Source organism: Lathamus discolor, chromosome 6 (genome assembly GCF_037157495.1).
Source record: "Lathamus discolor isolate bLatDis1 chromosome 6, bLatDis1.hap1, whole genome shotgun sequence".
NCBI classification, from domain to species: domain Eukaryota; kingdom Metazoa; phylum Chordata; class Aves; order Psittaciformes; family Psittacidae; genus Lathamus; species Lathamus discolor.
The window spans coordinates 84,395,874-84,537,353 of NC_088889.1; the positions used below are offsets into that span (position 1 = coordinate 84,395,874).

General features: G+C 43.7%; 8 protein-coding genes and 3 long non-coding RNA genes across 11 annotated transcripts in view; all 11 read right to left on the bottom strand.

Annotated features, from left to right (window-relative positions):
* Positions 1-487: 487 nt before the first annotated feature.
* Positions 488-11,688, bottom strand: LOC136017828 (ubiquitin carboxyl-terminal hydrolase 42-like). The gene is made up of 16 exons (XM_065686484.1): positions 11,492-11,688; positions 10,696-10,906; positions 9,791-9,991; positions 8,678-8,788; positions 8,427-8,529; positions 8,199-8,266; positions 7,988-8,058; positions 7,356-7,438; positions 6,598-6,709; positions 5,823-5,963; positions 5,521-5,621; positions 4,922-5,060; positions 3,496-4,227; positions 3,201-3,289; positions 2,308-2,931; positions 488-1,169 (listed from the first exon to the last, which is right to left on the bottom strand). The coding sequence occupies exons 2-16, from the start codon at positions 10,895-10,897 to the stop codon at positions 1,154-1,156; spliced, it is 2,793 nt and encodes a 930-aa protein (XP_065542556.1). The 5' UTR covers positions 10,898-10,906; positions 11,492-11,688; the 3' UTR covers positions 488-1,153.
* An 8,639-nt stretch (positions 11,689-20,327) lies between these two features.
* On the bottom strand, positions 20,328-31,542 carry LOC136017829 (ubiquitin carboxyl-terminal hydrolase 42-like). Its single transcript, XM_065686485.1, has 16 exons — positions 31,346-31,542; positions 30,536-30,746; positions 29,631-29,831; positions 28,518-28,628; positions 28,267-28,369; positions 28,039-28,106; positions 27,828-27,898; positions 27,196-27,278; positions 26,438-26,549; positions 25,663-25,803; positions 25,361-25,461; positions 24,762-24,900; positions 23,336-24,067; positions 23,041-23,129; positions 22,148-22,771; positions 20,328-21,009 (listed from the first exon to the last, which is right to left on the bottom strand). The coding sequence occupies exons 2-16, from the start codon at positions 30,735-30,737 to the stop codon at positions 20,994-20,996; spliced, it is 2,793 nt and encodes a 930-aa protein (XP_065542557.1). The 5' UTR covers positions 30,738-30,746; positions 31,346-31,542; the 3' UTR covers positions 20,328-20,993.
* Positions 31,543-40,181: 8,639 nt separating this feature from the next.
* LOC136017830 (ubiquitin carboxyl-terminal hydrolase 42-like) lies at positions 40,182-50,618 on the bottom strand. Its single transcript, XM_065686486.1, has 15 exons — positions 50,391-50,618; positions 49,486-49,686; positions 48,372-48,482; positions 48,121-48,223; positions 47,893-47,960; positions 47,682-47,752; positions 47,050-47,132; positions 46,292-46,403; positions 45,517-45,657; positions 45,215-45,315; positions 44,616-44,754; positions 43,190-43,921; positions 42,895-42,983; positions 42,002-42,625; positions 40,182-40,863 (listed from the first exon to the last, which is right to left on the bottom strand). The coding sequence occupies exons 1-15, from the start codon at positions 50,590-50,592 to the stop codon at positions 40,848-40,850; spliced, it is 2,793 nt and encodes a 930-aa protein (XP_065542558.1). The 5' UTR covers positions 50,593-50,618; the 3' UTR covers positions 40,182-40,847.
* An 8,946-nt stretch (positions 50,619-59,564) lies between these two features.
* LOC136017831 (ubiquitin carboxyl-terminal hydrolase 42-like) lies at positions 59,565-70,768 on the bottom strand. The gene is made up of 16 exons (XM_065686487.1): positions 70,572-70,768; positions 69,763-69,973; positions 68,858-69,058; positions 67,755-67,865; positions 67,504-67,606; positions 67,276-67,343; positions 67,065-67,135; positions 66,433-66,515; positions 65,675-65,786; positions 64,900-65,040; positions 64,598-64,698; positions 63,999-64,137; positions 62,573-63,304; positions 62,278-62,366; positions 61,385-62,008; positions 59,565-60,246 (listed from the first exon to the last, which is right to left on the bottom strand). Exons 2-16 carry the CDS (start codon positions 69,962-69,964, stop codon positions 60,231-60,233), a joined length of 2,793 nt encoding a protein of 930 aa, XP_065542559.1. The 5' UTR covers positions 69,965-69,973; positions 70,572-70,768; the 3' UTR covers positions 59,565-60,230.
* Positions 70,769-81,220: 10,452 nt separating this feature from the next.
* Positions 81,221-85,616, bottom strand: LOC136017515 (ubiquitin carboxyl-terminal hydrolase 42-like). The gene is made up of 7 exons (XM_065685829.1): positions 85,515-85,616; positions 84,740-84,880; positions 84,438-84,538; positions 83,839-83,977; positions 82,413-83,144; positions 82,118-82,206; positions 81,221-81,848 (listed from the first exon to the last, which is right to left on the bottom strand). Exons 1-7 carry the CDS (start codon positions 85,614-85,616, stop codon positions 81,221-81,223), a joined length of 1,932 nt encoding a protein of 643 aa, XP_065541901.1.
* Positions 85,617-87,265: 1,649 nt separating this feature from the next.
* Positions 87,266-93,327, bottom strand: LOC136016725 (uncharacterized). The gene is made up of 2 exons (XR_010613678.1): positions 92,528-93,327; positions 87,266-88,004 (listed from the first exon to the last, which is right to left on the bottom strand). It is a non-coding gene; the product is annotated as an uncharacterized LOC136016725 (long non-coding RNA).
* Positions 93,328-98,204: 4,877 nt separating this feature from the next.
* Positions 98,205-104,416, bottom strand: LOC136017516 (ubiquitin carboxyl-terminal hydrolase 42-like). The gene is made up of 8 exons (XM_065685830.1): positions 104,315-104,416; positions 103,540-103,680; positions 103,238-103,338; positions 102,639-102,777; positions 101,213-101,944; positions 100,918-101,006; positions 100,025-100,648; positions 98,205-98,886 (listed from the first exon to the last, which is right to left on the bottom strand). The coding sequence occupies exons 1-8, from the start codon at positions 104,414-104,416 to the stop codon at positions 98,871-98,873; spliced, it is 1,944 nt and encodes a 647-aa protein (XP_065541902.1). The 3' UTR covers positions 98,205-98,870.
* Positions 104,417-106,066: 1,650 nt separating this feature from the next.
* On the bottom strand, positions 106,067-112,127 carry LOC136016726 (uncharacterized). Its single transcript, XR_010613679.1, has 2 exons — positions 111,328-112,127; positions 106,067-106,805 (listed from the first exon to the last, which is right to left on the bottom strand). It is a non-coding gene; the product is annotated as an uncharacterized LOC136016726 (long non-coding RNA).
* Positions 112,128-116,997: 4,870 nt separating this feature from the next.
* Positions 116,998-123,216, bottom strand: LOC136017517 (ubiquitin carboxyl-terminal hydrolase 42-like). Its single transcript, XM_065685831.1, has 8 exons — positions 123,115-123,216; positions 122,340-122,480; positions 122,038-122,138; positions 121,439-121,577; positions 120,013-120,744; positions 119,718-119,806; positions 118,825-119,448; positions 116,998-117,686 (listed from the first exon to the last, which is right to left on the bottom strand). The coding sequence occupies exons 1-8, from the start codon at positions 123,214-123,216 to the stop codon at positions 117,671-117,673; spliced, it is 1,944 nt and encodes a 647-aa protein (XP_065541903.1). The 3' UTR covers positions 116,998-117,670.
* Positions 123,217-124,866: 1,650 nt separating this feature from the next.
* On the bottom strand, positions 124,867-130,917 carry LOC136016727 (uncharacterized). The gene is made up of 2 exons (XR_010613680.1): positions 130,128-130,917; positions 124,867-125,605 (listed from the first exon to the last, which is right to left on the bottom strand). It is a non-coding gene; the product is annotated as an uncharacterized LOC136016727 (long non-coding RNA).
* Positions 130,918-137,620: 6,703 nt separating this feature from the next.
* Positions 137,621-141,480, bottom strand: part of LOC136017518 (ubiquitin carboxyl-terminal hydrolase 42-like) — a 9,439-nt gene continuing 5,579 nt past the window's right edge. Inside the window, exons 10-15 of the mRNA XM_065685833.1 lie at positions 141,140-141,280; positions 140,838-140,938; positions 140,239-140,377; positions 138,813-139,544; positions 138,518-138,606; positions 137,621-138,248 (exon numbers count right to left, since the gene is read on the bottom strand). Of these exons, the coding sequence (XP_065541905.1) occupies positions 137,621-138,248; positions 138,518-138,606; positions 138,813-139,544; positions 140,239-140,377; positions 140,838-140,938; positions 141,140-141,280 (1,830 nt within the window). The remainder of the gene's footprint in view (positions 138,249-138,517; positions 138,607-138,812; positions 139,545-140,238; positions 140,378-140,837; positions 140,939-141,139; positions 141,281-141,480) is intronic.

The window sequence follows — 141,480 nt, forward strand, 5'->3', positions numbered from 1 at the left end:
CCTGGGGACTTCCTCTAAAGTGTGAAACTCGACTGTTGCATAGCTCCTTATTTACCAAGAATACATGGGAGGTGCGTGCTGATTTACTTGTTTAAGAGGTTAAGATCTGATTTTGCAACTGCTCTTGTAAGTAAAAGGCCTCTTTGCCTACCTTTAAGCACACTGATTTAAATTGACAGGTTGAATTTTTCAGAGAGAAAACTCCTCAGCTGCAAAATCAGTTGTTTTCGTAAGGCTGAACACTCATAGCTGTGCTGCTATAAATGTTACTCCGGTAAGAGCTGGTTTCCCACCCTAAATTAAGGAGGAATTTTGTCCATTGCTTTCCATGAGCTTCAACCAAATGTAAGGCAAGTAGCGGGACAACTCAGATCGCTTCTCCTCAAGTCGATTAATTAGACCAGACAGATTAGTCAGATGAACTTTATTTCATAGAGGTTCCCACTCACTGATCTCCTGATGCAGGACCAGCGAATATGAAGTGCACCACAGTTTGTTAGCATTTAATAATAAAAATTAAAATCACAGTATAAATTTGTCTTTAACTAGCCCCTTTAGAGAGACAAAACCAGACAACTGAGACTTCAGACAAGTGACAGTATATTAAGAAAATGGAATTAAAATATATGGATTTTGTCTTGGCGGTGAATGTTTCAATAATAAATTCAAAGTTTTGATGGTCAACATCGATAAAGTCCAGTCTGAAGATAAAAGAGTCGTTGTTTTTGAAGGTAAAGACTCATCTTTTTTGATGGTAAAGCCAGGTTCGATGGTAAACAGTCAGGTTTGATGCAAACGGTCACGTTTGGTGGTAAAAAGTCACATTTGATGGTAACGAGTCAGTTTTGATGGTAAAGGCAGCTTCGATGGTAAACAGTCAGGTTTGGTGCTAAAGTGCCAGCTTTGATGGTAAAGCCAGGTTTGACGGTAAACAGTCAGGTCTGGTGGTAAAGAGTCAGTTTTGACGGCAAAGACAGGTTCGATGGTAAGCAGTCAGTTTTGATGGTAGAGTCATTCTTGATGGTAAACAGCCAGGTTTGATGGTAAACCATCAGCTTTGATGGCACACAGTTTTGATGGTAAAGAGTCAGGTTTGATGATAAGACGTAGTTGGTTTTGACAGTAGGTTTAGTTTGGGTATCGAAGGATTCCATCAGTGAGCTTTGTATCTGAAAGACAAAAGAAAGCAATGTCAGTCCATGTCATGACGTTCAACGCCAAACCCTGTCTCAGTGGTTAGGTTTCTGAAAGAGAGGTCTCAAGCCTGCACACAGCTCCATCTGCTCTGTGACTATATTATCTGACGGACTTGAGAAGGTAGCTTCCCCACATCCAAACAGACTGCATTTTGGATCTATGCTAAAGTGAAAGTTCCTACTTCAGACCCCTTTATTTAGTATTTTTAAAGACGGACCTTCCACAAGAGGAAGTTCATGAACATCTATGGACTTGAGGAAATACTAAAATTCTCCAGACTTAACAAATGGCTTTTCACAGCCCTCATATCCCACTTGTGTTGCAAGCAGTGGACCAAAGTGGGGTTCTGTCACTGTGTTTATCGGTTAACATCTCTCACGTCTACACAAATAGCGCACTAATCTTAACGGCCCTGGCCTGTGTAGTGGGGTGCAAGACATTTAACTTCTTCCTCTACTTTTGACTGGTTTAGAAATAACCAGAGTTGGCCACCTGCTGGCAAAAGCATTCACTAAAGCCAAACCAGTCCTAGTCATTGTCAATGTGAAACACAAGGCCATCCAAATCCTGAGGTCTGAGGGAAACATGCAGGTTAAAAATAGGAAAAGGGATGCAGTGTTTGATGTGTGTATGAAGTGTTATTTACTTTACCACAGGTGATGGCTTGCTGTGTGCCAGCTATTTTGCAGTAATTTCTGCACATCTGACTTCAGATGCAACAGACATAAGCCCTCAGATTAAATAACAGTAAGTCTTGGTTTGTACACAAATCCTTACAGGGGCTAATTGTGGAATATGTGGAGTTAAAAATATGTAACTGTTGTAACCTAATCAAGAACAGTGCGCGGATGCGGTTCTGTCCTGGGTTCAGCAGGCTGGGCTTAAACCAGGACAGGTTCTTAACTTTGTGCTCCAGATCTAGCGTTCTAATGCTGTTCAGCAACATCTTCCTACGTTTGCTTGACCAACCTAATGACCAGCCTAATGACCAACCCGCAGGCGGATTATTATTATAAATCACTTAGACACAATGGGAAAAAGACAGGCATGAGAAACATTCAGAAAAGAGTTAGGAAAAAAATTGCAGATTATGCTGGAATCCCTGTTTACCTGTAATCCGTCTCTTGATATTTATCATCTATCTTGCGGCGTTTCCTTTCCACTTCGCTTTCGCCTCCTTCTGTGTCACTGTATTTCCTCTTGCCAAGCCTCAGTTTCTTATTTTCCCAGAAAGCGTTGTCAAATTGTGCACGAGCTGAGGCAGGTGGAGGTGCGTGCCCTTCCCAAGAGTGTTTTTCAGACTGCTGCGGAGGTACTGAACAATGACGGAGGTTCCCTCTGTGGCTGCTCAAGTCATGCGCTCCTTCCTCTCTGCAGTGAGTGTTGTCAGCCCATCTGCTCTTGCAGGGATCATCCCGCTCTGATTTCGAGAATTGACTCCGTTTGTCAAAGTCTTTGTCAGAATGAGTGTACTTCCTCTCTCTACCATTTCCTGTTCTACGAGCAGAGTCATAATCCTCGTAATATCTGCATTTTTCCCATCTCTGTGCTTCATCTTGACAGTATGTTTCCGGGCTCCAGGTTTTCTCTCCTTTGGAACGAGAATACTTATTCCTGTCTTGTTCTGTTCTTTCTCTGCTTCGGGATCTATAATCAGAGTATTTTCCCCAGCTTTTGCCATTATTTGGACTGTTTCTTTCATTATGCGAAGGCCTGTATTGGCTCGCACGCATCCTAGGGTGGAAAAAAGAGAACAGAGAAAGGATTCCAATGGTAAAAAATGGAAAACCATTCTGTGAAGAAACAGAAGCATTCCAGGAGGCATCTGCCTGTATTTAATATGACAATAACACATGCTCGGTGCTGACATCTGCAATCCTACATGTACAGTGTGGAATTTGCTGTACTAATTTAAAGCTTTCTATTAAATAGTACTAGCAGATGGGTAAAAGAATGATAAACTTGTATGAAATCTTGTTTTCATCAGAGTATACTCAATTTACCTTGTTTTCTCTGACAACCTGTTCAGGTGGTTGCAGGCCAGGGATTCTAAGATTATTTCTTGAGGAATCGGTGACTCAGCTACAGGTATCTACAATTAAAACATAGACGTTAACAAACTAACAAACAAACCACAAAAAAACAAATGTAGAAAACTAATGGGACAGTAGCACAAAGTGTTAATGAGGAAATCTGTGCTGTGTGTTTTCACAGTATTTCACATGAATTAGGAACATTCCTCCTGAATACTAAACACGTCATAGGTGAGAAGTTCTAGATGGAGCATACATAACTTGCTGGTAAAAGCAATCCATTTGTTTTAGCAAAGAAAATCTCAGAAGGTTTAGCAGGTTGGACTTGGCAAGCAAAATCATCAAGTTTCTGTCCCTTTTGTTTAAATCCAATATCTAAACTAATAGCACCATTTAGTGAATCATTTTGTGGCAGCTCATGATGGGATCTCTCTTCTTCAGCACTCTCACAGAAAGAATGGGAATTCTGCAATGTGCCAACCACCTTCCCCATTACAATTCCATATGAAGATATGCTGCAATTCCTTTTCAACACGCCATTCGACTCCACAGACTTTCCTGAAGACTCTGCACTGGAAGGGACTAGAGCATCGGAGCCGACTGTAGGACTTACATTCACTGCTGGCTCTACAAACATTTCATCAGGAACTTCCTGTTTGGAAATGTTAGCAGCAACTGCCACTGTAGATGCATTTGAGGAAGACTCTGCTCTGAGAGAATCTGTAATTGTGGAGGAAGGAACGGCCTTGCTGAGATCCTCATTCTCCAAAGCACTGGTAACACAGCCAGGTTGTGACACAGTCTGAAGCTCAGGCAATTTGTTAGGAATACTGATAGTGATCTTCTGGGCTTTCGATGGATCCGTAGATGAAGGCCTGGTCATTTCCACGTTTCGAATGCAAGCAGTTGGTGGAGCTGAAGATGGCTTGTTTATGGTCATACCAAGAGGATTTGTATCTCCTTTTAGGGGTCCATTTCCATTTCCACAACTTGATTTCTGTATTGAAAAAGAAAAGATTGCAAGATGAATATGTGCAATTACACAGCACTTACTAAAACATTAAATTCTCCTACTAAATATTTCTAAAAATTGCCTCACCACCTAAGAAGATAAACACCTCACTTCCAATATAAACCTAAGTCCAACAAGTGTATTTAATTCCTGCTGCTTTTGGTTTACTGCATCTTGGTATCAAATGAGCCTCATTTTTTGAAACCCACTCAAACAACTTAACATTGACTACAGCTCTTCCCAAATATGTTTATTTTCCCCTTTAAACATTCCCTGGAAACACTGCAATAATTGCTCTGCTACTCAGGACCAAGAAAAATCTTTCTCACTGTCTCAGCTAAAGCAACACTGACGGAGAGTGATATTTAATTATTATTACTACTGCAATTGTTCTTATCATCATCATCATCAAGAATTAATAGACTCCTTCAAGTGTCTCAAAAGCGTAGCTGTCAGTGCTTTAGAAAGCACTTTGAGTTGGAAGTATAATGAAGTAGCATGGCTGCACAGTTTAGGATTAGCCACTGTTTCAATAATTCTGGCTGTCGCATGACGGTTGTGAAGAAAGCTGTAGTGTGGGAGGGAAAATAGAACTCGATGCTATAAAACAATACCCCCCACACATCAAAAGAAAACAACATTATCAATTTGGTGTCATTATTTACTCCCTGCAAATTACCTTAACCATATGAGGAGGAAGTCGTGGTCCCATAAATCCAGCCTGCTTACTCTTAGGCCCCCACTGACCAAGGAATGAACGGGCATAAGACGGTGCTGGTAAGGAAAGCCCACATTCTCCAAGTGTCAAATCATAGCGCCTTGGGAAAAAAGCAGTGATCTCAGTTTAGAGTTTTTCTTTCAGTCTATTCTTGGATTAAAACCCCAACTATAATTTTAAAGGAACAGATGATGTGACACAGAAGACATATATAAAAGACTCAACCAAGACTACAAAGTAAGAAATAGACAATGGTCTCCCTACAATGACTGTGCTTGTCAGAGCAACAACTCCCCCTTACACCTTCTATGGCGTAATTTCTCCTCTTCTATATTAGCCAGCTACATAGAGCAGATGTAGAGCAATATGCACAAGCTCACCAGTTTAAGGGCAAACAATGAAAGACAGTAAATGACAGCGGTAAGTTCAGGTTAGACAGAACTGAATTACACAAACAGTAAACTTTGCCTAGGACAGAAAGAAAAACACTTGGAAAGAAAGAAAAGTATCAGTAACAGGAAAGTAAATATATTCTGAACAGAGTCAGTAGTTGGTATTACCTGATATAAAAAAGTAAATAAGCTTGCTGATTGAGAACTGTTTTGATATCAGAACGCTCCACTATGGCATCATTCATTCGATACCAAAATCCATTGCCGGCCTGCAAATAAAAGACAGTGATACCTTCAGACAAAATGCATGTTGTCGAAATGACATCACAGGCGGAACACTACAGCACAAAACGTACCAAACAGATCGAACAGAACACATCATTCAACCTTTCTCCATCAAAATGGTGGCTGCCAGTAACATTCATTTTCTTTGTTTATTTTACCCTGTTGGAAATCAAGCCGATACCCACCTTTATGAAGCAGATATAGTGTCCTGCATTACAGCTGAAACCAGAATGAACAAGAACTGCATATAAAGAATAGATGAGTGGTTCTCCCGTTGACTGGGACATATATGCTCGGAGATCCAAATATTCAGGGTAGTTTACGTGCTAAAAGAAAACAGGAAGATTCAAATATTACCCTGAAACGCTTCATGGAACAGCCTGAGGAAAACCCTTCTAAGAACACAGGCTAGGATCACACAAATATATTCTTCATTCATTTAAAAATACCTATTCTCAGAAACAACATTTAATAATTTAAGCTGCAGAGAACTGTTTTCTACAGAATTAGCTCTAAGAGTGACGTCTACTCTTAGGGTTACCGTAAGCCATAGTTGCTAGATTGACGCTTCTTAGACAATTGTTATTATAGTTACAGCCTGCAAACACTAACAACTTTTAAATCAAAGAATCACAGAACAGTTAGGGTCAGAAAGGACCTTAAGATCATCTAGTTCCAACCCCCCTGCCATGGGCAGGGACACCTCCCACTAAACCATGCCACCCAAGGCTCTGTCCAACCTGATCTTTAACACCGCCAGGGATGGAGCATTCACAACTTCCCTGGGCAACCCATTCCAGTGCCTCACCACCCTAACCACCCTAACCCTAATTTCTTCCTTATATCCAATCTAAACTCCCCCTCTTTAAAATGATCTTTTCTTGGGGAAATCTCCCATTCCAAGAAGATAAAGAACATAGATATATAGAAGATAAAGCTGCTTTACAGCTGCAAATATACCTTGCTGATCTTGCCACCACTAAAATCTGCAAATCTTTTCAGCGACATGATAAGAACATTGGAGGAACGATGTATTGTGTACGTCTTGGAGGCAGGTACCATGTTTGTGCACCTTAAAAGCAAGCACAGACAAATGTTTAACAGCAAATTCTTCCCCCTCCCAAAATTCAAACAAGTTTACGTCTCTCACGCAGGCTTATGAACCCATACGCCGCACTTTGGGTTTGTTAACAGACAGAAGGTAACAGCATGTAAGCGGACAGCTCTACAAAACAAAGGTCTTAGAACATTCTCTTTTCATAGCCAAGCAAACATCTGAGCATCTATCCTAATGACAAAAAGGAGAGACTTCCCAACAATTCAGCACGAGAACCGTGCAAGACATTTTTTAGCGAGTCATTAGAGGCTGCTCATGTTAACGACCACCGTTCACATGCACTGAGACCCAATCCCAGTTTCTTCCACAGGGAACACTAGGACCTTCAACGAGCTGATGTTGCCTCCCACCCCAAATCGTTGTCCTTAGCTCCGTGCTTCAGCTCACCACTACTTAGCAGACACCCCCTTTAACTTCTGGCCAGATGAACATTTCTGTGTGCAACCTCACAATTACGAAGGCTAATAAACCCCAGTGCAGGCGGCAGTAGGAATAAAAGTCTAATAGGAGCTAATGGCCGCAATTCTTCTCTTTCCAGATATTCATGTGATAACATGAAATGCGTTCTCTTGGACTCAGATGGAATTAGTAAGAATCTTACTTGCTGCACTTATAGCTGTTTTCTCCACCCAGTTGTTCAGGTTTCACAAATTGTTCCAGCGCCTTGGTGACAGACGTAACGGTCTGGATGAATAAGAAAGTAGAGCACTAAGTCACTGGAAATGCAAAATTTCAAACACTTCCTGCTAGTTAACGAGAGAACCTTGCTAGCGCATCCTCAAGTGACCTACTGTCAACCGGCAACCACTGTGAAGGAGGCAGAAACCTCAGAGTACGCTGAGCATTTACCTCCTGTGGAAATGATGCTATTTTGAAATAAGAAAATAAAGTCTGCAGTGCCACAGACAGCATCTGTACTATGCTATGGCATCAATAATGAGAACGATCAAACCCATCAGCCTAACGATAGATGTATAGATGCTGAAGCAGAATAATCGAGTAGTCTGAGAGTATAGGCGTTTGTCTAGATGTAATTACTGTTTTTACAGCTTAAACCCACTGCAGACAGGGAGAGCACCTAGATGCCTTCCACACAAGGCCAAAGTCCAATCCACTCCCACCCAACGCCAAGCTCTTTCCTTTTAGCAGTATATATTTTTAAGTAAAATGCCTTTATTTGGAAAGCTCTACAGGTCCTTCTACAGCTCGACCCGTATTCACAAAACACCTTACCTCTATATCCAGAGTAATACTGAGGAATGGTTCGTGCCTATCCGAAACGGCTTGGCAGTTCAAGCATTTTACTGGAATCAAAATACAAATGCTTAGCACTGACTGGACAAATTGAAAGTCTTCATACATTTTACTTTAGTCAAAGTACAGAGGCCTTTACTACAAACAGACACAGGCCAGTTCAAAGGACAGGAAGATTTTTAACAAGTACCTCGGGATCTTAGGTATCCTCCAAATATTTGATAAATAAGTGTGGTGGCGTGAGAAGATGTGTCCCATCTGGAAAGAAATGGTAAATCAGACCTCAGATGATGCGAGGCTCCGAGTTAACTCTTCAAACAGTTTTTACCAAGGACATTCGTTTTAATGTACTGTAGTAAAGAAAGGAGTAAAAGGGGCTAGAGAACATCTAAAAGTGAAATGATTTGTTTACGCGTACGTGGTTCCTCCATTCAAGCAAGCTCTCTGCAAAGCATCAACAGTGAAGGACAAGAATTCATGTGCATCCTCTTGACTGCCGTAACAGAAATGTTTTCCTATTCCTAATAAAAAAGAAGGTGGTTATATTTCTCTCATAGAAACTGAAAGAAAACTCACGTTTCTAAAAGTACCAAAATCATTTCTATGCATCAGATAGTGCTTTGAAAAGTTACCAAATATATCAAAAGAGAACCATCTGAAATTACTTACTTTTAAGGCCATTGATAACAGCTATAGGTTTGAAAGCATTATTAGAGAAACACAGGGCCTGGTTGATGTGAGCTTCCAATGTACACATCATACAGAAGTCTTTTTCGTGACCTGAAAAGTGAAAGAAGCAACACAGTCTAGTCAAATAAGCATTGCTACCAAAAAAGAACAAAACCAAAAACTAGTATCCGTGACAAACACTATTGAAATTGATGACACAGCGCTAAGAGAGAATGTGTGTGATTTTCAGGATACTGCTGTTAGGTGAGCTACGTGACACAGAGCTAAGAACCCTCTGGGAGAAAGGAAAGATGAAAGGAAGGTATGTGTAAGTATTTCTGCCCTCCCTTTTGCGACAGGGTTCTTAACTGGGCACATTTTTATCTATGTCAAAAAAACACAGTTAAATTTCTAGGAATAAACACTAAGATGCCAAACCAAAAAGCACGCATGTACCTTTGTCAAAATAGACCTAGAAGGATATGCAAAGAGGCTCCAATGGCAAATCAGTTCAAGCGTAGAATGGAAATGCAAAGAACACAAATTCAAAGGTTCAAAAAAGACAAACTTTTAACTAGAATAAAACCAGTCAAAATTTTAATACTGCCCCACACAAATTTCCATTTCAGGTCAGCGGAAATTAGCTCAGAGTGCTTTCTAGGGTGCGATCTTTTTTAATGGGTCAATAGTGAACGTGTCATTTATTGCAGTATTAGCACATTATGGTATCTAGGCTGCAGAGACAAAGAATCCACGATGCCACCATCCTAAAGTTTACCACCTTTCTACCAGCAGGAAATCCAAATGTCAAATGTTCACCAAATGCCTTCCTTTACAACGTACTTCATTATTCACACAAAGCAAGAAATGGTCTTTATTTGCAATTTTACCATTGTGCATTGAATGGACAAATGCACTTTATATACCATTCCGAGCTTTCTGTTAAAGAATCACGGAATCACAGAATCATTTAGGTTGAAAAAGACCACGAAGATGGCGTTCAAAGCCGGCTTCTACAGGTAAAACGGGAAAGCCACGCGTTTTCTCCACAGAATCACTCTTGTTCTTTCACCTTTGCCCAACATATTTATAATAATGCTAGAAAGGACTCACATGACTTGCTGTGTTCAAGAGACAGCATGTAACTGGCCAGAGGAGGTGTGTACGTCAAACATTGTAGAGTAGCATTAAGGAAACACGTATTGCCCAGGTTCTCCAGTCCAACTCCAACATTCAGTGGCTGTTGCCAATCCATGCAGATTTTCTCAGGTGGAGAAAGAATTTTACGTGGTGGGGCAATTCCATCGTTAACAACTGCAAGAAAAATCAGATTTCAAAAAATATTTACTGTTTCTCTTTGAAAAAGGATGTTTAAAAGGTAGCATTCTGCAGGAGCACCCAGAAGAGCCAGGTCTGCTCCGCCACGCAAACCCACGAGATGAACAGCTTAAACACGGCCACTTGAATTTGCAGGTCAGCACACAGTTTTGAACTATGGTTTATTTATCTGTTTCAGTTCTTCCAGTACAAGACAAACTACCACTCTGGTCTTTTTCCTTATTGTAACTTAATTGACATTTGTAATTCTATGCTAATAAACGTAAGAACAAGGACGGAAAAGTAAGCGAGTAACTAGCAGAGCAGGTAACCCTACAGATACCAGACCTCTTCCTGAGCAGGGTTAGCATGCAGAGACTTGTGAAGAATGGAAGCCATAAAGACAAAGGTGAAATGTACTTTTCTCTGCACAACACAGAAGACCTGGCTAAGTCTGTGTACTATAAAAACCTCCTCAAAACCGATCGTTACGAGTAGATTTTTAAACAGATAAAACTACAGGTTTTCCAACGCCAGTGCCTGCAGTTGCCTTAGGGGACTCACAAAATTGCAGCCTAGTGCTGAAGGCTTTATTCATCACAACCCCGTCTTATATCAGTGCAACAAACGAGAACTGCGTTTTCTAACTTTTAGGGTTTTTGTTCTGAAGAAAAGGGGGGAAGGACAGAAGACACACTTACTTAGCTCTTCCCGGCCAAAAGGCTTAGGCTTCTCAGAGGTTCTAGAATAAATAGAACCTCTCGGTACTTTCTCTGGAGCTTCCTCAGGTTGTACTCGGCCCAAGTTTGCAGTGCATGCTGTTCTTTTCTTGGCAGGACATTTGTTGGGCCACCTGAATGATACCTCTTTAAACACTGAAGGTATTCTCTTCTTTAAAGTCATTGCTGGTATCTGTAACAGAGGTAAAATTTTTTGTTGACTTCAGAATATCAAGAAGCATTCCAGAAGGAAATTCTGTCACTCACTATCAAAGAAATAACTTGAAGAACTAAATAGCTGGTAAGAAATATTAAAAAAAAAACCCAAACGACAACAACCAAACTCAAACCCCACTCACAAAACTGAATGTAACTGGGGAGTAGCGATTACGCATTTGTCTCATGACAAAACAAACATTTGCAGCAGTGACTGCAAAACAATAACGTACACAAAAACACCCAGGTAGAAATAAGGAGCAATACAAAACTACTACAGGTAGACATGAAGGCACTTGTACGTCTCTAAATTGCAAACGACACTTCCACAATGGAACACTACCGTAAGAAAAAAAACCCAAACCAAATCAGCAACAAAAAAGTAAAACCAACCACCCAAAAATCCTAAAAAGCCCACCAAAACCCAAACACACACACACAAATTCGAAGTAAGGAACACCCCGCGCACGCACACACACACACACACGCCACGCTTGTTCACTTTCATCAGAAATAATCCAGCCGCCAACCCAGCAAACCCGCAGTTAATTATCCCTTTAACCTTAGCGGGAAGCAAAGGGGTCCGAGTTTGTCAGCTCCGGGACCGGGGTGTCCGTCCGCCCAGGGGTTTCTCTGCTCTCCCGAGGCGCGGCTGCCCAGTGTTTCACCGGGGTCTGAGGGTCTGCTTGTTCCGGGTCGCAAGATAAGCTCTCAAAGTCGGTTGACGTCATAGTACCCGTTCCAAATGGAACTGTCCGGCCTTCCGTCACCAGCGCTAAGCCTGCAGCACCTACCCGCTCACCCCCCGCTCTGCCTTTCCGACAGGTTTTGGTCCCGAAAAGCATTGTGGCACCGCTGCTCTCACGGACCGGCACGGCACGCAGCACGTCCGCGCTCGGGAGCGGCAAGAGCCCAAACACAGCCAAACCAAAGCGACCCTGACGCGAAAGGCGAGGGCAGAGCGCGGCTCCGAGGGATCCCTCGCTTCACCTCGCCTCGCCCTTCTCCCTCCACCTCACGCTACGACCCAGCCCCGCTCGGCACTTCCGACCCGCGGCAACCACTGCGCGGGGACAGCCGCAAGGCCGCGCCGCCTCGGCGCCCTCCCGCCCCGCCCCGCCCCGGGTGTCGCTTGCCGGGCTCGCACGTCGGGGACCGTCCGGAAGCAGGACCGCAGCAGCGAGCAGCCTAGGGCGACTCTGCGCTCATGGCAACTAACGGACGGGACGTGAGGACGGCGGGAAGTGGAACCCTTCGAAGCGTTCGATTCCCCGCGGGTGGCGGCAGGCCCCGCCAGGAGCCGCCGCCGCCTGCTCGCCAAGCAAGGAACAACGCCGCTCATGCCTCGGGAGCTGCCGTTTTTACCACGATGCTTTTCTCCTCCCAGTGCACGTACTGTTCTTAAGGGAAAGCCCCTAATTCCATGCTGGAAGCGCAGGGTGGCTTCTTCGGGCTGCTTCTGGCAGCAGGCAGTTTTTCACAAACTTGTTGAACCTGAGCCGTGCCTACTGTGCCAGTGACCGCTTTGGAGACCCGGTGCTTTATCAAAGCCATTTTGCTTGCTGGAGTTGCAGAGCAGCTCGGGATACAGCACAGGGAAACGTGTCGTCCTGGCAAAGCCACGGACTTCCCAAGGTGATGTGTGTCAAATCCGCTTCTGACTGTCAAGGAGAGGCTGTTTGGTTGTTCCAGGCTTGCTGATGGGCCTTGTTTTGCATGGGGTGTCATCCTGCCAGTGTTCTGCTTTATTGCATGTTTGCGATAAAGGCTGAGAGGAAAAGTACAAAGTAAATGTTTCTACACCTCAGATTTTCCCCAGTGTGTGGAATTGTGGTCTACTTGGATGACTGTTCAGATACAAGTACTTTCAAGGGAGTGAAACTCAACCAGCGGAGGAACAATCCTTGAAGAAGTGTCAGTGTGGAGATACCTTGGCTTAATGGAACACATTTAGACTCTTTCTAGAAATGATTTTGAGTCGTATGTCCTGCGTTTGCAAAGCAGCGCGATCTCAGAGCTGCTCGCTTCACCTGTTTCGAGTCTTCTGTTCCGCAGCTTCAGGTTTTGTTTTTGAGCAACGCATGCATCAGTTTGAGCTCTGTACAAGTAGAGTTGTAATGCAAATAAGCCAGAATCAGTGGTACCAATGTGCGCAAGGGTGTGAAAAGCAGCCAATAAAGTGTTTCTGGAGAAATGTGAGACTACAGAAGCATTAATAAGCCATGAAGCACTTTTGCACCAGTTCTTCCCTTCTGAAAACCTGTTTATTTAACCAGGTGAGGATGCCTGCCTAGAAGCATGAAGGAAATGCCTTGGGGGTTAATATGCTGTAGTTAGATGAAGTTCTTCTCTCCGGCAGGAATAACTACTGAGAGTAATGTATGACTAAGGCTATTGTAGCAGGAAATGTAGTATTTCTTAGCATTAAAATGCAACATCTTAATCAGCTATTTGTGGTGCTCAATATATCTCTTTAACTTACCAAAGCAAATGGGATAGTGTTCTTGTGTGTGATGGTACTTCATTCCAAATGCTCTTTGTAGGAGGATTAAGAGGGAGTGAAACTGGCCCAAACTTTCCACTGGCCACAAGGCCAGTAAAACAAAGTGGCTTGTGAAAACGTCAGGCAATTAGGTACTACCCATGCAGGTGAAGAACAAACTCTCAACCTTTTTTTCCCTTTTACTATTGGGCTTTAAGTCCAAGGGTAGCTACTCAGACAGACTGGCTGCTCAGTGGCCTAAAGCAGCACCTGTTAGAGGTTGGCCATGCTGAGGAAAAGCCCTCCGGGGACGACAAACTTCTCCCTTCCTGCTTCACTGAAACTCGTGTAGTTCTTCTGCTCCTTGTTTTCAGTGCTGCCCTTTGCGGCTGCATGGATCAGTCCATGGCAAATGGTAGGGCTGTGTTTCCACCCCTGGGGCAGTCAGTTCCAAGTGTACTGGACGCCCCTCCAAGTAAAAGCAAACTGGCCTGCACTCTGCTGTCAAAGGAATGGAGAAAAATGCATTGGCAATATCAGTCGTGGCATACTGATACAGGGTTAATGAAATGTACAATGTATATCAAAATCATTTTGTGAATCGATAGAAAGAACATGGATAGCTCTGTCATAAATAATATAGTAAAAGAATTTACTTACTTTATAGAAAAGGGGGGATTGATACAGGGTTAATGAAATGTACAAAGGAAAATACCGGGGATTGTATAAGAGAGTTAGAAGAATCCCTTGCTTAAACAAAAGTATTGTCTGCTGTAAACACCTATCATGCTTACCAAGCGAACAAGGCACAGACTGCTGATAAGGGGAGGAGACAGAGGCCTGATTCTACCGATAAGCAACTATTGACAAGGAAATGCGAATGTCTGGGTCTATTGATAAGGGGGAGAAGCTGATGATTTATGGATGAGGTACAGACTAAACCCTAAAGCCATGTGCGAAGATTAAAAGGTGAAAAGTTTAAGAAGAGGAAGACTCATTTACTTCATCTTGAGGACCCCTGCCCACAGGAGGAAGACTCATTTACTTCATCTTGAGACCCCTGCCCATGACCAGAGGGGTCACTGCGCAGGCGCAAAGGACCTTCTAGCTCATGATAATACGAAGCGGGGACAGATACTAAATATGTATAGGCGTATCAGTAATGTAATGCATATGTGTGCCATGAGGGAATGAATGTAAAGGAAAAACGACCCTGGGTGTGCATACTTTGGAGGAACGATCCCCATGCACCTCAGCGCTGAATAAAGCATACCTACTTTACAACTTTAACGAGTTGTGGAGTCAATCCGCGTATCAATACCACTTGGCTGCCTTTGACTCTAATTCATACTGAAGTTCTAGCATGTCCGCTACAGCAGCACTCAATGGCGGTGTGACTTCATTCAGGCCACGATAGTTTACTATTAGTCTCCACTCTCCATTAGACTTTCACACTGGACATATAAGGGTATTAAAAGGTGAGTGGATCCTACTGATCCCTCCTGGGCTCCCCAGTCTATGGATCAGCTTATGTATGGGAATCAGGGAGTCTCGGTGCGATAGTGCCACTGGTGCACCGTTGTTGTCACGACTGTCACTTGTTGTTTGACCTTCATCAGCCTTACAACAGAAGGATCCTCTGAGAGACCAGGCAAGATGGACAGCTGCTTAGTTTCCTCAGTCTCCAAAGCAGCGATGCCAAAAGCCCATCAGTACCCTTTTGGATCTTTGAAGTACCCTCTCCTGAGGTAGTCTTATGCCGAGCATGCACGGAGCCTCTGGACCACTCACGATGGGGTACTTTTGCCATTTCCTCCCAGTCAGACTGATTTCAGCCTCCAGTACAGCCAACTCTTGGGATCCCCCTGTCACTCCAGAAATATAGATCGGTTCCACCCCTTGACAGCTTGAGGGCATCAGGGCACACAGGGAACTGGTGTCTACTAGGGCCTTATACTTCTCCCTTCGTGCTGCGCTGAAACTCGTGTAGTTCCTCCGCTCCTTGTTTTCAGTGCTGGCCTTTGCGGCTGCAGGGGCCAGAAAGAGCCAGGCAGGTGGCTTCACTCAGCGCCTGAGCTGTGTGGCCACTAACAAGTCCCCAGATACTTATCTTCTCTGGGTCACAGTGACAGCATCATCTCCCCTACCACTGAAAGGAAGATCTAATTTATTGCGTATCAAATACACTCTGAAAGCTGTCAATTCACACGACACGTTGCATGTTAGATAAGTCCAGTAAAAATCCACTTGAACTTTGCTGTATTTACCTACTGTATCAATTTTACATGCTATATATTTACAGTAGGGCAAGTGCTTTTTACCTTTAAAAGAGCAAAGATGAAACTTTAGACATCTCTGAACAACACGGCTTGGATAAACCAGAAAGATTATTCAGATGCCCTGTGTTTCCTACAGGTTCCCCACTCACTGGTCTCCTGATGCAGGACCAGTGAAGAAGAAGTGTGTCACAGTCTGATAGCATTTAATAATAAAAATTAAAATCACCGTATGAATTTGTCTTTAGCTAGCCACTTTAGAGAGACAAAACCAGACAACTGAGACTTTGGACAAGGGACAGTATATTAACAAAATGTAGTTAAAACATACGGAAGAGTATCAGAGATCGTCTTGAGAAATACGTTCAAATCTGCGTATTTGTTGTTTCATAAAGCTGAGAACCAGATGATTTTCTTACAGATCTTGACTATAACTCGTATGTGAAGTACATTAGTTCCTAGTGTCCGACAGAACAGGAAAGAAAATGATGCTCTTACAAAAAATTCTACTTGTGAAATTTTAAGTAAGCCTTTAAATGAAATATACAGACCGTCAGTTGCAATCTTTGTAATCCCTGGTTGCTCTTGCACCAGGTGTCTAACTTGGAGTAACATTACACGAATAACATCAAGTCAGCCGGAGTCTGGAACAAGCAGCATTTGAGATGGTCTATTGCTGGCCCTTATCTCACACTTGTGAGATATTAATGCGGTAATTTACTATGTTCAGCAGTTTTAAGACGTTTCCACCCTTCTGGATTAGAAGTGTATCTTAAAAAACAAAGTCTCAAGTTCAAAACTAAAAGAAAGTCCTGCATGGTAAAATCGTGTAGAGAAATGTTAAGCACCACTTATGAGTGGATTTTGTCTCGATGGTAAATGTTTCAGTAATAAATTCTAAGTTTTGATGGTCAATATTGGTAATGTCAAGTTCCATGTAAAGAGTCGTGTCTTTTGAAGGTAAAGAGTGGGTTTTGATGGTAAAAAGGCAGTTTTGAGGGTAAAAAGTGGGTTTTAAGGGTAAGAAGTAGTTGGTTTTGTTGGTAGGTTTGCGTTGGACGTTGAAGGCTTCCATCAGTGAGCTTTGCATCTGAAAGAAAAAAGAGCAATGTCACTCCTTGTCATGACGTTCAACATCAAACTATGTCTCAGTGGTTTGGTTTCTGAAAGAGGTCTCAAGCCTGCACACAGCACTGTCTGCTCAGTGACTACAGGATCCGACAACTCGAGAAGGTGGCTTCCTCACATCCAAACTGACTGCATTTTGGATCTATGCCAAGGTGGGCGAACTGTACACAGTATTAGGACAAAGCTACCTCCTTTCATAGCAAGTGGTAGACTTAGGTAAATTTAGGTGAGGTTTTGTCTAGACAGCATCCTTGTTTTACCAACAGTCTTGTGTTCAAGCTCACCAAATCTTACCCACTAAGCCGTCAGAAGCCTTCAGAAACTTGCTAGGGAGAACGTGTAGGAACGTAGGACAGCAACTGCTTTAAAGCTGCTCCTTCATCCATCCCACCTCCATTTTCCTTAAATCACACGTTATCACAAGCCCTTTCCATCCTTGTTAATTTACTGGGGAGTCCTGGTGAAAAGGCACAACCTAACAATTCCTTCTCAGCTGTTGTCTGTCCCTAGCCTGTTAGAGAGGTTCCGGGCTCTTTAAAAGCACACTGCTGCAGTGGCCTTTTTTGACAGAGATTCCATTATCCAGAAATTCCTACTTGAGACCCATTTATTTAATACTTTTAAAGACGGACCTTCCACAAGAGGAAGTTCCTGAACATCTATGGACTTGAGGAAATACTAAAATTCTCCAGACATAACAAATTGCTTTTCACAGCCCTCATATCCCACTTGTGTTGCAAGCAGCGGATCAAAGTGGGGTTCTGCCACTGTGTTAATCGGTTAACATTTCACCCACATGGATAGTGCACTAATCTTAATGGCCCTGACCAGTGTAGTGGGGTGCAAGACGTTTACTTTCTTCCTACACATCTGTCTGGTTTAGAAAAAAGTTTGCAGAATAATGCAATGTAAGTTCTAAACAAGCTCTTGAGTACCGCTGACCAATTTGTTAGGGTTCCAGGTAGCCGGTCAGTAATACTGTGTAATTCCTTACAATACTTTGTCGAAGGCTCCCAAGTGACTGAGCCACCCGGGAGCCCACCAATTTGTTTACAAATTATTCATTAGATTTCCTGGAATTATCATATTCGCTTTACCATATTTGAGGGGTCTCTGGTGGTCTCCGATAGTCTGCCTCACTGTGGCCATTGATTAACCTCTGTGCTTGTGTACCTGAATGACAGCTTTTCAAATACTGAAGATGTTCTCCTCATTGTAGTCATTGTCTGTAACAGAAGCAATATTTTTTGACTTAAGAATATCAAGAAGCATTCCAGAAGGAAATTCTGTCACTCACTATCAAAGAAATAATTTGAAGAACTAAATAGCTGGTAAGAAATATTAAAACAAACCCCAAACGACAACAACCAAGCTAAAAACCCCACTCACAAAACTGAATGTAAGTGGGGAGTAGCGATTACGCATTTGTCTCATGACAAAACAAACATTTGCAGCAGTGATTGTAAAACAATACCGTACACAAAAAGACCTACGTAGAAATAAGGAGCAATGCAAAGCTACTACTGGTAGGCATGAAGGCACTTCTATGTCTCTAAATTGCAAACTACATTTCCACACTGCAACACTACCGTAAGAAAAAATATCCAAACCGATTACAAAAAAAAGAAAAGAAAAAAGAGGAACATCCCGAACACAAACACGCCGCACTCGTGTACTGTCATAAAAGAGAATCCAGCTGCCAAGCTGGGAAACTCGCAGTTATTCCAGCTAAGGAAGATCTTAACGGGAAGCCAGTTAGGTACACGAAGGGGAGAGGCACTCGAAGCTCTCATTCCCCGCTGCCGCAGCCCAGCAACGCTTCCTGGCACTACTGGCGACCCCGAGATCGGGGACCGCGAGTTGTACGGAGCAGCGAGAGCGGCCCCGGGGCCTGCGTCTCTCCGCACCTGGGCCGGGTCTGTGTCCGCCCAGGGGCGTGTGCCCGGTGTTTCAGCGCGGTCTGAGGGTCTGCCTCTCCCTTCCGTCCCCAGCGCCAAGCATCAAGCACCTACCCGCTCACCCGCTGCTCTGCCCGTCCGAGGGGTTTTGGTCCCTAAAAGCGTTGTGGCACCGCTGCTCTCACGGACCGGCGCGGCACGGCTTCACATCTCCTCGTCCTTCTCACTCCACCTCACGCTCCGACCCAGCCCCGCTCGGTAATTCCGGCCCGCGGCAACCGGTGCTGCGGGGGCAGGGGTAGCGCCGCGTCGCCTCAGCCCCCTCCCGCCCCGTCCCGGTCCTGCCTGTCCAGCCCGTGGTGGCGGCGGTGGCGGCGGCCGTGCTGGCTCCGTCCGCCCCGTACTGGGCACGTTCCCCAGCCCCGCCCTGCCGGGGAGTCCCGCTCCTCCGCTGCCCGTCAGGCAGGACGGCAGCGGCCGGGTGCCCAACCAGCGCCACAGCGGCCGCCGGAGCCGAGCTGAGCCGAGCTGAGCCGGCCGCTCCCGCCGCTCTCTTTCCCTTCCTTTTGCCGTGCCGGCTCCGCTCAGCATCTGAACTGCGTGGCCGCTTCCATCAGCCACGGTGCCAGTGCAGTGCAGGCAGAGAAGTGTACAGAAAACTTCAGCTCAGCCGGACTGACTTAAAATTGACACTATTCTGACAAAATAAGCTCCGTGTTGCTTCACATTTTGAACCGCTTTAAACTGGTACAAAACCGAACCTCTGTCAACTGAGCAGCATTTATAATGCTTTCTAGAGGAAAACAATGCATAGTTTTAACATTTACTACATACCTATGTGGATATGCTGGCTGGAAAAGCTTGGTCTCTTGTAGACCAAATCCTACAAACTAAGACTTGTGGCTTACAAGATCCATTTCCATAGTTTCTTGTAAAATGTTTCTAGCTACAGTTTGAATATAAAAATGTAAATGCTGCACAGATAGGGACTGATTTAAGTATTAGTTGGTGTACACAAGTGATTTGCATGACATACTCTGTATCAACCGTTGTTAAAAATGTGGTGTTCGATGTAAATCCACTGCAATAGTAACATTTTCATTTATCAGGAGGACCTGTTGATTCAGCCTGGGGACTTCCTCTAAAGTGTGAAACTCGACTGTTGCATAGCTCCTTATTTACCAAGAATACATGGGAGGTGCGTGCTGATTTACTTGTTTAAGAGGTTAAGATCTGATTTTGCAACTGCTCTTGTAAGTAAAAGGCCTCTTTGCCTACCTTTAAGCACACTGATTTAAATTGACAGGTTGAATTTTTCAGAGAGAAAACTCCTCAGCTGCAAAATCAGTTGTTTTCGTAAGGCTGAACACTCATAGCTGTGCTGCTATAAATGTTACTCCGGTAAGAGCTGGTTTCCCACCCTAAATTAAGGAGGAATTTTGTCCATTGCTTTCCATGAGCTTCAACCAAATGTAAGGCAAGTAGGGGGACAACTCAGATCGCTTCTCCTCAAGTCGATTAATTAGACCAGACAGATTAGTCAGATGAACTTTATTTCATAGAGGTTCCCACTCACTGATCTCCTGATGCAGGACCAGCGAATATGAAGTGCACCACAGTTTGTTAGCATTTAATAATAAAAATTAAAATCACAGTATAAATTTGTCTTTAACTAGCCCCTTTAGAGAGACAAAACCAGACAACTGAGACTTCAGACAAGTGACAGTATATTAAGAAAATGGAATTAAAATATATGGATTTTGTCTTGGCGGTGAATGTTTCAATAATAAATTCAAAGTTTTGATGGTCAACATCGATAAAGTCCAGTCTGAAGATAAAAGAGTCGTTGTTTTTGAAGGTAAAGACTCATCTTTTTTGATGGTAAAGCCAGGTTCGATGGTAAACAGTCAGGTTTGATGCAAACGGTCACGTTTGGTGGTAAAAAGTCACATTTGATGGTAACGAGTCAGTTTTGATGGTAAAGGCAGCTTCGATGGTAAACAGTCAGGTTTGGTGCTAAAGTGCCAGCTTTGATGGTAAAGCCAGGTTTGACGGTAAACAGTCAGGTCTGGTGGTAAAGAGTCAGTTTTGACGGCAAAGACAGGTTCGATGGTAAGCAGTCAGTTTTGATGGTAGAGTCATTCTTGATGGTAAACAGCCAGGTTTGATGGTAAACCATCAGCTTTGATGGCACACAGTTTTGATGGTAAAGAGTCAGGTTTGATGATAAGACATAGTTGGTTTTGACAGTAGGTTTAGTTTGGGTATCGAAGGATTCCATCAGTGAGCTTTGTATCTGAAAGACAAAAGAAAGCAATGTCAGTCCATGTCATGACGTTCAACGCCAAACCCTGTCTCAGTGGTTAGGTTTCTGAAAGAGAGGTCTCAAGCCTGCACACAGCTCCATCTGCTCTGTGACTATATTATCTGACGGACTTGAGAAGGTAGCTTCCCCACATCCAAACAGACTGCATTTTGGATCTATGCTAAAGTGAAAGTTCCTACTTCAGACCCCTTTATTTAGTATTTTTAAAGACGGACCTTCCACAAGAGGAAGTTCATGAACATCTATGGACTTGAGGAAATACTAAAATTCTCCAGACTTAACAAATGGCTTTTCACAGCCCTCATATCCCACTTGTGTTGCAAGCAGTGGACCAAAGTGGGGTTCTGTCACTGTGTTTATCGGTTAACATCTCTCACGTCTACACAAATAGCGCACTAATCTTAACGGCCCTGGCCTGTGTAGTGGGGTGCAAGACATTTAACTTCTTCCTCTACTTTTGACTGGTTTAGAAATAACCAGAGTTGGCCACCTGCTGGCAAAAGCATTCACTAAAGCCAAACCAGTCCTAGTCATTGTCAATGTGAAACACAAGGCCATCCAAATCCTGAGGTCTGAGGGAAACATGCAGGTTAAAAATAGGAAAAGGGATGCAGTGTTTGATGTGTGTATGAAGTGTTATTTACTTTACCACAGGTGATGGCTTGCTGTGTGCCAGCTATTTTGCAGTAATTTCTGCACATCTGACTTCAGATGCAACAGACATAAGCCCTCAGATTAAATAACAGTAAGTCTTGGTTTGTACACAAATCCTTACAGGGGCTAATTGTGGAATATGTGGAGTTAAAAATATGTAACTGTTGTAACCTAATCAAGAACAGTGCGCGGATGCGGTTCTGTCCTGGGTTCAGCAGGCTGGGCTTAAACCAGGACAGGTTCTTAACTTTGTGCTCCAGATCTAGCGTTCTAATGCTGTTCAGCAACATCTTCCTACGTTTGCTTGACCAACCTAATGACCAGCCTAATGACCAACCCGCAGGCGGATTATTATTATAAATCACTTAGACACAATGGGAAAAAGACAGGCATGAGAAACATTCAGAAAAGAGTTAGGAAAAAAATTGCAGATTATGCTGGAATCCCTGTTTACCTGTAATCCGTCTCTTGATATTTATCATCTATCTTGCGGCGTTTCCTTTCCACTTCGCTTTCGCCTCCTTCTGTGTCACTGTATTTCCTCTTGCCAAGCCTCAGTTTCTTATTTTCCCAGAAAGCGTTGTCAAATTGTGCACGAGCTGAGGCAGGTGGAGGTGCGTGCCCTTCCCAAGAGTGTTTTTCAGACTGCTGCGGAGGTACTGAACAATGACGGAGGTTCCCTCTGTGGCTGCTCAAGTCATGCGCTCCTTCCTCTCTGCAGTGAGTGTTGTCAGCCCATCTGCTCTTGCAGGGATCATCCCGCTCTGATTTCGAGAATTGACTCCGTTTGTCAAAGTCTTTGTCAGAATGAGTGTACTTCCTCTCTCTACCATTTCCTGTTCTACGAGCAGAGTCATAATCCTCGTAATATCTGCATTTTTCCCATCTCTGTGCTTCATCTTGACAGTATGTTTCCGGGCTCCAGGTTTTCTCTCCTTTGGAACGAGAATACTTATTCCTGTCTTGTTCTGTTCTTTCTCTGCTTCGGGATCTATAATCAGAGTATTTTCCCCAGCTTTTGCCATTATTTGGACTGTTTCTTTCATTATGCGAAGGCCTGTATTGGCTCGCACGCATCCTAGGGTGGAAAAAAGAGAACAGAGAAAGGATTCCAATGGTAAAAAATGGAAAACCATTCTGTGAAGAAACAGAAGCATTCCAGGAGGCATCTGCCTGTATTTAATATGACAATAACACATGCTCGGTGCTGACATCTGCAATCCTACATGTACAGTGTGGAATTTGCTGTACTAATTTAAAGCTTTCTATTAAATAGTACTAGCAGATGGGTAAAAGAATGATAAACTTGTATGAAATCTTGTTTTCATCAGAGTATACTCAATTTACCTTGTTTTCTCTGACAACCTGTTCAGGTGGTTGCAGGCCAGGGATTCTAAGATTATTTCTTGAGGAATCGGTGACTCAGCTACAGGTATCTACAATTAAAACATAGACGTTAACAAACTAACAAACAAACCACAAAAAAACAAATGTAGAAAACTAATGGGACAGTAGCACAAAGTGTTAATGAGGAAATCTGTGCTGTGTGTTTTCACAGTATTTCACATGAATTAGGAACATTCCTCCTGAATACTAAACACGTCATAGGTGAGAAGTTCTAGATGGAGCATACATAACTTGCTCGTGAAAGCAATCCATTTGTTTTAGCAAAGAAAATCTCAGAAGGTTTAGCAGGTTGGACTTGGCAAGCAAAATCATCAAGTTTCTGTCCCTTTTGTTTAAATCCAATATCTAAACTAATAGCACCATTTAGTGAATCATTTTGTGGCAGCTCATGATGGGATCTCTCTTCTTCAGCACTCTCACAGAAAGAATGGGAATTCTGCAATGTGCCAACCACCTTCCCCATTACAATTCCATATGAAGATATGCTGCAATTCCTTTTCAACACGCCATTCGACTCCACAGACTTTCCTGAAGACTCTGCACTGGAAGGGACTAGAGCATCGGAGCCGACTGTAGGACTTACATTCACTGCTGGCTCTACAAACATTTCATCAGGAACTTCCTGTTTGGAAATGTTAGCAGCAACTGCCACTGTAGATGCATTTGAGGAAGACTCTGCTCTGAGAGAATCTGTAATTGTGGAGGAAGGAACGGCCTTGCTGAGATCCTCATTCTCCAAAGCACTGGTAACACAGCCAGGTTGTGACACAGTCTGAAGCTCAGGCAATTTGTTAGGAATACTGATAGTGATCTTCTGGGCTTTCGATGGATCCGTAGATGAAGGCCTGGTCATTTCCACGTTTCGAATGCAAGCAGTTGGTGGAGCTGAAGATGGCTTGTTTATGGTCATACCAAGAGGATTTGTATCTCCTTTTAGGGGTCCATTTCCATTTCCACAACTTGATTTCTGTATTGAAAAAGAAAAGATTGCAAGATGAATATGTGCAATTACACAGCACTTACTAAAACATTAAATTCTCCTACTAAATATTTCTAAAAATTGCCTCACCACCTAAGAAGATAAACACCTCACTTCCAATATAAACCTAAGTCCAACAAGTGTATTTAATTCCTGCTGCTTTTGGTTTACTGCATCTTGGTATCAAATGAGCCTCATTTTTTGAAACCCACTCAAACAACTTAACATTGACTACAGCTCTTCCCAAATATGTTTATTTTCCCCTTTAAACATTCCCTGGAAACACTGCAATAATTGCTCTGCTACTCAGGACCAAGAAAAATCTTTCTCACTGTCTCAGCTAAAGCAACACTGACGGAGAGTGATATTTAATTATTATTACTACTGCAATTGTTCTTATCATCATCATCATCAAGAATTAATAGACTCCTTCAAGTGTCTCAAAAGCGTAGCTGTCAGTGCTTTAGAAAGCACTTTGAGTTGGAAGTATAATGAAGTAGCATGGCTGCACAGTTTAGGATTAGCCACTGTTTCAATAATTCTGGCTGTCGCATGACGGTTGTGAAGAAAGCTGTAGTGTGGGAGGGAAAATAGAACTCGATGCTATAAAACAATACCCCCCACACATCAAAAGAAAACAACATTATCAATTTGGTGTCATTATTTACTCCCTGCAAATTACCTTAACCATATGAGGAGGAAGTCGTGGTCCCGTAAATCCAGCCTGCTTACTCTTAGGCCCCCACTGACCAAGGAATGAACGGGCATAAGACGGTGCTGGTAAGGAAAGCCCACATTCTCCAAGTGTCAAATCATAGCGCCTTGGGAAAAAAGCAGTGATCTCAGTTTAGAGTTTTTCTTTCAGTCTATTCTTGGATTAAAACCCCAACTATAATTTTAAAGGAACAGATGATGTGACACAGAAGACATATATAAAAGACTCAACCAAGACTACAAAGTAAGAAATAGACAATGGTCTCCCTACAATGACTGTGCTTGTCAGAGCAACAACTCCCCCTTACACCTTCTATGGCGTAATTTCTCCTCTTCTATATTAGACAGCTACATAGAGCAGATGTAGAGCAATATGCACAAGCTCACCAGTTTAAGGGCAAACAATGAAAGACAGTAAATGACAGCGGTAAGTTCAGGTTAGACAGAACTGAATTACACAAACAGTAAACTTTGCCTAGGACAGAAAGAAAAACACTTGGAAAGAAAGAAAAGTATCAGTAACAGGAAAGTAAATATATTCTGAACAGAGTCAGTAGTTGGTATTACCTGATATAAAAAAGTAAATAAGCTTGCTGATTGAGAACTGTTTTGATATCAGAACGCTCCACTATGGCATCATTCATTCGATACCAAAATCCATTGCCGGCCTGCAAATAAAAGACAGTGATACCTTCAGACAAAATGCATGTTGTCGAAATGACATCACAGGCGGAACACTACAGCACAAAACGTACCAAACAGATCGAACAGAACACATCATTCAACCTTTCTCCATCAAAATGGTGGCTGCCAGTAACATTCATTTTCTTTGTTTATTTTACCCTGTTGGAAATCAAGCCGATACCCACCTTTATGAAGCAGATATAGTGTCCTGCATTACAGCTGAAACCAGAATGAACAAGAACTGCATATAAAGAATAGATGAGTGGTTCTCCCGTTGACTGGGACATATATGCTCGGAGATCCAAATATTCAGGGTAGTTTACGTGCTAAAAGAAAACAGGAAGATTCAAATATTACCCTGAAACGCTTCATGGAACAGCCTGAGGAAAACCCTTCTAAGAACACAGGCTAGGATCACACAAATATATTCTTCATTCATTTAAAAATACCTATTCTCAGAAACAACATTTAATAATTTAAGCTGCAGAGAACTGTTTTCTACAGAATTAGCTCTAAGAGTGACGTCTACTCTTAGGGTTACCGTAAGCCATAGTTGCTAGATTGACGCTTCTTAGACAATTGTTATTATAGTTACAGCCTGCAAACACTAACAACTTTTAAATCAAAGAATCACAGAACAGTTAGGGTCAGAAAGGACCTTAAGATCATCTAGTTCCAACCCCCCTGCCATGGGCAGGGACACCTCCCACTAAACCATGCCACCCAAGGCTCTGTCCAACCTGATCTTTAACACCGCCAGGGATGGAGCATTCACAACTTCCCTGGGCAACCCATTCCAGTGCCTCACCACCCTAACCACCCTAACCCTAATTTCTTCCTTATATCCAATCTAAACTCCCCCTCTTTAAAATGATCTTTTCTTGGGGAAATCTCCCATTCCAAGAAGATAAAGAACATAGATATATAGAAGATAAAGCTGCTTTACAGCTGCAAATATACCTTGCTGATCTTGCCACCACTAAAATCTGCAAATCTTTTCAGCGACATGATAAGAACATTGGAGGAACGATGTATTGTGTACGTCTTGGAGGCAGGTACCATGTTTGTGCACCTTAAAAGCAAGCACAGACAAATGTTTAACAGCAAATTCTTCCCCCTCCCAAAATTCAAACAAGTTTACGTCTCTCACGCAGGCTTATGAACCCATACGCCGCACTTTGGGTTTGTTAACAGACAGAAGGTAACAGCATGTAAGCGGACAGCTCTACAAAACAAAGGTCTTAGAACATTCTCTTTTCATAGCCAAGCAAACATCTGAGCATCTATCCTAATGACAAAAAGGAGAGACTTCCCAACAATTCAGCACGAGAACCGTGCAAGACATTTTTTAGCGAGTCATTAGAGGCTGCTCATGTTAACGACCACCGTTCACATGCACTGAGACCCAATCCCAGTTTCTTCCACAGGGAACACTAGGACCTTCAACGAGCTGATGTTGCCTCCCACCCCAAATCGTTGTCCTTAGCTCCGTGCTTCAGCTCACCACTACTTAGCAGACACCCCCTTTAACTTCTGGCCAGATGAACATTTCTGTGTGCAACCTCACAATTACGAAGGCTAATAAACCCCAGTGCAGGCGGCAGTAGGAATAAAAGTCTAATAGGAGCTAATGGCCGCAATTCTTCTCTTTCCAGATATTCATGTGATAACATGAAATGCGTTCTCTTGGACTCAGATGGAATTAGTAAGAATCTTACTTGCTGCACTTATAGCTGTTTTCTCCACCCAGTTGTTCAGGTTTCACAAATTGTTCCAGCGCCTTGGTGACAGACGTAACGGTCTGGATGAATAAGAAAGTAGAGCACTAAGTCACTGGAAATGCAAAATTTCAAACACTTCCTGCTAGTTAACGAGAGAACCTTGCTAGCGCATCCTCAAGTGACCTACTGTCAACCGGCAACCACTGTGAAGGAGGCAGAAACCTCAGAGTACGCTGAGCATTTACCTCCTGTGGAAATGATGCTATTTTGAAATAAGAAAATAAAGTCTGCAGTGCCACAGACAGCATCTGTACTATGCTATGGCATCAATAATGAGAACGATCAAACCCATCAGCCTAACGATAGATGTATAGATGCTGAAGCAGAATAATCGAGTAGTCTGAGAGTATAGGCGTTTGTCTAGATGTAATTACTGTTTTTACAGCTTAAACCCACTGCAGACAGGGAGAGCACCTAGATGCCTTCCACACAAGGCCAAAGTCCAATCCACTCCCACCCAACGCCAAGCTCTTTCCTTTTAGCAGTATATATTTTTAAGTAAAATGCCTTTATTTGGAAAGCTCTACAGGTCCTTCTACAGCTCGACCCGTATTCACAAAACACCTTACCTCTATATCCAGAGTAATACTGAGGAATGGTTCGTGCCTATCCGAAACGGCTTGGCAGTTCAAGCATTTTACTGGAATCAAAATACAAATGCTTAGCACTGACTGGACAAATTGAAAGTCTTCATACATTTTACTTTAGTCAAAGTACAGAGGCCTTTACTACAAACAGACACAGGCCAGTTCAAAGGACAGGAAGATTTTTAACAAGTACCTCGGGATCTTAGGTATCCTCCAAATATTTGATAAATAAGTGTGGTGGCGTGAGAAGATGTGTCCCATCTGGAAAGAAATGGTAAATCAGACCTCAGATGATGCGAGGCTCCGAGTTAACTCTTCAAACAGTTTTTACCAAGGACATTCGTTTTAATGTACTGTAGTAAAGAAAGGAGTAAAAGGGGCTAGAGAACATCTAAAAGTGAAATGATTTGTTTACGCGTACGTGGTTCCTCCATTCAAGCAAGCTCTCTGCAAAGCATCAACAGTGAAGGACAAGAATTCATGTGCATCCTCTTGACTGCCGTAACAGAAATGTTTTCCTATTCCTAATAAAAAAGAAGGTGGTTATATTTCTCTCATAGAAACTGAAAGAAAACTCACGTTTCTAAAAGTACCAAAATCATTTCTATGCATCAGATAGTGCTTTGAAAAGTTACCAAATATATCAAAAGAGAACCATCTGAAATTACTTACTTTTAAGGCCATTGATAACAGCTATAGGTTTGAAAGCATTATTAGAGAAACACAGGGCCTGGTTGATGTGAGCTTCCAATGTACACATCATACAGAAGTCTTTTTCGTGACCTGAAAAGTGAAAGAAGCAACACAGTCTAGTCAAATAAGCATTGCTACCAAAAAAGAACAAAACCAAAAACTAGTATCCGTGACAAACACTATTGAAATTGATGACACAGCGCTAAGAGAGAATGTGTGTGATTTTCAGGATACTGCTGTTAGGTGAGCTACGTGACACAGAGCTAAGAACCCTCTGGGAGAAAGGAAAGATGAAAGGAAGGTATGTGTAAGTATTTCTGCCCTCCCTTTTGCGACAGGGTTCTTAACTGGGCACATTTTTATCTATGTCAAAAAAACACAGTTAAATTTCTAGGAATAAACACTAAGATGCCAAACCAAAAAGCACGCATGTACCTTTGTCAAAATAGACCTAGAAGGATATGCAAAGAGGCTCCAATGGCAAATCAGTTCAAGCGTAGAATGGAAATGCAAAGAACACAAATTCAAAGGTTCAAAAAAGACAAACTTTTAACTAGAATAAAACCAGTCAAAATTTTAATACTGCCCCACACAAATTTCCATTTCAGGTCAGCGGAAATTAGCTCAGAGTGCTTTCTAGGGTGCGATCTTTTTTAATGGGTCAATAGTGAACGTGTCATTTATTGCAGTATTAGCACATTATGGTATCTAGGCTGCAGAGACAAAGAATCCACGATGCCACCATCCTAAATTTTACCACCTTTCTACCAGCAGGAAATCCAAATGTCAAATGTTCACCAAATGCCTTCCTTTACAACGTACTTCATTATTCACACAAAGCAAGAAATGGTCTTTATTTGCAATTTTACCATTGTGCATTGAATGGACAAATGCACTTTATATACCATTCCGAGCTTTCTGTTAAAGAATCACGGAATCACAGAATCATTTAGGTTGAAAAAGACCACGAAGATGGCGTTCAAAGCCGGCTTCTACAGGTAAAACGGGAAAGCCACGCGTTTTCTCCACAGAATCACTCTTGTTCTTTCACCTTTGCCCAACATATTTATAATAATGCTAGAAAGGACTCACATGACTTGCTGTGTTCAAGAGACAGCATGTAACTGGCCAGAGGAGGTGTGTACGTCAAACATTGTAGAGTAGCATTAAGGAAACACGTATTGCCCAGGTTCTCCAGTCCAACTCCAACATTCAGTGGCTGTTGCCAATCCATGCAGATTTTCTCAGGTGGAAAAAGAATTTTACGTGGTGGGGCAATTCCATCGTTAACAACTGCAAGAAAAATCAGATTTCAAAAAATATTTACTGTTTCTCTTTGAAAAAGGATGTTTAAAAGGTAGCATTCTGCAGGAGCACCCAGAAGAGCCAGGTCTGCTCCGCCACGCAAACCCACGAGATGAACAGCTTAAACACGGCCACTTGAATTTGCAGGTCAGCACACAGTTTTGAACTATGGTTTATTTATCTGTTTCAGTTCTTCCAGTACAAGACAAACTACCACTCTGGTCTTTTTCCTTATTGTAACTTAATTGACATTTGTAATTCTATGCTAATAAACGTAAGAACAAGGACGGAAAAGTAAGCGAGTAACTAGCAGAGCAGGTAACCCTACAGATACCAGACCTCTTCCTGAGCAGGGTTAGCATGCAGAGACTTGTGAAGAATGGAAGCCATAAAGACAAAGGTGAAATGTACTTTTCTCTGCACAACACAGAAGACCTGGCTAAGTCTGTGTACTATAAAAACCTCCTCAAAACCGATCGTTACGAGTAGATTTTTAAACAGATAAAACTACAGGTTTTCCAACGCCACTGCCTGCAGTTGCCTTAGGGGACTCACAAAATTGCAGCCTAGTGCTGAAGGCTTTATTCATCACAACCCCGTCTTATATCAGTGCAACAAACGAGAACTGCGTTTTCTAACTTTTAGGGTTTTTGTTCTGAAGAAAAGGGGGGAAGGACAGAAGACACACTTACTTAGCTCTTCCCGGCCAAAAGGCTTAGGCTTCTCAGAGGTTCTAGAATAAATAGAACCTCTCGGTACTTTCTCTGGAGCTTCCTCAGGTTGTACTCGGCCCAAGTTTGCAGTGCATGCTGTTCTTTTCTTGGCAGGACATTTGTTGGGCCACCTGAATGATACCTCTTTAAACACTGAAGGTATTCTCTTCTTTAAAGTCATTGCTGGTATCTGTAACAGAGGTAAAATTTTTTGTTGACTTCAGAATATCAAGAAGCATTCCAGAAGGAAATTCTGTCACTCACTATCAAAGAAATAACTTGAAGAACTAAATAGCTGGTAAGAAATATTAAAAAAAAAACCCAAACGACAACAACCAAACTCAAACCCCACTCACAAAACTGAATGTAACTGGGGAGTAGCGATTACGCATTTGTCTCATGACAAAACAAACATTTGCAGCAGTGACTGCAAAACAATAACGTACACAAAAACACCCAGGTAGAAATAAGGAGCAATACAAAACTACTACAGGTAGACATGAAGGCACTTGTACGTCTCTAAATTGCAAACGACACTTCCACAATGCAACACTACCGTAAGAAAAAAAACCCAAACCAAATCAGCAACAAAAAAGTAAAACCAACCACCCAAAAATCCTAAAAAGCCCACCAAAACCCAAACACACACACACAAATTCGAAGTAAGGAACACCCCGCGCACGCACGCACGCACACACACACACACACACACACGCCACGCTTGTTCACTTTCATCAGAAATAATCCAGCCGCCAACCCAGCAAACCCGCAGTTAATTATCCCTTTAACCTTAGCGGGAAGCAAAGGGGTCCGAGTTTGTCAGCTCCGGGACCGGGGTGTCCGTCCGCCCAGGGGTTTCTCTGCTCTCCCGAGGCGCGGCTGCCCAGTGTTTCACCGGGGTCTGAGGGTCTGCTTGTTCCGGGTCGCAAGATAAGCTCTCAAAGTCGGTTGACGTCATAGTACCCGTTCCAAATGGAACTGTCCGGCCTTCCGTCACCAGCGCTAAGCCTGCAGCACCTACCCGCTCACCCCCCGCTCTGCCTTTCCGACAGGTTTTGGTCCCGAAAAGCATTGTGGCACCGCTGCTCTCACGGACCGGCACGGCACGCAGCACGTCCGCGCTCGGGAGCGGCAAGAGCCCAAACACAGCCAAACCAAAGCGACCCTGACACGGAAGGCGAGGGCAGAGCGCGGCTCCGAGGGATCCCTCGCTTCACCTCGCCTCGCCCTTCTCCCTCCACCTCACGCTACGACCCAGCCCCGCTCGCCACTTCCGACCCGCGGCAACCACTGCGCGGGGACAGCCGCAAGGCCGCGCCGCCTCGGCGCCCTCCCGCCCCGCCCCGCCCCGGGTGTCGCTTGCCAGGCTCGCACGTCGGGGACCGTCCGGAAGCAGGACCGCAGCAGCGAGCAGCCTAGGGCGACTCTGCGCTCATGGCAACTAACGGACGGGACGTGAGGACGGCGGGAAGTGGAACCCTTCGAAGCGTTCGATTCCCCGCGGGTGGCGGCAGGCCCCGCCAGGAGCCGCCGCCGCCTGCTCGCCAAGCAAGGAACAACGCCGCTCATGCCTCGGGAGCTGCCGTTTTTACCACGATGCTTTTCTCCTCCCAGTGCACGTACTGTTCTTAAGGGAAAGCCCCTAATTCCATGCTGGAAGCGCAGGGTGGCTTCTTCGGGCTGCTTCTGGTAGCAGGCAGTTTTTCACAAACTTGTTGAACCTGAGCCGTGCCTACTGTGCCAGTGACCGCTTTGGAGACCCGGTGCTTTATCAAAGCCATTTTGCTTGCTGGAGTTGCAGAGCAGCTCGGGATACAGCACAGGGAAACGTGTCGTCCTGGCAAAGCCACGGACTTCCCAAGGTGATGTGTGTCAAATCCGCTTCTGACTGTCAAGGAGAGGCTGTTTGGTTGTTCCAGGCTTGCTGATGGGCCTTGTTTTGCATGGGGTGTCATCCTGCCAGTGTTCTGCTTTATTGCATGTTTGCGATAAAGGCTGAGAGGAAAAGTACAAAGTAAATGTTTCTACACCTCAGATTTTCCCCAGTGTGTGGAATTGTGGTCTACTTGGATGACTGTTCAGATACAAGTACTTTCAAGGGAGTGAAACTCAACCAGCGGAGGAACAATCCTTGAAGAAGTGTCAGTGTGGAGATACCTTGGCTTAATGGAACACATTTAGACTCTTTCTAGAAATGATTTTGAGTCGTATGTCCTGCGTTTGCAAAGCAGCGCGATCTCAGAGCTGCTCGCTTCACCTGTTTCGAGTCTTCTGTTCCGCAGCTTCAGGTTTTGTTTTTGAGCAACGCATGCATCAGTTTGAGCTCTGTACAAGTAGAGTTGTAATGCAAATAAGCCAGAATCAGTGGTACCAATGTGCGCAAGGGTGTGAAAAGCAGCCAATAAAGTGTTTCTGGAGAAATGTGAGACTACAGAAGCATTAATAAGCCATGAAGCACTTTTGCACCAGTTCTTCCCTTCTGAAAACCTGTTTATTTAACCAGGTGAGGATGCCTGCCTAGAAGCATGAAGGAAATGCCTTGGGGGTTAATATGCTGTAGTTAGATGAAGTTCTTCTCTCCGGCAGGAATAACTACTGAGAGTAATGTATGACTAAGGCTATTGTAGCAGGAAATGTAGTATTTCTTAGCATTAAAATGCAACATCTTAATCAGCTATTTGTGGTGCTCAATATATCTCTTTAACTTACCAAAGCAAATGGGATAGTGTTCTTGTGTGTGATGGTACTTCATTCCAAATGCTCTTTGTAGGAGGATTAAGAGGGAGTGAAACTGGCCCAAACTTTCCACTGGCCACAAGGCCAGTAAAACAAAGTGGCTTGTGAAAACGTCAGGCAATTAGGTACTACCCATGCAGGTGAAGAACAAACTCTCAACCTTTTTTTCCCTTTTACTATTGGGCTTTAAGTCCAAGGGTAGCTACTCAGACAGACTGGCTGCTCAGTGGCCTAAAGCAGCACCTGTTAGAGGTTGGCCATGCTGAGGAAAAGCCCTCCGGGGACGACAAACTTCTCCCTTCCTGCTTCACTGAAACTCGTGTAGTTCTTCTGCTCCTTGTTTTCAGTGCTGCCCTTTGCGGCTGCATGGATCACTCCATGGCAAATGGTAGGGCTGTGTTTCCACCCCTGGGGCAGTCAGTTCCAAGTGTACTGGACGCCCCTCCAAGTAAAAGCAAACTGGCCTGCACTCTGCTGTCAAAGGAATGGAGAAAAATGCATTGGCAATATCAGTCGTGGCATACTGATACAGGGTTAATGAAATGTACAATGTATATCAAAATCATTTTGTGAATCGATAGAAAGAACATGGATAGCTCTGTCATAAATAATATAGTAAAAGAATTTACTTACTTTATAGAAAAGGGGGGATTGATACAGGGTTAATGAAATGTACAAAGGAAAATACCGGGGATTGTATAAGAGAGTTAGAAGAATCCCTTGCTTAAACAAAAGTATTGTCTGCTGTAAACACCTATCATGCTTACCAAGCGAACAAGGCACAGACTACTGATAAGGGGAGGAGACAGAGGCCTGATTCTACCGATAAGCAACTATTGACAAGGAAATGCGAATGTCTGGGTCTATTGATAAGGGGGAGAAGCTGATGATTTATGGATGAGGTACAGACTAAACCCTAAAGCCATGTGCGAAGATTAAAAGGTGAAAAGTTTAAGAAGAGGAAGACTCATTTACTTCATCTTGAGGACCCCTGCCCACAGGAGGAAGACTCATTTACTTCATCTTGAGACCCCTGCCCATGACCAGAGGGGTCACTGCGCAGGCGCAAAGGACCTTCTAGCTCATGATAATACGAAGCGGGGACAGATACTAAATATGTATAGGCGTATCAGTAATGTAATGCATATGTGTGCCATGAGGGAATGAATGTAAAGGAAAAACGACCCTGGGTGTGCATACTTTGGAGGAACGATCCCCATGCACCTCAGCGCTGAATAAAGCATACCTACTTTACAACTTTAACGAGTTGTGGAGTCAATCCGCGTATCAATACCACTTGGCTGCCTTTGACTCTAATTCATACTGAAGTTCTAGCATGTCCGCTACGGCAGCACTCAATGGCGGTGTGACTTCATTCAGGCCACGATAGTTTACTATTAGTCTCCACTCTCCATTAGACTTTCACACTGGACATATAAGGGTATTAAAAGGTGAGTGGATCCTACTGATCCCTCCTGGGCTCCCCAGTCTATGGATCAGCTTATGTATGGGAATCAGGGAGTCTCGGTGCGATAGTGCCACTGGTGCACCGTTGTTGTCACGACTGTCACTTGTTGTTTGACCTTCATCAGCCTTACAACAGAAGGATCCTCTGAGAGACCAGGCAAGATGGACAGCTGCTTAGTTTCCTCAGTCTCCAAAGCAGCGATGCCAAAAGCCCATCAGTACCCTTTTGGATCTTTGAAGTACCCTCTCCTGAGGTAGTCTTATGCCGAGCATGCACGGAGCCTCTGGACCACTCACGATGGGGTACTTTTGCCATTTCCTCCCAGTCAGACTGATTTCAGCCTCCAGTACAGCCAACTCTTGGGATCCCCCTGTCACTCCAGAAATATAGATCGGTTCCACCCCTTGACAGCTTGAGGGCATCAGGGCACACAGGGAACTGGTGTCTACTAGGGCCTTATACTTCTCCCTTCGTGCTGCGCTGAAACTCGTGTAGTTCCTCCGCTCCTTGTTTTCAGTGCTGGCCTTTGCGGCTGCAGGGGCCAGAAAGAGCCAGGCAGGTGGCTTCACTCAGCGCCTGAGCTGTGTGGCCACTAACAAGTCCCCAGATACTTATCTTCTCTGGGTCACAGTGACAGCATCATCTCCCCTACCACTGAAAGGAAGATCTAATTTATTGCGTATCAAATACACTCTGAAAGCTGTCAATTCACACGACACGTTGCATGTTAGATAAGTCCAGTAAAAATCCACTTGAACTTTGCTGTATTTACCTACTGTATCAATTTTACATGCTATATATTTACAGTAGGGCAAGTGCTTTTTACCTTTAAAAGAGCAAAGATGAAACTTTAGACATCTCTGAACAACACGGCTTGGATAAACCAGAAAGATTATTCAGATGCCCTGTGTTTCCTACAGGTTCCCCACTCACTGGTCTCCTGATGCAGGACCAGTGAAGAAGAAGTGTGTCACAGTCTGATAGCATTTAATAATAAAAATTAAAATCACCGTATGAATTTGTCTTTAGCTAGCCACTTTAGAGAGACAAAACCAGACAACTGAGACTTTGGACAAGGGACAGTATATTAACAAAATGTAGTTAAAACATACGGAAGAGTATCAGAGATCGTCTTGAGAAATACGTTCAAATCTGCGTATTTGTTGTTTCATAAAGCTGAGAACCAGATGATTTTCTTACAGATCTTGACTATAACTCGTATGTGAAGTACATTAGTTCCTAGTGTCCGACAGAACAGGAAAGAAAATGATGCTCTTACAAAAAATTCTACTTGTGAAATTTTAAGTAAGCCTTTAAATGAAATATACAGACCGTCAGTTGCAATCTTTGTAATCCCTGGTTGCTCTTGCACCAGGTGTCTAACTTGGAGTAACATTACACGAATAACATCAAGTCAGCCGGAGTCTGGAACAAGCAGCATTTGAGATGGTCTATTGCTGGCCCTTATCTCACACTTGTGAGATATTAATGCGGTAATTTACTATGTTCAGCAGTTTTAAGACGTTTCCACCCTTCTGGATTAGAAGTGTATCTTAAAAAACAAAGTCTCAAGTTCAAAACTAAAAGAAAGTCCTGCATGGTAAAATCGTGTAGAGAAATGTTAAGCACCACTTATGAGTGGATTTTGTCTCGATGGTAAATGTTTCAGTAATAAATTCTAAGTTTTGATGGTCAATATTGGTAATGTCAAGTTCCATGTAAAGAGTCGTGTCTTTTGAAGGTAAAGAGTGGGTTTTGATGGTAAAAAGGCAGTTTTGAGGGTAAAAAGTGGGTTTTAAGGGTAAGAAGTAGTTGGTTTTGTTGGTAGGTTTGCGTTGGACGTTGAAGGCTTCCATCAGTGAGCTTTGCATCTGAAAGAAAAAAGAGCAATGTCACTCCTTGTCATGACGTTCAACATCAAACCATGTCTCAGTGGTTTGGTTTCTGAAAGAGGTCTCAAGCCTGCACACAGCACTGTCTGCTCAGTGACTACAGGATCCGACAACTCGAGAAGGTGGCTTCCTCACATCCAAACTGACTGCATTTTGGATCTATGCCAAGGTGGGCGAACTGTACACAGTATTAGGACAAAGCTACCTCCTTTCATAGCAAGTGGTAGACTTAGGTAAATTTAGGTGAGGTTTTGTCTAGACAGCATCCTTGTTTTACCAACAGTCTTGTGTTCAAGCTCACCAAATCTTACCCACTAAGCCGTCAGAAGCCTTCAGAAACTTGCTAGGGAGAACGTGTAGGAACGTAGGACAGCAACTGCTTTAAAGCTGCTCCTTCATCCATCCCACCTCCATTTTCCTTAAATCACACGTTATCACAAGCCCTTTCCATCCTTGTTAATTTACTGGGGAGTCCTGGTGAAAAGGCACAACCTAACAATTCCTTCTCAGCTGTTGTCTGTCCCTAGCCTGTTAGAGAGGTTCCGGGCTCTTTAAAAGCACACTGCTGCAGTGGCCTTTTTTGAGAGAGATTCCATTATCCAGAAATTCCTACTTGAGACCCATTTATTTAATACTTTTAAAGACGGACCTTCCACAAGAGGAAGTTCCTGAACATCTATGGACTTGAGGAAATACTAAAATTCTCCAGACATAACAAATTGCTTTTCACAGCCCTCATATCCCACTTGTGTTGCAAGCAGCGGATCAAAGTGGGGTTCTGCCACTGTGTTAATCGGTTAACATTTCACCCACATGGATAGTGCACTAATCTTAATGGCCCTGACCAGTGTAGTGGGGTGCAAGACGTTTACTTTCTTCCTACACATCTGTCTGGTTTAGAAAAAAGTTTGCAGAATAATGCAATGTAAGTTCTAAACAAGCTCTTGAGTACCGCTGACCAATTTGTTAGGGTTCCAGGTAGCCGGTCAGTAATACTGTGTAATTCCTTACAATACTTTGTCGAAGGCTCCCAAGTGACTGAGCCACCCGGGAGCCCACCAATTTGTTTACAAATTATTCATTAGATTTCCTGGAATTATCATATTCGCTTTACCATATTTGAGGGGTCTCTGGTGGTCTCCGATAGTCTGCCTCACTGTGGCCATTGATTAACCTCTGTGCTTGTGTACCTGAATGACAGCTTTTCAAATACTGAAGATGTTCTCCTCATTGTAGTCATTGTCTGTAACAGAAGCAATATTTTTTGACTTAAGAATATCAAGAAGCATTCCAGAAGGAAATTCTGTCACTCACTATCAAAGAAATAATTTGAAGAACTAAATAGCTGGTAAGAAATATTAAAACAAACCCCAAACGACAACAACCAAGCTAAAAACCCCACTCACAAAACTGAATGTAAGTGGGGAGTAGCGATTACGCATTTGTCTCATGACAAAACAAACATTTGCAGCAGTGATTGTAAAACAATACCGTACACAAAAAGACCTACGTAGAAATAAGGAGCAATGCAAAGCTACTACTGGTAGGCATGAAGGCACTTCTATGTCTCTAAATTGCAAACTACATTTCCACACTGCAACACTACCGTAAGAAAAAATATCCAAACCGATTACAAAAAAAAGAAAAGAAAAAAGAGGAACATCCCGAACACAAACACGCCGCACTCGTGTACTGTCATAAAAGAGAATCCAGCTGCCAAGCTGGGAAACTCGCAGTTATTCCAGCTAAGGAAGATCTTAACGGGAAGCCAGTTAGGTACACGAAGGGGAGAGGCACTCGAAGCTCTCATTCCCCGCTGCCGCAGCCCAGCAACGCTTCCTGGCACTACTGGCGACCCCGAGATCGGGGACCGCGAGTTGTACGGAGCAGCGAGAGCGGCCCCGGGGCCTGCGTCTCTCCGCACCTGGGCCGGGTCTGTGTCCGCCCAGGGGCGTGTGCCCGGTGTTTCAGCGCGGTCTGAGGGTCTGCCTCTCCCTTCCGTCCCCAGCGCCAAGCATCAAGCACCTACCCGCTCACCCGCTGCTCTGCCCGTCCGAGGGGTTTTGGTCCCTAAAAGCGTTGTGGCACCGCTGCTCTCACGGACCGGCGCGGCACGGCTTCACATCTCCTCGTCCTTCTCACTCCACCTCACGCTCCGACCCAGCCCCGCTCGGTAATTCCGGCCCGCGGCAACCGGTGCTGCGGGGGCAGGGGTAGCGCCGCGTCGCCTCAGCCCCCTCCCGCCCCGTCCCGGTCCTGCCTGTCCAGCCCGTGGTGGCGGCGGTGGCGGCGGCCGTGCTGGCTCCGTCCGCCCCGTACTGGGCACGTTCCCCAGCCCCGCCCTGCCGGGGAGTCCCGCTCCTCCGCTGCCCGTCAGGCAGGACGGCAGCGGCCGGGTGCCCAACCAGCGCCACAGCGGCCGCCGGAGCCGAGCTGAGCCGAGCTGAGCCGGCCGCTCCCGCCGCTCTCTTTCCCTTCCTTTTGCCGTGCCGGCTCCGCTCAGCATCTGAACTGCGTGGCCGCTTCCATCAGCCACGGTGCCAGTGCAGTGCAGGCAGAGAAGTGTACAGAAAACTTCAGCTCAGCCGGACTGACTTAAAATTGACACTATTCTGACAAAATAAGCTCCGTGTTGCTTCACATTTTGAACCGCTTTAAACTGGTACAAAACCGAACCTCTGTCAACTGAGCAGCATTTATAATGCTTTCTAGAGGAAAACAATGCATAGTTTTAACATTTACTACATACCTATGTGGATATGCTGGCTGGAAAAGCTTGGTCTCTTGTAGACCAAATCCTACAAACTAAGACTTGTGGCTTACAAGATCCATTTCCATAGTTTCTTGTAAAATGTTTCTAGCTACAGTTTGAATATAAAAATGTAAATGCTGCACAGATAGGGACTGATTTAAGTATTAGTTGGTGTACACAAGTGATTTGCATGACATACTCTGTATCAACCGTTGTTAAAAATGTGGTGTTCGATGTAAATCCACTGCAATAGTAACATTTTCATTTATCAGGAGGACCTGTTGATTCAGCCTGGGGACTTCCTCTAAAGTGTGAAACTCGACTGTTGCATAGCTCCTTATTTACCAAGAATACATGGGAGGTGCGTGCTGATTTACTTGTTTAAGAGGTTAAGATCTGATTTTGCAACTGCTCTTGTAAGTAAAAGGCCTCTTTGCCTACCTTTAAGCACACTGATTTAAATTGACAGGTTGAATTTTTCAGAGAGAAAACTCCTCAGCTGCAAAATCAGTTGTTTTCGTAAGGCTGAACACTCATAGCTGTGCTGCTATAAATGTTACTCCGGTAAGAGCTGGTTTCCCACCCTAAATTAAGGAGGAATTTTGTCCATTGCTTTCCATGAGCTTCAACCAAATGTAAGGCAAGTAGGGGGACAACTCAGATCGCTTCTCCTCAAGTCGATTAATTAGACCAGACAGATTAGTCAGATGAACTTTATTTCATAGAGGTTCCCACTCACTGATCTCCTGATGCAGGACCAGCGAATATGAAGTGCACCACAGTTTGTTAGCATTTAATAATAAAAATTAAAATCACAGTATAAATTTGTCTTTAACTAGCCCCTTTAGAGAGACAAAACCAGACAACTGAGACTTCAGACAAGTGACAGTATATTAAGAAAATGGAATTAAAATATATGGATTTTGTCTTGGCGGTGAATGTTTCAATAATAAATTCAAAGTTTTGATGGTCAACATCGATAAAGTCCAGTCTGAAGATAAAAGAGTCGTTGTTTTTGAAGGTAAAGACTCATCTTTTTTGATGGTAAAGCCAGGTTCGATGGTAAACAGTCAGGTTTGATGCAAACGGTCACGTTTGGTGGTAAAAAGTCACATTTGATGGTAACGAGTCAGTTTTGATGGTAAAGGCAGCTTCGATGGTAAACAGTCAGGTTTGGTGCTAAAGTGCCAGCTTTGATGGTAAAGCCAGGTTTGACGGTAAACAGTCAGGTCTGGTGGTAAAGAGTCAGTTTTGACGGCAAAGACAGGTTCGATGGTAAGCAGTCAGTTTTGATGGTAGAGTCATTCTTGATGGTAAACAGCCAGGTTTGATGGTAAACCATCAGCTTTGATGGCACACAGTTTTGATGGTAAAGAGTCAGGTTTGATGATAAGACATAGTTGGTTTTGACAGTAGGTTTAGTTTGGGTATCGAAGGATTCCATCAGTGAGCTTTGTATCTGAAAGACAAAAGAAAGCAATGTCAGTCCATGTCATGACGTTCAACGCCAAACCCTGTCTCAGTGGTTAGGTTTCTGAAAGAGAGGTCTCAAGCCTGCACACAGCTCCATCTGCTCTGTGACTATATTATCTGACGGACTTGAGAAGGTAGCTTCCCCACATCCAAACAGACTGCATTTTGGATCTATGCTAAAGTGAAAGTTCCTACTTCAGACCCCTTTATTTAGTATTTTTAAAGACGGACCTTCCACAAGAGGAAGTTCATGAACATCTATGGACTTGAGGAAATACTAAAATTCTCCAGACTTAACAAATGGCTTTTCACAGCCCTCATATCCCACTTGTGTTGCAAGCAGTGGACCAAAGTGGGGTTCTGTCACTGTGTTTATCGGTTAACATCTCTCACGTCTACACAAATAGCGCACTAATCTTAACGGCCCTGGCCTGTGTAGTGGGGTGCAAGACATTTAACTTCTTCCTCTACTTTTGACTGGTTTAGAAATAACCAGAGTTGGCCACCTGCTGGCAAAAGCATTCACTAAAGCCAAACCAGTCCTAGTCATTGTCAATGTGAAACACAAGGCCATCCAAATCCTGAGGTCTGAGGGAAACATGCAGGTTAAAAATAGGAAAAGGGATGCAGTGTTTGATGTGTGTATGAAGTGTTATTTACTTTACCACAGGTGATGGCTTGCTGTGTGCCAGCTATTTTGCAGTAATTTCTGCACATCTGACTTCAGATGCAACAGACATAAGCCCTCAGATTAAATAACAGTAAGTCTTGGTTTGTACACAAATCCTTACAGGGGCTAATTGTGGAATATGTGGAGTTAAAAATATGTAACTGTTGTAACCTAATCAAGAACAGTGCGCGGATGCGGTTCTGTCCTGGGTTCAGCAGGCTGGGCTTAAACCAGGACAGGTTCTTAACTTTGTGCTCCAGATCTAGCGTTCTAATGCTGTTCAGCAACATCTTCCTACGTTTGCTTGACCAACCTAATGACCAGCCTAATGACCAACCCGCAGGCGGATTATTATTATAAATCACTTAGACACAATGGGAAAAAGACAGGCATGAGAAACATTCAGAAAAGAGTTAGGAAAAAAATTGCAGATTATGCTGGAATCCCTGTTTACCTGTAATCCGTCTCTTGATATTTATCATCTATCTTGCGGCGTTTCCTTTCCACTTCGCTTTCGCCTCCTTCTGTGTCACTGTATTTCCTCTTGCCAAGCCTCAGTTTCTTATTTTCCCAGAAAGCGTTGTCAAATTGTGCACGAGCTGAGGCAGGTGGAGGTGCGTGCCCTTCCCAAGAGTGTTTTTCAGACTGCTGCGGAGGTACTGAACAATGACGGAGGTTCCCTCTGTGGCTGCTCAAGTCATGCGCTCCTTCCTCTCTGCAGTGAGTGTTGTCAGCCCATCTGCTCTTGCAGGGATCATCCCGCTCTGATTTCGAGAATTGACTCCATTTGTCAAAGTCTTTGTCAGAATGAGTGTACTTCCTCTCTCTACCATTTCCTGTTCTACGAGCAGAGTCATAATCCTCGTAATATCTGCATTTTTCCCATCTCTGTGCTTCATCTTGACAGTATGTTTCCGGGCTCCAGGTTTTCTCTCCTTTGGAACGAGAATACTTATTCCTGTCTTGTTCTGTTCTTTCTCTGCTTCGGGATCTATAATCAGAGTATTTTCCCCAGCTTTTGCCATTATTTGGACTGTTTCTTTCATTATGCGAAGGCCTGTATTGGCTCGCACGCATCCTAGGGTGGAAAAAAGAGAACAGAGAAAGGATTCCAATGGTAAAAAATGGAAAACCATTCTGTGAAGAAACAGAAGCATTCCAGGAGGCATCTGCCTGTATTTAATATGACAATAACACATGCTCGGTGCTGACATCTGCAATCCTACATGTACAGTGTGGAATTTGCTGTACTAATTTAAAGCTTTCTATTAAATAGTACTAGCAGATGGGTAAAAGAATGATAAACTTGTATGAAATCTTGTTTTCATCAGAGTATACTCAATTTACCTTGTTTTCTCTGACAACCTGTTCAGGTGGTTGCAGGCCAGGGATTCTAAGATTATTTCTTGAGGAATCGGTGACTCAGCTACAGGTATCTACAATTAAAACATAGACGTTAACAAACTAACAAACAAACCACAAAAAAACAAATGTAGAAAACTAATGGGACAGTAGCACAAAGTGTTAATGAGGAAATCTGTGCTGTGTGTTTTCACAGTATTTCACATGAATTAGGAACATTCCTCCTGAATACTAAACACGTCATAGGTGAGAAGTTCTAGATGGAGCATACATAACTTGCTCGTGAAAGCAATCCATTTGTTTTAGCAAAGAAAATCTCAGAAGGTTTAGCAGGTTGGACTTGGCAAGCAAAATCATCAAGTTTCTGTCCCTTTTGTTTAAATCCAATATCTAAACTAATAGCACCATTTAGTGAATCATTTTGTGGCAGCTCATGATGGGATCTCTCTTCTTCAGCACTCTCACAGAAAGAATGGGAATTCTGCAATGTGCCAACCACCTTCCCCATTACAATTCCATATGAAGATATGCTGCAATTCCTTTTCAACACGCCATTCGACTCCACAGACTTTCCTGAAGACTCTGCACTGGAAGGGACTAGAGCATCGGAGCCGACTGTAGGACTTACATTCACTGCTGGCTCTACAAACATTTCATCAGGAACTTCCTGTTTGGAAATGTTAGCAGCAACTGCCACTGTAGATGCATTTGAGGAAGACTCTGCTCTGAGAGAATCTGTAATTGTGGAGGAAGGAACGGCCTTGCTGAGATCCTCATTCTCCAAAGCACTGGTAACACAGCCAGGTTGTGACACAGTCTGAAGCTCAGGCAATTTGTTAGGAATACTGATAGTGATCTTCTGGGCTTTCGATGGATCCGTAGATGAAGGCCTGGTCATTTCCACGTTTCGAATGCAAGCAGTTGGTGGAGCTGAAGATGGCTTGTTTATGGTCATACCAAGAGGATTTGTATCTCCTTTTAGGGGTCCATTTCCATTTCCACAACTTGATTTCTGTATTGAAAAAGAAAAGATTGCAAGATGAATATGTGCAATTACACAGCACTTACTAAAACATTAAATTCTCCTACTAAATATTTCTAAAAATTGCCTCACCACCTAAGAAGATAAACACCTCACTTCCAATATAAACCTAAGTCCAACAAGTGTATTTAATTCCTGCTGCTTTTGGTTTACTGCATCTTGGTATCAAATGAGCCTCATTTTTTGAAACCCACTCAAACAACTTAACATTGACTACAGCTCTTCCCAAATATGTTTATTTTCCCCTTTAAACATTCCCTGGAAACACTGCAATAATTGCTCTGCTACTCAGGACCAAGAAAAATCTTTCTCACTGTCTCAGCTAAAGCAACACTGACGGAGAGTGATATTTAATTATTATTACTACTGCAATTGTTCTTATCATCATCATCATCAAGAATTAATAGACTCCTTCAAGTGTCTCAAAAGCGTAGCTGTCAGTGCTTTAGAAAGCACTTTGAGTTGGAAGTATAATGAAGTAGCATGGCTGCACAGTTTAGGATTAGCCACTGTTTCAATAATTCTGGCTGTCGCATGACGGTTGTGAAGAAAGCTGTAGTGTGGGAGGGAAAATAGAACTCGATGCTATAAAACAATACCCCCCACACATCAAAAGAAAACAACATTATCAATTTGGTGTCATTATTTACTCCCTGCAAATTACCTTAACCATATGAGGAGGAAGTCGTGGTCCCGTAAATCCAGCCTGCTTACTCTTAGGCCCCCACTGACCAAGGAATGAACGGGCATAAGACGGTGCTGGTAAGGAAAGCCCACATTCTCCAAGTGTCAAATCATAGCGCCTTGGGAAAAAAGCAGTGATCTCAGTTTAGAGTTTTTCTTTCAGTCTATTCTTGGATTAAAACCCCAACTATAATTTTAAAGGAACAGATGATGTGACACAGAAGACATATATAAAAGACTCAACCAAGACTACAAAGTAAGAAATAGACAATGGTCTCCCTACAATGACTGTGCTTGTCAGAGCAACAACTCCCCCTTACACCTTCTATGGCGTAATTTCTCCTCTTCTATATTAGCCAGCTACATAGAGCAGATGTAGAGCAATATGCACAAGCTCACCAGTTTAAGGGCAAACAATGAAAGACAGTAAATGACAGCGGTAAGTTCAGGTTAGACAGAACTGAATTACACAAACAGTAAACTTTGCCTAGGACAGAAAGAAAAACACTTGGAAAGAAAGAAAAGTATCAGTAACAGGAAAGTAAATATATTCTGAACAGAGTCAGTAGTTGGTATTACCTGATATAAAAAAGTAAATAAGCTTGCTGATTGAGAACTGTTTTGATATCAGAACGCTCCACTATGGCATCATTCATTCGATACCAAAATCCATTGCCGGCCTGCAAATAAAAGACAGTGATACCTTCAGACAAAATGCATGTTGTCGAAATGACATCACAGGCGGAACACTACAGCACAAAACGTACCAAACAGATCGAACAGAACACATCATTCAACCTTTCTCCATCAAAATGGTGGCTGCCAGTAACATTCATTTTCTTTGTTTATTTTACCCTGTTGGAAATCAAGCCGATACCCACCTTTATGAAGCAGATATAGTGTCCTGCATTACAGCTGAAACCAGAATGAACAAGAACTGCATATAAAGAATAGATGAGTGGTTCTCCCGTTGACTGGGACATATATGCTCGGAGATCCAAATATTCAGGGTAGTTTACGTGCTAAAAGAAAACAGGAAGATTCAAATATTACCCTGAAACGCTTCATGGAACAGCCTGAGGAAAACCCTTCTAAGAACACAGGCTAGGATCACACAAATATATTCTTCATTCATTTAAAAATACCTATTCTCAGAAACAACATTTAATAATTTAAGCTGCAGAGAACTGTTTTCTACAGAATTAGCTCTAAGAGTGACGTCTACTCTTAGGGTTACCGTAAGCCATAGTTGCTAGATTGACGCTTCTTAGACAATTGTTATTATAGTTACAGCCTGCAAACACTAACAACTTTTAAATCAAAGAATCACAGAACAGTTAGGGTCAGAAAGGACCTTAAGATCATCTAGTTCCAACCCCCCTGCCATGGGCAGGGACACCTCCCACTAAACCATGCCACCCAAGGCTCTGTCCAACCTGATCTTTAACACCGCCAGGGATGGAGCATTCACAACTTCCCTGGGCAACCCATTCCAGTGCCTCACCACCCTAACCACCCTAACCCTAATTTCTTCCTTATATCCAATCTAAACTCCCCCTCTTTAAAATGATCTTTTCTTGGGGAAATCTCCCATTCCAAGAAGATAAAGAACATAGATATACAGAAGATAAAGCTGCTTTACAGCTGCAAATATACCTTGCTGATCTTGCCACCACTAAAATCTGCAAATCTTTTCAGCGACATGATAAGAACATTGGAGGAACGATGTATTGTGTACGTCTTGGAGGCAGGTACCATGTTTGTGCACCTTAAAAGCAAGCACAGACAAATGTTTAACAGCAAATTCTTCCCCCTCCCAAAATTCAAACAAGTTTACGTCTCTCACGCAGGCTTATGAACCCATACGCCGCACTTTGGGTTTGTTAACAGACAGAAGGTAACAGCATGTAAGCGGACAGCTCTACAAAACAAAGGTCTTAGAACATTCTCTTTTCATAGCCAAGCAAACATCTGAGCATCTATCCTAATGACAAAAAGGAGAGGCTTCCCAACAATTCAGCACGAGAACCGTGCAAGACATTTTTTAGCGAGTCATTAGAGGCTGCTCGTGTTAATGACCACCGTTCACATGCACTGAGACCCAATCCCAGTTTCTTCCACAGGGAACACTAGGACCTTCAACGAGCTGATGTTGCCTCCCACCCCAAATCGTTGTCCTTAGCTCCGTGCTTCAGCTCACCACTACTTAGCAGACACCCCCTTTAACTTCTGGCCAGATGAACATTTCTGTGTGCAACCTCACAATTACGAAGGCTAATAAACCCCAGTGCAGGCGGCAGTAGGAATAAAAGTCTAATAGGAGCTAATGGCCGCAATTCTTCTCTTTCCAGATATTCATGTGATAACATGAAATGCGTTCTCTTGGACTCAGATGGAATTAGTAAGAATCTTACTTGCTGCACTTATAGCTGTTTTCTCCACCCAGTTGTTCAGGTTTCACAAATTGTTCCAGCGCCTTGGTGACAGACGTAACGGTCTGGATGAATAAGAAAGTAGAGCACTAAGTCACTGGAAATGCAAAATTTCAAACACTTCCTGCTAGTTAACGAGAGAACCTTGCTAGCGCATCCTCAAGTGACCTACTGTCAACCGGCAACCACTGTGAAGGAGGCAGAAACCTCAGAGTACGCTGAGCATTTACCTCCTGTGGAAATGATGCTATTTTGAAATAAGAAAATAAAGTCTGCAGTGCCACAGACAGCATCTGTACTATGCTATGGCATCAATAATGAGAACGATCAAACCCATCAGCCTAACGATAGATGTATAGATGCTGAAGCAGAATAATCGAGTAGTCTGAGAGTATAGGCGTTTGTCTAGATGTAATTACTGTTTTTACAGCTTAAACCCACTGCAGACAGGGAGAGCACCTAGATGCCTTCCACACAAGGCCAAAGTCCAATCCACTCCCACCCAACGCCAAGCTCTTTCCTTTTAGCAGTATATATTTTTAAGTAAAATGCCTTTATTTGGAAAGCTCTACAGGTCCTTCTACAGCTCGACCCGTATTCACAAAACACCTTACCTCTATATCCAGAGTAATACTGAGGAATGGTTCGTGCCTATCCGAAACGGCTTGGCAGTTCAAGCATTTTACTGGAATCAAAATACAAATGCTTAGCACTGACTGGACAAATTGAAAGTCTTCATACATTTTACTTTAGTCAAAGTACAGAGGCCTTTACTACAAACAGACACAGGCCAGTTCAAAGGACAGGAAGATTTTTAACAAGTACCTCGGGATCTTAGGTATCCTCCAAATATTTGATAAATAAGTGTGGTGGCGTGAGAAGATGTGTCCCATCTGGAAAGAAATGGTAAATCAGACCTCAGATGATGCGAGGCTCCGAGTTAACTCTTCAAACAGTTTTTACCAAGGACATTCGTTTTAATGTACTGTAGTAAAGAAAGGAGTAAAAGGGGCTAGAGAACATCTAAAAGTGAAATGATTTGTTTACGCGTACGTGGTTCCTCCATTCAAGCAAGCTCTCTGCAAAGCATCAACAGTGAAGGACAAGAATTCATGTGCATCCTCTTGACTGCCGTAACAGAAATGTTTTCCTATTCCTAATAAAAAAGAAGGTGGTTATATTTCTCTCATAGAAACTGAAAGAAAACTCACGTTTCTAAAAGTACCAAAATCATTTCTATGCATCAGATAGTGCTTTGAAAAGTTACCAAATATATCAAAAGAGAACCATCTGAAATTACTTACTTTTAAGGCCATTGATAACAGCTATAGGTTTGAAAGCATTATTAGAGAAACACAGGGCCTGGTTGATGTGAGCTTCCAATGTACACATCATACAGAAGTCTTTTTCGTGACCTGAAAAGTGAAAGAAGCAACACAGTCTAGTCAAATAAGCATTGCTACCAAAAAAGAACAAAACCAAAAACTAGTATCCGTGACAAACACTATTGAAATTGATGACACAGCGCTAAGAGAGAATGTGTGTGATTTTCAGGATACTGCTGTTAGGTGAGCTACGTGACACAGAGCTAAGAACCCTCTGGGAGAAAGGAAAGATGAAAGGAAGGTATGTGTAAGTATTTCTGCCCTCCCTTTTGCGACAGGGTTCTTAACTGGACACATTTTTATCTATGTCAAAAAAAACACAGTTAAATTTCTAGGAATAAACACTAAGATGCCAAACCAAAAAGCACGCATGTACCTTTGTCAAAATAGACCTAGAAGGATATGCAAAGAGGCTCCAATGGCAAATCAGTTCAAGCGTAGAATGGAAATGCAAAGAACACAAATTCAAAGGTTCAAAAAAGACAAACTTTTAACTAGAATAAAACCAGTCAAAATTTTAATACTGCCCCACACAAATTTCCATTTCAGGTCAGCGGAAATTAGCTCAGAGTGCTTTCTAGGGTGCGATCTTTTTTAATGGGTCAATAGTGAACGTGTCATTTATTGCAGTATTAGCACATTATGGTATCTAGGCTGCAGAGACAAAGAATCCACGATGCCACCATCCTAAAGTTTACCACCTTTCTACCAGCAGGAAATCCAAATGTCAAATGTTCACCAAATGCCTTCCTTTACAACGTACTTCATTATTCACACAAAGCAAGAAATGGTCTTTATTTGCAATTTTACCATTGTGCATTGAATGGACAAATGCACTTTATATACCATTCCGAGCTTTCTGTTAAAGAATCACGGAATCACAGAATCATTTAGGTTGAAAAAGACCACGAAGATGGCGTTCAAAGCCGGCTTCTACAGGTAAAACGGGAAAGCCACGCGTTTTCTCCACAGAATCACTCTTGTTCTTTCACCTTTGCCCAACATATTTATAATAATGCTAGAAAGGACTCACATGACTTGCTGTGTTCAAGAGACAGCATGTAACTGGCCAGAGGAGGTGTGTACGTCAAACATTGTAGAGTAGCATTAAGGAAACACGTATTGCCCAGGTTCTCCAGTCCAACTCCAACATTCAGTGGCTGTTGCCAATCCATGCAGATTTTCTCAGGTGGAAAAAGAATTTTACGTGGTGGGGCAATTCCATCGTTAACAACTGCAAGAAAAATCAGATTTCAAAAAATATTTACTGTTTCTCTTTGAAAAAGGATGTTTAAAAGGTAGCATTCTGCAGGAGCACCCAGAAGAGCCAGGTCTGCTCCGCCACGCAAACCCACGAGATGAACAGCTTAAACACGGCCACTTGAATTTGCAGGTCAGCACACAGTTTTGAACTATGGTTTATTTATCTGTTTCAGTTCTTCCAGTACAAGACAAACTACCACTCTGGTCTTTTTCCTTATTGTAACTTAATTGACATTTGTAATTCTATGCTAATAAACGTAAGAACAAGGACGGAAAAGTAAGCGAGTAACTAGCAGAGCAGGTAACCCTACAGATACCAGACCTCTTCCTGAGCAGGGTTAGCATGCAGAGACTTGTGAAGAATGGAAGCCATAAAGACAAAGGTGAAATGTACTTTTCTCTGCACAACACAGAAGACCTGGCTAAGTCTGTGTACTATAAAAACCTCCTCAAAACCGATCGTTACGAGTAGATTTTTAAACAGATAAAACTACAGGTTTTCCAACGCCAGTGCCTGCAGTTGCCTTAGGGGACTCACAAAATTGCAGCCTAGTGCTGAAGGCTTTATTCATCACAACCCCGTCTTATATCAGTGCAACAAACGAGAACTGCGTTTTCTAACTTTTAGGGTTTTTGTTCTGAAGAAAAGGGGGGAAGGACAGAAGACACACTTACTTAGCTCTTCCCGGCCAAAAGGCTTAGGCTTCTCAGAGGTTCTAGAATAAATAGAACCTCTCGGTACTTTCTCTGGAGCTTCCTCAGGTTGTACTCGGCCCAAGTTTGCAGTGCATGCTGTTCTTTTCTTGGCAGGACATTTGTTGGGCCACCTGAATGATACCTCTTTAAACACTGAAGGTATTCTCTTCTTTAAAGTCATTGCTGGTATCTGTAACAGAGGTAAAATTTTTTGTTGACTTCAGAATATCAAGAAGCATTCCAGAAGGAAATTCTGTCACTCACTATCAAAGAAATAACTTGAAGAACTAAATAGCTGGTAAGAAATATTAAAAAAAAACCCCAAACGACAACAACCAAACTCAAACCCCACTCACAAAACTGAATGTAACTGGGGAGTAGCGATTACGCATTTGTCTCATGACAAAACAAACATTTGCAGCAGTGACTGCAAAACAATAACGTACACAAAAACACCCAGGTAGAAATAAGGAGCAATACAAAACTACTACAGGTAGACATGAAGGCACTTGTACGTCTCTAAATTGCAAACGACACTTCCACAATGCAACACTACCGTAAGAAAAAAAACCCAAACCAAATCAGCAACAAAAAAGTAAAACCAACCACCCAAAAATCCTAAAAAGCCCACCAAAACCCAAACACACACACACAAATTCGAAGTAAGGAACACCCCGCGCACGCACGCACACACACACACACACACGCCACGCTTGTTCACTTTCATCAGAAATAATCCAGCCGCCAACCCAGCAAACCCGCAGTTAATTATCCCTTTAACCTTAGCGGGAAGCAAAGGGGTCCGAGTTTGTCAGCTCTGGGACCGGGGTGTCCGTCCGCCCAGGGGTTTCTCTGCTCTCCCGAGGCGCGGCTGCCCAGTGTTTCACCGGGGTCTGAGGGTCTGCTTGTTCCGGGTCGCAAGATAAGCTCTCAAAGTCGGTTGACGTCATAGTACCCGTTCCAAATGGAACTGTCCGGCCTTCCGTCACCAGCGCTAAGCCTGCAGCACCTACCCGCTCACCCCCCGCTCTGCCTTTCCGACAGGTTTTGGTCCCGAAAAGCATTGTGGCACCGCTGCTCTCACGGACCGGCACGGCACGCAGCACGTCCGCGCTCGGGAGCGGCAAGAGCCCAAACACAGCCAAACCAAAGCGACCCTGACACGGAAGGCGAGGGCAGAGCGCGGCTCCGAGGGATCCGTCGCTTCACCTCGCCTCGCCCTTCTCCCTCCACCTCACGCTACGACCCAGCCCCGCTCGCCACTTCCGACCCGCGGCAACCACTGCGCGGGGACAGCCGCAAGGCCGCGCCGCCTCGGCGCCCTCCCGCCCCGCCCCGCCCCGGGTGTCGCTTGCCGGGCTCGCACGTCGGGGACCGTCCGGAAGCAGGACCGCAGCAGCGAGCAGCCTAGGGCGACTCTGCGCTCATGGCAACTAACGGACGGGACGTGAGGACGGCGGGAAGTGGAACCCTTCGAAGCGTTCGATTCCCCGCGGGTGGCGGCAGGCCCCGCCAGGAGCCGCCGCCGCCTGCTCGCCAAGCAAGGAACAACGCCGCTCATGCCTCGGGAGCTGCCGTTTTTACCACGATGCTTTTCTCCTCCCAGTGCACGTACTGTTCTTAAGGGAAAGCCCCTAATTCCATGCTGGAAGCGCAGGGTGGCTTCTTCGGGCTGCTTCTGGTAGCAGGCAGTTGTTCACAAACTTGTTGAACCTGAGCCGTGCCTACTGTGCCAGTGACCGCTTTGGAGACCCGGTGCTTTATCAAAGCCATTTTGCTTGCTGGAGTTGCAGAGCAGCTCGGGATACAGCACAGGGAAACGTGTCGTCCTGGCAAAGCCACGGACTTCCCAAGGTGATGTGTGTCAAATCCGCTTCTGACTGTCAAGGAGAGGCTGTTTGGTTGTTCCAGGCTTGCTGATGGGCCTTGTTTTGCATGGGGTGTCATCCTGCCAGTGTTCTGCTTTATTGCATGTTTGCGATAAAGGCTGAGAGGAAAAGTACAAAGTAAATGTTTCTACACCTCAGATTTTCCCCAGTGTGTGGAATTGTGGTCTACTTGGATGACTGTTCAGATACAAGTACTTTCAAGGGAGTGAAACTCAACCAGCGGAGGAACAATCCTTGAAGAAGTGTCAGTGTGGAGATACCTTGGCTTAATGGAACACATTTAGACTCTTTCTAGAAATGATTTTGAGTCGTATGTCCTGCGTTTGCAAAGCAGCGCGATCTCAGAGCTGCTCGCTTCACCTGTTTCGAGTCTTCTGTTCCGCAGCTTCAGGTTTTGTTTTTGAGCAACGCATGCATCAGTTTGAGCTCTGTACAAGTAGAGTTGTAATGCAAATAAGCCAGAATCAGTGGTACCAATGTGCGCAAGGGTGTGAAAAGCAGCCAATAAAGTGTTTCTGGAGAAATGTGAGGCTACTGAAGCATTAATAAGCCATGAAGCACTTTTGCACCAGTTCTTCCCTTCTGAAAACCTGTTTATTTAACCAGGTGAGGATGCCTGCCTAGAAGCATGAAGGAAATGCCTTGGGGGTTAATATGCTGTAGTTAGATGAAGTTCTTCTCTCCGGCAGGAATAACTACTGAGAGTAATGTATGACTAAGGCTATTGTAGCAGGAAATGTAGTATTTCTTAGCATTAAAATGCAACATCTTAATCAGCTATTTGTGGTGCTCAATATATCTCTTTAACTTACCAAAGCAAATGGGATAGTGTTCTTGTGTGTGATGGTACTTCATTCCAAATGCTCTTTGTAGGAGGATTAAGAGGGAGTGAAACTGGCCCAAACTTTCCACTGGCCACAAGGCCAGTAAAACAAAGTGGCTTGTGAAAACGTCAGGCAATTAGGTACTACCCATGCAGGTGAAGAACAAACTCTCAACCTTTTTTTCCCTTTTACTATTGGGCTTTAAGTCCAAGGGTAGCTACTCAGACAGACTGGCTGCTCAGTGGCCTAAAGCAGCACCTGTTAGAGGTTGGCCATGCTGAGGAAAAGCCCTCCGGGGACGACAAACTTCTCCCTTCCTGCTTCACTGAAACTCGTGTAGTTCTTCTGCTCCTTGTTTTCAGTGCTGCCCTTTGCGGCTGCATGGATCAGTCCATGGCAAATGGTAGGGCTGTGTTTCCACCCCTGGGGCAGTCAGTTCCAAGTGTACTGGACGCCCCTCCAAGTAAAAGCAAACTGGCCTGCACTCTGCTGTCAAAGGAATGGAGAAAAATGCATTGGCAATATCAGTCGTGGCATACTGATACAGGGTTAATGAAATGTACAATGTATATCAAAATCATTTTGTGAATCGATAGAAAGAACATGGATAGCTCTGTCATAAATAATATAGTAAAAGAATTTACTTACTTTATAGAAAAGGGGGGATTGATACAGGGTTAATGAAATGTACAAAGGAAAATACCGGGGATTGTATAAGAGAGTTAGAAGAATCCCTTGCTTAAACAAAAGTATTGTCTGCTGTAAACACCTATCATGCTTACCAAGCGAACAAGGCACAGACTACTGATAAGGGGAGGAGACAGAGGCCTGATTCTACCGATAAGCAACTATTGACAAGGAAATGCGAATGTCTGGGTCTATTGATAAGGGGGAGAAGCTGATGATTTATGGATGAGGTACAGACTAAACCCTAAAGCCATGTGCGAAGATTAAAAGGTGAAAAGTTTAAGAAGAGGAAGACTCATTTACTTCATCTTGAGGACCCCTGCCCACAGGAGGAAGACTCATTTACTTCATCTTGAGACCCCTGCCCATGACCAGAGGGGTCACTGCGCAGGCGCAAAGGACCTTCTAGCTCATGATAATACGAAGCGGGGACAGATACTAAATATGTATAGGCGTATCAGTAATGTAATGCATATGTGTGCCATGAGGGAATGAATGTAAAGGAAAAACGACCCTGGGTGTGCATACTTTGGAGGAACGATCCCCATGCACCTCAGCGCTGAATAAAGCATACCTACTTTACAACTTTAACGAGTTGTGGAGTCAATCCGCGTATCAATACCACTTGGCTGCCTTTGACTCTAATTCATACTGAAGTTCTAGCATGTCCGCTACGGCAGCACTCAATGGCGGTGTGACTTCATTCAGGCCACGATAGTTTACTATTAGTCTCCACTCTCCATTAGACTTTCACACTGGACATATAAGGGTATTAAAAGGTGAGTGGATCCTACTGATCCCTCCTGGGCTCCCCAGTCTATGGATCAGCTTATGTATGGGAATCAGGGAGTCTCGGTGCGATAGTGCCACTGGTGCACCATTGTTGTCACGACTGTCACTTGTTGTTTGACCTTCATCAGCCTTACAACAGAAGGATCCTCTGAGAGACCAGGCAAGATGGACAGCTGCTTAGTTTCCTCAGTCTCCAAAGCAGCGATGCCAAAAGCCCATCAGTACCCTTTTGGATCTTTGAAGTACCCTCTCCTGAGGTAGTCTTATGCCGAGCATGCACGGAGCCTCTGGACCACTCACGATGGGGTACTTTTGCCATTTCCTCCCAGTCAGACTGATTTCAGCCTCCAGTACAGCCAACTCTTGGGATCCCCCTGTCACTCCAGAAATATAGATCGGTTCCACCCCTTGACAGCTTGAGGGCATCAGGGCACACAGGGAACTGGTGTCTACTAGGGCCTTATACTTCTCCCTTCGTGCTGCGCTGAAACTCGTGTAGTTCCTCCGCTCCTTGTTTTCAGTGCTGGCCTTTGCGGCTGCAGGGGCCAGAAAGAGCCAGGCAGGTGGCTTCACTCAGCGCCTGAGCTGTGTGGCCACTAACAAGTCCCCAGATACTTATCTTCTCTGGGTCACAGTGACAGCATCATCTCCCCTACCACTGAAAGGAAGATCTAATTTATTGCGTATCAAATACACTCTGAAAGCTGTCAATTCACACGACACGTTGCATGTTAGATAAGTCCAGTAAAAATCCACTTGAACTTTGCTGTATTTACCTACTGTATCAATTTTACATGCTATATATTTACAGTAGGGCAAGTGCTTTTTACCTTTAAAAGAGCAAAGATGAAACTTTAGACATCTCTGAACAACACGGCTTGGATAAACCAGAAAGATTATTCAGATGCCCTGTGTTTCCTACAGGTTCCCCACTCACTGGTCTCCTGATGCAGGACCAGTGAAGAAGAAGTGTGTCACAGTCTGATAGCATTTAATAATAAAAATTAAAATCACCGTATGAATTTGTCTTTAGCTAGCCACTTTAGAGAGACAAAACCAGACAACTGAGACTTTGGACAAGGGACAGTATATTAACAAAATGTAGTTAAAACATACGGAAGAGTATCAGAGATCGTCTTGAGAAATACGTTCAAATCTGCGTATTTGTTGTTTCATAAAGCTGAGAACCAGATGATTTTCTTACAGATCTTGACTATAACTCGTATGTGAAGTACATTAGTTCCTAGTGTCCGACAGAACAGGAAAGAAAATGATGCTCTTACAAAAAATTCTACTTGTGAAATTTTAAGTAAGCCTTTAAATGAAATATACAGACCGTCAGTTGCAATCTTTGTAATCCCTGGTTGCTCTTGCACCAGGTGTCTAACTTGGAGTAACATTACACGAATAACATCAAGTCAGCCGGAGTCTGGAACAAGCAGCATTTGAGATGGTCTATTGCTGGCCCTTATCTCACACTTGTGAGATATTAATGCGGTAATTTACTATGTTCAGCAGTTTTAAGACGTTTCCACCCTTCTGGATTAGAAGTGTATCTTAAAAAACAAAGTCTCAAGTTCAAAACTAAAAGAAAGTCCTGCATGGTAAAATCGTGTAGAGAAATGTTAAGTACCACTTATGAGTGGATTTTGTCTCGATGGTAAATGTTTCAGTAATAAATTCTAAGTTTTGATGGTCAATATTGGTAATGTCAAGTTCCATGTAAAGAGTCGTGTCTTTTGAAGGTAAAGAGTGGGTTTTGATGGTAAAAAGGCAGTTTTGAGGGTAAAAAGTGGGTTTTAAGGGTAAGAAGTAGTTGGTTTTGTTGGTAGGTTTGCGTTGGACGTTGAAGGCTTCCATCAGTGAGCTTTGCATCTGAAAGAAAAAAGAGCAATGTCACTCCTTGTCATGACGTTCAACATCAAACTATGTCTCAGTGGTTTGGTTTCTGAAAGAGGTCTCAAGCCTGCACACAGCACTGTCTGCTCAGTGACTACAGGATCCGACAACTCGAGAAGGTGGCTTCCTCACATCCAAACTGACTGCATTTTGGATCTATGCCAAGGTGGGCGAACTGTACACAGTATTAGGACAAAGCTACCTCCTTTCATAGCAAGTGGTAGACTTAGGTAAATTTAGGTGAGGTTTTGTCTAGACAGCATCCTTGTTTTACCAACAGTCTTGTGTTCAAGCTCACCAAATCTTACCCACTAAGCCGTCAGAAGCCTTCAGAAACTTGCTAGGGAGAACGTGTAGGAACGTAGGACAGCAACTGCTTTAAAGCTGCTCCTTCATCCATCCCACCTCCATTTTCCTTAAATCACACGTTATCACAAGCCCTTTCCATCCTTGTTAATTTACTGGGGAGTCCTGGTGAAAAGGCACAACCTAACAATTCCTTCTCAGCTGTTGTCTGTCCCTAGCCTGTTAGAGAGGTTCCGGGCTCTTTAAAAGCACACTGCTGCAGTGGCCTTTTTTGAGAGAGATTCCATTATCCAGAAATTCCTACTTGAGACCCATTTATTTAATACTTTTAAAGACGGACCTTCCACAAGAGGAAGTTCCTGAACATCTATGGACTTGAGGAAATACTAAAATTCTCCAGACATAACAAATTGCTTTTCACAGCCCTCATATCCCACTTGTGTTGCAAGCAGCGGATCAAAGTGGGGTTCTGCCACTGTGTTAATCGGTTAACATTTCACCCACATGGATAGTGCACTAATCTTAATGGCCCTGACCAGTGTAGTGGGGTGCAAGACGTTTACTTTCTTCCTACACATCTGTCTGGTTTAGAAAAAAGTTTGCAGAATAATGCAATGTAAGTTCTAAACAAGCTCTTGAGTACCGCTGACCAATTTGTTAGGGTTCCAGGTAGCCGGTCAGTAATACTGTGTAATTCCTTACAATACTTTGTCGAAGGCTCCCAAGTGACTGAGCCACCCGGGAGCCCACCAATTTGTTTACAAATTATTCATTAGATTTCCTGGAATTATCATATTCGCTTTACCATATTTGAGGGGTCTCTGGTGGTCTCCGATAGTCTGCCTCACTGTGGCCATTGATTAACCTCTGTGCTTGTGTACCTGAATGACAGCTTTTCAAATACTGAAGATGTTCTCCTCATTGTAGTCATTGTCTGTAACAGAAGCAATATTTTTTGACTTAAGAATATCAAGAAGCATTCCAGAAGGAAATTCTGTCACTCACTATCAAAGAAATAACTTGAAGAACTAAATAGCTGGTAAGAAATATTAAAACAAACCCCAAACGACAACAACCAAGCTAAAAACCCCACTCACAAAACTGAATGTAAGTGGGGAGTAGCGATTACGCATTTGTCTCATGACAAAACAAACATTTGCAGCAGTGATTGTAAAACAATACCGTACACAAAAAGACCTACGTAGAAATAAGGAGCAATGCAAAGCTACTACTGGTAGGCATGAAGGCACTTCTATGTCTCTAAATTGCAAACTACATTTCCACACTGCAACACTACCGTAAGAAAAAATATCCAAACCGATTACAAAAAAAAGAAAAGAAAAAAGAGGAACATCCCGAACACAAACACGCCGCACTCGTGTACTGTCATAAAAGAGAATCCAGCTGCCAAGCTGGGAAACTCGCAGTTATTCCAGCTAAGGAAGATCTTAACGGGAAGCCAGTTAGGTACACGAAGGGGAGAGGCACTCGAAGCTCTCATTCCCCGCTGCCGCAGCCCAGCAACGCTTCCTGGCACTACTGGCGACCCCGAGATCGGGGACCGCGAGTTGTACGGAGCAGCGAGAGCGGCCCCGGGGCCTGCGTCTCTCCGCACCTGGGCCGGGTCTGTGTCCGCCCAGGGGCGTGTGCCCGGTGTTTCAGCGCGGTCTGAGGGTCTGCCTCTCCCTTCCGTCCCCAGCGCCAAGCATCAAGCACCTACCCGCTCACCCGCTGCTCTGCCCGTCCGAGGGGTTTTGGTCCCTAAAAGCGTTGTGGCACCGCTGCTCTCACGGACCGGCGCGGCACGGCTTCACATCTCCTCGTCCTTCTCACTCCACCTCACGCTCCGACCCAGCCCCGCTCGGTAATTCCGGCCCGCGGCAACCGGTGCTGCGGGGGCAGGGGTAGCGCCGCGTCGCCTCAGCCCCCTCCCGCCCCGTCCCGGTCCTGCCTGTCCAGCCCGTGGTGGCGGCGGTGGCGGCGGCCGTGCTGGCTCCGTCCGCCCCGTACTGGGCACGTTCCCCAGCCCCGCCCCGCCGGGCTGGCTTACAAGATCCATTTCCATAGTTTCTTGTAAAATGTTTCTAGCTACAGTTTGAATATAAAAATGTAAATGCTGCACAGATAGGGACTGATTTAAGTATTAGTTGGTGTACACAAGTGATTTGCATGACATACTCTGTATCAACCGTTGTTAAAAATGTGGTGTTCGATGTAAATCCACTGCAATAGTAACATTTTCATTTATCAGGAGGACCTGTTGATTCAGCCTGGGGACTTCCTCTAAAGTGTGAAACTCGACTGTTGCATAGCTCCTTATTTACCAAGAATACATGGGAGGTGCGTGCTGATTTACTTGTTTAAGAGGTTAAGATCTGATTTTGCAACTGCTCTTGTAAGTAAAAGGCCTCTTTGCCTACCTTTAAGCACACTGATTTAAATTGACAGGTTGAATTTTTCAGAGAGAAAACTCCTCAGCTGCAAAATCAGTTGTTTTCGTAAGGCTGAACACTCATAGCTGTGCTGCTATAAATGTTACTCCGGTAAGAGCTGGTTTCCCACCCTAAATTAAGGAGGAATTTTGTCCATTGCTTTCCATGAGCTTCAACCAAATGTAAGGCAAGTAGGGGGACAACTCAGATCGCTTCTCCTCAAGTCGATTAATTAGACCAGACAGATTAGTCAGATGAACTTTATTTCATAGAGGTTCCCACTCACTGATCTCCTGATGCAGGACCAGCGAATATGAAGTGCACCACAGTTTGTTAGCATTTAATAATAAAAATTAAAATCACAGTATAAATTTGTCTTTAACTAGCCCCTTTAGAGAGACAAAACCAGACAACTGAGACTTCAGACAAGTGACAGTATATTAAGAAAATGGAATTAAAATATATGGATTTTGTCTTGGCGGTGAATGTTTCAATAATAAATTCAAAGTTTTGATGGTCAACATCGATAAAGTCCAGTCTGAAGATAAAAGAGTCGTTGTTTTTGAAGGTAAAGACTCATCTTTTTTGATGGTAAAGCCAGGTTCGATGGTAAACAGTCAGGTTTGATGCAAACGGTCACGTTTGGTGGTAAAAAGTCACATTTGATGGTAACGAGTCAGTTTTGATGGTAAAGGCAGCTTCGATGGTAAACAGTCAGGTTTGGTGCTAAAGTGCCAGCTTTGATGGTAAAGCCAGGTTTGACGGTAAACAGTCAGGTCTGGTGGTAAAGAGTCAGTTTTGACGGCAAAGACAGGTTCGATGGTAAGCAGTCAGTTTTGATGGTAGAGTCATTCTTGATGGTAAACAGCCAGGTTTGATGGTAAACCATCAGCTTTGATGGCACACAGTTTTGATGGTAAAGAGTCAGGTTTGATGATAAGACATAGTTGGTTTTGACAGTAGGTTTAGTTTGGGTATCGAAGGATTCCATCAGTGAGCTTTGTATCTGAAAGACAAAAGAAAGCAATGTCAGTCCATGTCATGACGTTCAACGCCAAACCCTGTCTCAGTGGTTAGGTTTCTGAAAGAGAGGTCTCAAGCCTGCACACAGCTCCATCTGCTCTGTGACTATATTATCTGACGGACTTGAGAAGGTAGCTTCCCCACATCCAAACAGACTGCATTTTGGATCTATGCTAAAGTGAAAGTTCCTACTTCAGACCCCTTTATTTAGTATTTTTAAAGACGGACCTTCCACAAGAGGAAGTTCATGAACATCTATGGACTTGAGGAAATACTAAAATTCTCCAGACTTAACAAATGGCTTTTCACAGCCCTCATATCCCACTTGTGTTGCAAGCAGTGGACCAAAGTGGGGTTCTGTCACTGTGTTTATCGGTTAACATCTCTCACGTCTACACAAATAGCGCACTAATCTTAACGGCCCTGGCCTGTGTAGTGGGGTGCAAGACATTTAACTTCTTCCTCTACTTTTGACTGGTTTAGAAATAACCAGAGTTGGCCACCTGCTGGCAAAAGCATTCACTAAAGCCAAACCAGTCCTAGTCATTGTCAATGTGAAACACAAGGCCATCCAAATCCTGAGGTCTGAGGGAAACATGCAGGTTAAAAATAGGAAAAGGGATGCAGTGTTTGATGTGTGTATGAAGTGTTATTTACTTTACCACAGGTGATGGCTTGCTGTGTGCCAGCTATTTTGCAGTAATTTCTGCACATCTGACTTCAGATGCAACAGACATAAGCCCTCAGATTAAATAACAGTAAGTCTTGGTTTGTACACAAATCCTTACAGGGGCTAATTGTGGAATATGTGGAGTTAAAAATATGTAACTGTTGTAACCTAATCAAGAACAGTGCGCGGATGCGGTTCTGTCCTGGGTTCAGCAGGCTGGGCTTAAACCAGGACAGGTTCTTAACTTTGTGCTCCAGATCTAGCGTTCTAATGCTGTTCAGCAACATCTTCCTACGTTTGCTTGACCAACCTAATGACCAGCCTAATGACCAACCCGCAGGCGGATTATTATTATAAATCACTTAGACACAATGGGAAAAAGACAGGCATGAGAAACATTCAGAAAAGAGTTAGGAAAAAAATTGCAGATTATGCTGGAATCCCTGTTTACCTGTAATCCGTCTCTTGATATTTATCATCTATCTTGCGGCGTTTCCTTTCCACTTCGCTTTCGCCTCCTTCTGTGTCACTGTATTTCCTCTTGCCAAGCCTCAGTTTCTTATTTTCCCAGAAAGCGTTGTCAAATTGTGCACGAGCTGAGGCAGGTGGAGGTGCGTGCCCTTCCCAAGAGTGTTTTTCAGACTGCTGCGGAGGTACTGAACAATGACGGAGGTTCCCTCTGTGGCTGCTCAAGTCATGCGCTCCTTCCTCTCTGCAGTGAGTGTTGTCAGCCCATCTGCTCTTGCAGGGATCATCCCGCTCTGATTTCGAGAATTGACTCCGTTTGTCAAAGTCTTTGTCAGAATGAGTGTACTTCCTCTCTCTACCATTTCCTGTTCTACGAGCAGAGTCATAATCCTCGTAATATCTGCATTTTTCCCATCTCTGTGCTTCATCTTGACAGTATGTTTCCGGGCTCCAGGTTTTCTCTCCTTTGGAACGAGAATACTTATTCCTGTCTTGTTCTGTTCTTTCTCTGCTTCGGGATCTATAATCAGAGTATTTTCCCCAGCTTTTGCCATTATTTGGACTGTTTCTTTCATTATGCGAAGGCCTGTATTGGCTCGCACGCATCCTAGGGTGGAAAAAAGAGAACAGAGAAAGGATTCCAATGGTAAAAAATGGAAAACCATTCTGTGAAGAAACAGAAGCATTCCAGGAGGCATCTGCCTGTATTTAATATGACAATAACACATGCTCGGTGCTGACATCTGCAATCCTACATGTACAGTGTGGAATTTGCTGTACTAATTTAAAGCTTTCTATTAAATAGTACTAGCAGATGGGTAAAAGAATGATAAACTTGTATGAAATCTTGTTTTCATCAGAGTATACTCAATTTACCTTGTTTTCTCTGACAACCTGTTCAGGTGGTTGCAGGCCAGGGATTCTAAGATTATTTCTTGAGGAATCGGTGACTCAGCTACAGGTATCTACAATTAAAACATAGACGTTAACAAACTAACAAACAAACCACAAAAAAACAAATGTAGAAAACTAATGGGACAGTAGCACAAAGTGTTAATGAGGAAATCTGTGCTGTGTGTTTTCACAGTATTTCACATGAATTAGGAACATTCCTCCTGAATACTAAACACGTCATAGGTGAGAAGTTCTAGATGGAGCATACATAACTTGCTCGTGAAAGCAATCCATTTGTTTTAGCAAAGAAAATCTCAGAAGGTTTAGCAGGTTGGACTTGGCAAGCAAAATCATCAAGTTTCTGTCCCTTTTGTTTAAATCCAATATCTAAACTAATAGCACCATTTAGTGAATCATTTTGTGGCAGCTCATGATGGGATCTCTCTTCTTCAGCACTCTCACAGAAAGAATGGGAATTCTGCAATGTGCCAACCACCTTCCCCATTACAATTCCATATGAAGATATGCTGCAATTCCTTTTCAACACGCCATTCGACTCCACAGACTTTCCTGAAGACTCTGCACTGGAAGGGACTAGAGCATCGGAGCCGACTGTAGGACTTACATTCACTGCTGGCTCTACAAACATTTCATCAGGAACTTCCTGTTTGGAAATGTTAGCAGCAACTGCCACTGTAGATGCATTTGAGGAAGACTCTGCTCTGAGAGAATCTGTAATTGTGGAGGAAGGAACGGCCTTGCTGAGATCCTCATTCTCCAAAGCACTGGTAACACAGCCAGGTTGTGACACAGTCTGAAGCTCAGGCAATTTGTTAGGAATACTGATAGTGATCTTCTGGGCTTTCGATGGATCCGTAGATGAAGGCCTGGTCATTTCCACGTTTCGAATGCAAGCAGTTGGTGGAGCTGAAGATGGCTTGTTTATGGTCATACCAAGAGGATTTGTATCTCCTTTTAGGGGTCCATTTCCATTTCCACAACTTGATTTCTGTATTGAAAAAGAAAAGATTGCAAGATGAATATGTGCAATTACACAGCACTTACTAAAACATTAAATTCTCCTACTAAATATTTCTAAAAATTGCCTCACCACCTAAGAAGATAAACACCTCACTTCCAATATAAACCTAAGTCCAACAAGTGTATTTAATTCCTGCTGCTTTTGGTTTACTGCATCTTGGTATCAAATGAGCCTCATTTTTTGAAACCCACTCAAACAACTTAACATTGACTACAGCTCTTCCCAAATATGTTTATTTTCCCCTTTAAACATTCCCTGGAAACACTGCAATAATTGCTCTGCTACTCAGGACCAAGAAAAATCTTTCTCACTGTCTCAGCTAAAGCAACACTGACGGAGAGTGATATTTAATTATTATTACTACTGCAATTGTTCTTATCATCATCATCATCAAGAATTAATAGACTCCTTCAAGTGTCTCAAAAGCGTAGCTGTCAGTGCTTTAGAAAGCACTTTGAGTTGGAAGTATAATGAAGTAGCATGGCTGCACAGTTTAGGATTAGCCACTGTTTCAATAATTCTGGCTGTCGCATGACGGTTGTGAAGAAAGCTGTAGTGTGGGAGGGAAAATAGAACTCGATGCTATAAAACAATACCCCCCACACATCAAAAGAAAACAACATTATCAATTTGGTGTCATTATTTACTCCCTGCAAATTACCTTAACCATATGAGGAGGAAGTCGTGGTCCCGTAAATCCAGCCTGCTTACTCTTAGGCCCCCACTGACCAAGGAATGAACGGGCATAAGACGGTGCTGGTAAGGAAAGCCCACATTCTCCAAGTGTCAAATCATAGCGCCTTGGGAAAAAAGCAGTGATCTCAGTTTAGAGTTTTTCTTTCAGTCTATTCTTGGATTAAAACCCCAACTATAATTTTAAAGGAACAGATGATGTGACACAGAAGACATATATAAAAGACTCAACCAAGACTACAAAGTAAGAAATAGACAATGGTCTCCCTACAATGACTGTGCTTGTCAGAGCAACAACTCCCCCTTACACCTTCTATGGCGTAATTTCTCCTCTTCTATATTAGACAGCTACATAGAGCAGATGTAGAGCAATATGCACAAGCTCACCAGTTTAAGGGCAAACAATGAAAGACAGTAAATGACAGCGGTAAGTTCAGGTTAGACAGAACTGAATTACACAAACAGTAAACTTTGCCTAGGACAGAAAGAAAAACACTTGGAAAGAAAGAAAAGTATCAGTAACAGGAAAGTAAATATATTCTGAACAGAGTCAGTAGTTGGTATTACCTGATATAAAAAAGTAAATAAGCTTGCTGATTGAGAACTGTTTTGATATCAGAACGCTCCACTATGGCATCATTCATTCGATACCAAAATCCATTGCCGGCCTGCAAATAAAAGACAGTGATACCTTCAGACAAAATGCATGTTGTCGAAATGACATCACAGGCGGAACACTACAGCACAAAACGTACCAAACAGATCGAACAGAACACATCATTCAACCTTTCTCCATCAAAATGGTGGCTGCCAGTAACATTCATTTTCTTTGTTTATTTTACCCTGTTGGAAATCAAGCCGATACCCACCTTTATGAAGCAGATATAGTGTCCTGCATTACAGCTGAAACCAGAATGAACAAGAACTGCATATAAAGAATAGATGAGTGGTTCTCCCGTTGACTGGGACATATATGCTCGGAGATCCAAATATTCAGGGTAGTTTACGTGCTAAAAGAAAACAGGAAGATTCAAATATTACCCTGAAACGCTTCATGGAACAGCCTGAGGAAAACCCTTCTAAGAACACAGGCTAGGATCACACAAATATATTCTTCATTCATTTAAAAATACCTATTCTCAGAAACAACATTTAATAATTTAAGCTGCAGAGAACTGTTTTCTACAGAATTAGCTCTAAGAGTGACGTCTACTCTTAGGGTTACCGTAAGCCATAGTTGCTAGATTGACGCTTCTTAGACAATTGTTATTATAGTTACAGCCTGCAAACACTAACAACTTTTAAATCAAAGAATCACAGAACAGTTAGGGTCAGAAAGGACCTTAAGATCATCTAGTTCCAACCCCCCTGCCATGGGCAGGGACACCTCCCACTAAACCATGCCACCCAAGGCTCTGTCCAACCTGATCTTTAACACCGCCAGGGATGGAGCATTCACAACTTCCCTGGGCAACCCATTCCAGTGCCTCACCACCCTAACCACCCTAACCCTAATTTCTTCCTTATATCCAATCTAAACTCCCCCTCTTTAAAATGATCTTTTCTTGGGGAAATCTCCCATTCCAAGAAGATAAAGAACATAGATATATAGAAGATAAAGCTGCTTTACAGCTGCAAATATACCTTGCTGATCTTGCCACCACTAAAATCTGCAAATCTTTTCAGCGACATGATAAGAACATTGGAGGAACGATGTATTGTGTACGTCTTGGAGGCAGGTACCATGTTTGTGCACCTTAAAAGCAAGCACAGACAAATGTTTAACAGCAAATTCTTCCCCCTCCCAAAATTCAAACAAGTTTACGTCTCTCACGCAGGCTTATGAACCCATACGCCGCACTTTGGGTTTGTTAACAGACAGAAGGTAACAGCATGTAAGCGGACAGCTCTACAAAACAAAGGTCTTAGAACATTCTCTTTTCATAGCCAAGCAAACATCTGAGCATCTATCCTAATGACAAAAAGGAGAGACTTCCCAACAATTCAGCACGAGAACCGTGCAAGACATTTTTTAGCGAGTCATTAGAGGCTGCTCATGTTAACGACCACCGTTCACATGCACTGAGACCCAATCCCAGTTTCTTCCACAGGGAACACTAGGACCTTCAACGAGCTGATGTTGCCTCCCACCCCAAATCGTTGTCCTTAGCTCCGTGCTTCAGCTCACCACTACTTAGCAGACACCCCCTTTAACTTCTGGCCAGATGAACATTTCTGTGTGCAACCTCACAATTACGAAGGCTAATAAACCCCAGTGCAGGCGGCAGTAGGAATAAAAGTCTAATAGGAGCTAATGGCCGCAATTCTTCTCTTTCCAGATATTCATGTGATAACATGAAATGCGTTCTCTTGGACTCAGATGGAATTAGTAAGAATCTTACTTGCTGCACTTATAGCTGTTTTCTCCACCCAGTTGTTCAGGTTTCACAAATTGTTCCAGCGCCTTGGTGACAGACGTAACGGTCTGGATGAATAAGAAAGTAGAGCACTAAGTCACTGGAAATGCAAAATTTCAAACACTTCCTGCTAGTTAACGAGAGAACCTTGCTAGCGCATCCTCAAGTGACCTACTGTCAACCGGCAACCACTGTGAAGGAGGCAGAAACCTCAGAGTACGCTGAGCATTTACCTCCTGTGGAAATGATGCTATTTTGAAATAAGAAAATAAAGTCTGCAGTGCCACAGACAGCATCTGTACTATGCTATGGCATCAATAATGAGAACGATCAAACCCATCAGCCTAACGATAGATGTATAGATGCTGAAGCAGAATAATCGAGTAGTCTGAGAGTATAGGCGTTTGTCTAGATGTAATTACTGTTTTTACAGCTTAAACCCACTGCAGACAGGGAGAGCACCTAGATGCCTTCCACACAAGGCCAAAGTCCAATCCACTCCCACCCAACGCCAAGCTCTTTCCTTTTAGCAGTATATATTTTTAAGTAAAATGCCTTTATTTGGAAAGCTCTACAGGTCCTTCTACAGCTCGACCCGTATTCACAAAACACCTTACCTCTATATCCAGAGTAATACTGAGGAATGGTTCGTGCCTATCCGAAACGGCTTGGCAGTTCAAGCATTTTACTGGAATCAAAATACAAATGCTTAGCACTGACTGGACAAATTGAAAGTCTTCATACATTTTACTTTAGTCAAAGTACAGAGGCCTTTACTACAAACAGACACAGGCCAGTTCAAAGGACAGGAAGATTTTTAACAAGTACCTCGGGATCTTAGGTATCCTCCAAATATTTGATAAATAAGTGTGGTGGCGTGAGAAGATGTGTCCCATCTGGAAAGAAATGGTAAATCAGACCTCAGATGATGCGAGGCTCCGAGTTAACTCTTCAAACAGTTTTTACCAAGGACATTCGTTTTAATGTACTGTAGTAAAGAAAGGAGTAAAAGGGGCTAGAGAACATCTAAAAGTGAAATGATTTGTTTACGCGTACGTGGTTCCTCCATTCAAGCAAGCTCTCTGCAAAGCATCAACAGTGAAGGACAAGAATTCATGTGCATCCTCTTGACTGCCGTAACAGAAATGTTTTCCTATTCCTAATAAAAAAGAAGGTGGTTATATTTCTCTCATAGAAACTGAAAGAAAACTCACGTTTCTAAAAGTACCAAAATCATTTCTATGCATCAGATAGTGCTTTGAAAAGTTACCAAATATATCAAAAGAGAACCATCTGAAATTACTTACTTTTAAGGCCATTGATAACAGCTATAGGTTTGAAAGCATTATTAGAGAAACACAGGGCCTGGTTAATGTGAGCTTCCAATGTACACATCATACAGAAGTCTTTTTCGTGACCTGAAAAGTGAAAGAAGCAACACAGTCTAGTCAAATAAGCATTGCTACCAAAAAAGAACAAAACCAAAAACTAGTATCCGTGACAAACACTATTGAAATTGATGACACAGCGCTAAGAGAGAATGTGTGTGATTTTCAGGATACTGCTGTTAGGTGAGCTACGTGACACAGAGCTAAGAACCCTCTGGGAGAAAGGAAAGATGAAAGGAAGGTATGTGTAAGTATTTCTGCCCTCCCTTTTGCGACAGGGTTCTTAACTGGACACATTTTTATCTATGTCAAAAAAACACAGTTAAATTTCTAGGAATAAACACTAAGATGCCAAACCAAAAAGCACGCATGTACCTTTGTCAAAATAGACCTAGAAGGATATGCAAAGAGGCTCCAATGGCAAATCAGTTCAAGCGTAGAATGGAAATGCAAAGAACACAAATTCAAAGGTTCAAAAAAGACAAACTTTTAACTAGAATAAAACCAGTCAAAATTTTAATACTGCCCCACACAAATTTCCATTTCAGGTCAGCGGAAATTAGCTCAGAGTGCTTTCTAGGGTGCGAACTTTTTTAATGGGTCAATAGTGAACGTGTCATTTATTGCAGTATTAGCACATTATGGTATCTAGGCTGCAGAGACAAAGAATCCACGATGCCACCATCCTAAAGTTTACCACCTTTCTACCAGCAGGAAATCCAAATGTCAAATGTTCACCAAATGCCTTCCTTTACAACGTACTTCATTATTCACACAAAGCAAGAAATGGTCTTTATTTGCAATTTTACCATTGTGCATTGAATGGACAAATGCACTTTATATACCATTCCGAGCTTTCTGTTAAAGAATCACGGAATCACAGAATCATTTAGGTTGAAAAAGACCACGAAGATGGCGTTCAAAGCCGGTAAAACGGGAAAGCCACGCGTTTTCTCCACAGAATCACTCTTGTTCTTTCACCTTTGCCCAACATATTTATAATAATGCTAGAAAGGACTCACATGACTTGCTGTGTTCAAGAGACAGCATGTAACTGGCCAGAGGAGGTGTGTACGTCAAACATTGTAGAGTAGCATTAAGGAAACACGTATTGCCCAGGTTCTCCAGTCCAACTCCAACATTCAGTGGCTGTTGCCAATCCATGCAGATTTTCTCAGGTGGAAAAAGAATTTTACGTGGTGGGGCAATTCCATCGTTAACAACTGCAAGAAAAATCAGATTTCAAAAAATATTTACTGTTTCTCTTTGAAAAAGGATGTTTAAAAGGTAGCATTCTGCAGGAGCACCCAGAAAAGCCAGGTCTGCTCCGCCACGCAAACCCACGAGATGAACAGCTTAAACACGGCCACTTGAATTTGCAGGTCAGCACACAGTTTTGAACTATGGTTTATTTACCCGTTTCAGTTCTTCCAGTACAAGACAAACTACCACTCTGGTCTTTTTCCTTATTGTAACTTAATTGACATTTGTAATTCTATGCTAATAAACGTAAGAACAAGGACGGAAAAGTAAGCGAGTAACTAGCAGAGCAGGTAACCCTACAGATACCAGACCTCTTCCTGAGCAGGGTTAGCATGCAGAGACTTGTGAAGAATGGAAGCCATAAAGACAAAGGTGAAATGTACTTTTCTCTGCACAACACAGAAGACCTGGCTAAGTCTGTGTATTATAAAAACCTCCTCAAAACCGATCGTTACAAGTAGATTTTTAAACAGACAAAACTACAGGTTTTCCAACGCCAGTGCCTGCAGTTGCCTTAGGGGACTCACAAAATTGCAGCCTAGTGCTGAAGGCTTTATTCGTCACAACCCCGTCTTATATCAGTGCAACAAACGAGAACTGCGTTTTCTAACTTTTAGGGTTTTCGTTCTGAAGAAAAGGGGGGAAGGACAGAAGACACACTTACTTAGCTCTTCCCGGCCAAAAGGCTTAGGCTTCTCAGAGGTTCTAGAATAAATAGAACCTCTCGGTACTTTCTCTGGAGCTTCCTCAGGTTGTACTCGGCCCAAGTTTGCAGTGCATGCTGTTCTTTTCTTGGCAGGACATTTGTTGGGCCACCTGAATGATACCTCTTTAAACACTGAAGGTATTCTCTTCTTTAAAGTCATTGCTGGTATCTGTAACAGAGGTAAAAATTTTTTTTGTTGACTTCAGAATATCAAGAAGCATTCCAGAAGGAAATTCTGTCACTCACTATCAAAGAAATAACTTGAAGAACTAAATAGCTGGTAAGAAATATTAAAAAAAACCCAAACGACAACAACCAAACTCAAACCCCACTCACAAAACTGAATGTAACTGGGGAGTAGCGATTACGCATTCGTCTCATGACAAAACAAACATTTGCAGCAGTGACTGCAAAACAATAACGTACACAAAAACACCCAGGTAGAAATAAGGAGCAATACAAAACTACTACAGGTAGACATGAAGGCACTTGTACGTCTCTAAATTGCAAACGACACTTCCACAATGCAACACTACCGTAAGAAAAAAAAACCAAACCAAATCAGCAACAAAAAAGTAAAACCAACCACCCAAAAATCCTAAAAAGCCCACCAAAACCCAAACACACACACACAAATTCGAAGTAAGGAACACCCCGCGCACGCACGCACACACACACACACACACACACACGCCACGCTTGTTCACTTTCATCAGAAATAATCCAGCCGCCAACCCAGCAAACCCGCAGTTAATTATCCCTTTAACCTTAGCGGGAAGCAAAGGGGTCCGAGTTTGTCAGCTCCGGGACCGGGGTGTCCGTCCGCCCAGGGGTTTCTCTGCTCTCCCGAGGCGCGGCTGCCCAGTGTTTCACCGGGGTCTGAGGGTCTGCTTGTTCCGGGTCGCAAGATAAGCTCTCAAAGTCGGTTGACGTCATAGTACCCGTTCCAAATGGAACTGTCCGGCCTTCCGTCACCAGCGCTAAGCCTGCAGCACCTACCCGCTCACCCCCCGCTCTGCCTTTCCGACAGGTTTTGGTCCCGAAAAGCATTGTGGCACCGCTGCTCTCACGGACCGGCACGGCACGCAGCACGTCCGCGCTCGGGAGCGGCAAGAGCCCAAACACAGCCAAACCAAAGCGACCCTGACGTGAAAGGCGAGGGCAGAGCGCGGCTCCGAGGGATCCCTCGCTTCACCTCGCCTCGCCCTTCTCCCTCCACCTCACGCTACGACCCAGCCCCGCTCGCCACTTCCGACCCGCGGCAACCACTGCGCGGGGACAGCCGCAAGGCCGCGCCGCCTCGGCGCCCTCCCGCCCCGCCCCGCCCCGGGTGTCGCTTGCCGGGCTCGCACGTCGGGGACCGTCCGGAAGCAGGACCGCAGCAGCGAGCAGCCTAGGGCGACTCTGCGCTCATGGCAACTAACGGACGGGACGTGAGGACGGCGGGAAGTGGAACCCTTCGAAGCGTTCGATTCCCCGCGGGTGGCGGCAGGCCCCGCCAGGAGCCGCCGCCGCCTGCTCCCCAAGCAAGGAACAATGCCGCTCATGCCTCGGGAGCTGCCGTTTTTACCACGATGCTTTTCTCCTCCCAGTGCACGTACTGTTCTTAAGGGAAAGCCCCTAATTCCATGCTGGAAGCGCAGGGTGGCTTCTTCGGGCTGCTTCTGGTAGCAGGCAGTTTTTCACAAACTTGTTGAACCTGAGCCGTGCCTACTGTGCCAGTGACCGCTTTGGAGACCCGGTGCTTTATCAAAGCCATTTTGCTTGCTGGAGTTGCAGAGCAGCTCGGGATACAGCACAGGGAAACGTGTCGTCCTGGCAAAGCCACGGACTTCCCAAGGTGATGTGTGTCAAATCCGCTTCTGACTGTCAAGGAGAGGCTGTTTGGTTGTTCCAGGCTTGCTGATGGGCCTTGTTTTGCATGGGGTGTCATCCTGCCAGTGTTCTGCTTTATTGCATGTTTGCGATAAAGGCTGAGAGGAAAAGTACAAAGTAAATGTTTCTACACCTCAGATTTTCCCCAGTGTGTGGAATTGTGGTCTACTTGGATGACTGTTCAGATACAAGTACTTTCAAGGGAGTGAAACTCAACCAGCGGAGGAACAATCCTTGAAGAAGTGTCAGTGTGGAGATACCTTGGCTTAATGGAACACATTTAGACTCTTTCTAGAAATGATTTTGAGTCGTATGTCCTGCGTTTGCAAAGCAGCGCGATCTCAGAGCTGCCCGCTTCACCTGTTTCGAGTCTTCTGTTCCGCAGCTTCAGGTTTTGTTTTTGAGCAACGCATACATCAGTTTGAGCTCTGTACAAGTAGAGTTGTAATGCAAATAAGCCAGAATCAGTGGTACCAATGTGCGCAAGGGTGTGAAAAGCAGCCAATAAAGTGTTTCTGGAGAAATGTGAGACTACAGAAGCATTAATAAGCCATGAAGCACTTTTGCACCAGTTCTTCCCTTCTGAAAACCTGTTTATTTAACCAGGTGAGGATGCCTGCCTAGAAGCATGAAGGAAATGCCTTGGGGGTTAATATGCTGTAGTTAGATGAAGTTCTTCTCTCCGGCAGGAATAACTACTGAGAGTAATGTATGACTAAGGCTATTGTAGCAGGAAATGTAGTATTTCTTAGCATTAAAATGCAACATCTTAATCAGCTATTTGTGGTGCTCAATATATCTCTTTAACTTACCAAAGCAAATGGGATAGTGTTCTTGTGTGTGATGGTACTTCATTCCAAATGCTCTTTGTAGGAGGATTAAGAGGGAGTGAAACTGGCCCAAACTTTCCACTGGCCACAAGGCCAGTAAAACAAAGTGGCTTGTGAAAACGTCAGGCAATTAGGTACTACCCATACAGGTGAAGAACAAACTCTCAACCTTTTTTTCCCTTTTACTATTGGGCTTTAAGTCCACGGGTAGCTACTCAGACAGACTGGCTGCTCAGTGGCCTAAAGCAGCACCTGTTAGAGGTTGGCCATGCTGAGGAAAAGCCCTCCGGGGACGACAAACTTCTCCCTTCCTGCTTCACTGAAACTCGTGTAGTTCTTCTGCTCCTTGTTTTCAGTGCTGCCCTTTGCGGCTGCATGGATCAGTCCATGGCAAATGGTAGGGCTGTGTTTCCACCCCTGGGGCAGTCAGTTCCAAGTGTACTGGACGCCCCTCCAAGTAAAAGCAAACTGGCCTGCACTCTGCTGTCAAAGGAATGGAGAAAAATGCATTGGCAATATCAGTCGTGGCATACTGATACAGGGTTAATGAAATGTACAATGTATATCAAAATCATTTTGTGAATCGATAGAAAGAACATGGATAGCTCTGTCATAAATAATATAGTAAAAGAATTTACTTACTTTATAGAAAAGGGGGGATTGATACAGGGTTAATGAAATGTACAAAGAAAAATACAGGGGATTGTATAAGAGAGTTAGAAGAATCCCTTGCTTAAACAAAAGTATTGTCTGCTGTAAACACCTATCATGCTTACCAAGCGAACAAGGCACAGACTGCTGATAAGGGGAGGAGACAGAGGCCTGATTCTACCGATAAGCAACTATTGACAAGGAAATGCGAATGTCTGGGTCTATTGATAAGGGGGAGAAGCTGATGATTTATGGATGAGGTACAGACTAAACCCTAAAGCCATGTGCGAAGATTAAAAGGTGAAAAGTTTAAGAAGAGGAAGACTCATTTACTTCATCTTGAGGACCCCTGCCCACAGGAGGAAGACTCATTTACTTCATCTTGAGACCCCTGCCCATGACCAGAGGGGTCACTGCGCAGGCGCAAAGGACCTTCTAGCTCATGATAATACGAAGCGGGGACAGATACTAAATATGTATAGGCGTATCAGTAATGTAATGCATATGTGTGCCATGAGGGAATGAATGTAAAGGAAAAACGACCCTGGGTGTGCATACTTTGGAGGAACGATCCCCATGCACCTCAGCGCTGAATAAAGCATACCTACTTTACAACTTTAACGAGTTGTGGAGTCAATCCGCGTATCAATACCACTTGGCTGCCTTTGACTCTAATTCATACTGAAGTTCTAGCATGTCCGCTACGGCAGCACTCAATGGCGGTGTGACTTCATTCAGGCCACGATAGTTTACTATTAGTCTCCACTCTCCATTAGACTTTCACACTGGACATATAAGGGTATTAAAAGGTGAGTGGATCCTACTGATCCCTCCTGGGCTCCCCAGTCTATGGATCAGCTTATGTATGGGAATCAGGGAGTCTCGGTGCGATAGTGCCACTGGTGCACCGTTGTTGTCACGACTGTCACTTGTTGTTTGACCTTCATCAGCCTTACAACAGAAGGATCCTCTGAGAGACCAGGCAAGATGGACAGCTGCTTAGTTTCCTCAGTCTCCAAAGCAGCGATGCCAAAAGCCCATCAGTACCCTTTTGGATCTTTGAAGTACCCTCTCCTGAGGTAGTCTTATGCCGAGCATGCACGGAGCCTCTGGACCACTCACGATGGGGTACTTTTGCCATTTCCTCCCAGTCAGACTGATTTCAGCCTCCAGTACAGCCAACTCTTGGGATCCCCCTGTCACTCCAGAAATATAGATCGGTTCCACCCCTTGACAGCTTGAGGGCATCAGGGCACACAGGGAACTGGTGTCTACTAGGGCCTTATACTTCTCCCTTCGTGCTGCGCTGAAACTCGTGTAGTTCCTCCGCTCCTTGTTTTCAGTGCTGGCCTTTGCGGCTGCAGGGGCCAGAAAGAGCCAGGCAGGTGGCTTCACTCAGCGCCTGAGCTGTGTGGCCACTAACAAGTCCCCAGATACTTATCTTCTCTGGGTCACAGTGACAGCATCATCTCCCCTACCACTGAAAGGAAGATCTAATTTATTGCGTATCAAATACACTCTGAAAGCTGTCAATTCACACGACACGTTGCATGTTAGATAAGTCCAGTAAAAATCCACTTGAACTTTGCTGTATTTACCTACTGTATCAATTTTACATGCTATATATTTAAAGTAGGGCAAGTGCTTTTTACCTTTAAAAGAGCAAAGATGAAACTTTAGACATCTCTGAACAACACGGCTTGGATAAACCAGAAAGATTATTCAGATGCCCTGTGTTTCCTACAGGTTCCCCACTCACTGGTCTCCTGATGCAGGACCAGTGAAGAAGAAGTGTGTCACAGTCTGATAGCATTTAATAATAAAAATTAAAATCACCGTATGAATTTGTCTTTAGCTAGCCACTTTAGAGAGACAAAACCAGACAACTGAGACTTTGGACAAGGGACAGTATATTAACAAAATGTAGTTAAAACATACGGAAGAGTATCAGAGATCGTCTTGAGAAATACGTTCAAATCTGCGTATTTGTTGTTTCATAAAGCTGAGAACCAGATGATTTTCTTACAGATCTTGACTATAACTCGTATGTGAAGTACATTAGTTCCTAGTGTCCGACAGAACAGGAAAGAAAATGATGCTCTTACAAAAAATTCTACTTGTGAAATTTTAAGTAAGCCTTTAAATGAAATATACAGACCGTCAGTTGCAATCTTTGTAATCCCTGGTTGCTCTTGCACCAGGTGTCTAACTTGGAGTAACATTACACGAATAACATCAAGTCAGCCGGAGTCTGGAACAAGCAGCATTTGAGATGGTCTATTGCTGGCCCTTATCTCACACTTGTGAGATATTAATGCGGTAATTTACTATGTTCAGCAGTTTTAAGACGTTTCCACCCTTCTGGATTAGAAGTGTATCTTAAAAAACAAAGTCTCAAGTTCAAAACTAAAAGAAAGTCCTGCATGGTAAAATCGTGTAGAGAAATGTTAAGCACCACTTATGAGTGGATTTTGTCTCGATGGTAAATGTTTCAGTAATAAATTCTAAGTTTTGATGGTCAATATTGGTAATGTCAAGTTCCATGTAAAGAGTCGTGTCTTTTGAAGGTAAAGAGTGGGTTTTGATGGTAAAAAGGCAGGTTTGAGGGTAAAAAGTGGGGTTTAAGGGTAAGAAGTAGTTGGTTTTGTTGGTAGGTTTGCGTTGGACGTTGAAGGCTTCCATCAGTGAGCTTTGCATCTGAAAGAAAAAAGAGCAATGTCACTCCTTGTCATGACGTTCAACATCAAACTATGTCTCAGTGGTTTGGTTTCTGAAAGAGGTCTCAAGCCTGCACACAGCACTGTCTGCTCAGTGACTACAGGATCCGACAACTCGAGAAGGTGGCTTCCTCACATCCAAACTGACTGCATTTTGGATCTATGCCAAGGTGGGCGAACTGTACACAGTATTAGGACAAAGCTACCTCCTTTCATAGCAAGTGGTAGACTTAGGTAAATTTAGGTGAGGTTTTGTCTAGACAGCATCCTTGTTTTACCAACAGTCTTGTGTTCAAGCTCACCAAATCTTACCCACTAAGCCGTCAGAAGCCTTCAGAAACTTGCTAGGGAGAACGTGTAGGAACGTAGGACAGCAACTGCTTTAAAGCTGCTCCTTCATCCATCCCACCTCCATTTTCCTTAAATCACACGTTATCACAAGCCCTTTCCATCCTTGTTAATTTACTGGGGAGTCCTGGTGAAAAGGCACAACCTAACAATTCCTTCTCAGCTGTTGTCTGTCCCTAGCCTGTTAGAGAGGTTCCGGGCTCTTTAAAAGCACACTGCTGCAGTGGCCTTTTTTGAGAGAGATTCCATTATCCAGAAATTCCTACTTGAGACCCATTTATTTAATACTTTTAAAGACGGACCTTCCACAAGAGGAAGTTCCTGAACATCTATGGACTTGAGGAAATACTAAAATTCTCCAGACATAACAAATTGCTTTTCACAGCCCTCATATCCCACTTGTGTTGCAAGCAGCGGATCAAAGTGGGGTTCTGCCACTGTGTTAATCGGTTAACATTTCACCCACATGGATAGTGCACTAATCTTAATGGCCCTGACCAGTGTAGTGGGGTGCAAGACGTTTACTTTCTTCCTACACATCTGTCTGGTTTAGAAAAAAGTTTGCAGAATAATGCAATGTAAGTTCTAAACAAGCTCTTGAGTACCGCTGACCAATTTGTTAGGGTTCCAGGTAGCCGGTCAGTAATACTGTGTAATTCCTTACAATACTTTGTCGAAGGCTCCCAAGTGACTGAGCCACCCGGGAGCCCACCAATTTGTTTACAAATTATTCATTAGATTTCCTGGAATTATCATATTCGCTTTACCCTATTTGAGGGGTCTCTGGTGGTCTCCGATAGTCTGCCTCACTGTGGCCATTGATTAACCTCTGTGCTTGTGTACCTGAATGACAGCTTTTCAAATACTGAAGATGTTCTCCTCATTGTAGTCATTGTCTGTAACAGAAGCAATATTTTTTGACTTAAGAATATCAAGAAGCATTCCAGAAGGAAATTCTGTCACTCACTATCAAAGAAATAATTTGAAGAACTAAATAGCTGGTAAGAAATATTAAAACAAACCCCAAACGACAACAACCAAGCTAAAAACCCCACTCACAAAACTGAATGTAAGTGGGGAGTAGCGATTACGCATTTGTCTCATGACAAAACAAACATTTGCAGCAGTGATTGTAAAACAATACCGTACACAAAAAGACCTACGTAGAAATAAGGAGCAATGCAAAGCTACTACTGGTAGGCATGAAGGCACTTCTATGTCTCTAAATTGCAAACTACATTTCCACACTGCAACACTACCGTAAGAAAAAATATCCAAACCGATTACAAAAAAAAGAAAAGAAAAAAGAGGAACATCCCGAACACAAACACGCCGCACTCGTGTACTGTCATAAAAGAGAATCCAGCTGCCAAGCTGGGAAACTCGCAGTTATTCCAGTTAAGGAAGATCTTAACGGGAAGCCAGTTAGGTACACGAAGGGGAGAGGCACTCGAAGCTCTCATTCCCCGCTGCCGCAGCCCAGCAACGCTTCCTGGCACTACTGGCGACCCCGAGATCGGGGACCGCGAGTTGTACGGAGCAGCGAGAGCGGCCCCGGGGCCTGCGTCTCTCCGCACCTGGGCCGGGTCTGTGTCCGCCCAGGGGCGTGTGCCCGGTGTTTCAGCGCGGTCTGAGGGTCTGCCTCTCCCTTCCGTCCCCAGCGCCAAGCATCAAGCACCTACCCGCTCACCCGCTGCTCTGCCCGTCCGAGGGGTTTTGGTCCCTAAAAGCGTTGTGGCACCGCTGCTCTCACGGACCGGCGCGGCACGGCTTCACATCTCCTCGTCCTTCTCACTCCACCTCACGCTCCGACCCAGCCCCGCTCGGTAATTCCGGCCCGCGGCAACCGGTGCTGCGGGGGCAGGGGTAGCGCCGCGTCGCCTCAGCCCCCTCCCGCCCCGTCCCGGTCCTGCCTGTCCAGCCCGTGGTGGCGGCGGTGGCGGCGGCCGTGCTGGCTCCGTCCGCCCAGTACTGGGCACGTTCCCCAGCCCCGCCCCGCCGGGGAGTCCCGCTCCTCCGCTGCCCGTCAGGCAGGACGGCAGCGGCCGGGTGCCCAACCAGCGCCACAGCGGCCGCCGGAGCCGAGCTGAGCCGAGCTGAGCCGGCCGCTCCCGCCGCTCTCTTTCCCTTCCTTTTGCCGTGCCGGCTCCGCTCAGCATCTGAACTGCGTGGCCGCTTCCATCAGCCACGGTGCCAGTGCAGTGCAGGCAGAGAAGTGTACAGAAAACTTCAGCTCAGCCGGACTGACTTAAAATTGACACTATTCTGACAAAATAAGCTCCGTGTTGCTTCACATTTTGAACCGCTTTAAACTGGTACAAAACCGAACCTCTGTCAACTGAGCAGCATTTATAATGCTTTCTAGAGGAAAACAATGCATAGTTTTAACATTTACTACATACCTATGTGGATATGCTGGCTGGAAAAGCTTGGTCTCTTGTAGACCAAATCCTACAAACTAAGACTTGTGGCTTACAAGATCCATTTCCATAGTTTCTTGTAAAATGTTTCTAGCTACAGTTTGAATATAAAAATGTAAATGCTGCACAGATAGGGACTGATTTAAGTATTAGTTGGTGTACACAAGTGATTTGCATGACATACTCTGTATCAACCGTTGTTAAAAATGTGGTGTTCGATGTAAATCCACTGCAATAGTAACATTTTCATTTATCAGGAGGACCTGTTGATTCAGCCTGGGGACTTCCTCTAAAGTGTGAAACTCGACTGTTGCATAGCTCCTTATTTACCAAGAATACATGGGAGGTGCGTGCTGATTTACTTGTTTAAGAGGTTAAGATCTGATTTTGCAACTGCTCTTGTAAGTAAAAGGCCTCTTTGCCTACCTTTAAGCACACTGATTTAAATTGACAGGTTGAATTTTTCAGAGAGAAAACTCCTCAGCTGCAAAATCAGTTGTTTTCGTAAGGCTGAACACTCATAGCTGTGCAGCTATAAATGTTACTCCGGTAAGAGCTGGTTTCCCACCCTAAATTAAGGAGGAATTTTGTCCATTGCTTTCCATGAGCTTCAGCCAAATGTAAGGCAAGTAGGGGGACAACTCAGATCGTTTCTCCTCAAGTCGATTAATTAGACCAGACAGATTAGTCAGATGAACTTTATTTCATAGAGGTTCCCACTCACTGGTCTCCTGATGCAGGACCAGCGAATATGAAGTGCACCACAGTTTGTTAGCATTTAATAATAAAAATTAAAATCACAGTATAAATTTGTCTTTAACTAGCCCCTTTAGAGAGACAAAGCCAGACAACTGAGACTTCAGACAAGTGACAGTATATTAAGAAAATGGAATTAAAATATATGGATTTTGTCTTGACGGTGAATGTTTCAATAATAAATTCAAAGTTTTGATGGTCAACATCGATAAAGTCCAGTCTGAAGATAAAAGAGTCGTTTTTGAAGGTAAAGACTCATCTTTTTTGATGGTAAAGCCAGGTTCGATGGTAAACAGTCAGGTTTGATGCAAACGGTCACGTTTGGTGGTAAAAAGTCACATTTGATGGTAACGAGTCAGTTTTGATGGTAAAGGCAGCTTCGATGGTAAACAGTCAGGTTTGGTGCTAAAGTGCCAGCTTTGATGGTAAAGCCAGGTTTGACGGTAAACAGTCAGGTCTGGTGGTAAAGAGTCAGTTTTGACGGCAAAGACAGGTTCGATGGTAAGCAGTCAGTTTTGATGGTAGAGTCATTCTTGATGGTAAACAGCCAGGTTTGATGGTAAACCATCAGCTTTGATGGCACACAGTTTTGATGGTAAAGAGTCAGGTTTGATGATAAGACATAGTTGGTTTTGACAGTAGGTTTAGTTTGGGTATCGAAGGATTCCATCAGTGAGCTTTGTATCTGAAAGACAAAAGAAAGCAATGTCAGTCCATGTCATGACGTTCAACGCCAAACCCTGTCTCAGTGGTTAGGTTTCTGAAAGAGAAGTCTCAAGCTTGCACACAGCTCCATCTGCTCTGTGACTACATTATCTGACAGACTTGCGAAGGTAGCTTTCCCACATCCAAACTGACTGCATTTTGGATCTATGCTAAAGTGAAAATTCCTACTTCAGACCCCTTTATTTAGTATTTTTAAAGACGGACCTTCCACAAGAGGAAGTTCATGAACATCTATGGACTTGAGGAAATACTAAAATTCTCCAGACTTAACAAATGGCTTTTCACAGCCCTCATATCCCACTTGTGTTGCAAGCAGTGGACCAAAGTGGGGTTCTGTCACTGTGTTTATCGGTTAACATCTCTCACGTCTACACAAATAGCGCACTAATCTTAACGGCCCTGGCCTGTGTAGTGGGGTGCAAGACATTTAACTTCTTCCTGTACTTTTGACTGGTTTAGAAATAACCAGAGTTGGCCACCTGCTGGCAAAAGCATTCACTAAAGCCAAACCAGTCCTAGTCATTGTCAGTGTGAAACACAAGGCCATCCAAATCCTGAGGTCTGAGGGAAACATGCAGGTTAAAAATAGGAAAAGGGATGCAGTGTTTGATGTGTGTATGAAGTGTTATTTACTTTACCACAGGTGATGGCTTGCTGTGTGCCAGCTATTTTGCAGTAATTTCTGCACATCTGACTTCAGATGCAACAGACATAAGCCCTCAGATTAAATAACAGTAAGTCTTGGTTTGTACACAAATCCTTACAGGGGCTAATTGTGGAATATGTGGAGTTAAAAATATGTAACTGTTGTAACCTAATCAAGAACAGTGCGCGGATGCGGTTCTGTCCTGGGTTCAGCAGGCTGGGCTTAAACCAGGACAGGTTCTTAACTTTGTGCTCCAGATCTAGCGTTCTAACGCTATTCAGCAACATCTTCCCACGTTTGCTTGACCAACCTAATGACCAGCCTCATGACCAACCCGCAGGCGGATTATTATTATAAATCACTTAGACACAATGGGAAAAAGACAGGCATGAGAAACATTCAGAGAAGAGTTAGGGAAAAAATTGCAGATTATGCTGGAATCCCTGTTTACCTGTAATCCGTCTCTTGATATTTATCATCTATCTTGCAGCGTTTCCTTTCCACTTCGCTTTCGCCTCCTTCTGTGTCACTGTATTTCCTCTTGCCAAGCCTCAGTTTCTTATTTTCCCAGAAAGCGTTGTCAAATTGTGCACGAGCTGAGGCAGGTGGAGGTGCGTGCCCTTCCCGAGAGTGTTTTTCAGACTGCTGCGGAGGTACTGAACAATGACGGAGGTTCCCTCTGTGGCTGCTCAAGTGATGCGCTCCTTCCTCTCTGCAGTGAGTGTTGTCAGCCCATCTGCTCTTGCAGGGATCATCCCGCTCTGATTTCGAGAATTGACTCCGTTTGTCAAAGTCTTTGTCAGAATGAGTGTACTTCCTCTCTCTACCATTTCCTGTTCTACGAGCAGAGTCATAATCCTCGTAATATCTGCATTTTTCCCATCTCTGTGCTTCATCTTGACAGTATGTTTCCGGGCTCCAGGTTTTCTCTCCTTTGGAACGAGAATACTTATTCCTGTCTTGTTCTGTTCTTTCTCTGCTTCGGGATCTATAATCAGAGTATTTTCCCCAGCTTTTGCCATTATTTGGACTGTTTCTTTCATTATGCGAAGGCCTGTATTGGCTCGCATGCATCCTAGGGTGGAAAAAAGAGAACAGAGAAAGGATTCCAATGGTAAAAAATGGAAAACCATTCTGTGAAGAAACAGAAGCATTCCAGGAGGCATCTGCCTGTATTTAATATGACAATAACACATGCTCGGTGCTGACATCTGCAATCCTACATGTACAGTGTGGAATTTGCTGTACTAATTTAAAGCTTTCTATTAAATAGTACTAGCAGATGGGTAAAAGAATGATAAACTTGTATGAAATCTTGTTTTCATCAGAGTATACTCAATTTACCTTGTTTTCTCTGACAACCTGTTCAGGTGGTTGCAGGCCAGGGATTCTAAGATTATTTCTTGAGGAATCGGTGACTCAGCTACAGGTATCTACAATTAAAACATAGACGTTAACAAACTAACAAACAAACCACAAAAAAACAAATGTAGAAAACTAATGGGACAGTAGCACAAAGTGTTAATGAGGAAATCTGTGCTGTGTGTTTTCACAGTATTTCACATGAATTAGGAACATTCCTCCTGAATACTAAACACGTCATAGGTGAGAAGTTCTAGATGGAGCATACATAACTTGCTGGTAAAAGCAATCCATTTGTTTTAGCAAAGAAAATCTCAGAAGGTTTAGCAGGTTGGACTTGGCAAGCAAAATCATCAAGTTTCTGTCCCTTTTGTTTAAATCCAATATCTAAACTAATAGCACCATTTAGTGAATCATTTTGTGGCAGCTCATGATGGGATCTCTCTTCTTCAGCACTCTCACAGAAAGAATGGGAATTCTGCAATGTGCCAACCACCTTCCCCATTACAATTCCATATGAAGATATGCTGCAATTCCTTTTCAACACGCCATTCGACTCCACAGACTTTCCTGAAGACTCTGCACTGGAAGGGACTAGAGCATCGGAGCCGACTGTAGGACTTACATTCACTGCTGGCTCTACAAACATTTCATCAGGAACTTCCTGTTTGGAAATGTTAGCAGCAACTGCCACTGTAGATGCATTTGAGGAAGACTCTGCTCTGAGAGAATCTGTAATTGTGGAGGAAGGAACGGCCTTGCTGAGATCCTCATTCTCCAAAGCACTGGTAACACAGCCAGGTTGTGACACAGTCTGAAGCTCAGGCAATTTGTTAGGAATACTGATAGTGATCTTCTGGGCTTTCGATGGATCCGTAGATGAAGGCCTGGTCATTTCCACGTTTCGAATGCAAGCAGTTGGTGGAGCTGAAGATGGCTTGTTTATGGTCATACCAACAGGATTTGTATCTCCTTTTAGGGGTCCATTTCCATTTAAACAACTTGATTTCTGTATTGAAAAAGAAAAGATTGCAAGATGAATATGTGCAATTACACAGCACTTATTAAAACATTAAATTCTCCTACTAAATATTTCTAAAAATTGCCTCACCACCTAAGAAGATAAACACCTCACTTCCAATATAAACCTAAGTCCAACAAGTGTATTTAATTCCTGCTGCTTTTGGTTTACTGCATCTTGGTATCAAATGAGCCTCATTTTTTGAAACCCACTCAAACAACTTAACATTGACTACAGCTCTTCCCAAATATGTTTATTTTCCCCTTTAAACATTCCCTGGAAACACTGCAATAATTGCTCTGCTACTCAGGACCAAGAAAAATCTTTCTCACTGTCTCAGCTAAAGCAACACTGACGGAGAGTGATATTTAATTATTATTACTACTGCTATTGTTCTTATCATCATCATCATCAAGAATTAATAGACTCCTTCAAGTGTCTCAAAAGCGTAGCTGTCAGTGCTTTAGAAAGCACTTTGAGTTGGAAGTATAATGAAGTAGCATGGCTGCACAGTTTAGGATTAGCCACTGTTTCAATAATTCTGGCTGTCGCATGACGGTTGTGAAGAAAGCTGTAGTGTGGGAGGGAAAATAGAACTCGATGCTATAAAACAATACCCCCCACACATCAAAAGAAAACAACATTATCAATTTGGTGTCATTATTTACTCCCTGCAAATTACCTTAACCATATGAGGAGGAAGTCGTGGTCCCGTAAATCCAGCCTGCTTACTCTTAGGCCCCCGCTGACCAAGGAATGAACGGGCATAAGACGGTGCTGGTAAGGAAAGCCCACATTCTCCAAGTGTCAAATCATAGCGCCTTGGGAAAAAAGCAGTGATCTCAGTTTAGAGTTTTTCTTTCAGTCTATTCTTGGATTAAAACCCCAACTATAATTTTAAAGGAACAGATGATGTGACACAGAAGACATATATAAAAGACTCAACCAAGACTACAAAGTAAGAAATAGACAATGGTCTCCCTACAATGACTGTGCTTGTCAGAGCAACAACTCCCCCTTACACCTTCTATGGCGTAATTTCTCCTCTTCTATATTAGCCAGCTACATAGAGCAGATGTAGAGCAATATGCACAAGCTCACCAGTTTAAGGGCAAACAATGAAAGGCAGTAAATGACAGCGGTAAGTTCAGGTTAGACAGAACTGAATTACACAAACAGTAAACTTTGCCTAGGACAGAAAGAAAAACACTTGGAAAGAAAGAAAAGTATCAGTAACAGGAAAGTAAATATATTCTGAACAGAGTCAGTAGTTGGTATTACCTGATATAAAAAAGTAAATAAGCTTGCTGATTGAGAACTGTTTTGATATCAGAACGCTCCACTATGGCATCATTCATTCGATACCAAAATCCATTGCCGGCCTGCAAATAAAAGACAGTGATACCTTCAGACAAAATGCATGTTGTCGAAATGACATCACAGGCGGAACACTACAGCACAAAACGTACCAAACAGATCGAACAGAACACATCATTCAACCTTTCTCCATCAAAATGGTGGCTGCCAGTAACATTCATTTTCTTTGTTTATTTTACCCTGTTGGAAATCAAGCCGATACCCACCTTTATGAAGCAGATATAGTGTCCTGCATTACAGCTGAAACCAGAATGAACAAGAACTGCATATAAAGAATAGATGAGTGGTTCTCCCGTTGACTGGGACATATATGCTCGGAGATCCAAATATTCAGGGTAGTTTACGTGCTAAAAGAAAACAGGAAGATTCAAATATTACCCTGAAACGCTTCATGGAACAGCCTGAGGAAAACCCTTCTAAGAACACAGGCTAGGATCACACAAATATATTCTTCATTCATTTAAAAATACCTATTCTCAGAAACAACATTTAATAATTTAAGCTGCAGAGAACTGTTTTCTACAGAATTAGCTCTAAGAGTGACGTCTACTCTTAGGGTTACCGTAAGCCATAGTTGCTAGATTGACGCTTCTTAGACAATTGTTATTATAGTTACAGCCTGCAAACACTAACAACTTTTAAATCAGAGAATCACAGAACAGTTAGGGTCAGAAAGGACCTTAAGATCATCTAGTTCCAACCCCCCTGCCATGGGCAGGGACACCTCCCACTAAACCATGCCACCCAAGGCTCTGTCCAACCTGATCTTTAACACCGCCAGGGATGGAGCATTCACAACTTCCCTGGGCAACCCATTCCAGTGCCTCACCACCCTAACCACCCTAACCCTAATTTCTTCCTTATATCCAATCTAAACTCCCCCTCTTTAAAATGATCTTTTCTTGGGGAAATCTCCCATTCCAAGAAGATAAAGAACATAGATATATAGAAGATAAAGCTGCTTTACAGCTGCAAATATACCTTGCTGATCTTGCCACCACTAAAATCTGCAAATCTTTTCAGCGACATGATAAGAACATTGGAGGAACGATGTATTGTGTACATCTTGGAGGCAGGTACCATGTTTGTGCACCTTAAAAGCAAGCACAGACAAATGTTTAACAGCAAATTCTTCCCCCTCCCAAAATTCAAACAAGTTTACGTCTCTCACGCAGGCTTATGAACCCATACGCCGCACTTTGGGTTTGTTAACAGACAGAAGGTAACAGCATGTAAGCGGACAGCTCTACAAAACAAAGGTCTTAGAACATTCTCTTTTCATAGCCAAGCAAACATCTGAGCATCTATCCTAATGACAAAAAGGAGAGACTTCCCAACAATTCAGCACGAGAACCGTGCAAGACATTTTTTAGCGAGTCATTAGAGGCTGCTCATGTTAATGACCACCGTTCACATGCACTGAGACCCAATCCCAGTTTCTTCCACAGGGAACACTAGGACCTTCAACGAGCTGATGTTGCCTCCCACCCCAAATCGTTGTCCTTAGCTCCGTGCTTCAGCTCACCACTACTTAGCAGACACCCCCTTTAACTTCTGGCCAGATGAACATTTCTGTGTGCAACCTCACAATTACGAAGGCTAATAAACCCCAGTGCAGGCGGCAGTAGGAATAAAAGTTATGATCCGTTGTGGTCTCAATTTATAACAGGGAGGCAGCGCGATTTGCTTCAACAAAACCCACCTCTGAAGTCCCTGACAGGCACGCACCTCATGCAAACCGAGTTAAATACAGCAATAGGTTGGGGTTGTCGTTTCAGGGAGCAGCACGTCTGTCGCGGTTTAAACCGATCCACACAGCTCGTCCACTCACACCCCCCCCCCCCCCCCGACACTCCCCACTCCCGACGGGGAGGAGAATCAGGAGAATGTAACTCCCACGGCTTGAGGTAAGAACAACCCAGTAACTAAGGTATAACACAAATCACTACTGCTACCACCAATGATAATCCTTGTTATAAATTGAGACCACAACGGATCATAATCCAATTGAAATTTTATTAATTATAGCAAGTAGAATATGAGCAAAGACAGCGCTGGACGACAGGGGAGTCTGCGCTCCGCCAACTGCCGTGTTAAATATTTCAAACAGCCCCTTTTTATACATCTTTACTTCTTTGTTCATGAAATAGTGGAAGTACTCTGCGCATGCTTCAGTTGTTGTTAGGGGGTAGTTTCCTGCCTCCTGGTGATCGATGAGACCAAGGTGAGAAGTCTTCCTCCTTTGATCCTTCATCCATATGTCTTTGCAGGGAGTTGTTAGTCTTATCTCTGCCAGTTCCTGGGACATCTTGCGGCTATCTTATCTTGGCCAGCTGTGTTTTATCTCTGTCAGTTCCTTTACATTTGGCTTAACATATATCTTAATAAACAATACACTAGTCTATAGTTTCTCACATGGAACATCTTATAGCTATCTTTAGGCAACATCTACTATGTTTGCATAAGCGATAAGCGATTGCGGTTGGCGACTGTTAGTCTATGTAAGCTGTGTCCGTTGACTGTTTGAGTAAGCAATTTCATACTTTTATTGCCTAACCTTTACATTGGGCTTAACATAAATCCTAATAAACAATATCCTAATTTATAGTTTCTCACAATCCCCCCTTTTTCTTTTATCCTATTATTGTTTATTAGATGTTGCTTTCATTTTCAGAATTGTAAGCCAACCTTTTTCCACACTCCCAACATTTATCATAACACTCACAAGGTAATTCCTTACAATCACAGGTATATTTTTTACGTGGCATGACACATTCACAACAATCTTCATCCTCATCAATAGATACACTCTTATATTTTACCCCAGATCTCGTAGTTAAAATAAGCAGTTTAGCTATGTCAAACCGTTCTCTAATAAAGTGTAAAATATAGCGTAATATACAAGGCCCAAATATAAGTCCCAGAATCAACATGATAAGCGGTCCTGCTAGAGCAGACAACAAAGTGGTTAGCCAAGGTGAGATATTAAACCAGTTTTCATACCATGACCTGCTCGCCTCACGATCTTTCTTACGTTGATTTAACCTTTTCCGGAGTTCTACATTAAGGTTGTACAGGGAATTCAGGTTGTCCCGTCCCAGTGAAAGTGGTTATCACTTTGGATGTTTCTCAGGATATTAATTCCCACTTTAATGGTTCATGCGGGTTTCCATTTGCTTGGGTTATTATCAATAACCAAACTAACGGTATACCAGGAAAAAGGGTGTCTGTCAATTTTGCCAATTTAAGTATATTTTTACCAGTCCTGGGGAAGTTCGGCCATTGCTGGTTTTGCATCCCATTGTTCTGGTTCTTTTCTCCACAGTTTATTCCTCCTCTGCCTCGCCCGTCGACTCGGTTGCTTCAAGCCACGGGGTGTACCATCTTCTCGGCAGCAAGGGAATTCTTCAGGAGAACAGCTGTTTCGGGCTTTCTGCCTGTTTACATAGGCTTCCCACTTTGCAGCCTTAACTAATGGGGCAAAGCAAGATACAGTTAGTACTTCCCTTCTACACTTTATAATCAAAATTTCGGCTATAAAGGGGACTGGTTCATTGGAGTGGTAACAATAATATTGAGGGTTTATTCCTTTGGCAAAAATCTCCCACCACTCATGGGATTCCCAAATAATTTCTTGTTTTAGACTCTAATTGTTTTAATTTCCACACAGTGAGAGTTCTTTGGATTTTCCAACACTGTGTGCAAACTCCTATTGGAGGGCATCCACATTCATAGTGTGTCCACCATTTATCCTGACATACCTTACACCTAAAACAAGCAAATGGATAACAATTGCAATTCAAATTATTACACCTAATTCGTATATCTAGAGTACATACATTATTTACATCAGCATATCTTCTATATTCACTATTGTGTGGTTGCATAAGTTTAACAATTTCCTTCAACACACTTTGTACGTTTCCATATATAATAGAAAAGAGGAGAAATAATTATAGCAAATATAAACAGCAATACACACTTTATACCAAAAGATAATGCGGCAACATAATTAAATAAATAAAGTCTCTATCATTACGTTATCTTCTCAGGATTTTCTTGGTGTCCCCTGGAGTACTGATTACTTTCCAGTGGGTCTCGTCACTGGGCCTTTAATGCGACTGGCTCCATTATTTTCTGGCCATTAAACAAATAATGTCCCAAATATTTCACTTTTTCCTCCACAAATTGTAACTTTTCTTGTGATACCCGTAGGCCCTTTTGTGCAGGAAAGTTTAGAAATCGAATGCTTTCTTTTCTTACATCCTCCTTATTACTCCCTGCTATGAGCAGATCATCTACATACTGTAACAGCACGTTCCCCGTTTGTACCTGGTATTCTTTTAAGAGCTCTTCCAGGTATGTTTGTAGCCCATATCCCTGGGAATACCTGATCCAGTATATCTTCAATCTGACTTCTCCCTCGACATGATTAGTGATCAAAATTAAGCTTTTAACATCTCTATATACTGTTGGTCCTTTACTTTTAAAGTGATCTCGCCTCCTTTGAAAGTAATGGTTGCTCCCAAGTGTTCTAACAAATCTCTCCCCAAAAGAGCTTTTGCGGAGTTAGGCATATACAAAAACTTATGGATGCCCCATTGTTTTCCCAATTGATATTTTAGTAGTTTACAAAAATAAGCCTTTTCACCTTGGCCAGTCGCCCCTTTTATCATCATATAATCGTCCCCAAAGGTATTAAAGCTTTGTTTAAAACTGAATACATTGCACCTGTATCAACCAAAAATTCCATTATAACCAGTGGATCTGCTAGGGAAGATTCCCCTGGTCCCGTCAGCCTAGTTCCAATTCAGTCACCCGAGCCACCCCATGGCACTCCCACTAGGGTAGTCTCACTCCCAGCTTCCAAACTCCTCATAGCACTCACACCGATCCGGTTCCACAGAAGAGGAGGTCACTCCCCCACTTCTGTCCGACATTCGTCCTCCACCAGTTTTAAAGCAACCAGCGCAGCCATGGCTGTAGCACGACCCAGTTTTTTCTTTTCTACCTATTTCCAATTCCTATACACTCTCCATGCTTCCTCCTTCACTCCCATCCACATTTATTCATCAACCGTTCAATCCCGTCTGTCAACATGTCTGTCTGCCTGCCCCAGCACCCATCTCATGCTCAAACACAGGAACTGCGGGAGCTTCCCTCCTTTCCCCTTTGGTTTTCCCTTTTTTATTTATTTATTTGTTATTTTTCACAGGTGCTCACCCTGCTCTGCAGGGGTTACAGATGCCTGCCTCTGCAACAGCACTTCTGGTTTAACCCCTTCTTAACCCTGAATGTGAATGTGCTGCTTGTTGCCAGTGACAGCAATTTCCTCCTCCTTATCAATACCTGATAGGACAGAGGCAGAGGGTGCTCCTCTCGGAGGTACCTGTGATATATAATTTTCTTGATGACTGTCCCAATATCACAGGCTGAACAACATCTCTCCAGCTTAGCTTTCTGTTTTTCCCTGTCCTTTTCCAAAACCAAAATTAGGGATCTGGCAGAGTTATATTAATTTTCACATTCTGTCTGCCACTCCAGGTGCTTTCTTAAAGCGAAACATATCTGCATGCATTACTTCATTGCATTTTCTTGGCCACCTCAAAACCAACATAAATTGTAAAAAAAAAAAAATGCATTAGAATGCAGAGTTCCATTCTTAGGCCATTTTTCCTGATTTTCCAAAGTTTATAAAGGCCACCATTGATTACAATATTTTACCAATGTTTTCTTGTTTACCGAGCCCCCAGAAGAACCTCCCAGTTCTTTCCAATGTGCCAAAATGTAACCCAATGGGCTTTTCTTCAGAATTCCCTTGTTTTGACCGGCTCCCATTTCAAACAATCTCTTACAAATCTCTATAGCTTCTCTTTCCCAGTGCTCTGCAAATGCACTTAAAATATGAGAGCACCTACACACAAATTTTATGATATTCTCAGGGGATTCAGTAAGATAGTATCTCTGGGTTCTGCAGATCAACTCCCCTGTCATTAGAACATAGTTTCAGCTCCAGCAAAATTTACACTGCCCTAGTATCCACAGCAGGTTCCACTGTTCAAAACTTATTATGCACTCATATGTCAGGTTACGAAAGTTTTCCTGATATCCCCCGTTGATTGTCCCAAAAAGAGAGACATTAATTGTTGTATTCCCATTTTATTTTTTTTTTTTTTCCTTTGTAACCACATCTTCTCGAATTTTCTTTGATACCTTCTATAAACCCTTTCTCAGTTTTCCATTCTAACTTCCCGGAAGTCCGCCAGGATTTTGTGGTTTTTCTCCACAAAGTAATCTTTTATTTCTGGTCACCGATTAGATAATTATAATTTTCTACCTGGCAGTGTTTTGTAAGACACCCCGAGCAGTATCTGCCCCACCGGTGTCCTGAGTGGCAATATCCACGTGAAATGCCACCTGTCACATACAGTTACACTCCTACAAGGCACATACTCTCACAGGGCATATAGGAAATTCCCTTGCCCTTGTATTTCGTAAAGTTATCCACTGCGGGAGGGGTAGCCGGACCTTCCCCCGCTTTCTAAGCTGCTTGATGGTTATACACAGACAAGACACAGGACAGAAAAAAACATAAACGCTTCGTCCGTCTCCGGCCGCTCCCCTCGCGGAGACACGGAACCGCGGATTAGGACTCCACACTCGCTTCGTAGCTACGCTACGTCTCAGTCACACAGAAACACAAACCCTTACACATGGGATCCCACACACTCACACTATGGTTCCGCTTACCCTTCTCCTGCTTCCTACACGGTCATTAGCAGGTCCGCCCTGGCTCCCAAAACTTGGGATGCAGCGAAAACCCGGGCTCGCCCGATCCGCCTCCAGGATCGCTTGCAGCCGCGCTATCGGTCGACGAGCCCCCCAGCTTGCAAGCCCTACCTGCCACGGGGAACTCCGCTGTGCGCCAGACGTCTCTGCACGCCTTACCAGCAGCCCCGGGCCACGCGTATGCCCTACAGGCCCCCCAAAGTACCTAAATTCCAAGCATACCGCCTCTCCGCAGCCGGCGCAGGTCGCTGTCTGTCCCCGCAGTGAGCGGATGAGAAGCGGAGCTCCCCCAGGCAAGCGGCCTGGGGGGGGGGGCTTAGGATATCCGCTCCTCACCCGATCCTGCAGCCGAACAGAGGCCTCCTGGCTGGCTCGCCAAATTGATACGCGGATTGACTCCACAACTCGTTAAAGTTGTAAAGTAGGTATGCTTTATTCAGCGCTGAGGTGCATGGGGATCGTTCCTCCAAAGTATGCACACCCAGGGTCGTTTTTCCTTTACATTTATTCCCTTACGCCTATACATATTTAGTATCTGTCCCCGCTTCATATTATACCTTCTTTTTCTTTTGTTTAGTTTTTTTTTTTTGTTTTTTTTTTTTTTTTTTTATCTCATTCAGCGGGTAAAGTCTAGCTCCCGGTCTTTTTAGCCACACTTCCACATATTGACTCTCCTCAAGGTTAAGGGGTTTTTTATTATTAACCCAGAGGTTTAATTGCTGTCTTACCCAATCTTCTTCTGACCCATAGATTGGCCAAAAAACATTTTTAAAAATCTTCCCTCCCCATATCTTAGTACAATATTCTATCATTTTTTTGCTTATCTTTCCCTAAGGTTCCAGGGAGACATCTCCAATTGTCTAAGATATATGCCAGAGGGGTATTCTTAGGTACAGTGGGTACCCATCCCATGGGAGTCGAAGGCTTGCTGCCCTTCACCCCCATCTTCTGGAATATCTCCGAACACACACTCACTTGCTCCCCCTTGTTCCTGGCCCAGTCCCTCGCGGGAGATGGGAACCGCAGTACTTAAGGGTCCACACTCGCTTGGTTCAGTATATCGAACCTCTCATTCGTTATATTCCAGGAAACCCAATCCCGCCCGAATGGTAAACCCGCGAACAATCTCTGCCGTGAACAATTTCACTCTGCAGTCCTCCGCCGCGAACTATTTCGCTCTGCGGAAAGTTTCGCAATATATTTACGCGTCCTGCGTCTTCGTCCGGACTCCCGTGCACAGAATTTTTATGGGATTTTACCGGTTCCTTCTTTGCTCATATTCTAGCATTTAGGTTCGTCGGTAAGGATGAGGTAAGCTGTTGGTCGCGGGGCCGCGAAATGTCGCGGGGCGCCCCCCCGGAGGACCAAAGCCCACCGTTCCTTATCCGAGTCACGGCACCAGAAATTGTTATAAATTGAGACCACAACGGATCATAATCCAATTGAAATTTTATTAATTATAGCAAGTAGAATATGAGCAAAGACAGCGCTGGACGACAGGGGAGTCTGCGCTCCGCCAACTGCCGTGTTAAATATTTCAAACAGCCCCTTTTTATACATCTTTACTTCTTTGTTCATGAAATAGTGGAAGTACTCTGCGCATGCTTCAGTTGTTGTTAGGGGGTAGTTTCCTGCCTCCTGGTGATCGATGAGACCAAGGTGAGAAGTCTTCCTCCTTTGATCCTTCATCCATATGTCTTTGCAGGGAGTTGTTAGTCTTATCTCTGCCAGTTCCTGGGACATCTTGCGGCTATCTTATCTTGGCCAGCTGTGTTTTATCTCTGTCAGTTCCTTTACATTTGGCTTAACATATATCTTAATAAACAATACACTAGTCTATAGTTTCTCACATGGAACATCTTATAGCTATCTTTAGGCAACATCTACTATGTTTGCATAAGCGATAAGCGATTGCGGTTGGCGACTGTTAGTCTATGTAAGCTGTGTCCGGTGACTGTTTGAGTAAGCAATTTCATACTTTTTATTGCCTAACCTTTACATTGGGCTTAACATAAATCCTAATAAACAATATCCTAATTTCTAGTTTCTCACAATCCTGATAAGAGAAAATAACAAGAGAATACAATACCACCGCCGAAAGACTTCGACCCCCTCCCCGAAGAGAGAGAGTGCCCTTCCGGGTAACTCCCAGTTACCTCCCTGGGCATGACGTGCTGTGGTATGGAATACCTCTTTGGCTAGCTTGGGTCAGGTGTCCTGTCTCTGCTTCCTGCCGGCCTCCCCTCGTCCCCGGCAGAGCATAAGACTCACAAAGTCCTTGGCCAGAATAAACATTACTTAACAACAATTAAAAACAATCGGTGTTATCAGCTCTCTGCCCAGGCTGGAAGTCGAAACACAAAGCTTGCCCCAGTTACTAAGAAGGAGCAAAACGGCTCCTGGTAAACCCAGGACACTCTTTCAACAAAATCACAGAATCCCAAAGGTTGGAAGGGACCTCAAAAGATCATCTAGTCCAACCCCCCTGCAAGAGCAGGGTAACCTAGAGTACATCACACAGGAACTTGTCCAGGCAGGCCTTCAATATCTCCAACATAGGGGACTCCACAACCCCCCTGGGCAACCTGTTCTAGTGCTCTGTCACTCTCACAGTAAAAAAGCCTCTCCTAATGTTCACATGGAACCTCCTATGCTCCAGTTTACACCCACTGCCCCTTGTCCTATCACTGAAAAGAACCTAGCTCCATCATCCTGACACTCACCCTTTACATATTTGTAAACATCGATGAGGTCACCCCTCAGTCTCCTCCAAGCTAGAGACCCAGCTCCTTCAGCCTCTCCTCATAAGGGAGGTGTTCCACTCCCTTAATCATCTTTGTGGCTCTGCGCTGGACTCTTTCAAGCAATTCCCTGTCCTTCTTGAACTGAGGGGCCCAGAGCTGGACACAATATTCCAGATGCGACCCCACCAAGGCAGAATAGAGGGGGAGGAGAACCTCTCTTGACCTACTAACCACACCCTTTGTGATACATCCTAGGATGCCATTGGCCTTTTTGGCCACAAGGGCACATTGCTGGCTCCTGGTCATCCTCCTATCCACCAGGACCCCCAGGTCCCTTTCCCCTTCACTACTTTCCACCAGGTCAGCCCCCAACCTGTACTGGTACATGGGGTTGTTCTTCCCCACATGCAAGACTCTACACTTGCCCTTGTTGAATTTCATCAAATTTCTCCCCGCCCAACTCTCCAGCCTGTCCAGGTCTCGCTGAATGGCAGCACAGCCTTCTGGTGTGTCAGCCACTCCTCCCAGTTTAGTATCATCAGCAAACTTGCTGAGGGTACACTCAGTTCCCTCATCCAGGTCGTTGATGAAAATTTTAAACAGCACTGGTCCCAGCACCGACCCCTGAGGTACTCCACTAGTCACAGACCTCCAGCTAGATTCTGCCCCATTGACCACAACTCTCTGCCTTCTTCCCTTCAACCAGTTCTCGATCCACCTCACTACCTGATCATCAAGCCCACACGTCCTTAGCTTATCTATGAGGATGCTGTGGGAGACAGTATCAAATGCCCTACTGAAATCAAGAAAAAACACATCTACTGCTCTACCGTCATCCATCCACCTAGTCACTTCCTCAGAGAAGGCTATAAGGTTGGTCAAACATGACTTCCCCTTGGTAAAACCATGTTGGCTGCACTTAACGATACCCTCATCCTTGATATGTCTAGAGATGGTGTCACGCATAAGTTGTTCCATCACCTTTCCAGGGATGGAGGTAAGGCTGACCGGTCTGTAATTACCCGGGTCCCCTTTCTTGCCCTTCTTATAGACTGGCGTGACACTTGCCATCCTCCAATCCTCAGGCACCTCTCCTGTTTCCCACGACTTACCAAAGATGACAGAGAGTGGCCGAGCAATGAACTCCACCAGCTCCCTCAGCAGCCGTGGGTGTATTCCATCCGGACCCATCGATTTATAGATGTCCAGACTGCTTAACTGATCCCTAACCCAATCCTCATCTACCAAAGGGAACTCCTCCTTTGTCCTGACTCCTTCTGGGGCAGAGCAGGTAACCCTACAGATACCAGACCTCTTCCTGAGCAGGGTTAGCATTCAGAGACTTGTGAACAATGGAAGCCATAAACACAAAGGTGAAATGTACTTTTCTCTGCACAACACAGAAGACCTGGCTAAGTCTGTGTATTATAAAAACCTCCTCAAAACCGATTGTTACAAGTAGATTTTTAAATAGATAAATCTACAGGATTTTCAATGCCAGTGCCTGCAGTTGCCTTAGGGGACTCACAAAATGGCAGCCTAGAGCTGAAGGCTTTATTCATCACAACCCTGTCTTAGCACAACAAATGAGAACTGCGTTTTCTAACTTGGGGGTTTTTTATTCTGAAGAAAAGGGGGGAAGAACAGAAGACACACTTACTTAGCTCTCCCTGGCCAAAAGGCTTGGGATTTTCAGAGGTTTTAGAAGAAAGAGAACCTCTCGGTACTTTCTCTGCATCTTCCTCAGGTTGTACTTGGCCCAAGGTTGGGGTGCATGCTGTTGTTTTCTTGGCAGGCCACCTAAATAACAAGCTTTTCAAATACAGAAGATATTCTCCTCATTGTAGTCATTGTCTGTAACAGAGGCAATATTTTTTGACTTAAGAATATCAAGAAGCATTCCAGAAGGAAATTCTGTCACTCACTATCAAAGAAATAACTTGAAGAACTAAATAGCTGGTAAGAAATATTAAAACAAACCCCAAACGACAACAACCAAGCTAAAAACCCTACTCACAAAACTGAATGTAACTGGGGAGTAGCGATTACGCATTTGTCTCATGACAAAACAAACATTTGCAGCAGTGATTGTAAAACAATACCGTACACAAAAAGACCTACGTAGAAATAAGGAGCAATGCAAAGCTACTACTGGTAGGCATGAAGGCACTTCTATGTCTCTAAATTGCAAACTACATTTCCACACTGCAACACTACCGTAAGAAAAAATATCCAAACCGATTACAAAAAAAGAAAAGAAAAAAGAGGAACATCCCGAACACAAACACGCCGCACTCGTGTACTGTCATAAAAGAGAATCCAGCTGCCAAGCTGGGAAACTCGCAATTATTCCAGTTAAGGAAGATCTTAACTGGAAGCCAGTTAGGTACACGAAGGGGAGAGGCACTCGAAGCTCTCATTCCCCGCTGCCGCAGCCCAGCAACGCTTCCTGGCACTACTGGCGACCCCGAGATCGGGGACCGCGAGTTGTACGGAGCAGCGAGAGCGGCCCCGGGGCCTGCGTCTCTCCGCACCTGGGCCGGGTCTGTGTCCGCCCAGGGGCGTGTGCCCGGTGTTTCAGCGCGGTCTGAGGGTCTGCCTCTCCCTTCCGTCCCCAGCGCCAAGCATCAAGCACCTACCCGCTCACCCGCTGCTCTGCCCGTCCGAGGGGTTTTGGTCCCTAAAAGCGTTGTGGCACCGCTGCTCTCACGGACCGGCGCGGCACGGCTTCACATCTCCTCGTCCTTCTCACTCCACCTCACGCTCCGACCCAGCCCCGCTCGGTAATTCCGGCCCGCGGCAACCGGTGCTGCGGGGGCAGGGGTAGCGCCGCGTCGCCTCAGCCCCCTCCCGCCCCGTCCCGGTCCTGCCTGTCCAGCCCGTGGTGGCGGCGGTGGCGGCGGCCGTGCTGGCTCCGTCCGCCCAGTACTGGGCACGTTCCCCAGCCCGCCCCGCCGGGGAGTCCCGCTCCTCCGCTGCCCGTCAGGCAGGACGGCAGCGGCCGGGTGCCCAACCAGCGCCACAGCGGCCACCGGAGCTGAGCTGAGCCGAGCTGAGCCGGCCGCTCCCGCCGCTCTCTTTCCCTTCCTTTTGCCGTGCCGGCTCCGCTCAGCATCTGAACTGCGTGGCCGCTTCCATCAGCCACGGTGCCAGTGCAGTGCAGGCAGAGAAGTGTACAGAAAACTTCAGCTCAGCCGGACTGACTTAAAATTGACACTATTCTGACAAAATAAGCTCCGTGTTGCTTCACATTTTGAACCGCTTTAAACTGGTACAAAACCGAACCTCTGTCAACTGAGCAGCATTTATAATGCTTTCTAGAGGAAAACAATGCATAGTTTTAACATTTACTACATACCTATGTGGATATGCTGGCTGGAAAAGCTTGGTCTCTTGTAGACCAAATCCTACAAACTAAGACTTGTGGCTTACAAGATCCATTTCCATAGTTTCTTGTAAAATGTTTCTAGCTACAGTTTGAATATAAAAATGTAAATGCTGCACAGATAGGGACTGATTTAAGTATTAGTTGGTGTACACAAGTGATTTGCATGACATACTCTGTATCAACCGTTGTTAAAAATGTGGTGTTCGATGTAAATCCACTGCAATAGTAACATTTTCATTTATCAGGAGGACCTGTTGATTCAGCCTGGGGACTTCCTCTAAAGTGTGAAACTCGACTGTTGCATAGCTCCTTATTTACCAAGAATACATGGGAGGTGCGTGCTGATTTACTTGTTTAAGAGGTTAAGATCTGATTTTGCAACTGCTCTTGTAAGTAAAAGGCCTCTTTGCCTACCTTTAAGCACACTGATTTAAACTGACAGGTTGAATTTTTCAGAGAGAAAACTCCTCAGCTGCAAAATCAGTTGTTTTCGTAAGGCTGAACACTCATAGCTGTGCTGCTATAAATGTTACTCCGGTAAGAGCTGGTTTCCCACCCTAAATTAAGGAGGAATTTTGTCCATTGCTTTCCATGAGCTTCAGCCAAATGTAAGGCAAGTAGGGGGACAACTCAGATCGTTTCTCCTCAAGTCGATTAATTAGACCAGACAGATTAGTCAGATGAACTTTATTTCATAGAGATTCCCACTCACTGGTCTCCTGATGCAGGACCAGCAAATATGAAGTGCACCACAGTTTGTTAGCATTTAATAATAAAAATTAAAATCACAGTATAAATTTGTCTTTAACTAGCCCCTTTAGAGAGACAAAACCAGACAACTGAGACTTCAGACAAGTGACAGTATATTAAGAAAATGGAATTAAAATATATGGATTTTGTCTTGACGGTGAATGTTTCAATAATAAATTCAAAGTTTTGATGGTCAACATCGATAAAGTCCAGTCTGAAGATAAAAGAGTCGTTGTTTTTGAAGGTAAAGACTCATCTTTTTTGATGGTAAAGCCAGGTTCGATGGTAAACAGTCAGGTTTGATGCAAACGGTCACGTTTGGTGGTAAAAAGTCACATTTGATGGTAACGAGTCAGTTTTGATGGTAAAGGCAGCTTCGATGGTAAACAGTCAGGTTTGGTGCTAAAGTGCCAGCTTTGATGGTAAAGCCAGGTTTGACGGTAAACAGTCAGGTCTGGTGGTAAAGAGTCAGTTTTGACGGCGAAGACAGGTTCGATGGTAAGCAGTCAGTTTTGATGGTAGAGTCATTCTTGATGGTAAACAGCCAGGTTTGATGGTAAACCATCAGCTTTGATGGCACACAGTTTTGATGGTAAAGAGTCAGGTTTGATGATAAGACATAGTTGGTTTTGACAGTAGGTTTAGTTTGGGTATCGAAGGATTCCATCAGTGAGCTTTGTATCTGAAAGACAAAAGAAAGCAATGTCAGCCCATGTCATGACGTTCAACGCCAAACCCTGTCTCAGTGGTTAGGTTTCTGAAAGAGAAGTCTCAAGCCTGCACACAGCTCCATCTGCTCTGTGACTATATTATCTGACGGACTTGAGAAGGTAGCTTCCCCACATCCAAACTGACTGCATTTTGGATCTATGCAAAAGTGAAAGTTCCTACTTCAGACCCCTTTATTTAGTATTTTTAAAGACGGACCTTCCACAAGAGGAAGTTCATGAACATCTATGGACTTGAGGAAATACTAAAATTCTCCAGACTTAACAAATGGCTTTTCACAGCCCTCATATCCCACTTGTGTTGCAAGCAGTGGACCAAAGTGGGGTTCTGTCACTGTGTTTATCGGTTAACATCTCTCACGTCTACACAAATAGCGCACTAATCTTAACGGCCCTGGCCTGTGTAGTGGGGTGCAAGACATTTAACTTCTTCCTCTACTTTTGACTGGTTTAGAAATAACCAGAGTTGGCCACCTGCTGGCAAAAGCATTCACTAAAGCCAAACCAGTCCTAGTCATTGTCAATGTGAAACACAAGGCCATCCAAATCCTGAGGTCTGAGGGAAACATGCAGGTTAAAAATAGGAAAAGGGATGCAGTGTTTGATGTGTGTATGAAGTGTTATTTACTTTACCACAGGTGATGGCTTGCTGTGTGCCAGCTATTTTGCAGTAATTTCTGCACATCTGACTTCAGATGCAACAGACATAAGCCCTCAGATTAAATAACAGTAAGTCTTGGTTTGTACACAAATCCTTACAGGGGCTAATTGTGGAATATGTGGAGTTAAAAATATGTAACTGTTGTAACCTAATCAAGAACAGTGCGCGGATGCGGTTCTGTCCTGGGTTCAGCAGGCTGGGCTTAAACCAGGACAGGTTCTTAACTTTGTGCTCCAGATCTAGCGTTCTAACGCTATTCAGCAACATCTTCCTACGTTTGCTTGACCAACCTAATGACCAGCCTAATGACCAACCCGCAGGCGGATTATTATTATAAATCACTTAGACACAATGGGAAAAAGACAGGCATGAGAAACATTCAGAGAAGAGTTAGGGAAAAAATTGCAGATTATGCTGGAATCCCTGTTTACCTGTAATCCGTCTCTTGATATTTATCATCTATCTTGCGGCGTTTCCTTTCCACTTCGCTTTCGCCTCCTTCTGTGTCACTGTATTTCCTCTTGCCAAGCCTCAGTTTCTTATTTTCCCAGAAAGCGTTGTCAAATTGTGCACGAGCTGAGGCAGGTGGAGGTGCGTGCCCTTCCCAAGAGTGTTTTTCAGACTGCTGCGGAGGTACTGAACAATGACGGAGGTTCCCTCTGTGGCTGCTCAAGTGATGCGCTCCTTCCTCTCTGCAGTGAGTGTTGTCAGCCCATCTGCTCTTGCAGGGATCATCCCGCTCTGATTTCGAGAATTGACTCCATTTGTCAAAGTCTTTGTCAGAATGAGTGTACTTCCTCTCTCTACCATTTCCTGTTCTACGAGCAGAGTCATAATCCTCGTAATATCTGCATTTTTCCCATCTCTGTGCTTCATCTTGACAGTATGTTTCCGGGCTCCAGGTTTTCTCTCCTTTGGAACGATAATACTTATTCCTGTCTTGTTCTGTTCTTTCTCTGCTTCGGGATCTATAATCAGAGTATTTTCCCCAGCTTTTGCCATTATTTGGACTGTTTCTTTCATTATGCGAAGGCCTGTATTGGCTCGCATGCATCCTAGGTTGGAAAAAAGAGAACAGAGAAAGGATTCCAATGGTAAAAAATGGAAAACCATTCTGTGAAGAAACAGAAGCATTCCAGGAGGCATCTGCCTGTATTTAATATGACAATAACACATGCTCGGTGCTGACATCTGCAATCCTACATGTACAGTGTGGAATTTGCTGTACTAATTTAAAGCTTTCTATTAAATAGTACTAGCAGATGGGTAAAAGAATGATAAACTTGTATGAAATCTTGTTTTCATCAGAGTATACTCAATTTACCTTGTTTTCTCTGACAACCTGTTCAGGTGGTTGCAGGCCAGGGATTCTAAGATTATTTCTTGAGGAATCGGTGACTCAGCTACAGGTATCTACAATTAAAACATAGACGTTAACAAACTAACAAACAAACAACAAAAAAACAAATGTAGAAAACTAATGGGACAGTAGCACAAAGTGTTAATGAGGAAATCTGTGCTGTGTGTTTTCACAGTATTTCACATGAATTAGGAACATTCGTCCTGAATACTAAACACGTCATAGGTGAGAAGTTCTAGATGGAGCATACATAACTTGCTCGTAAAAGCAATCCATTTGTTTTAGCAAAGAAAATCTCAGAAGGTTTAGCAGGTTGGACTTGGCAAGCAAAATCATCAAGTTTCTGTCCCTTTTGTTTAAATCCAATATCTAAACTAATAGCACCATTTAGTGAATCATTTTGTGGCAGCTCATGATGGGATCTCTCTTCTTCAGCACTCTCACAGAAAGAATGGGAATTCTGCAATGTGCCAACCACCTTCCCCATTACAATTCCATATGAAGATATGCTGCAATTCCTTTTCAACACGCCATTCGACTCCACAGACTTTCCTGAAGACTCTGCACTGGAAGGGACTAGAGCATCGGAGCCGACTGTAGGACTTACATTCACTGCTGGCTCTACAAACATTTCATCAGGAACTTCCTGTTTGGAAATGTTAGCAGCAACTGCCACTGTAGATGCATTTGAGGAAGACTCTGCTCTGAGAGAATCTGTAATTGTGGAGGAAGGAACGGCCTTGCTGAGATCCTCATTCTCCAAAGCACTGGTAACACAGCCAGGTTGTGACACAGTCTGAAGCTCAGGCAATTTGTTAGGAATACTGATAGTGATCTTCTGGGCTTTCGATGGATCCGTAGATGAAGGCCTGGTCATTTCCACGTTTCGAATGCAAGCAGTTGGTGGAGCTGAAGATGGCTTGTTTATGGTCATACCAACAGGATTTGTATCTCCTTTTAGGGGTCCATTTCCATTTAAACAACTTGATTTCTGTATTGAAAAAGAAAAGATTGCAAGATGAATATGTGCAATTACACAGCACTTACTAAAACATTAAATTCTCCTACTAAATATTTCTAAAAATTGCCTCACCACCTACGAAGATAAACACCTCACTTCCAATATAAACCTAAGTCCAACAAGTGTATTTAATTCCTGCTGCTTTTGGTTTACTGCATCTTGGTATCAAATGAGCCTCATTTTTTGAAACCCACTCAAACAACTTAACATTGACTACAGCTCTTCCCAAATATGTTTATTTTCCCCTTTAAACATTCCCTGGAAACACTGCAATAATTGCTCTGCTACTCAGGACCAAGAAAAATCTTTCTCACTGTCTCAGCTAAAGCAACACTGACGGAGAGTGATATTTAATTATTATTACTACTGCTATTGTTCTTATCATCATCATCATCAAGAATTAATAGACTCCTTCAAGTGTCTCAAAAGCGTAGCTGTCAGTGCTTTAGAAAGCACTTTGAGTTGGAAGTATAATGAAGTAGCATGGCTGCACAGTTTAGGATTAGCCACTGTTTCAATAATTCTGGCTGTCGCATGACGGTTGTGAAGAAAGCTGTAGTGTGGGAGGGAAAATAGAACTCGATGCTATAAAACAATACCCCCCACACATCAAAAGAAAACAATATTATCAATTTGGTGTCATTACTTACTCCCTGCAAATTACCTTAACCATATGAGGAGGAAGTCGTGGTCCCGTAAATCCAGCCTGCTTACTCTTAGGCCCCCGCTGACCAAGGAATGAACGGGCATAAGACGGTGCTGGTAAGGAAAGCCCACATTCTCCAAGTGTCAAATCATAGCGCCTTGGGAAAAAAGCAGTGATCTCAGTTTAGAGTTTTTCTTTCAGTCTATTCTTGGATTAAAACCCCAACTATAATTTTAAAGGAACAGATGATGTGACACAGAAGACATATATAAAAGACTCAACCAAGACTACAAAGTAAGAAATAGACAATGGTCTCCCTACAATGACTGTGCTTGTCAGAGCAACAACTCCCCCTTACACCTTCTATGGCATAATTTCTCCTCTTCTATATTAGCCAGCTACATAGAGCAGATGTAGAGCAATATGCACAAGCTCACCAGTTTAAGGGCAAACAATGAAAGGCAGTAAATGACAGCGGTAAGTTCAGGTTAGACAGAACTGAATTACACAAACAGTAAACTTTGCCTAGGACAGAAAGAAAAACACTTGGAAAGAAAGAAAAGTATCAGTAACAGGAAAGTAAATATATTCTGAACAGAGTCAGTAGTTGGTATTACCTGATATAAAAAAGTAAATAAGCTTGCTGATTGAGAACTGTTTTGATATCAGAACGCTCCACTATGGCATCATTCATTCGATACCAAAATCCATTGCCGGCCTGCAAATAAAAGACAGTGATACCTTCAGACAAAATGCATGTTGTCGAAATGACATCACAGGCGGAACACTACAGCACAAAACGTACCAAACAGATCGAACAGAACACATCATTCAACCTTTCTCCATCAAAATGGTGGCTGCCAGTAACATTCATTTTCTTTGTTTATTTTACCCTGTTGGAAATCAAGCCGATACCCACCTTTATGAAGCAGATATAGTGTCCTGCATTACAGCTGAAACCAGAATGAACAAGAACTGCATATAAAGAATAGATGAGTGGTTCTCCCGTTGACTGGGACATATATGCTCGGAGATCCAAATATTCAGGGTAGTTTACGTGCTAAAAGAAAACAGGAAGATTCAAATATTACCCTGAAACGCTTCATGGAACAGCCTGAGGAAAACCCTTCTAAGAACACAGGCTAGGATCACACAAATATATTCTTCATTCATTTAAAAATACCTATTCTCAGAAACAACATTTAATAATTTAAGCTGCAGAGAACTGTTTTCTACAGAATTAGCTCTAAGAGTGACGTCTACTCTTAGGGTTACCGTAAGCCATAGTTGCTAGATTGACGCTTCTTAGACAATTGTTATTATAGTTACAGCCTGCAAACACTAACAACTTTTAAATCAGAGAATCACAGAACAGTTAGGGTCAGAAAGGACCTTAAGATCATCTAGTTCCAACCCCCCTGCCATGGGCAGGGACACCTCCCACTAAACCATGCCACCCAAGGCTCTGTCCAACCTGATCTTTAACACCGCCAGGGATGGAGCATTCACAACTTCCCTGGGCAACCCATTCCAGTGCCTCACCACCCTAACCACCCTAACCCTAATTTCTTCCTTATATCCAATCTAAACTCCCCCTCTTTAAAATGATCTTTTCTTGGGGAAATCTCCCATTCCAAGAAGATAAAGAACATAGATATATAGAAGATAAAGCTGCTTTACAGCTGCAAATATACCTTGCTGATCTTGCCACCACTAAAATCTGCAAATCTTTTCAGCGACATGATAAGAACATTGGAGGAACGATGTATTGTGTACATCTTGGAGGCAGGTACCATGTTTGTGCACCTTAAAAGCAAGCACAGACAAATGTTTAACAGCAAATTCTTCCCCCTCCCAAAATTCAAACAAGTTTACGTCTCTCACGCAGGCTTATGAACCCATACGCCGCACTTTGGGTTTGTTAACAGACAGAAGGTAACAGCATGTAAGCGGACAGCTCTACAAAACAAAGGTCTTAGAACATTCTCTTTTCATAGCCAAGCAAACATCTGAGCATCTATCCTAATGACAAAAAGGAGAGACTTCCCAACAATTCAGCACGAGAACCGTGCAAGACATTTTTTAGCGAGTCATTAGAGGCTGCTCATGTTAACGACCACCGTTCACATGCACTGAGACCCAATCCCAGTTTCTTCCACAGGGAACACTAGGACCTTCAACGAGCTGATGTTGCCTCCCACCCCAAATCGTTGTCCTTAGCTCCGTGCTTCAGCTCACCACTACTTAGCAGACACCCCCTTTAACTTCTGGCCAGATGAACATTTCTGTGTGCAACCTCACAATTACGAAGGCTAATAAACCCCAGTGCAGGCGGCAGTAGGAATAAAAGTTATGATCCGTTGTGGTCTCAATTTATAACAGGGAGGCAGCGCGATTTGCTTCAACAAAACCCACCTCTGAAGTCCCTGACAGGCACGCACCTCATGCAAACCGAGTTAAATACAGCAATAGGTTGGGGTTGTCGTTTCAGGGAGCAGCACGTCTGTCGCGGTTTAAACCGATCCACACAGCTCGTCCACTCACACCCCCCCCCCCCCCCCCGACACTCCCCACTCCCGACGGGGAGGAGAATCAGGAGAATGTAACTCCCACGGCTTGAGGTAAGAACAACCCAGTAACTAAGGTATAACACAAATCACTACTGCTACCACCAATGATAATCCTTGTTATAAATTGAGACCACAACGGATCATAATCCAATTGAAATTTTATTAATTATAGCAAGTAGAATATGAGCAAAGACAGCGCTGGACGACAGGGGAGTCTGCGCTCCGCCAACTGCCGTGTTAAATATTTCAAACAGCCCCTTTTTATACATCTTTACTTCTTTGTTCATGAAATAGTGGAAGTACTCTGCGCATGCTTCAGTTGTTGTTAGGGGGTAGTTTCCTGCCTCCTGGTGATCGATGAGACCAAGGTGAGAAGTCTTCCTCCTTTGATCCTTCATCCATATGTCTTTGCAGGGAGTTGTTAGTCTTATCTCTGCCAGTTCCTGGGACATCTTGCGGCTATCTTATCTTGGCCAGCTGTGTTTTATCTCTGTCAGTTCCTTTACATTTGGCTTAACATATATCTTAATAAACAATACACTAGTCTATAGTTTCTCACATGGAACATCTTATAGCTATCTTTAGGCAACATCTACTATGTTTGCATAAGCGATAAGCGATTGCGGTTGGCGACTGTTAGTCTATGTAAGCTGTGTCCGTTGACTGTTTGAGTAAGCAATTTCATACTTTTATTGCCTAACCTTTACATTGGGCTTAACATAAATCCTAATAAACAATATCCTAATTTATAGTTTCTCACAATCCCCCCTTTTTCTTTTATCCTATTATTGTTTATTAGATGTTGCTTTCATTTTCAGAATTGTAAGCCAACCTTTTTCCACACTCCCAACATTTATCATAACACTCACAAGGTAATTCCTTACAATCACAGGTATATTTTTTACGTGGCATGACACATTCACAACAATCTTCATCCTCATCAATAGATACACTCTTATATTTTACCCCAGATCTCGTAGTTAAAATAAGCAGTTTAGCTATGTCAAACCGTTCTCTAATAAAGTGTAAAATATAGCGTAATATACAAGGCCCAAATATAAGTCCCAGAATCAACATGATAAGCGGTCCTGCTAGAGCAGACAACAAAGTGGTTAGCCAAGGTGAGATATTAAACCAGTTTTCATACCATGACCTGCTCGCCTCACGATCTTTCTTACGTTGATTTAACCTTTTCCGGAGTTCTACATTAAGGTTGTACAGGGAATTCAGGTTGTCCCGTCCCAGTGAAAGTGGTTATCACTTTGGATGTTTCTCAGGATATTAATTCCCACTTTAATGGTTCATGCGGGTTTCCATTTGCTTGGGTTATTATCAATAACCAAACTAACGGTATACCAGGAAAAAGGGTGTCTGTCAATTTTGCCAATTTAAGTATATTTTTACCAGTCCTGGGGAAGTTCGGCCATTGCTGGTTTTGCATCCCATTGTTCTGGTTCTTTTCTCCACAGTTTATTCCTCCTCTGCCTCGCCCGTCGACTCGGTTGCTTCAAGCCACGGGGTGTACCATCTTCTCGGCAGCAAGGGAATTCTTCAGGAGAACAGCTGTTTCGGGCTTTCTGCCTGTTTACATAGGCTTCCCACTTTGCAGCCTTAACTAATGGGGCAAAGCAAGATACAGTTAGTACTTCCCTTCTACACTTTATAATCAAAATTTCGGCTATAAAGGGGACTGGTTCATTGGAGTGGTAACAATAATATTGAGGGTTTATTCCTTTGGCAAAAATCTCCCACCACTCATGGGATTCCCAAATAATTTCTTGTTTTAGACTCTAATTGTTTTAATTTCCACACAGTGAGAGTTCTTTGGATTTTCCAACACTGTGTGCAAACTCCTATTGGAGGGCATCCACATTCATAGTGTGTCCACCATTTATCCTGACATACCTTACACCTAAAACAAGCAAATGGATAACAATTGCAATTCAAATTATTACACCTAATTCGTATATCTAGAGTACATACATTATTTACATCAGCATATCTTCTATATTCACTATTGTGTGGTTGCATAAGTTTAACAATTTCCTTCAACACACTTTGTACGTTTCCATATATAATAGAAAAGAGGAGAAATAATTATAGCAAATATAAACAGCAATACACACTTTATACCAAAAGATAATGCGGCAACATAATTAAATAAATAAAGTCTCTATCATTACGTTATCTTCTCAGGATTTTCTTGGTGTCCCCTGGAGTACTGATTACTTTCCAGTGGGTCTCGTCACTGGGCCTTTAATGCGACTGGCTCCATTATTTTCTGGCCATTAAACAAATAATGTCCCAAATATTTCACTTTTTCCTCCACAAATTGTAACTTTTCTTGTGATACCCGTAGGCCCTTTTGTGCAGGAAAGTTTAGAAATCGAATGCTTTCTTTTCTTACATCCTCCTTATTACTCCCTGCTATGAGCAGATCATCTACATACTGTAACAGCACGTTCCCCGTTTGTACCTGGTATTCTTTTAAGAGCTCTTCCAGGTATGTTTGTAGCCCATATCCCTGGGAATACCTGATCCAGTATATCTTCAATCTGACTTCTCCCTCGACATGATTAGTGATCAAAATTAAGCTTTTAACATCTCTATATACTGTTGGTCCTTTACTTTTAAAGTGATCTCGCCTCCTTTGAAAGTAATGGTTGCTCCCAAGTGTTCTAACAAATCTCTCCCCAAAAGAGCTTTTGCGGAGTTAGGCATATACAAAAACTTATGGATGCCCCATTGTTTTCCCAATTGATATTTTAGTAGTTTACAAAAATAAGCCTTTTCACCTTGGCCAGTCGCCCCTTTTATCATCATATAATCGTCCCCAAAGGTATTAAAGCTTTGTTTAAAACTGAATACATTGCACCTGTATCAACCAAAAATTCCATTATAACCAGTGGATCTGCTAGGGAAGATTCCCCTGGTCCCGTCAGCCTAGTTCCAATTCAGTCACCCGAGCCACCCCATGGCACTCCCACTAGGGTAGTCTCACTCCCAGCTTCCAAACTCCTCATAGCACTCACACCGATCCGGTTCCACAGAAGAGGAGGTCACTCCCCCACTTCTGTCCGACATTCGTCCTCCACCAGTTTTAAAGCAACCAGCGCAGCCATGGCTGTAGCACGACCCAGTTTTTTCTTTTCTACCTATTTCCAATTCCTATACACTCTCCATGCTTCCTCCTTCACTCCCATCCACATTTATTCATCAACCGTTCAATCCCGTCTGTCAACATGTCTGTCTGCCTGCCCCAGCACCCATCTCATGCTCAAACACAGGAACTGCGGGAGCTTCCCTCCTTTCCCCTTTGGTTTTCCCTTTTTTATTTATTTATTTGTTATTTTTCACAGGTGCTCACCCTGCTCTGCAGGGGTTACAGATGCCTGCCTCTGCAACAGCACTTCTGGTTTAACCCCTTCTTAACCCTGAATGTGAATGTGCTGCTTGTTGCCAGTGACAGCAATTTCCTCCTCCTTATCAATACCTGATAGGACAGAGGCAGAGGGTGCTCCTCTCGGAGGTACCTGTGATATATAATTTTCTTGATGACTGTCCCAATATCACAGGCTGAACAACATCTCTCCAGCTTAGCTTTCTGTTTTTCCCTGTCCTTTTCCAAAACCAAAATTAGGGATCTGGCAGAGTTATATTAATTTTCACATTCTGTCTGCCACTCCAGGTGCTTTCTTAAAGCGAAACATATCTGCATGCATTACTTCATTGCATTTTCTTGGCCACCTCAAAACCAACATAAATTGTAAAAAAAAAAAAATGCATTAGAATGCAGAGTTCCATTCTTAGGCCATTTTTCCTGATTTTCCAAAGTTTATAAAGGCCACCATTGATTACAATATTTTACCAATGTTTTCTTGTTTACCGAGCCCCCAGAAGAACCTCCCAGTTCTTTCCAATGTGCCAAAATGTAACCCAATGGGCTTTTCTTCAGAATTCCCTTGTTTTGACCGGCTCCCATTTCAAACAATCTCTTACAAATCTCTATAGCTTCTCTTTCCCAGTGCTCTGCAAATGCACTTAAAATATGAGAGCACCTACACACAAATTTTATGATATTCTCAGGGGATTCAGTAAGATAGTATCTCTGGGTTCTGCAGATCAACTCCCCTGTCATTAGAACATAGTTTCAGCTCCAGCAAAATTTACACTGCCCTAGTATCCACAGCAGGTTCCACTGTTCAAAACTTATTATGCACTCATATGTCAGGTTACGAAAGTTTTCCTGATATCCCCCGTTTATTGTCCCAAAAAGAGAGACATTAATTGTTGTATTCCCATTTTATTTTTTTTTTTTTCCTTTGTAACCACATCTTCTCGAATTTTCTTTGATACCTTCTATAAACCCTTTCTCAGTTTTCCATTCTAACTTCCCGGAAGTCCGCCAGGATTTTGTGGTTTTTCTCCACAAAGTAATCTTTTATTTCTGGTCACCGATTAGATAATTATAATTTTCTACCTGGCAGTGTTTTGTAAGACACCCCGAGCAGTATCTGCCCCACCGGTGTCCTGAGTGGCAATATCCACGTGAAATGCCACCTGTCACATACAGTTACACTCCTACAAGGCACATACTCTCACAGGGCATATAGGAAATTCCCTTGCCCTTGTATTTCGTAAAGTTATCCACTGCGGGAGGGGTAGCCGGACCTTCCCCCGCTTTCTAAGCTGCTTGATGGTTATACACAGACAAGACACAGGACAGAAAAAAACATAAACGCTTCGTCCGTCTCCGGCCGCTCCCCTCGCGGAGACACGGAACCGCGGATTAGGACTCCACACTCGCTTCGTAGCTACGCTACGTCTCAGTCACACAGAAACACAAACCCTTACACATGGGATCCCACACACTCACACTATGGTTCCGCTTACCCTTCTCCTGCTTCCTACACGGTCATTAGCAGGTCCGCCCTGGCTCCCAAAACTTGGGATGCAGCGAAAACCCGGGCTCGCCCGATCCGCCTCCAGGATCGCTTGCAGCCGCGCTATCGGTCGACGAGCCCCCCAGCTTGCAAGCCCTACCTGCCACGGGGAACTCCGCTGTGCGCCAGACGTCTCTGCACGCCTTACCAGCAGCCCCGGGCCACGCGTATGCCCTACAGGCCCCCCAAAGTACCTAAATTCCAAGCATACCGCCTCTCCGCAGCCGGCGCAGGTCGCTGTCTGTCCCCGCAGTGAGCGGATGAGAAGCGGAGCTCCCCCAGGCAAGCGGCCTGGGGGGGGGGGCTTAGGATATCCGCTCCTCACCCGATCCTGCAGCCGAACAGAGGCCTCCTGGCTGGCTCGCCAAATTGATACGCGGATTGACTCCACAACTCGTTAAAGTTGTAAAGTAGGTATGCTTTATTCAGCGCTGAGGTGCATGGGGATCGTTCCTCCAAAGTATGCACACCCAGGGTCGTTTTTCCTTTACATTTATTCCCTTACGCCTATACATATTTAGTATCTGTCCCCGCTTCATATTATACCTTCTTTTTCTTTTGTTTAGTTTTTTTTTTTTGTTTTTTTTTTTTTTTTTTTATCTCATTCAGCGGGTAAAGTCTAGCTCCCGGTCTTTTTAGCCACACTTCCACATATTGACTCTCCTCAAGGTTAAGGGGTTTTTTATTATTAACCCAGAGGTTTAATTGCTGTCTTACCCAATCTTCTTCTGACCCATAGATTGGCCAAAAAACATTTTTAAAAATCTTCCCTCCCCATATCTTAGTACAATATTCTATCATTTTTTTGCTTATCTTTCCCTAAGGTTCCAGGGAGACATCTCCAATTGTCTAAGATATATGCCAGAGGGGTATTCTTAGGTACAGTGGGTACCCATCCCATGGGAGTCGAAGGCTTGCTGCCCTTCACCCCCATCTTCTGGAATATCTCTGAACACACACTCACTTGCTCCCCCTTGTTCCTGGCCCAGTCCCTCGCGGGAGATGGGAACCGCAGTACTTAAGGGTCCACACTCGCTTGGTTCAGTATATCGAACCTCTCATTCGTTATATTCCAGGAAACCCAATCCCGCCCGAATGGTAAACCTGCGAACAATCTCTGCCGTGAACAATTTCACTCTGCAGTCCTCCGCCGCGAACTATTTCGCTCTGCGGAAAGTTTCGCAATATATTTACGCGTCCTGCGTCTTCGTCCGGACTCCCGTGCACAGAATTTTTATGGGATTTTACCGGTTCCTTCTTTGCTCATATTCTAGCATTTAGGTTCGTCGGTAAGGATGAGGTAAGCTGTTGGTCGCGGGGCCGCGAAATGTCGCGGGGCGCCCCCCCGGAGGACCAAAGCCCACCGTTCCTTATCCGAGTCACGGCACCAGAAATTGTTATAAATTGAGACCACAACGGATCATAATCCAATTGAAATTTTATTAATTATAGCAAGTAGAATATGAGCAAAGACAGCGCTGGACGACAGGGGAGTCTGCGCTCCGCCAACTGCCGTGTTAAATATTTCAAACAGCCCCTTTTTATACATCTTTACTTCTTTGTTCATGAAATAGTGGAAGTACTCTGCGCATGCTTCAGTTGTTGTTAGGGGGTAGTTTCCTGCCTCCTGGTGATCGATGAGACCAAGGTGAGAAGTCTTCCTCCTTTGATCCTTCATCCATATGTCTTTGCAGGGAGTTGTTAGTCTTATCTCTGCCAGTTCCTGGGACATCTTGCGGCTATCTTATCTTGGCCAGCTGTGTTTTATCTCTGTCAGTTCCTTTACATTTGGCTTAACATATATCTTAATAAACAATACACTAGTCTATAGTTTCTCACATGGAACATCTTATAGCTATCTTTAGGCAACATCTACTATGTTTGCATAAGCGATAAGCGATTGCGGTTGGCGACTGTTAGTCTATGTAAGCTGTGTCCGGTGACTGTTTGAGTAAGCAATTTCATACTTTTTATTGCCTAACCTTTACATTGGGCTTAACATAAATCCTAATAAACAATATCCTAATTTCTAGTTTCTCACAATCCTGATAAGAGAAAATAACAAGAGAATACAATACCACCGCCGAAAGACTTCGACCCCCTCCCCGAAGAGAGAGAGTGCCCTTCCGGGTAACTCCCAGTTACCTCCCTGGGCATGACGTGCTGTGGTATGGAATACCTCTTTGGCTAGCTTGGGTCAGGTGTCCTGTCTCTGCTTCCTGCCGGCCTCCCCTCGTCCCCGGCAGAGCATAAGACTCACAAAGTCCTTGGCCAGAATAAACATTACTTAACAACAATTAAAAACAATCGGTGTTATCAGCTCTCTGCCCAGGCTGGAAGTCGAAACACAAAGCTTGCCCCAGTTACTAAGAAGGAGCAAAACGGCTCCTGGTAAACCCAGGACACTCTTTCAACAAAATCACAGAATCCCAAAGGTTGGAAGGGACCTCAAAAGATCATCTAGTCCAACCCCCCTGCAAGAGCAGGGTAACCTAGAGTACATCACACAGGAACTTGTCCAGGCAGGCCTTCAATATCTCCAACATAGGGGACTCCACAACCCCCCTGGGCAACCTGTTCTAGTGCTCTGTCACTCTCACAGTAAAAAAGCCTCTCCTAATGTTCACATGGAACCTCCTATGCTCCAGTTTACACCCACTGCCCCTTGTCCTATCACTGAAAAGAACCTAGCTCCATCATCCTGACACTCACCCTTTACATATTTGTAAACATCGATGAGGTCACCCCTCAGTCTCCTCCAAGCTAGAGACCCAGCTCCTTCAGCCTCTCCTCATAAGGGAGGTGTTCCACTCCCTTAATCATCTTTGTGGCTCTGCGCTGGACTCTTTCAAGCAATTCCCTGTCCTTCTTGAACTGAGGGGCCCAGAGCTGGACACAATATTCCAGATGCGGCCCCACCAAGGCAGAATAGAGGGGGAGGAGAACCTCTCTTGACCTACTAACCACACCCTTTGTGATACATCCTAGGATGCCATTGGCCTTTTTGGCCACAAGAGCACATTGCTGGCTCCTGGTCATCCTCCTATCCACCAGGACCCCCAGGTCCCTTTCCCCTTCACTACTTTCCACCAGGTCAGCCCCCAACCTGTACTGGTACATGGGGTTGTTCTTCCCCACATGCAAGACTCTACACTTGCCCTTGTTGAATTTCATCAAATTTCTCCCCGCCCAACTCTCCAGCCTGTCCAGGTCTCGCTGAATGGCAGCACAGCCTTCTGGTGTGTCAGCCACTCCTCCCAGTTTAGTATCATCAGCAAACTTGCTGAGGGTACACTCAGTTCCCTCATCCAGGTCGTTGATGAAAATTTTAAACAGCACTGGTCCCAGCACCGACCCCTGAGGTACTCCACTAGTCACAGACCTCCAGCTAGATTCTGCCCCATTGACCACAACTCTCTGCCTTCTTCCCTTCAACCAGTTCTCGATCCACCTCACTACCTGATCATCAAGCCCACACGTCCTTAGCTTATCTATGAGGATGCTGTGGGAGACAGTATCAAATGCCCTACTGAAATCAAGAAAAAACACATCTACTGCTCTACCGTCATCCATCCACCTAGTCACTTCCTCAGAGAAGGCTATAAGGTTGGTCAAACATGACTTCCCCTTGGTAAAACCATGTTGGCTGCACTTAACGATACCCTCATCCTTGATATGTCTAGAGATGGTGTCACGCATAAGTTGTTCCATCACCTTTCCAGGGATGGAGGTAAGGCTGACCGGTCTGTAATTACCCGGGTCCCCTTCCTTGCCCTTCTTATAGACTGGCGTGACACTTGCCATCCTCCAATCCTCAGGCACCTCTCCTGTTTCCCACGACTTACCAAAGATGACAGAGAGTGGCCGAGCAATGAACTCCACCAGCTCCCTCAGCAGCCGTGGGTGTATTCCATCCGGACCCATCGATTTATAGATGTCCAGACTGCTTAACTGATCCCTAACCCAATCCTCATCTACCAAAGGGAACTCCTCCTTTGTCCTGACTCCTTCTGGGGCAGAGCAGGTAACCCTACAGATACCAGACCTCTTCCTGAGCAGGGTTAGCATTCAGAGACTTGTGAACAATGGAAGCCATAAACACAAAGGTGAAATGTACTTTTCTCTGCACAACACAGAAGACCTGGCTAAGTCTGTGTATTATAAAAACCTCCTCAAAACCGATTGTTACAAGTAGATTTTTAAATAGATAAATCTACAGGATTTTCAATGCCAGTGCCTGCAGTTGCCTTAGGGGACTCACAAAATGGCAGCCTAGAGCTGAAGGCTTTATTCATCACAACCCTGTCTTAGCACAACAAATGAGAACTGCGTTTTCTAACTTGGGGGTTTTTTATTCTGAAGAAAAGGGGGGAAGAACAGAAGACACACTTACTTAGCTCTCCCTGGCCAAAAGGCTTGGGATTTTCAGAGGTTTTAGAAGAAAGAGAACCTCTCGGTACTTTCTCTGCATCTTCCTCAGGTTGTACTTGGCCCAAGGTTGGGGTGCATGCTGTTGTTTTCTTGGCAGGCCACCTAAATAACAAGCTTTTCAAATACAGAAGATATTCTCCTCATTGTAGTCATTGTCTGTAACAGAGGCAATATTTTTTGACTTAAGAATATCAAGAAGCATTCCAGAAGGAAATTCTGTCACTCACTATCAAAGAAATAACTTGAAGAACTAAATAGCTGGTAAGAAATATTAAAACAAACCCCAAACGACAACAACCAAGCTAAAAACCCTACTCACAAAACTGAATGTAACTGGGGAGTAGCGATTACGCATTTGTCTCATGACAAAACAAACATTTGCAGCAGTGATTGTAAAACAATACCGTACACAAAAAGACCTACGTAGAAATAAGGAGCAATGCAAAGCTACTACTGGTAGGCATGAAGGCACTTCTATGTCTCTAAATTGCAAACTACATTTCCACACTGCAACACTACCGTAAGAAAAAATATCCAAACCGATTACAAAAAAAGAAAAGAAAAAAGAGGAACATCCCGAACACAAACACGCCGCACTCGTGTACTGTCATAAAAGAGAATCCAGCTGCCAAGCTGGGAAACTCGCAATTATTCCAGTTAAGGAAGATCTTAACTGGAAGCCAGTTAGGTACACGAAGGGGAGAGGCACTCGAAGCTCTCATTCCCCGCTGCCGCAGCCCAGCAACGCTTCCTGGCACTACTGGCGACCCCGAGATCGGGGACCGCGAGTTGTACGGAGCAGCGAGAGCGGCCCCGGGGCCTGCGTCTCTCCGCACCTGGGCCGGGTCTGTGTCCGCCCAGGGGCGTGTGCCCGGTGTTTCAGCGCGGTCTGAGGGTCTGCCTCTCCCTTCCGTCCCCAGCGCCAAGCATCAAGCACCTACCCGCTCACCCGCTGCTCTGCCCGTCCGAGGGGTTTTGGTCCCTAAAAGCGTTGTGGCACCGCTGCTCTCACGGACCGGCGCGGCACGGCTTCACATCTCCTCGTCCTTCTCACTCCACCTCACGCTCCGACCCAGCCCCGCTCGGTAATTCCGGCCCGCGGCAACCGGTGCTGCGGGGGCAGGGGTAGCGCCGCGTCGCCTCAGCCCCCTCCCGCCCCGTCCCGGTCCTGCCTGTCCAGCCCGTGGTGGCGGCGGTGGCGGCGGCCGTGCTGGCTCCGTCCGCCCAGTACTGGGCACGTTCCCCAGCCCGCCCCGCCGGGGAGTCCCGCTCCTCCGCTGCCCGTCAGGCAGGACGGCAGCGGCCGGGTGCCCAACCAGCGCCACAGCGGCCACCGGAGCTGAGCTGAGCCGAGCTGAGCCGGCCGCTCCCGCCGCTCTCTTTCCCTTCCTTTTGCCGTGCCGGCTCCGCTCAGCATCTGAACTGCGTGGCCGCTTCCATCAGCCACGGTGCCAGTGCAGTGCAGGCAGAGAAGTGTACAGAAAACTTCAGCTCAGCCGGACTGACTTAAAATTGACACTATTCTGACAAAATAAGCTCCGTGTTGCTTCACATTTTGAACCGCTTTAAACTGGTACAAAACCGAACCTCTGTCAACTGAGCAGCATTTATAATGCTTTCTAGAGGAAAACAATGCATAGTTTTAACATTTACTACATACCTATGTGGATATGCTGGCTGGAAAAGCTTGGTCTCTTGTAGACCAAATCCTACAAACTAAGACTTGTGGCTTACAAGATCCATTTCCATAGTTTCTTGTAAAATGTTTCTAGCTACAGTTTGAATATAAAAATGTAAATGCTGCACAGATAGGGACTGATTTAAGTATTAGTTGGTGTACACAAGTGATTTGCATGACATACTCTGTATCAACCGTTGTTAAAAATGTGGTGTTCGATGTAAATCCACTGCAATAGTAACATTTTCATTTATCAGGAGGACCTGTTGATTCAGCCTGGGGACTTCCTCTAAAGTGTGAAACTCGACTGTTGCATAGCTCCTTATTTACCAAGAATACATGGGAGGTGCGTGCTGATTTACTTGTTTAAGAGGTTAAGATCTGATTTTGCAACTGCTCTTGTAAGTAAAAGGCCTCTTTGCCTACCTTTAAGCACACTGATTTAAACTGACAGGTTGAATTTTTCAGAGAGAAAACTCCTCAGCTGCAAAATCAGTTGTTTTCGTAAGGCTGAACACTCATAGCTGTGCTGCTATAAATGTTACTCCGGTAAGAGCTGGTTTCCCACCCTAAATTAAGGAGGAATTTTGTCCATTGCTTTCCATGAGCTTCAGCCAAATGTAAGGCAAGTAGGGGGACAACTCAGATCGTTTCTCCTCAAGTCGATTAATTAGACCAGACAGATTAGTCAGATGAACTTTATTTCATAGAGATTCCCACTCACTGGTCTCCTGATGCAGGACCAGCGAATATGAAGTGCACCACAGTTTGTTAGCATTTAATAATAAAAATTAAAATCACAGTATAAATTTGTCTTTAACTAGCCCCTTTAGAGAGACAAAACCAGACAACTGAGACTTCAGACAAGTGACAGTATATTAAGAAAATGGAATTAAAATATATGGATTTTGTCTTGACGGTGAATGTTTCAATAATAAATTCAAAGTTTTGATGGTCAACATCGATAAAGTCCAGTCTGAAGATAAAAGAGTCGTTGTTTTTGAAGGTAAAGACTCATCTTTTTTGATGGTAAAGCCAGGTTCGATGGTAAACAGTCAGGTTTGATGCAAACGGTCACGTTTGGTGGTAAAAAGTCACATTTGATGGTAACGAGTCAGTTTTGATGGTAAAGGCAGCTTCGATGGTAAACAGTCAGGTTTGGTGCTAAAGTGCCAGCTTTGATGGTAAAGCCAGGTTTGACGGTAAACAGTCAGGTCTGGTGGTAAAGAGTCAGTTTTGACGGCGAAGACAGGTTCGATGGTAAGCAGTCAGTTTTGATGGTAGAGTCATTCTTGATGGTAAACAGCCAGGTTTGATGGTAAACCATCAGCTTTGATGGCACACAGTTTTGATGGTAAAGAGTCAGGTTTGATGATAAGACATAGTTGGTTTTGACAGTAGGTTTAGTTTGGGTATCGAAGGATTCCATCAGTGAGCTTTGTATCTGAAAGACAAAAGAAAGCAATGTCAGCCCATGTCATGACGTTCAACGCCAAACCCTGTCTCAGTGGTTAGGTTTCTGAAAGAGAAGTCTCAAGCCTGCACACAGCTCCATCTGCTCTGTGACTATATTATCTGACGGACTTGAGAAGGTAGCTTCCCCACATCCAAACTGACTGCATTTTGGATCTATGCAAAAGTGAAAGTTCCTACTTCAGACCCCTTTATTTAGTATTTTTAAAGACGGACCTTCCACAAGAGGAAGTTCATGAACATCTATGGACTTGAGGAAATACTAAAATTCTCCAGACTTAACAAATGGCTTTTCACAGCCCTCATATCCCACTTGTGTTGCAAGCAGTGGACCAAAGTGGGGTTCTGTCACTGTGTTTATCGGTTAACATCTCTCACGTCTACACAAATAGCGCACTAATCTTAACGGCCCTGGCCTGTGTAGTGGGGTGCAAGACATTTAACTTCTTCCTCTACTTTTGACTGGTTTAGAAATAACCAGAGTTGGCCACCTGCTGGCAAAAGCATTCACTAAAGCCAAACCAGTCCTAGTCATTGTCAATGTGAAACACAAGGCCATCCAAATCCTGAGGTCTGAGGGAAACATGCAGGTTAAAAATAGGAAAAGGGATGCAGTGTTTGATGTGTGTATGAAGTGTTATTTACTTTACCACAGGTGATGGCTTGCTGTGTGCCAGCTATTTTGCAGTAATTTCTGCACATCTGACTTCAGATGCAACAGACATAAGCCCTCAGATTAAATAACAGTAAGTCTTGGTTTGTACACAAATCCTTACAGGGGCTAATTGTGGAATATGTGGAGTTAAAAATATGTAACTGTTGTAACCTAATCAAGAACAGTGCGCGGATGCGGTTCTGTCCTGGGTTCAGCAGGCTGGGCTTAAACCAGGACAGGTTCTTAACTTTGTGCTCCAGATCTAGCGTTCTAACGCTATTCAGCAACATCTTCCTACGTTTGCTTGACCAACCTAATGACCAGCCTAATGACCAACCCGCAGGCGGATTATTATTATAAATCACTTAGACACAATGGGAAAAAGACAGGCATGAGAAACATTCAGAGAAGAGTTAGGGAAAAAATTGCAGATTATGCTGGAATCCCTGTTTACCTGTAATCCGTCTCTTGATATTTATCATCTATCTTGCGGCGTTTCCTTTCCACTTCGCTTTCGCCTCCTTCTGTGTCACTGTATTTCCTCTTGCCAAGCCTCAGTTTCTTATTTTCCCAGAAAGCGTTGTCAAATTGTGCACGAGCTGAGGCAGGTGGAGGTGCGTGCCCTTCCCAAGAGTGTTTTTCAGACTGCTGCGGAGGTACTGAACAATGACGGAGGTTCCCTCTGTGGCTGCTCAAGTGATGCGCTCCTTCCTCTCTGCAGTGAGTGTTGTCAGCCCATCTGCTCTTGCAGGGATCATCCCGCTCTGATTTCGAGAATTGACTCCATTTGTCAAAGTCTTTGTCAGAATGAGTGTACTTCCTCTCTCTACCATTTCCTGTTCTACGAGCAGAGTCATAATCCTCGTAATATCTGCATTTTTCCCATCTCTGTGCTTCATCTTGACAGTATGTTTCCGGGCTCCAGGTTTTCTCTCCTTTGGAACGATAATACTTATTCCTGTCTTGTTCTGTTCTTTCTCTGCTTCGGGATCTATAATCAGAGTATTTTCCCCAGCTTTTGCCATTATTTGGACTGTTTCTTTCATTATGCGAAGGCCTGTATTGGCTCGCATGCATCCTAGGTTGGAAAAAAGAGAACAGAGAAAGGATTCCAATGGTAAAAAATGGAAAACCATTCTGTGAAGAAACAGAAGCATTCCAGGAGGCATCTGCCTGTATTTAATATGACAATAACACATGCTCGGTGCTGACATCTGCAATCCTACATGTACAGTGTGGAATTTGCTGTACTAATTTAAAGCTTTCTATTAAATAGTACTAGCAGATGGGTAAAAGAATGATAAACTTGTATGAAATCTTGTTTTCATCAGAGTATACTCAATTTACCTTGTTTTCTCTGACAACCTGTTCAGGTGGTTGCAGGCCAGGGATTCTAAGATTATTTCTTGAGGAATCGGTGACTCAGCTACAGGTATCTACAATTAAAACATAGACGTTAACAAACTAACAAACAAACAACAAAAAAACAAATGTAGAAAACTAATGGGACAGTAGCACAAAGTGTTAATGAGGAAATCTGTGCTGTGTGTTTTCACAGTATTTCACATGAATTAGGAACATTCGTCCTGAATACTAAACACGTCATAGGTGAGAAGTTCTAGATGGAGCATACATAACTTGCTCGTAAAAGCAATCCATTTGTTTTAGCAAAGAAAATCTCAGAAGGTTTAGCAGGTTGGACTTGGCAAGCAAAATCATCAAGTTTCTGTCCCTTTTGTTTAAATCCAATATCTAAACTAATAGCACCATTTAGTGAATCATTTTGTGGCAGCTCATGATGGGATCTCTCTTCTTCAGCACTCTCACAGAAAGAATGGGAATTCTGCAATGTGCCAACCACCTTCCCCATTACAATTCCATATGAAGATATGCTGCAATTCCTTTTCAACACGCCATTCGACTCCACAGACTTTCCTGAAGACTCTGCACTGGAAGGGACTAGAGCATCGGAGCCGACTGTAGGACTTACATTCACTGCTGGCTCTACAAACATTTCATCAGGAACTTCCTGTTTGGAAATGTTAGCAGCAACTGCCACTGTAGATGCATTTGAGGAAGACTCTGCTCTGAGAGAATCTGTAATTGTGGAGGAAGGAACGGCCTTGCTGAGATCCTCATTCTCCAAAGCACTGGTAACACAGCCAGGTTGTGACACAGTCTGAAGCTCAGGCAATTTGTTAGGAATACTGATAGTGATCTTCTGGGCTTTCGATGGATCCGTAGATGAAGGCCTGGTCATTTCCACGTTTCGAATGCAAGCAGTTGGTGGAGCTGAAGATGGCTTGTTTATGGTCATACCAACAGGATTTGTATCTCCTTTTAGGGGTCCATTTCCATTTAAACAACTTGATTTCTGTATTGAAAAAGAAAAGATTGCAAGATGAATATGTGCAATTACACAGCACTTACTAAAACATTAAATTCTCCTACTAAATATTTCTAAAAATTGCCTCACCACCTACGAAGATAAACACCTCACTTCCAATATAAACCTAAGTCCAACAAGTGTATTTAATTCCTGCTGCTTTTGGTTTACTGCATCTTGGTATCAAATGAGCCTCATTTTTTGAAACCCACTCAAACAACTTAACATTGACTACAGCTCTTCCCAAATATGTTTATTTTCCCCTTTAAACATTCCCTGGAAACACTGCAATAATTGCTCTGCTACTCAGGACCAAGAAAAATCTTTCTCACTGTCTCAGCTAAAGCAACACTGACGGAGAGTGATATTTAATTATTATTACTACTGCTATTGTTCTTATCATCATCATCATCAAGAATTAATAGACTCCTTCAAGTGTCTCAAAAGCGTAGCTGTCAGTGCTTTAGAAAGCACTTTGAGTTGGAAGTATAATGAAGTAGCATGGCTGCACAGTTTAGGATTAGCCACTGTTTCAATAATTCTGGCTGTCGCATGACGGTTGTGAAGAAAGCTGTAGTGTGGGAGGGAAAATAGAACTCGATGCTATAAAACAATACCCCCCACACATCAAAAGAAAACAATATTATCAATTTGGTGTCATTACTTACTCCCTGCAAATTACCTTAACCATATGAGGAGGAAGTCGTGGTCCCGTAAATCCAGCCTGCTTACTCTTAGGCCCCCGCTGACCAAGGAATGAACGGGCATAAGACGGTGCTGGTAAGGAAAGCCCACATTCTCCAAGTGTCAAATCATAGCGCCTTGGGAAAAAAGCAGTGATCTCAGTTTAGAGTTTTTCTTTCAGTCTATTCTTGGATTAAAACCCCAACTATAATTTTAAAGGAACAGATGATGTGACACAGAAGACATATATAAAAGACTCAACCAAGACTACAAAGTAAGAAATAGACAATGGTCTCCCTACAATGACTGTGCTTGTCAGAGCAACAACTCCCCCTTACACCTTCTATGGCATAATTTCTCCTCTTCTATATTAGCCAGCTACATAGAGCAGATGTAGAGCAATATGCACAAGCTCACCAGTTTAAGGGCAAACAATGAAAGGCAGTAAATGACAGCGGTAAGTTCAGGTTAGACAGAACTGAATTACACAAACAGTAAACTTTGCCTAGGACAGAAAGAAAAACACTTGGAAAGAAAGAAAAGTATCAGTAACAGGAAAGTAAATATATTCTGAACAGAGTCAGTAGTTGGTATTACCTGATATAAAAAAGTAAATAAGCTTGCTGATTGAGAACTGTTTTGATATCAGAACGCTCCACTATGGCATCATTCATTCGATACCAAAATCCATTGCCGGCCTGCAAATAAAAGACAGTGATACCTTCAGACAAAATGCATGTTGTCGAAATGACATCACAGGCGGAACACTACAGCACAAAACGTACCAAACAGATCGAACAGAACACATCATTCAACCTTTCTCCATCAAAATGGTGGCTGCCAGTAACATTCATTTTCTTTGTTTATTTTACCCTGTTGGAAATCAAGCCGATACCCACCTTTATGAAGCAGATATAGTGTCCTGCATTACAGCTGAAACCAGAATGAACAAGAACTGCATATAAAGAATAGATGAGTGGTTCTCCCGTTGACTGGGACATATATGCTCGGAGATCCAAATATTCAGGGTAGTTTACGTGCTAAAAGAAAACAGGAAGATTCAAATATTACCCTGAAACGCTTCATGGAACAGCCTGAGGAAAACCCTTCTAAGAACACAGGCTAGGATCACACAAATATATTCTTCATTCATTTAAAAATACCTATTCTCAGAAACAACATTTAATAATTTAAGCTGCAGAGAACTGTTTTCTACAGAATTAGCTCTAAGAGTGACGTCTACTCTTAGGGTTACCGTAAGCCATAGTTGCTAGATTGACGCTTCTTAGACAATTGTTATTATAGTTACAGCCTGCAAACACTAACAACTTTTAAATCAGAGAATCACAGAACAGTTAGGGTCAGAAAGGACCTTAAGATCATCTAGTTCCAACCCCCCTGCCATGGGCAGGGACACCTCCCACTAAACCATGCCACCCAAGGCTCTGTCCAACCTGATCTTTAACACCGCCAGGGATGGAGCATTCACAACTTCCCTGGGCAACCCATTCCAGTGCCTCACCACCCTAACCACCCTAACCCTAATTTCTTCCTTATATCCAATCTAAACTCCCCCTCTTTAAAATGATCTTTTCTTGGGGAAATCTCCCATTCCAAGAAGATAAAGAACATAGATATATAGAAGATAAAGCTGCTTTACAGCTGCAAATATACCTTGCTGATCTTGCCACCACTAAAATCTGCAAATCTTTTCAGCGACATGATAAGAACATTGGAGGAACGATGTATTGTGTACATCTTGGAGGCAGGTACCATGTTTGTGCACCTTAAAAGCAAGCACAGACAAATGTTTAACAGCAAATTCTTCCCCCTCCCAAAATTCAAACAAGTTTACGTCTCTCACGCAGGCTTATGAACCCATACGCCGCACTTTGGGTTTGTTAACAGACAGAAGGTAACAGCATGTAAGCGGACAGCTCTACAAAACAAAGGTCTTAGAACATTCTCTTTTCATAGCCAAGCAAACATCTGAGCATCTATCCTAATGACAAAAAGGAGAGACTTCCCAACAATTCAGCACGAGAACCGTGCAAGACATTTTTTAGCGAGTCATTAGAGGCTGCTCATGTTAACGACCACCGTTCACATGCACTGAGACCCAATCCCAGTTTCTTCCACAGGGAACACTAGGACCTTCAACGAGCTGATGTTGCCTCCCACCCCAAATCGTTGTCCTTAGCTCCGTGCTTCAGCTCACCACTACTTAGCAGACACCCCCTTTAACTTCTGGCCAGATGAACATTTCTGTGTGCAACCTCACAATTACGAAGGCTAATAAACCCCAGTGCAGGCGGCAGTAGGAATAAAAGTTATGATCCGTTGTGGTCTCAATTTATAACAGGGAGGCAGCGCGATTTGCTTCAACAAAACCCACCTCTGAAGTCCCTGACAGGCACGCACCTCATGCAAACCGAGTTAAATACAGCAATAGGTTGGGGTTGTCGTTTCAGGGAGCAGCACGTCTGTCGCGGTTTAAACCGATCCACACAGCTCGTCCACTCACACCCCCCCCCCCCCCCCCGACACTCCCCACTCCCGACGGGGAGGAGAATCAGGAGAATGTAACTCCCACGGCTTGAGGTAAGAACAACCCAGTAACTAAGGTATAACACAAATCACTACTGCTACCACCAATGATAATCCTTGTTATAAATTGAGACCACAACGGATCATAATCCAATTGAAATTTTATTAATTATAGCAAGTAGAATATGAGCAAAGACAGCGCTGGACGACAGGGGAGTCTGCGCTCCGCCAACTGCCGTGTTAAATATTTCAAACAGCCCCTTTTTATACATCTTTACTTCTTTGTTCATGAAATAGTGGAAGTACTCTGCGCATGCTTCAGTTGTTGTTAGGGGGTAGTTTCCTGCCTCCTGGTGATCGATGAGACCAAGGTGAGAAGTCTTCCTCCTTTGATCCTTCATCCATATGTCTTTGCAGGGAGTTGTTAGTCTTATCTCTGCCAGTTCCTGGGACATCTTGCGGCTATCTTATCTTGGCCAGCTGTGTTTTATCTCTGTCAGTTCCTTTACATTTGGCTTAACATATATCTTAATAAACAATACACTAGTCTATAGTTTCTCACATGGAACATCTTATAGCTATCTTTAGGCAACATCTACTATGTTTGCATAAGCGATAAGCGATTGCGGTTGGCGACTGTTAGTCTATGTAAGCTGTGTCCGTTGACTGTTTGAGTAAGCAATTTCATACTTTTATTGCCTAACCTTTACATTGGGCTTAACATAAATCCTAATAAACAATATCCTAATTTATAGTTTCTCACAATCCCCCCTTTTTCTTTTATCCTATTATTGTTTATTAGATGTTGCTTTCATTTTCAGAATTGTAAGCCAACCTTTTTCCACACTCCCAACATTTATCATAACACTCACAAGGTAATTCCTTACAATCACAGGTATATTTTTTACGTGGCATGACACATTCACAACAATCTTCATCCTCATCAATAGATACACTCTTATATTTTACCCCAGATCTCGTAGTTAAAATAAGCAGTTTAGCTATGTCAAACCGTTCTCTAATAAAGTGTAAAATATAGCGTAATATACAAGGCCCAAATATAAGTCCCAGAATCAACATGATAAGCGGTCCTGCTAGAGCAGACAACAAAGTGGTTAGCCAAGGTGAGATATTAAACCAGTTTTCATACCATGACCTGCTCGCCTCACGATCTTTCTTACGTTGATTTAACCTTTTCCGGAGTTCTACATTAAGGTTGTACAGGGAATTCAGGTTGTCCCGTCCCAGTGAAAGTGGTTATCACTTTGGATGTTTCTCAGGATATTAATTCCCACTTTAATGGTTCATGCGGGTTTCCATTTGCTTGGGTTATTATCAATAACCAAACTAACGGTATACCAGGAAAAAGGGTGTCTGTCAATTTTGCCAATTTAAGTATATTTTTACCAGTCCTGGGGAAGTTCGGCCATTGCTGGTTTTGCATCCCATTGTTCTGGTTCTTTTCTCCACAGTTTATTCCTCCTCTGCCTCGCCCGTCGACTCGGTTGCTTCAAGCCACGGGGTGTACCATCTTCTCGGCAGCAAGGGAATTCTTCAGGAGAACAGCTGTTTCGGGCTTTCTGCCTGTTTACATAGGCTTCCCACTTTGCAGCCTTAACTAATGGGGCAAAGCAAGATACAGTTAGTACTTCCCTTCTACACTTTATAATCAAAATTTCGGCTATAAAGGGGACTGGTTCATTGGAGTGGTAACAATAATATTGAGGGTTTATTCCTTTGGCAAAAATCTCCCACCACTCATGGGATTCCCAAATAATTTCTTGTTTTAGACTCTAATTGTTTTAATTTCCACACAGTGAGAGTTCTTTGGATTTTCCAACACTGTGTGCAAACTCCTATTGGAGGGCATCCACATTCATAGTGTGTCCACCATTTATCCTGACATACCTTACACCTAAAACAAGCAAATGGATAACAATTGCAATTCAAATTATTACACCTAATTCGTATATCTAGAGTACATACATTATTTACATCAGCATATCTTCTATATTCACTATTGTGTGGTTGCATAAGTTTAACAATTTCCTTCAACACACTTTGTACGTTTCCATATATAATAGAAAAGAGGAGAAATAATTATAGCAAATATAAACAGCAATACACACTTTATACCAAAAGATAATGCGGCAACATAATTAAATAAATAAAGTCTCTATCATTACGTTATCTTCTCAGGATTTTCTTGGTGTCCCCTGGAGTACTGATTACTTTCCAGTGGGTCTCGTCACTGGGCCTTTAATGCGACTGGCTCCATTATTTTCTGGCCATTAAACAAATAATGTCCCAAATATTTCACTTTTTCCTCCACAAATTGTAACTTTTCTTGTGATACCCGTAGGCCCTTTTGTGCAGGAAAGTTTAGAAATCGAATGCTTTCTTTTCTTACATCCTCCTTATTACTCCCTGCTATGAGCAGATCATCTACATACTGTAACAGCACGTTCCCCGTTTGTACCTGGTATTCTTTTAAGAGCTCTTCCAGGTATGTTTGTAGCCCATATCCCTGGGAATACCTGATCCAGTATATCTTCAATCTGACTTCTCCCTCGACATGATTAGTGATCAAAATTAAGCTTTTAACATCTCTATATACTGTTGGTCCTTTACTTTTAAAGTGATCTCGCCTCCTTTGAAAGTAATGGTTGCTCCCAAGTGTTCTAACAAATCTCTCCCCAAAAGAGCTTTTGCGGAGTTAGGCATATACAAAAACTTATGGATGCCCCATTGTTTTCCCAATTGATATTTTAGTAGTTTACAAAAATAAGCCTTTTCACCTTGGCCAGTCGCCCCTTTTATCATCATATAATCGTCCCCAAAGGTATTAAAGCTTTGTTTAAAACTGAATACATTGCACCTGTATCAACCAAAAATTCCATTATAACCAGTGGATCTGCTAGGGAAGATTCCCCTGGTCCCGTCAGCCTAGTTCCAATTCAGTCACCCGAGCCACCCCATGGCACTCCCACTAGGGTAGTCTCACTCCCAGCTTCCAAACTCCTCATAGCACTCACACCGATCCGGTTCCACAGAAGAGGAGGTCACTCCCCCACTTCTGTCCGACATTCGTCCTCCACCAGTTTTAAAGCAACCAGCGCAGCCATGGCTGTAGCACGACCCAGTTTTTTCTTTTCTACCTATTTCCAATTCCTATACACTCTCCATGCTTCCTCCTTCACTCCCATCCACATTTATTCATCAACCGTTCAATCCCGTCTGTCAACATGTCTGTCTGCCTGCCCCAGCACCCATCTCATGCTCAAACACAGGAACTGCGGGAGCTTCCCTCCTTTCCCCTTTGGTTTTCCCTTTTTTATTTATTTATTTGTTATTTTTCACAGGTGCTCACCCTGCTCTGCAGGGGTTACAGATGCCTGCCTCTGCAACAGCACTTCTGGTTTAACCCCTTCTTAACCCTGAATGTGAATGTGCTGCTTGTTGCCAGTGACAGCAATTTCCTCCTCCTTATCAATACCTGATAGGACAGAGGCAGAGGGTGCTCCTCTCGGAGGTACCTGTGATATATAATTTTCTTGATGACTGTCCCAATATCACAGGCTGAACAACATCTCTCCAGCTTAGCTTTCTGTTTTTCCCTGTCCTTTTCCAAAACCAAAATTAGGGATCTGGCAGAGTTATATTAATTTTCACATTCTGTCTGCCACTCCAGGTGCTTTCTTAAAGCGAAACATATCTGCATGCATTACTTCATTGCATTTTCTTGGCCACCTCAAAACCAACATAAATTGTAAAAAAAAAAAAATGCATTAGAATGCAGAGTTCCATTCTTAGGCCATTTTTCCTGATTTTCCAAAGTTTATAAAGGCCACCATTGATTACAATATTTTACCAATGTTTTCTTGTTTACCGAGCCCCCAGAAGAACCTCCCAGTTCTTTCCAATGTGCCAAAATGTAACCCAATGGGCTTTTCTTCAGAATTCCCTTGTTTTGACCGGCTCCCATTTCAAACAATCTCTTACAAATCTCTATAGCTTCTCTTTCCCAGTGCTCTGCAAATGCACTTAAAATATGAGAGCACCTACACACAAATTTTATGATATTCTCAGGGGATTCAGTAAGATAGTATCTCTGGGTTCTGCAGATCAACTCCCCTGTCATTAGAACATAGTTTCAGCTCCAGCAAAATTTACACTGCCCTAGTATCCACAGCAGGTTCCACTGTTCAAAACTTATTATGCACTCATATGTCAGGTTACGAAAGTTTTCCTGATATCCCCCGTTTATTGTCCCAAAAAGAGAGACATTAATTGTTGTATTCCCATTTTATTTTTTTTTTTTTCCTTTGTAACCACATCTTCTCGAATTTTCTTTGATACCTTCTATAAACCCTTTCTCAGTTTTCCATTCTAACTTCCCGGAAGTCCGCCAGGATTTTGTGGTTTTTCTCCACAAAGTAATCTTTTATTTCTGGTCACCGATTAGATAATTATAATTTTCTACCTGGCAGTGTTTTGTAAGACACCCCGAGCAGTATCTGCCCCACCGGTGTCCTGAGTGGCAATATCCACGTGAAATGCCACCTGTCACATACAGTTACACTCCTACAAGGCACATACTCTCACAGGGCATATAGGAAATTCCCTTGCCCTTGTATTTCGTAAAGTTATCCACTGCGGGAGGGGTAGCCGGACCTTCCCCCGCTTTCTAAGCTGCTTGATGGTTATACACAGACAAGACACAGGACAGAAAAAAACATAAACGCTTCGTCCGTCTCCGGCCGCTCCCCTCGCGGAGACACGGAACCGCGGATTAGGACTCCACACTCGCTTCGTAGCTACGCTACGTCTCAGTCACACAGAAACACAAACCCTTACACATGGGATCCCACACACTCACACTATGGTTCCGCTTACCCTTCTCCTGCTTCCTACACGGTCATTAGCAGGTCCGCCCTGGCTCCCAAAACTTGGGATGCAGCGAAAACCCGGGCTCGCCCGATCCGCCTCCAGGATCGCTTGCAGCCGCGCTATCGGTCGACGAGCCCCCCAGCTTGCAAGCCCTACCTGCCACGGGGAACTCCGCTGTGCGCCAGACGTCTCTGCACGCCTTACCAGCAGCCCCGGGCCACGCGTATGCCCTACAGGCCCCCCAAAGTACCTAAATTCCAAGCATACCGCCTCTCCGCAGCCGGCGCAGGTCGCTGTCTGTCCCCGCAGTGAGCGGATGAGAAGCGGAGCTCCCCCAGGCAAGCGGCCTGGGGGGGGGGGCTTAGGATATCCGCTCCTCACCCGATCCTGCAGCCGAACAGAGGCCTCCTGGCTGGCTCGCCAAATTGATACGCGGATTGACTCCACAACTCGTTAAAGTTGTAAAGTAGGTATGCTTTATTCAGCGCTGAGGTGCATGGGGATCGTTCCTCCAAAGTATGCACACCCAGGGTCGTTTTTCCTTTACATTTATTCCCTTACGCCTATACATATTTAGTATCTGTCCCCGCTTCATATTATACCTTCTTTTTCTTTTGTTTAGTTTTTTTTTTTTGTTTTTTTTTTTTTTTTTTTATCTCATTCAGCGGGTAAAGTCTAGCTCCCGGTCTTTTTAGCCACACTTCCACATATTGACTCTCCTCAAGGTTAAGGGGTTTTTTATTATTAACCCAGAGGTTTAATTGCTGTCTTACCCAATCTTCTTCTGACCCATAGATTGGCCAAAAAACATTTTTAAAAATCTTCCCTCCCCATATCTTAGTACAATATTCTATCATTTTTTTGCTTATCTTTCCCTAAGGTTCCAGGGAGACATCTCCAATTGTCTAAGATATATGCCAGAGGGGTATTCTTAGGTACAGTGGGTACCCATCCCATGGGAGTCGAAGGCTTGCTGCCCTTCACCCCCATCTTCTGGAATATCTCTGAACACACACTCACTTGCTCCCCCTTGTTCCTGGCCCAGTCCCTCGCGGGAGATGGGAACCGCAGTACTTAAGGGTCCACACTCGCTTGGTTCAGTATATCGAACCTCTCATTCGTTATATTCCAGGAAACCCAATCCCGCCCGAATGGTAAACCCGCGAACAATCTCTGCCGTGAACAATTTCACTCTGCAGTCCTCCGCCGCGAACTATTTCGCTCTGCGGAAAGTTTCGCAATATATTTACGCGTCCTGCGTCTTCGTCCGGACTCCCGTGCACAGAATTTTTATGGGATTTTACCGGTTCCTTCTTTGCTCATATTCTAGCATTTAGGTTCGTCGGTAAGGATGAGGTAAGCTGTTGGTCGCGGGGCCGCGAAATGTCGCGGGGCGCCCCCCCGGAGGACCAAAGCCCACCGTTCCTTATCCGAGTCACGGCACCAGAAATTGTTATAAATTGAGACCACAACGGATCATAATCCAATTGAAATTTTATTAATTATAGCAAGTAGAATATGAGCAAAGACAGCGCTGGACGACAGGGGAGTCTGCGCTCCGCCAACTGCCGTGTTAAATATTTCAAACAGCCCCTTTTTATACATCTTTACTTCTTTGTTCATGAAATAGTGGAAGTACTCTGCGCATGCTTCAGTTGTTGTTAGGGGGTAGTTTCCTGCCTCCTGGTGATCGATGAGACCAAGGTGAGAAGTCTTCCTCCTTTGATCCTTCATCCATATGTCTTTGCAGGGAGTTGTTAGTCTTATCTCTGCCAGTTCCTGGGACATCTTGCGGCTATCTTATCTTGGCCAGCTGTGTTTTATCTCTGTCAGTTCCTTTACATTTGGCTTAACATATATCTTAATAAACAATACACTAGTCTATAGTTTCTCACATGGAACATCTTATAGCTATCTTTAGGCAACATCTACTATGTTTGCATAAGCGATAAGCGATTGCGGTTGGCGACTGTTAGTCTATGTAAGCTGTGTCCGGTGACTGTTTGAGTAAGCAATTTCATACTTTTTATTGCCTAACCTTTACATTGGGCTTAACATAAATCCTAATAAACAATATCCTAATTTCTAGTTTCTCACAATCCTGATAAGAGAAAATAACAAGAGAATACAATACCACCGCCGAAAGACTTCGACCCCCTCCCCGAAGAGAGAGAGTGCCCTTCCGGGTAACTCCCAGTTACCTCCCTGGGCACGACGTGCTGTGGTATGGAATACCTCTTTGGCTAGCTTGGGTCAGGTGTCCTGTCTCTGCTTCCTGCCGGCCTCCCCTCGTCCCCGGCAGAGCATAAGACTCACAAAGTCCTTGGCCAGAATAAACATTACTTAACAACAATTAAAAACAATCGGTGTTATCAGCTCTCTGCCCAGGCTGGAAGTCGAAACACAAAGCTTGCCCCAGTTACTAAGAAGGAGCAAAACGGCTCCTGGTAAACCCAGGACACTCTTTCAACAAAATCACAGAATCCCAAAGGTTGGAAGGGACCTCAAAAGATCATCTAGTCCAACCCCCCTGCAAGAGCAGGGTAACCTAGAGTACATCACACAGGAACTTGTCCAGGCAGGCCTTCAATATCTCCAACATAGGGGACTCCACAACCCCCCTGGGCAACCTGTTCTAGTGCTCTGTCACTCTCACAGTAAAAAAGCCTCTCCTAATGTTCACATGGAACCTCCTATGCTCCAGTTTACACCCACTGCCCCTTGTCCTATCACTGAAAAGAACCTAGCTCCATCATCCTGACACTCACCCTTTACATATTTGTAAACATCGATGAGGTCACCCCTCAGTCTCCTCCAAGCTAGAGACCCAGCTCCTTCAGCCTCTCCTCATAAGGGAGGTGTTCCACTCCCTTAATCATCTTTGTGGCTCTGCGCTGGACTCTTTCAAGCAATTCCCTGTCCTTCTTGAACTGAGGGGCCCAGAGCTGGACACAATATTCCAGATGCGGCCCCACCAAGGCAGAATAGAGGGGGAGGAGAACCTCTCTTGACCTACTAACCACACCCTTTGTGATACATCCTAGGATGCCATTGGCCTTTTTGGCCACAAGAGCACATTGCTGGCTCCTGGTCATCCTCCTATCCACCAGGACCCCCAGGTCCCTTTCCCCTTCACTACTTTCCACCAGGTCAGCCCCCAACCTGTACTGGTACATGGGGTTGTTCTTCCCCACATGCAAGACTCTACACTTGCCCTTGTTGAATTTCATCAAATTTCTCCCCGCCCAACTCTCCAGCCTGTCCAGGTCTCGCTGAATGGCAGCACAGCCTTCTGGTGTGTCAGCCACTCCTCCCAGTTTAGTATCATCAGCAAACTTGCTGAGGGTACACTCAGTTCCCTCATCCAGGTCGTTGATGAAAATTTTAAACAGCACTGGTCCCAGCACCGACCCCTGAGGTACTCCACTAGTCACAGACCTCCAGCTAGATTCTGCCCCATTGACCACAACTCTCTGCCTTCTTCCCTTCAACCAGTTCTCGATCCACCTCACTACCTGATCATCAAGCCCACACGTCCTTAGCTTATCTATGAGGATGCTGTGGGAGACAGTATCAAATGCCCTACTGAAATCAAGAAAAAACACATCTACTGCTCTACCGTCATCCATCCACCTAGTCACTTCCTCAGAGAAGGCTATAAGGTTGGTCAAACATGACTTCCCCTTGGTAAAACCATGTTGGCTGCACTTAACGATACCCTCATCCTTGATATGTCTAGAGATGGTGTCACGCATAAGTTGTTCCATCACCTTTCCAGGGATGGAGGTAAGGCTGACCGGTCTGTAATTACCCGGGTCCCCTTCCTTGCCCTTCTTATAGACTGGCGTGACACTTGCCATCCTCCAATCCTCAGGCACCTCTCCTGTTTCCCACGACTTACCAAAGATGACAGAGAGTGGCCGAGCAATGAACTCCACCAGCTCCCTCAGCAGCCGTGGGTGTATTCCATCCGGACCCATCGATTTATAGATGTCCAGACTGCTTAACTGATCCCTAACCCAATCCTCATCTACCAAAGGGAACTCCTCCTTTGTCCTGACTCCTTCTGGGGCAGAGCAGGTAACCCTACAGATACCAGACCTCTTCCTGAGCAGGGTTAGCATTCAGAGACTTGTGAACAATGGAAGCCATAAACACAAAGGTGAAATGTACTTTTCTCTGCACAACACAGAAGACCTGGCTAAGTCTGTGTATTATAAAAACCTCCTCAAAACCGATTGTTACAAGTAGATTTTTAAATAGATAAATCTACAGGATTTTCAATGCCAGTGCCTGCAGTTGCCTTAGGGGACTCACAAAATGGCAGCCTAGAGCTGAAGGCTTTATTCATCACAACCCTGTCTTAGCACAACAAATGAGAACTGCGTTTTCTAACTTGGGGGTTTTTTATTCTGAAGAAAAGGGGGGAAGAACAGAAGACACACTTACTTAGCTCTCCCTGGCCAAAAGGCTTGGGATTTTCAGAGGTTTTAGAAGAAAGAGAACCTCTCGGTACTTTCTCTGCATCTTCCTCAGGTTGTACTTGGCCCAAGGTTGGGGTGCATGCTGTTGTTTTCTTGGCAGGCCACCTAAATAACAAGCTTTTCAAATACAGAAGATATTCTCCTCATTGTAGTCATTGTCTGTAACAGAGGCAATATTTTTTGACTTAAGAATATCAAGAAGCATTCCAGAAGGAAATTCTGTCACTCACTATCAAAGAAATAACTTGAAGAACTAAATAGCTGGTAAGAAATATTAAAACAAACCCCAAACGACAACAACCAAGCTAAAAACCCTACTCACAAAACTGAATGTAACTGGGGAGTAGCGATTACGCATTTGTCTCATGACAAAACAAACATTTGCAGCAGTGATTGTAAAACAATACCGTACACAAAAAGACCTACGTAGAAATAAGGAGCAATGCAAAGCTACTACTGGTAGGCATGAAGGCACTTCTATGTCTCTAAATTGCAAACTACATTTCCACACTGCAACACTACCGTAAGAAAAAATATCCAAACCGATTACAAAAAAAGAAAAGAAAAAAGAGGAACATCCCGAACACAAACACGCCGCACTCGTGTACTGTCATAAAAGAGAATCCAGCTGCCAAGCTGGGAAACTCGCAATTATTCCAGTTAAGGAAGATCTTAACTGGAAGCCAGTTAGGTACACGAAGGGGAGAGGCACTCGAAGCTCTCATTCCCCGCTGCCGCAGCCCAGCAACGCTTCCTGGCACTACTGGCGACCCCGAGATCGGGGACCGCGAGTTGTACGGAGCAGCGAGAGCGGCCCCGGGGCCTGCGTCTCTCCGCACCTGGGCCGGGTCTGTGTCCGCCCAGGGGCGTGTGCCCGGTGTTTCAGCGCGGTCTGAGGGTCTGCCTCTCCCTTCCGTCCCCAGCGCCAAGCATCAAGCACCTACCCGCTCACCCGCTGCTCTGCCCGTCCGAGGGGTTTTGGTCCCTAAAAGCGTTGTGGCACCGCTGCTCTCACGGACCGGCGCGGCACGGCTTCACATCTCCTCGTCCTTCTCACTCCACCTCACGCTCCGACCCAGCCCCGCTCGGTAATTCCGGCCCGCGGCAACCGGTGCTGCGGGGGCAGGGGTAGCGCCGCGTCGCCTCAGCCCCCTCCCGCCCCGTCCCGGTCCTGCCTGTCCAGCCCGTGGTGGCGGCGGTGGCGGCGGCCGTGCTGGCTCCGTCCGCCCAGTACTGGGCACGTTCCCCAGCCCGCCCCGCCGGGGAGTCCCGCTCCTCCGCTGCCCGTCAGGCAGGACGGCAGCGGCCGGGTGCCCAACCAGCGCCACAGCGGCCACCGGAGCTGAGCTGAGCCGAGCTGAGCCGGCCGCTCCCGCCGCTCTCTTTCCCTTCCTTTTGCCGTGCCGGCTCCGCTCAGCATCTGAACTGCGTGGCCGCTTCCATCAGCCACGGTGCCAGTGCAGTGCAGGCAGAGAAGTGTACAGAAAACTTCAGCTCAGCCGGACTGACTTAAAATTGACACTATTCTGACAAAATAAGCTCCGTGTTGCTTCACATTTTGAACCGCTTTAAACTGGTACAAAACCGAACCTCTGTCAACTGAGCAGCATTTATAATGCTTTCTAGAGGAAAACAATGCATAGTTTTTACATTTACTACATACCTATGTGGATATGCTGGCTGGAAAAGCTTGGTCTCTTGTAGACCAAATCCTACAAACTAAGACTTGTGGCTTACAAGATCCATTTCCATAGTTTCTTGTAAAATGTTTCTAGCTACAGTTTGAATATAAAAATGTAAATGCTGCACAGATAGGGACTGATTTAAGTATTAGTTGGTGTACACAAGTGATTTGCATGACATACTCTGTATCAACCGTTGTTAAAAATGTGGTGTTCGATGTAAATCCACTGCAATAGTAACATTTTCATTTATCAGGAGGACCTGTTGATTCAGCCTGGGGACTTCCTCTAAAGTGTGAAACTCGACTGTTGCATAGCTCCTTATTTACCAAGAATACATGGGAGGTGCGTGCTGATTTACTTGTTTAAGAGGTTAAGATCTGATTTTGCAACTGCTCTTGTAAGTAAAAGGCCTCTTTGCCTACCTTTAAGCACACTGATTTAAATTGACAGGTTGAATTTTTCAGAGAGAAAACTCCTCAGCTGCAAAATCAGTTGTTTTCGTAAGGCTGAACACTCATAGCTGTGCTGCTATAAATGTTACTCCGGTAAGAGCTGGTTTCCCACCCTAAATTAAGGAGGAATTTTGTCCATTGCTTTCCATGAGCTTCAACCAAATGTAAGGCAAGTAGGGGGACAACTCAGATCGCTTCTCCTCAAGTCGATTAATTAGACCAGACAGATTAGTCAGATGAACTTTATTTCATAGAGGTTCCCACTCACTGATCTCCTGATGCAGGACCAGCGAATATGAAGTGCACCACAGTTTGTTAGCATTTAATAATAAAAATTAAAATCACAGTATAAATTTGTCTTTAACTAGCCCCTTTAGAGAGACAAAACCAGACAACTGAGACTTCAGACAAGTGACAGTATATTAAGAAAATGGAATTAAAATATATGGATTTTGTCTTGGCGGTGAATGTTTCAATAATAAATTCAAAGTTTTGATGGTCAACATCGATAAAGTCCAGTCTGAAGATAAAAGAGTCGTTGTTTTTGAAGGTAAAGACTCATCTTTTTTGATGGTAAAGCCAGGTTCGATGGTAAACAGTCAGGTTTGATGCAAACGGTCACGTTTGGTGGTAAAAAGTCACATTTGATGGTAACGAGTCAGTTTTGATGGTAAAGGCAGCTTCGATGGTAAACAGTCAGGTTTGGTGCTAAAGTGCCAGCTTTGATGGTAAAGCCAGGTTTGACGGTAAACAGTCAGGTCTGGTGGTAAAGAGTCAGTTTTGACGGCAAAGACAGGTTCGATGGTAAGCAGTCAGTTTTGATGGTAGAGTCATTCTTGATGGTAAACAGCCAGGTTTGATGGTAAACCATCAGCTTTGATGGCACACAGTTTTGATGGTAAAGAGTCAGGTTTGATGATAAGACATAGTTGGTTTTGACAGTAGGTTTAGTTTGGGTATCGAAGGATTCCATCAGTGAGCTTTGTATCTGAAAGACAAAAGAAAGCAATGTCAGTCCATGTCATGACGTTCAACGCCAAACCCTGTCTCAGTGGTTAGGTTTCTGAAAGAGAAGTCTCAAGCTTGCACACAGCTCCATCTGCTCTGTGACTACATTATCTGACAGACTTGCGAAGGTAGCTTTCCCACATCCAAACTGACTGCATTTTGGATCTATGCTAAAGTGAAAATTCCTACTTCAGACCCCTTTATTTAGTATTTTTAAAGACGGACCTTCCACAAGAGGAAGTTCATGAACATCTATGGACTTGAGGAAATACTAAAATTCTCCAGACTTAACAAATGGCTTTTCACAGCCCTCATATCCCACTTGTGTTGCAAGCAGTGGACCAAAGTGGGGTTCTGTCACTGTGTTTATCGGTTAACATCTCTCACGTCTACACAAATAGCGCACTAATCTTAACGGCCCTGGCCTGTGTAGTGGGGTGCAAGACATTTAACTTCTTCCTCTACTTTTGACTGGTTTAGAAATAACCAGAGTTGGCCACCTGCTGGCAAAAGCATTCACTAAAGCCAAACCAGTCCTAGTCATTGTCAATGTGAAACACAAGGCCATCCAAATCCTGAGGTCTGAGGGAAACATGCAGGTTAAAAATAGGAAAAGGGATGCAGTGTTTGATGTGTGTATGAAGTGTTATTTACTTTACCACAGGTGATGGCTTGCTGTGTGCCAGCTATTTTGCAGTAATTTCTGCACATCTGACTTCAGATGCAACAGACATAAGCCCTCAGATTAAATAACAGTAAGTCTTGGTTTGTACACAAATCCTTACAGGGGCTAATTGTGGAATATGTGGAGTTAAAAATATGTAACTGTTGTAACCTAATCAAGAACAGTGCGCGGATGCGGTTCTGTCCTGGGTTCAGCAGGCTGGGCTTAAACCAGGACAGGTTCTTAACTTTGTGCTCCAGATCTAGCGTTCTAACGCTATTCAGCAACATCTTCCTACGTTTGCTTGACCAACCTAATGACCAGCCTAATGACCAACCCGCAGGCGGATTATTATTATAAATCACTTAGACACAATGGGAAAAAGACAGGCATGAGAAACATTCAGAGAAGAGTTAGGGAAAAAATTGCAGATTATGCTGGAATCCCTGTTTACCTGTAATCCGTCTCTTGATATTTATCATCTATCTTGCAGCGTTTCCTTTCCACTTCGCTTTCGCCTCCTTCTGTGTCACTGTATTTCCTCTTGCCAAGCCTCAGTTTCTTATTTTCCCAGAAAGCGTTGTCAAATTGTGCACGAGCTGAGGCAGGTGGAGGTGCGTGCCCTTCCCAAGAGTGTTTTTCAGACTGCTGCGGAGGTACTGAACAATGACGGAGGTTCCCTCTGTGGCTGCTCAAGTGATGCGCTCCTTCCTCTCTGCAGTGAGTGTTGTCAGCCCATCTGCTCTTGCAGGGATCATCCCGCTCTGATTTCGAGAATTGACTCCATTTGTCAAAGTCTTTGTCAGAATGAGTGTACTTCCTCTCTCTACCATTTCCTGTTCTACGAGCAGAGTCATAATCCTCGTAATATCTGCATTTTTCCCATCTCTGTGCTTCATCTTGACAGTATGTTTCCGGGCTCCAGGTTTTCTCTCCTTTGGAACGATAATACTTATTCCTGTCCTGTTCTGTTCTTTCTCTGCTTCGGGATCTATAATCAGAGTATTTTCCCCAGCTTTTGCCATTATTTGGACTGTTTCTTTCATTATGCGAAGGCCTGTATTGGCTCGCATGCATCCTAGGGTGGAAAAAAGAGAACAGAGAAAGGATTCCAATGGTAAAAAATGGAAAACCATTCTGTGAAGAAACAGAAGCATTCCAGGAGGCATCTGCCTGTATTTAATATGACAATAACACATGCTCGGTGCTGACATCTGCAATCCTACATGTACAGTGTGGAATTTGCTGTACTAATTTAAAGCTTTCTATTAAATAGTACTAGCAGATGGGTAAAAGAATGATAAACTTGTATGAAATCTTGTTTTCATCAGAGTATACTCAATTTACCTTGTTTTCTCTGACAACCTGTTCAGGTGGTTGCAGGCCAGGGATTCTAAGATTATTTCTTGAGGAATCGGTGACTCAGCTACAGGTATCTACAATTAAAACATAGACGTTAACAAACTAACAAACAAACAACAAAAAAACAAATGTAGAAAACTAATGGGACAGTAGCACAAAGTGTTAATGAGGAAATCTGTGCTGTGTGTTTTCACAGTATTTCACATGAATTAGGAACATTCGTCCTGAATACTAAACACGTCATAGGTGAGAAGTTCTAGATGGAGCATACATAACTTGCTCGTAAAAGCAATCCATTTGTTTTAGCAAAGAAAATCTCAGAAGGTTTAGCAGGTTGGACTTGGCAAGCAAAATCATCAAGTTTCTGTCCCTTTTGTTTAAATCCAATATCTAAACTAATAGCACCATTTAGTGAATCATTTTGTGGCAGCTCATGATGGGATCTCTCTTCTTCAGCACTCTCACAGAAAGAATGGGAATTCTGCAATGTGCCAACCACCTTCCCCATTACAATTCCATATGAAGATATGCTGCAATTCCTTTTCAACACGCCATTCGACTCCACAGACTTTCCTGAAGACTCTGCACTGGAAGGGACTAGAGCATCGGAGCCGACTGTAGGACTTACATTCACTGCTGGCTCTACAAACATTTCATCAGGAACTTCCTGTTTGGAAATGTTAGCAGCAACTGCCACTGTAGATGCATTTGAGGAAGACTCTGCTCTGAGAGAATCTGTAATTGTGGAGGAAGGAACGGCCTTGCTGAGATCCTCATTCTCCAAAGCACTGGTAACACAGCCAGGTTGTGACACAGTCTGAAGCTCAGGCAATTTGTTAGGAATACTGATAGTGATCTTCTGGGCTTTCGATGGATCCGTAGATGAAGGCCTGGTCATTTCCACGTTTCGAATGCAAGCAGTTGGTGGAGCTGAAGATGGCTTGTTTATGGTCATACCAAGAGGATTTGTATCTCCTTTTAGGGGTCCATTTCCATTTACACAACTTGATTTCTGTATTGAAAAAGAAAAGATTGCAAGATGAATATGTGCAATTACACAGCACTTATTAAAACATTAAATTCTCCTACTAAATATTTCTAAAAATTGCCTCACCACCTAAGAAGATAAACACCTCACTTCCAATATAAACCTAAGTCCAACAAGTGTATTTAATTCCTGCTGCTTTTGGTTTACTGCATCTTGGTATCAAATGAGCCTCATTTTTTGAAACCCACTCAAACAACTTAACATTGACTACAGCTCTTCCCAAATATGTTTATTTTCCCCTTTAAACATTCCCTGGAAACACTGCAATAATTGCTCTGCTACTCAGGACCAAGAAAAATCTTTCTCACTGTCTCAGCTAAAGCAACACTGACGGAGAGTGATATTTAATTATTATTACTACTGCTATTGTTCTTATCATCATCATCATCAAGAATTAATAGACTCCTTCAAGTGTCTCAAAAGCGTAGCTGTCAGTGCTTTAGAAAGCACTTTGAGTTGGAAGTATAATGAAGTAGCATGGCTGCACAGTTTAGGATTAGCCACTGTTTCAATAATTCTGGCTGTCGCATGACGGTTGTGAAGAAAGCTGTAGTGTGGGAGGGAAAATAGAACTCGATGCTATAAAACAATACCCCCCACACATCAAAAGAAAACAATATTATCAATTTGGTGTCATTACTTACTCCCTGCAAATTACCTTAACCATATGAGGAGGAAGTCGTGGTCCCGTAAATCCAGCCTGCTTACTCTTAGGCCCCCGCTGACCAAGGAATGAACGGGCATAAGACGGTGCTGGTAAGGAAAGCCCACATTCTCCAAGTGTCAAATCATAGCGCCTTGGGAAAAAAGCAGTGATCTCAGTTTAGAGTTTTTCTTTCAGTCTATTCTTGGATTAAAACCCCAACTATAATTTTAAAGGAACAGATGATGTGACACAGAAGACATATATAAAAGACTCAACCAAGACTACAAAGTAAGAAATAGACAATGGTCTCCCTACAATGACTGTGCTTGTCAGAGCAACAACTCCCCCTTACACCTTCTATGGCGTAATTTCTCCTCTTCTATATTAGCCAGCTACATAGAGCAGATGTAGAGCAATATGCACAAGCTCACCAGTTTAAGGGCAAACAATGAAAGACAGTAAATGACAGCGGTAAGTTCAGGTTAGACAGAACTGAATTACACAAACAGTAAACTTTGCCTAGGACAGAAAGAAAAACACTTGGAAAGAAAGAAAAGTATCAGTAACAGGAAAGTAAATATATTCTGAACAGAGTCAGTAGCTGGTATTACCTGATATAAAAAAGTAAATAAGCTTGCTGATTGAGAACTGTTTTGATATCAGAACGCTCCACTATGGCATCATTCATTCGATACCAAAATCCATTGCCGGCCTGCAAATAAAAGACAGTGATACCTTCAGACAAAATGCATGTTGTCGAAATGACATCACAGGCGGAACACTACAGCACAAAACGTACCAAACAGATCGAACAGAACACATCATTCAACCTTTCTCCATCAAAATGGTGGCTGCCAGTAACATTCATTTTCTTTGTTTATTTTACCCTGCTGGAAATCAAGCCGATACCCACCTTTATGAAGCAGATATAGTGTCCTGCATTACAGCTGAAACCAGAATGAACAAGAACTGCATATAAAGAATAGATGAGTGGTTCTCCCGTTGACTGGGACATATATGCTCGGAGATCCAAATATTCAGGGTAGTTTACGTGCTAAAAGAAAACAGGAAGATTCAAATATTACCCTGAAACGCTTCATGGAACAGCCTGAGGAAAACCCTTCTAAGAACACAGGCTAGGATCACACAAATATATTCTTCATTCATTTAAAAATACCTATTCTCAGAAACAACATTTAATAATTTAAGCTGCAGAGAACTGTTTTCTACAGAATTAGCTCTAAGAGTGACGTC

Coding starts and splice junctions, on each gene's coding strand:
- LOC136017828 (XM_065686484.1), bottom strand. CDS start 10,897: ATGACTTTAAAGAAGAGAATACCTTCAGTGTTTAAAGAGGTATCATTC. Junction 5,964..6,597: donor GTGGTGGCAAGATCAGCAAG/GTATATTTGCAG, acceptor GTTTTCTTTTAG/CACGTAAACTACCCTGAATA. Junction 4,228..4,921: donor TTCCTCCTCATATGGTTAAG/GTAATTTGCAGG, acceptor TTTTCAATACAG/AAATCAAGTTGTGGAAATGG.
- LOC136017829 (XM_065686485.1), bottom strand. CDS start 30,737: ATGACTTTAAAGAAGAGAATACCTTCAGTGTTTAAAGAGGTATCATTC. Junction 28,107..28,266: donor TGCTTGAATGGAGGAACCAC/GTACGCGTAAAC, acceptor ATTTCTTTCCAG/ATGGGACACATCTTCTCACG. Junction 25,804..26,437: donor GTGGTGGCAAGATCAGCAAG/GTATATTTGCAG, acceptor GTTTTCTTTTAG/CACGTAAACTACCCTGAATA.
- LOC136017830 (XM_065686486.1), bottom strand. CDS start 50,592: ATGACTTTAAAGAAGAGAATACCTTCAGTGTTTAAAGAGGTATCATTC. Junction 45,316..45,516: donor ACTATATCTGCTTCATAAAG/GTGGGTATCGGC, acceptor TTTTATTTGCAG/GCCGGCAATGGATTTTGGTA. Junction 42,984..43,189: donor CAAATGGATTGCTTTCACGA/GCAAGTTATGTA, acceptor TTTTAATTGTAG/ATACCTGTAGCTGAGTCACC.
- LOC136017831 (XM_065686487.1), bottom strand. CDS start 69,964: ATGACTTTAAAGAAGAGAATACCTTCAGTGTTTAAAGAGGTATCATTC. Junction 66,516..67,064: donor GTATTACTCTGGATATAGAG/GTAAGGTGTTTT, acceptor TTATTCATCCAG/ACCGTTACGTCTGTCACCAA. Junction 63,305..63,998: donor TTCCTCCTCATATGGTTAAG/GTAATTTGCAGG, acceptor TTTTCAATACAG/AAATCAAGTTGTGGAAATGG.
- LOC136017515 (XM_065685829.1), bottom strand. CDS start 85,616: ATGGTACCTGCCTCCAAGATGTACACAATACATCGTTCCTCCAATGTT. Junction 83,145..83,838: donor TTCCTCCTCATATGGTTAAG/GTAATTTGCAGG, acceptor TTTTCAATACAG/AAATCAAGTTGTTTAAATGG. Junction 81,849..82,117: donor AGGTTGTCAGAGAAAACAAG/GTAAATTGAGTA, acceptor TTTCCACCCTAG/GATGCATGCGAGCCAATACA.
- LOC136017516 (XM_065685830.1), bottom strand. CDS start 104,416: ATGGTACCTGCCTCCAAGATGTACACAATACATCGTTCCTCCAATGTT. Junction 103,681..104,314: donor GTGGTGGCAAGATCAGCAAG/GTATATTTGCAG, acceptor GTTTTCTTTTAG/CACGTAAACTACCCTGAATA. Junction 103,339..103,539: donor ACTATATCTGCTTCATAAAG/GTGGGTATCGGC, acceptor TTTTATTTGCAG/GCCGGCAATGGATTTTGGTA.
- LOC136017517 (XM_065685831.1), bottom strand. CDS start 123,216: ATGGTACCTGCCTCCAAGATGTACACAATACATCGTTCCTCCAATGTT. Junction 122,481..123,114: donor GTGGTGGCAAGATCAGCAAG/GTATATTTGCAG, acceptor GTTTTCTTTTAG/CACGTAAACTACCCTGAATA. Junction 120,745..121,438: donor TTCCTCCTCATATGGTTAAG/GTAATTTGCAGG, acceptor TTTTCAATACAG/AAATCAAGTTGTTTAAATGG.